Source organism: Papaver somniferum, unplaced genomic scaffold, assembly GCF_003573695.1.
Source record: "Papaver somniferum cultivar HN1 unplaced genomic scaffold, ASM357369v1 unplaced-scaffold_132, whole genome shotgun sequence".
Classification (NCBI taxonomy): domain Eukaryota; kingdom Viridiplantae; phylum Streptophyta; class Magnoliopsida; order Ranunculales; family Papaveraceae; genus Papaver; species Papaver somniferum.
In genome coordinates this window covers 7424916-7556203 of record NW_020622381.1, presented here as the reverse complement: position 1 = coordinate 7556203, position 131288 = coordinate 7424916, and the positions used below count along the sequence as shown (strand labels likewise).

The following is a 131288-nucleotide window of genomic DNA, read 5'->3' as shown; positions in this document are numbered from 1 at the left end:
AAAACACCTCACGTGCAAATCTGTGATAGATAGCCGCGGGTTTGTCTGTTTTGAAATGGTGTTTGTGAAAATGAAGAACATGAACCCAGAATGAAAAAGGTTTTGAAAGTACGCTGAACCCAGAAAAGGGCACAACCATAATGCGCGTTTTAAGGTGAAATCACAGGATAAGATAAATCTTTTACCGGGACAAAGTCCATGTTTCTAGCGCCAAATTGTGAACACATAAATCACGAGGCCATCCAAGTGTTCACAAACAATATTCGCATACGTCCTAATTCTAGAATTGTACATCGTATGCGTAACGGGATGATTATATCGATTCATCGACTCAAAGCCTTCGGGCTTGTCATTGTCTAGTCGAATATTATCATAAATAATGTTCGTATAAGGAAATAAATCAAGAAACAAGTATAAATATAAAGCATATGAAGTTTAACGCGGAATATAAGGTGCTGAAATGTAAATGAGACAGATTTACGTGGTTCGGCACTAAGGCCTACGTCCACGGGGTTTGGTGTTTCACTATGTACTGAATGGTTACAAAGATAGTCGAATGACTTTAGAATATACATAGGTCTGCGGAAGTAGGTGGATTACTTACTCTTCCTATTTCTCTCTCCTATATTCTCCTCTAATTGCTCTCCAAAATGGTCTTCCCCTTCTCTCTTAGTGGAGAGGGGTATATATAGGGAAGGAACGTGGGTCCCATCTCTGAGTTGCTGTTGTAATCTTATCTTCTTGTGCTTTGTGCCCAATTCGCAGATGTCTTCGGCATATCCCGCGGCCTGAGCTTGAATACGAAGGGTTATCCTCGCTTCTTCCACAAGCTTATCGACACGTGTATATCTCTTTGGTATTTAATGCGGGTAGATGGATGTCTGCTCGTGTCAGACAAGTGTCTCTTTGTCTGGTCACATCTGTGTCAGCCAAACTTCCTCTCGGCCGTTGATCTGGGATTTCCTCGGGATTGGGTGCGTTAATACCCAAGGGGTATTATCTGGTGCTCCTTTGAGTCATCATATCTCTGTGGTCCTCTGTCCCTGACCGTCAGATCTGCTGACCGATGGCATCTTCTGATGAAATGCTTGCTATCATGTTTTGATGTCTCACTTCACATGCCTTCCACGTGTCTCTTTTGTACACGTGGAGGATGATGAAAGGTGTACATACAAATTATATGAGAGGCATTTGGGATCAGATTGGAGAAGGGGAGAAGTCTGGTTGTTTAGCAAAATACCGTGTGACATCACTGTTGGTTAATCTTCAATATAGAAATCACTAACAAGTTGATTAGGATAAGAATAGGAAATACATGAAGTTCTAAGAATTAGGAGATAGCTAAGTTCTAAGAAAAGGAAAGACATGTAATAAGGTAATAGGACTAGGAAAAGGAATTCATAGTTCTATATATATATGATCACCAAAGTTGTGGTTGATCATATATGAGCAAGATTAGAGCTTGTGTTTAGTTTTGAGAGATTTTCTAAACATCAATAAAGAGAGTTGTCTTTATATAAGATAAGTTTCATCTTGCAGTTGCCATTAATTGGTATCAGAGCTTGTTTCTGAGCCATGGAAAACGAAACCACCATTGTGGGTGCAAAACAGTTCACGCCACCATCAATACAAGTTCCAATCCTCAACGCCACAAACTACACAGTATGTGCCATGAGAATGAAGGTAATGATGAAAATCTACAAAGTTTGGGAAACAATTGATCCTGGTACATTAGACCCAGACAAAAACAATGTTGCCATTGGATTACTCTTTCAAGCAATACCAGAATGTCTTGTTCTACAAGTTGGTGAACATAAAATTTCAAAGAAAATTTGGGATGCAATAAAGGCACGTAATCTCGGAGTTGATCGAGTTAAAGAAGCCCTTCTGCAAACCTTAATGTCTGAATTTGAAAGAGTGAAGATGAAAAACACTGATACTATTGATAGCTTTGCAGGAAAGCTATCAGAGATAGCCTCAAAAGCTGCCTCACTTGGTCAATCCATTGATGAAGATAAACTGGTAAAGAAGTTTCTCAATAGTTTACCAAGATCCAAGTATATTCATATCATAGCTTCTCTCGAAAAAGTCTTAGATTTAAAGAAGACTAGCTATGAAGATATAATTGGAAAATTGAAAGCATATGAAGAGAGAATCCTTGATGAAGAAAACAATGGAGAAACTCAAAACTATTGTACACAAACTCTTACCAACAAAACTCTGCAACAAGAGGAAGAGGTCGTGGAAGAGGTGGTAGAGTAAACAGAGGCCGAGAAAGGGGAGGAAGGTTTAACTCACAAGATAGAACAACAAGTTAGAATGATCAAAACCAAGGGAAAGAAAAGAAGGATAGATCAAACATTATTTGTTACAGATGTGATAAACCAGGACACTTCTCCTCTGTATGCCCTGAAAGAATACAAAAGATGGAAGAAGCAAACAAGAATGAAACAAGGGAAGCAGATACAGCTCTTTTTCATGCACGAAGTTGTATTCTTAAAAGAAGGGAAGCTAATACCAAAGAACTATGAAACAAAAGATTGTGAAGAAGGAGTCTGGTATTTAGATAATGGAGCCAGCAATCACATGACTGGTAAGAGACACTACTTTTCTGAACTCAATGAGAAAATCAAAGGACAAGTGAAGTTTGGGGATGGATCTTCTGTAGAAATTGAAGGGAAATGATCAATTCTATTTCAGAGCAAGACCGGAGAACAGAAGCTTGTCACAAACATCTACTTCATCCCAAACTTACAAAGCAACATTCTAAGTTTAGGACAAGCTACAGAAGTTGGATGTGATGTTAGAATGCGACAAGATTATCTAACAGTTCATGACCCAAGTGGAAGACTTTTAGTTAGAGTCTCACGCTCACAGAATAGACTCTACAAGATAAGTCTCATGATTGGAAGGCCATTGTGTCTGAATATGAGACTGGAAGATCAGACATAGAAGTGGCACGCAAGGTTAGGACACATAAGTTTCAGAACCTTAAAAACTATGTCTCAGAACAAGATGGTTCGAGGGCTACCACAAATAAACGATGAATCAAGGATCTGCGAATCATTTTGCAAAGCATACGCAAAAGTTGATTCTACAACTCTTAAGAAACTGGATGATCGATCTCAGACTCTTGTGCATCTAGGAATTGAGCCTGGATGCAAAGCTTACAGATTATTCAATCCAACAACGAAAAGAGTAATAGTGAGTCGAGATGTGGTATTCGATGAAAAAGCAAACTGGAACTGGAAAGAAACTAATAATGGACCAAGTAGGGATCCAGGAATGTTTCACATGAGATGGGGTCAAGTAATTGATGAAGGTGAAGGACCCATAATCATCAATACCAATGGAAATAATGATGTTAATCAAGAAGAAGAAGAGAATAATGAAAACACTGAGAATAACGAAGAAGTAGAAGAAGAAGAAGACATCGATGAAATAACTCAACCCATTCCACTGCGAAAATCAACAAGACAGATACAAAAGCCACAGTATCTGTAGGATTATGTTCTTCAAGCTGCAGAAGAATGTGAGATAATGCTGCTTTCTGTTAATGATGAACCAAGGAATTTTTAGGAAGCAAAGGTCTCGACTAAATGGACACAAGCATGTAAAGAAGAAATTATTTCAATCAACAGAAACAAGACTTGGTTTCTAGTTGATAAGCCAGGTGGGGTAAAAGTGATTGGTCTTAAGTGGATCTTCAAAATAAAACGGAATGCTGATGGTACTGTCAACAAATATAAGGCAAGACTTGTAGCTAAGGGATACGTTCAAGAGTCAGGTATAGACTTTGATGAAGTTTTCGCATTAGTTGCTAGACTAGAGACAATTCGTCTCTTAATAGCAGAAGCAGCATCAAACTCATGGGAAATTCACCACTTAGACGTTAAGACAGCATTCTTACATGGTGAATTGCGAGAAGATGTGTATGTTGAACAACCAGAAGGTTTTGAAGTAAAAGGACAAGAGCATAAGGTTTATAAGTTATCAAAAGCTCTATATGGTCTAAGACAAGCTCCTCGAGCCTGGAATACAAAGTTAGATCAAATATTAAGAGAAATCAGATTTGTTAAGTGCTCTAAAGAAACATCAGTATACAGAAGAAAAGGGAACGCTTCTTGTGATTGCAGTCTATGTAGATGATATATTTTTGACTGGCAACTCCCTTAAGGTGATCAATGAGTTCAAGAGAGAAATGTCATCAAAGTTTGAGATGTCAGACCTCGGAAAACTCACTTATTACCTTGGCATAGAAGTCCATCAAGGAGTAGATGGGATTCATATTAAACAAGAAGCTTATGCAAGGAGAATTCTGAAAGAAGCAGGACTTGAAACTTGTAATCCAACTAAGATACCAATGGAGTTTGGACTTAAAGTTTCAAAGGCACAAGAAAAAGCTGAGATTGATCCAACGAGTTATAGAAGAAATGTTGGATGCCTTAGATACTTGTTACACACAAGACCAGACTTGGCTTTCTCTGTGGGAGTAGCAAGCCTTTATATGCAGAGTCCACGCAAGTCTCATGGTGATGTAATAAAGCAGATATTGAGATATATAAGAGGAACAATCAGTTGTGGATTGAAGTATGGTCGAGGAGGATCAAAAGGAATTGTTGGGTATAGTGACAGCAGTCATAATATTGACCAAGATGATGGAAAAAGTACAACTGGTCATATATTTTATCTAGGAGAAGCACCTATTACATGGTGTTCACAGAAGCAAGACACTGTATCCCTCTCATCCTGTGAAGCTGAGTTCATGGCCGCAACAGAAGCAGCTAAACAATCAATATGGCTTCAAGAACTGTTGGGTGAAATCAAAGGAAGAGAACCTGCAAAAGTTCTCATCAAGATTGATAATAAGTCTGCAATTGCACTCACTAAAAATACAGTGTTTCATGGGAAGACGAAACACATTCACAAAAGGTATCATTTCATACGAGAATGTATCGAGAAGGAGATCATCAACGTTGAACACATACCAGGAACTGAGCAGAAAGCATATATATTGACAAAGGCATTAGCTTGGATCAAGTTTGAAGAAATGAGACAACTGATTGGAGTACAAGATATGTCACGGGTAAGGTTGAAGCTTAACGGGGAGAATGTTGGTTAATCTTCAATATAGAAATCACTAACAAGTTGGTTAGGATAAGAATAGGAAATACATGAAGTTCTAAGAATTAGGAGCTAGCTAAGTTCTAAGAAAAGGAAAGACATGTAATAAGGTAATAGGACTAGGAAAAGGAATTCATAGTTCTATATATATATATGATCACCAAAGTTGTGGTTGATCATATATGAGCAAGATTAGATCTTGTGTTTAGTTTTGAGAGATTTTCTAAACATCAATAAAGAGAGTTGTCTTTATATAATCTAAGTTTCATCTTGCAGTTGCCATTAATCACTGCTGCGCCCGGAAGACATGTGTGATTTTGAAAAGATCTACTCACTCACCAGAAATATAATCTCTGATCTTGACGCGATTTGCTATAGAGGTATTACCTATTTTAAAGTGGACCCTGTGCTAAGCATATTCAACAAGGCTGTTGCGTTCCTTGCTAACCTCAGTTCAGAAAAATAGATGAAGGCTGCAGACATCTTGGAGAATGAGCAACTATGGGAGATACTTTATGAAGATGCAGTTCTCTGATTTAAAGTCAAATAGTTTGCTTTCTTGTGTTCTTAGTTGAATATTTTATTTTTTTCCCTTCTGTTTGAAGACATTCATTATGTTCATAGTAATAAAAATAATTTTACACCTTGTCTTCGAGATGTGTCATACTTAGATACTGGTGTATTGTTCAATTGAATGGAAAATGTGAACTTGGCGACGACTGTTAATACTCATTTTGTATCTAATGAAGCTCCTTTATTAGACTACTCTTGGTTTATCCATCACCCATGGCTATGAAACTACAACGTATTTTGTCTATTAGGTAAAATAGTAATGCCGTTATCAGTGGAATAGCATGACATTATCTGAATAGGCTGCGAAACCGGATCACAAATTGTCTTTTGACATTTTGGACTTTAACATAGCTTAGATGTTGGAACAGCTCTGACATGCATGCCTGACTAGTTTCTTTTACGATGATTTAAAGAGGAATATTAGATGGAATTCATATGGGTTCGCTTGAAAATCTATTGTTTCTGTTAGATGTTGGGGATCTACATTATGGGCCTGTTTTCTTGTTGTTGTCTGTGACAGTTGAATGTTTTTGGTCATTTTCATTATTACTTCCGACAAATCCATATGTTCTCTTAGTGGACTATAAGATCCATATGTATGATGTGATGCTGCATGTGAGATTGTATTGTTTTCAGTATCTCATATTTGTGGTTTGAATTGTAGGGTGAAGATCGCTTTTTCTGGTGGTGAAGGTCTACACTTTGCGCACTTGGTAGTACTTGGTTTGTGTTTTCTTATTTAGAACCCTCTTTTAGTAGTTGGTAAGCAAATTGGAGATTAGTGTACATATTAAGTCAGCTTTTGTGTTGTGCATCCAAATTAATTTTAAATGTTTTTATCCTTTCCAGTCATTTGTGACTGGTTTCAAAAAAAGAAAAAAAGAAAAATATGGTCACCTACTAGCCTTTGCTCAATCCAGAGGAAGACTATTGTTGAACACATATCAAGTTAACCTAGCATCACTTACTAGCCTCTCTTGTTGGTTTCATTATGTTCTCTAATACCTGGCATTAAACACTGCATTAGGCGTATTCCTATGCACAAGGTCAAAGAAAAACCTGTTTGCTATACCAGGTGGCATGACAAATGAGTTGCGCTTCTATGATAAAATATAAAACAGTTAAGCGACAGGGATAAAGACTCTATCGCTGGACATATTTATTATATAGCTCGGCATTGTTTATATCGCCAACGGTCGATTTTGTAGTGCCTATAAATACCGCACCACCCCTCTCATTCCCCTTCATACCTTCCTTGCTCTTATCTTCTCCTCTCTTGTTTTCTCTACTTTTTCTTAAACAAAATTCCGAGGAATGAAAAGTCTCAATCACTGTCTTTTGATGCCGAAAGTGATCATCTATGAACTGGGGAAGATGCCAAGGACGGGCTCGAACCGTCATTCAGTTACTTCTGAAACAAATATGAGTGAGAACAGAAAAAGAAACAGAGAAATCAAGGGATCTACTAGCATCCTATCAAATGGATTAAGTTATGTCGTGGATAAGGAATATGAGTTTCAAAAATGTTAGACAACTAGCTGGTGATGGTGTACTCTCTCCTGCACATATATGGTCATCCAGAGCGAGTTAATTCAGTCAATCTAAGAGGTGGGTGGCCTGAGTTCCGTACGGTGTTTATGTTATTTTCCCCTATTGTTCAAGAGAGAGTCTGAAGATATCCTTGGTGGAATTTGTATCATATACAACCTAGAAACCATAGGACTCAAATAATTCAAGTTATATTCGCAACATTGGAAAACTACAAATACGTTTTTTTCAAAGATTTTAAATGCGGTAAGTTAGTTTGTTTTTTTTTTTTGTAATTAAATTTTTATATTATGTTTTTTGTTTTATATAATTCAACAAACTCTAATTCTGAATATGTTTTTAAATAAGAGTTACATCGTTAGATTTGTACATGTTAACGGGAATTCCATGTGAAGGAAACTTACTTCTGTTTAACAGACTAAAATGGGAATAAGAAGATAGATGGAAAGAAAGACTTCCTTTATTCTCAAATGATGTGGAAGGAAATCAGGCATATAGACAAATAAAAGCATATGGATTAAAAGTGGTTGCATTGAAAAGTTTTTTACAACGTTATTCTAGGAAAATGAATGAGCTGAGGTTAGATAACAAACCATATTTTTTCCCTGACCATTATGAGGAGCTTGAACGTTCGTTTGTGTTGTGGACAATAGGCCAATGTCTGTTTCCAAATGCTAGCTCAGTGGTGTTAATTGGTTTTCTCGAAGCATTAGAAGATTTATAGCAAACACCAAAATATGACTGGGGGGTCTCCAATTTTATCGGAAATTTACATATCCCTCAGTAATTGCTCGACGTTTGCCATAAACATCTTTTATGGTTTTGGGGGAGTGTTGGAGGTAAGAACCAATATTTTTCACACTATTTATTTATTTTTTTGACATGGAAAATGTACTAACCAACAATGTTATTATTTTCGGTATTGGTGGTATACATTTTTCGGTGTTTGTGAACCTTCTCTTCGCAATCCCACCAATATTTTTACAATCATACAGAAGTACGATACCGAAAAGTGGCAAAAGGAATATATTGAAACCGGTCAACATGTTGTGATTGTTCAAAGGACTCGGTAGTAGTGTATAACAAGCCTTAACCTTGTTTCCATGTCGTATTAAAATCCCTGAGTTCGAAAAGTGGAAGCCCAGAAAATGCTAGAGCTAAGCCTTAAGAGGATTGTGTTATACAGTCTTATTTCTGAAAAGGGTGTTGGTATTACGGCGAAAGACTACTTCTTTGGTTGCAGAGAAGAATGGTGATAGTCATCAACCCATATCCAAGTGAAGAGATTTCTCGAGATAACTGGAAGAAATTGATAAGGAATGGTCCATAATTGGAAGAAACTGAAAATTTGATCCAGGAGCCGAACTCTAAAACTGATTACTTTTATTGGTTTAACACTATTTCCAAGCTCAATATTGATATGCAACCGCGAAATTGGTTGGATGGATTTCCCATCTTGAGGTAGGATGCCACTTGGTGATGAATTTCTTCCTTCCCAACCTCCACCAGAGACGGCCGACGCATTTGCATATCCTAGTCAAGCGGGTTCATCATCGACTATGCCACCATTTTCTTGGGATGCACATACTCTATCTATGTCTGGAAATACTGTTACTCATACGATCGCACTAGTACACTTGAACGGACTTATCCATATTGGGTGGTAGATGCTACATTGGAGCAGTATCAAAACCAGTTGAACGATTATCATGATCTACTACAGGGATTTCAGAAATTCCACTTGATTAAGATGCAAATAATGAGGGAAAGCATGATGTTTGAGATGAGTCCAGGATATTCCGGTCAGGGCAGTACAAGTCCAAGTCATGGTGGTAGAGGTACGAGTCCTAGTGTGCACTCAGTCCTGGTGGTAGAGGTACGAGTCCTGGTGGTAGATCTACAAGTCCTAGAGGTAGAGGTACGAGTCCTGGTGATAGAGGTATGAGTCATGTTGGATTAAGTCAGCGAAGTTGAGGAAGTCTTGGAAGTGAAAGAAGAAGTTTGAGAATTCGCTCTATGAAGAATGTACCAGAAAGTTCAATTCCGAATGAAGTGTTAGATACTTGAGTAATACGTGAAGGTGATGCAGACATTGATATGGATACAACTCATGGACGTTTATTTAACCAATTGCCAACTGACATTATAACTCCTGGAGATGGCGTGAACACTGAAGCAATGAGGCCCCAATTGCCTTAACCACATCAGCATTTCAACCTCACGCATTTCGAGATTTGTATCATGTCCCCCTCCGCTCGAGTGAACCCGTTGTTTTTCAAGGTTATGACGATTCTGAAGAGACTCAACCACCAAGTCAGTCTCAAACCGGCACAATCTCTAATATGTTGAACAACACTCTTGATCTAGAAAGCATATGTAATTGAATCTTTGGTCAGGGAGTAAATGGTCATGAAAATGAGTAGTTTATGGATATAACTTAATTTAAATATTTCTAATGTAATCTATTTGTTTTAATCAATGAAAATTATCTATAAATTGATGTTCAAATCAAAACTTGTTTTGCATTTCATAAAATTCCAACATTTAATTAAAAATTACCCGCAATTGCATTACATAATACTTAATGAAAATTAAATCCCTGCACGTGAATTTTGTAGAGTTCATAGAATTCGTCATGATTAAACCATCTTCTTTTGTCTTCAACTAATTCTGTATGAACTCTAATTTTAGTTCTTCGATTGAAATCCAGGATCATCCCCTTTTATCATCCACAAAATTTGCGTATACTTTCTCACTTCGTTATTGATGAAGCAATAATGATTTCGAAGACACTCATTTATTCTTCTTTAATTTACATGCCTTAACGTCATTAACCTTTAAAACACAGTATCCCATAAATTAAAAGTTGTCTGATTAAAATCTTCATCGCTTGCAACTGAAATCTAACATCGAATTAGAGAAACACCTTCTTCTTGAGTGAAGCGAGTACTAACCACTTTGGTATAGTGAGAACTGAGCATGTTGAGATGATTTGAAGTTGAAATGGTGTGAGTAGAAAATGAATTTGAACTTGGGTGTTTAGAGGGGATGAATTGCTGGCAGTTGGAAGAGGAACTGTTGAACGGTGATCAAACCGACGAGCGACAGCAAGACTAGCACTAGCGCTCTACTGACCATCGAGCGATGGTTTTTGACCATATAGCAATTGAAATTCTATCGTTCGCTAGATACGCTGTCGTGTATGCCTAAGTGGTATATTTAACACTTTGGCATATATGTTTGCCACTTTTTTATACTCATAGTGGGTGGTAAAGTGGCAAACTTTATAGTTTGATATGTGCATAGGAATAGGCCTTAGCAGTTCTTCTTTCTACTCAGTAAGGACTTGGGACATATTGCCTGGATTGTTACTACATTTTTTGTTATTACATGATATTGCCATATTTTACGGTTACTTTCAAGAATATTTTGATTAAGATCTATTTTCTTTGTTGGACTGATTAGGTCAGTACTTCCAGCAAATGGACACTAGAGTCCAGGGTTGAAATGGAAAATTCCTATCACAAGCTAGTAAATTTGTGTTAATTAGGTCAATACTTTCCAGTCTACCTATCTATCAAATGGGTTGTTTTGAGTTGCCTAAAAAGATAACTCACAAAATAAACGTTATTCAGCATGATTTCTGGTGGGATAAAAGATAATAACATAAAAGGTATATACCTAAAAGCTTGGGACTTTGTCGCTAAGTCTATCAAACATTGAGGATTAGGTTTAAAAAGGATAGTGAAATGAATATGACTATAATAGCCTAATTAGGTGGAGACAGGTAACACAGTCAAATGCTCTCTGATCATTTACTCTAAAATATAAATACTTTCGAAATATCTTTGTATTTAGGGGGGGGGGGGGATAATGGATTTTGGATAGGGAGATGCATTCTGCGTGGAGTCACTCTTATTCAACAATACAGCTGCTTGGAGGTAGGAGGCGGTAAGCAAATAAATGTTTGGATGGATAACTGGATACCAAGTATATCATGTAACCTTTTATCCCATGTGGTATTTCTAAGTTAATAGACTCAGAAACAAAGAAGTGGAATTCTAAAAAAGTTAGAAATAACTTTCGTGCAATTATAGCTGGAAAAAATACTAGGAATAAGAATCTTCACAGACAGAGATATGATGTTAAAAGCTGATAAACTAAGATGGTTGTTAATCTTCACAGATTAGGAATAAGAATCTGTCAAGTTGCATCTCTCTGGAAGAAATTTTGGAATCTTAAAATTTCACAGAGAATCAAAGTCTTTCGATTAAAATGCATTAACAGTGCACTACCAATTAGAAAGAAATTAGGATATATCATGAAGGATATTGATATGAAATGTATATTTTGTAATCATCCCTGTGAGTTTTTAAAGCATCTGTTTTTTGAATGTCATTATGCGACTTCAGTATGGATGTTGCGTACTTTGATCGACACAAATACAGATTCTCCCTTGTTGGAAATCTACTCAAACTGGGTGACATGTACAGATGGAAACAAATATATAGCTAACAAAGTAATCGAGGTAACGACTACTGAGTGTTTGTTTATCTATAAAAGAGATGCAACAGGATATTCCAGAATATAACCAGCGCTAGTATCCAAATATCAATATCTATACAGAGACACATATATTGTTGTTCCCATATAATACAAGATACGAACGAGTGGAATTGGATAACTCTGACTAGTTGTCGAGTATAACTCTTGAGACGGGTAATTCTAGATACAACAATATACAGGGATGGAAAGCACTGCCTAAAGATCAGTTTAAACTGAATTTTGATACTTCATGAGTGAGTAAATTGATTAACTAAGGATATGGACTAATCTTTCAGAATGATGCAGGTAAAGCTGTCACAGCTCGATCTGGGAACCTCATTTCAACCAACCCTGAAGAGACATACTCTCTAGATCTACTAGAAGCAGTAATATGGGAAAAAAACATCTATTTTCAGAATTTCTGGGTTGAAGAGGACTATCAGAGAATTATGCATTTTGCCTTGGGATTAAACAACATGGTACGATGGAGAAATTAAGCGATTATCAGTGAAACAGTGAAGATCTTGAATTTGTGCAGAAACTTTTTGGGTTTTATATTTAGTAATAGGACGAATGATCAGGAAACTGATTTACATAGTAAGGATACAAGGAAACTGAAAAACCGGGGGTACAACAACCCCGCCCAACTTCGTTCGACAACCTGTAGAACTAAACCTTAATAATATTTCGAGAGTTACAACTTAATGGTACTCAATCAAGGAACAACATTAAATATATTTATCTCTTTATCTATACAACCATCCATCAAACAGAAACGAGTCTGTAAACCTGATTATAACGCGAGAGTACTTGGATGGTCTCAAAAATAAATATCCAAGTTCAATCAATTCTTATCCAACAAACAAGGAAGGATTTTTCAACTATGATTGATATAACGCACAACCTGTGATATTTCATTTATATATACAAAATATAATGTAGAAAGGATATAGTATAGACACCAGAAATTTTGTTAACGAGGGACCCGCAAATGCAGAAAAATCTCGGGACCTAGTCTATATTAAAAACACACTGTAAGTTGTTACACCAATTACCTACTACCTATTTAGACTAGATGTAATACATGCTTCAGCTGTATTCAAGCACCTGTAGAATTCCTAGCAGAACACCAATTCTCTTTATGAATTCTTCTCGTAAACCTTCTGGCAAAACACCAATTCTCTTCAGAAGCACTCTCAAAAATCTTCTAGCAAATTGTTAGTTCTCTTTAAAACATGCAAAAATACCGTTGATACTTTTTGATCTTTTGCTTTACAAAACATCAGTTAGATTTCCCTTTAGATGTGAATCAAGGTTTTGGAAATCTTGTGTTTGTTTCAAACAACTACCAGATAAAAGTAGAGATACCAAAACAAACTTGTATATTAGGGTTTGAACTTACAATCAGTATGCTATAAACAAAGAGTCCGTGAACCTGATTTTCGTAAGTGGACTTGGGCGATTCCAAAGATAAATTTCCAAGTTAAAAAACCCTAATAATTTTACAACAAGAACAACTAGAATAAATCTAGAGATATCTTGTTTAAAACTTCTTAAGGATTTTTACGAGATACCTTAATCGAAGTTTTCTTTTAGCTCTGATTTTGACCAACTAGTGTCGGTATACGATGGAGAAATGACATCTATCAAAACCTAGGGTTTATAATCAACAACTCTTGAATGATCTTATATCAGAAGACAATACGTTAGAATAGACAAGAGTTGGAAAACCTAGATTACTACTTGCGTAACTATCACGAAGATTATTACAAACTTGGTTGTGGTAATTATATAAATACCCTGATCTCTGATGGACCTCCACAAATACCCCTATCAAATATATTTATACCCTTACCTTAAAAATCAGAAACTGATTTTAATATTAATCCCAAAAATACCCTTCATATATGAAGAGTTATCGCTTATTTCCTTATCATTTCACATCTAACAAAATTATGTGTCTCTTCTCTCTTTCCAGCCATCACCATCACCACCACCTTCATTGTTACCACCTCTGCAACGACCACCATCTTCATTTCCACCATCAACAAAAATCTTCTCCCTTGAAATATCTTAACAACGTTGGTTCTTGAAAGTTTACTGGAAATCGAAGAGAAGAATTGATGAGATTCAACGTCAACAAAATTAATGTGAATAATTCAGATTCAAAAACGATTGAATAGATAAGTTTCTCCTATCATTATACTTTTAAGTCCATCGAAGTTTCAATCGATCGGTTTGAGATTTGAAATTTCTAAAACTAATTTTACAATTTCAAAACGTCAGAAGTTTAATTTCAACTCAAGTCTCTCATTCAACTCATGATCGGAGTGTATATTTACAATAATCTCTTCTTAATATTAGTTTTGAGATCAAAATTTCGAAAAATCTCGACAGAAAAAATCGTGAAGGTCTCTAGGGCTCCTGCCTAATTTTGATCGGAATTAGTGTAGTCAATCAGAATAATAATGGCGGTGGTGGTAATTGTTAGAGCATTGCTCGGTCGAACTCGCATGCGTTGCTATCTCAAACATGTTTGTCAATGTTAGTGACCAAATTATAAGTCTTGATTTCTAGCCTATTTATAGATGTCTCGGACTAGGACATAGATAGTGTAGTTAAGCTTAGATCTCTCGACGTTCATCTCTAGAAGACGAAGAACTACTAAGGGGAGCTTGTGGAACTTCTTCGACAAAAGGTATGTGGAGACTTGAACTCATCTATCACTTGGAATATCTATTTCTACTATCTCCTATATGGAGACATAAGTCGTGTTACGATATAGTTTTCTCTATACACATTTGATATTTCGAGCTGAGTATATCTCGCTTACATATTTCTCGAAATATGTGTTGGTAAGCTTTCGCTTCGACCAAGTTCATCTTATATCATGAAAAAATTGCTAAGTAACATCTTACATGGTTTGTGTGATACAATCATTTGATGTAGGATTGGAATGTTTCGATAATGATTATTTCAATATCTTGAAAATTGCTTTGATGCTAATTGTGTGTGAAAACGTCTATTATCATTATAGAAGAATGTTTCAATGATTGAAATAAAGAGTTGATGATGTAACCATCTTTGGATATAAGCATATATAGTGTGTTCGCACATTAGTGTATAAATCCATAAACCAGAAGCCAAGAGTATGCATATGTGTGTATACGAAATTGGTGAAGGAGACAAGATAAGTATGCGTACCCGTACGCATACTGGCGGAAGTTTTTGAACCGGAAATATCTGCTGAGTTTGGGAATTACAAACTCCTAAACTAGACACCTTAAGTATGCGTACCCGTACGTATACTGGCAGAAGTTTTCGAACCGAAAATTTCTGCTGAGTTTGGAAACTTAACAAACTCAAAATCCGTTTGCTTAAGTACGCATACCCGTACGCATACTTAAGTTGGTTACTTTGTTAAATCGGTCAGTTGATGGGCTTAAACATTTAAATCATAAGGAATGCAATCTTTGCAAATCGTGGCTATAATGTCCATGATTGATTCAAGTGAATCAAACCGATTTGGTTTCAATTGTGTTTTCTAAACAATTGAACAACTCTTTAACTAGTTTCATTTGAGTCATTTGAACAAGTTATGGTTAAGATGAATAAGGTTGATATGAGAGTAATCATATGTCTAACCTCGGTTAACTATTTGTGAACCAACCTGGTGTACACGTTTAGGTACGGTTACATAAACCTAAATGAGAGTACATTTTATTTGTGTGTAACAATCTAAGTTCGATTTAACGGTTGAAAGATATTAGCTTGGTTGAATCTGGTTTTTCATCTAACGGTGATTATTGAATGCTTTGTTACCAAGGTAACTTGGATTGCAAACCCTGATTTGAAAACTATATAAAGGAGAACTCTAGCAACTGGGAAAACTAATCCCCTCACCTCTTGTGTGTTATTAGTTGCATAACTAGAGTCGAATCTCCTTTAACCTTAGGTTTCTCCTCTAAACCCCGTAGGTTAACGACTTGAAGACTTCATTGGGATTGTGAAGCCAGACCCAACTATTATCTTTATAGTTGCGTGATCTGATCTTGTTGTTTCTATCATGTTGAGTGAAATTGAAATAATTGGCTCGAGATTTTATATCTCCGATAGGCAAGATAGAAAAGTAATCACAAACAAACTTCGTCTCATCGTTTGTGATTCCGCAATAACTTGTTTCGCTAGTCGCTTAAGTTTATTGTGAGGTGATTGATAATACTAGGCTGTTCTTCGGGAATATAAGTCCGGTTTATCAATTGGCTCATGTTCACCTTGATTTATCAAAAGACGGAACAAAAACTCTTGGGTATTTCTGTGGGAGACATACTTATTCAATCCTATAGACTTTTTTGTGTGAGACAGATTTGTCTATCAAGTCTTCGACTTTGGGTCGTAGCAATCTTAGTTGTGGGTGAGATCAGCTAAGGGAATCAAGTGCGTAGTATCCTGTTGGGATCAGAGACGTAAGGAGCACAACTGTACCTTGAGTCAATGTGAGACTGATTAGGGTTCAACTACAGTTCAGTCCAAGTTAATTGGTAGTAGGCTAGTGTCTGTAGCGGCTTAATACAGTGTGGTGTTCAATCTGGGCTAGGTCCCGGGGGTTTTCTGCATTTTCGGTTTCCTCGTTAACAAAATTCTGGTGTCTGTGTTATTTCTTTTCCGCATTATATTTTGTTATATAATTGAAATATCACAGGTTGTGCGTTAAGATCAATCAATTAGAATATCCAACCTTGGGTTGTTGATTTACATTGATTGACACTTGAACATTGGCCTTTGGTACCGTTCAAGTTACTCCTCTTATTCAATCGGGCTCGCAGATTTCTATTTGCTGATTGCGGATTGAATTAAGAGTTTGAGATACTAAACTCTTTGATATACTTTATTTTATATTGAGTCCGACTATCTAGTTGATTCTCTAGAAAGTTTATTGGAGTAAGTCATCTCAGATTGCCAAACGAATTGTTGGGTGTGGTTGTTAGACCCCCGCATTTTCAGTAATGATAATGGGATTTTTTTGTTGTGAGAAAGGTATGAGACCTAAACATAGATGATAGACATAGTAATTCTTTTGATGGTTCTTCTTATATGTCTAGAGGAGGTAGAGAGAGTTTTCTGTGGAGATGTTATGAAAAGCTAATGGCTCCTGATAAACTTGCTGAGTTTTAGGCATTAGATCTAAAACGAGCTAAACGGTATGCATTACTAGTTACCTCTTTTCTTAGATTCTTGGTGATTTAGTGTGTTGAATTACTAGTATAATTAGTGTTTTTTTTTTCAATTGTAACTAGTTTATGAGTCTCTGTAGTTAAGTTGGAACAGGTGATATATGAAAATCCGGTGATAGTAGAGATAAAAGAAAAAGAAAAAAAAAATCATAGCACTTTTTACGGAGCTTCAGTTTCCTATATAAATGATAGGAAATCACGTCAAAAATATCTCAGGATAATGTATGTAGCAGTTGAGTTGTTTCTTAGAAGTCATTTTTTCAAAATTGTTGATTATTAGACAGTTGTTGCCAGGTAAGAATGAACCATCCCCATTAAATCTTGAACTCCATAAAGTAGTCTTATCATTTTATGGTCCTTGGAATGTGCGTCTAACTTGTTATTATCTTAATATGAGAGGTGATGGTGGCAGTGATATATAACAACAGTTAATATTGGTGTTGTTGTTGGGGAGGTGGTGATGGTGGATGTTGCAGCACTGGTGTTAGTACTTGTTGTTAGTGGGTGGAGGTGTAAGAGTTGGAATTGGTAAAGTTGGTGAGCTAGCATATGGAAGTGGGGTTTGGAGATGGTGTTGGTTGTGGAATTCCAATTGGAATTGGAATTGGAATTGGAGTTGGTACATTACTACATTCTGTTTTTTTTAACCACAAACTGTGAACTAGAACTATATCTTTTAATGAATATTTTTTTAACCACTGGAATGATAATGCAAGCTTTTGATGAATCACATACATAAATTCGTATTGTTTGCCATATTTTAATGATGTTAGTGTAATGGATGACCTTAAAACTGATCAGTTCTACATGAGTATTCATTGGTACTTCATTTTTTATGGTTTAATTTGTCACTTTTGGTGAATTTCCAAGTTAAAGGCCATATGGTTGGGAATCATTAATATTAATTGTTTGAACTTTTGACTTACTTGTAATATATTTTAGATCTACTGAAAGGATAAATTTTTGATGGGGCCAAATAAAATGTTGACACATGTTTTTCCTATTAATTGTTTTCAACAAATTTTATTTCCAAAAATATAAAAGAAATGTATTTTCTGGAGAAAATCTTGCTTATCTTAATTGTTTATATTTTATATTTGGTATTTTTGGAAACGTGATTTGTGAAAACAATAAATATGAACGACACATGTTAACATCACATTTGTCCCCCATGTCCCCATCAAAAAATTTCTCCTACTAAAATCTAGTTTTTTGTGTTTCTTCGTTAGCCAAACGTGCGTGACCGGTTAGTCTATCACATATTATCTCTTAGGTCCCATGCATGTAATTTAATAATTTGTGATATGTGATTATGTATAGATTTATGGAAGTTGCTCCCTGATTTGATAATTTTTTTCATAGGTGGTGTATGCTGATATTAGACGAACTTGTAGTGTAATGGTAGCACACATGACTCCACGTCAGAAAATGCGTGTTCGATACACATCAGGTTCACTAAGTTTATCACATCAATGTTTGGGATCAACTTTGGTTGTTGACACTAGATTTTGGGATCAATTTTGGTTGTTGGTACCATATTTTGGGATCAACTTCGGTTGTTGATACCATAACTAATATGAATATTTTTTAATTTTTAATTTTGGGGATCCACTTCGGTTGTTGACATCATATTATTTATTTATTTTATTTTATGATTTTTGTTTTGGGGATCAACTTCGGTTGTTGACACCATATTTTGGGGATCAACTTATTTATTTTATTTTCTGATTCTTTTTTTGAGATCAACTTCGATTGTTGACACCATATTTTGCGGACCAACTTTGATTGTTGACACTATTTTTATTTTTTATATGTTTGATTTTGGGATCAACTTCGATTGTTGACACCATATTATTTTTTTATTTTCTGTTTTTTGTTTTTGGGATCAATTACGGTTGTTGACACCATATTCTGGGGATCAACTTCGGTTGTTGGCACTATATTTTTCTTATTTTTTGATTTTTATTTTGGGGATCAACTTTAATTGTTGACACAACCGGAGGTGGAATGGCAGCGGCGGTGGCGGTGGTTCGGTGGTGGAGTGGTGGTGGCGGTTAGTAGGTGGTATTCGTTGTACGGTGGTGGAATGGTAGTTGAATGTTGGTGGTGGTTGTGGTGGTGCTAATGGTGGTGGTGGCGGCCGTGAAGTGGTTGAGAAAAAAATAATTGTATTTTGAAATGAAGAAAAATATTACATGTGTGAGGTTATTAAGGTAATTTAATTTTAAGTGGATAAGGTTTTTAAATGATAGGGGTATATTTATTGTTGTATAAGGGTATATTTATTGGGTGTCAAAACTAGGGGTACATGATTAATATACCCAACTCAGTTTTACGATCCCCAAGGCAAAGACTTAATTATCTCACTCTTGTTCACGAAGAACAAAAGACGTGGAAAACCACCTTACAAAGCTTATACCTATTTTCCAAGGGATAAAAAACTGTAGCATTCACAAACCCTTATTTAAAATGAACAAGGTAGCTTGAAAGCTAAGCAAAGGTAGCTTGAATTCTAAGCAAGTTTGAGATATTTTTCGTTTTCAAGACTCTCCTAATTTTGGGAGTTTTTCCTAAGTTGCAACTCTTGCTTAGATAATTAAATAAACAATTACTTTAGCATAAATTGTATTTATGTGAATAAATCATAATTTAACTTAGGAAGGAATTCTAAAAATCACAAACACTTTAATATGTTAATCAAAAGTGTTTGGAAGAATAGCCATCTTGCATATATAAGGAAACATCAAAAACTTGACTAAAAAAAGGCTTCTAGTCACGTTTTGCACTCAAGTCCGTGAACCGTTACAAACAATTGGATTGTTGCTACCAACGAACTGCAACACTAACAACAACACTTATAACTGTTACTTTCACTCATAACTTCTTTGTTATAACTCAGAATTGAGTGATTCTTGGCTCCTTGAATTCGTAAGCTCATTCACTATAACATGAAAACTTTCCAGGGATAAAGGTTATTGTCACAAAAGTCATGGCCCAAATAACCTCGAGTATATATACATAAATGTACATTTACCATCATAGGAATTGTTCCATAGATCGAGCATTTGTTTCGATAGATTAGAAAGGTAGAATTGAACAAGAATCCAAATGAAATCAGTCACCACATACCTTTGTTGATGAAGTCCTCATTGATGTCTTCTTGTAGTCTTCAATCCTCATCCTTAAAGCATAACTTCGATACTATACTCTACTTCGTAAACCTAATCTACTCTGAAATTAACTTTAGTATACTAAATCAAGAATGTGTTTTGTCAACTAAATTTGATAACTAACTTGACCAACGCTAGTGGGTTCAACCGAGCAATGCTATAACAGAAACGTAATTATATAAAACAACAATATTGATTAGAATGCCAAACTAACTTTTTTAGTTCTTTTAGTAGATAGGATGTCCTTAACTTGTGATTGTAGTTAAGTCTTAATACGGGAGGATAAAATTTTGTTGGGGGATTCCAATACTTCAACCTCGAGTGAAATAAGGGCCACTAACAGAACTGCAACTCTTGTAACTCTGTCTGTTGTTCGCTGAAGTATAAATTTTGAAGAATAAAAAAGTCTTTGTTGAGATTGTCTCAAAACACCTTAGCTTATCTGAAGCAAAGATGGTTCATAGAGAAAAAGCAACAACAATTCAGATTGTAAGCTTAGTAGAGGATGTTATCGAAGACTCTGAATTGGGTTCGGAGAATCAAAGTGGATTAATTGATATAGAAGATAGAGAATGGGGATTTGTGAATTTGGGCTTAGATGATGTAAATGTATTTAAGAATTCTGTCATGGAACACTATGGTAAGGATTAAAAAAAAAGAACTAGACCAAGTTGTGTTTTAGTTCAAGAAACAAAATTATGTAGGTAACTGCTTGGTTGGATAATCATCTTTAGGGTAATCATAGCAATAAATGGCTACAAATTCCATCTCAAGGATTATGAGGTGCAATTTTAATTTGGGATGATAATTTGTTTAAACAATTAGATGAAATCATTGGTTCGCATTCTATTACAGTCAAACTAAAATACAGATGGGCTAACTATGAATGGTCTATCAAATGCATATTCTTTTTGTGATTATGATGAAAGATTGGAATTTTGGGAAGAAATAGATATTTAACAGGATGGGTTTCTGAATTATAGTGCATTGCTGGTGATTTTAATGCCACATGCAGTAGAAGCGAAAGAAATAGAGTTGGAGGTTCTAAGAGAGATAAAATGTTGTTAAATGAATTTATCCATAACCAAGAAATTTTTGATTTTCCTCTAAAAACGGGGCTTTATAATGGTCTAACATGCAAGAGAACCCAATATTATGCAGGATGGAAACATTTTTAACTAATCAACAGATAGAAGATAATTTCCCAGACATAACTCAAACTCTTCTTTGAAGAATATTATCCAATCACTCTGTAATTTTACTAACTATTGGCAAGTTAGATATGAAGAAATCTCCTTTGAGAATCAAATCATAATGGTTATGTAATCCTTCATTTATTTCAAGTTTAAAGTTGTGGTGAGATTCAATGGTGTATCATGCGAAACTGGATACACAGCTATTTGGGTGGATGCGGTAAAGTGGGTACTTGAAAGATAAAGCTTAACCATTGTATTTCATCCTACTAAAGTTTAGGATGGTGTATAAACTGTGATTTTTTCTTGTTGATGAGTTGACCAGTTGATGTAGTATATGCTTGGATGGTGCTTTGTAAGTTGTTGCATGATTTTGGATCAGCCGTATTTTCGACACAGATTCACTGGTGTTACCAGTTGATGTAGTATAAACTGTGATTTTCAACACAGATTCACTACACCAAATTCTGGGATCCGTAACAGAGCTCAGCCGTTACTAAAACGGGTTGTAACGGCGTTTTTCTGGTGCAAAAGGGGGCGTTACATATTTTCGTAAGATCTTTGCGGCCATTACGAATCTGTGTTGTAACGGCCCTCGTAACAGCTTTAAGCCGTTCGAAGTTGCCACGTAGTACAACTCTGGGCTGTTATGAATTTTTTTTGTAACATAGTTAGCGTAACAGCTTTCAGCCGTTACTACGTGGAAGATTGTAACAACTTAAAGTCGTTACTAAGTTGCAGATTGTAACTGCCTATACCGTTACGGACATTTTTGTAACAACAAAAAAATTACTGCCAGTCAGTCTTGACCTGGTCAACCAGGTCAAGGCTGACCGACAGTTCATTTTCTGCCGGAAATAAGCCGGAATTTCTATCACCCTGCATCACCTTTCATGCCATCCATCATCCACATTCAAAAATCAATTCATATCACATTCAACAATCAATTCACACCACATTCAACCAATTCATGTCAAAAAAGAACACAAATTCTTCTAAGTACAATTTTTTTTTGTTAAGTACACAAATTCTTCTAAGTACCAATTATTTGTTAACTGTTCTAAATTTCTAAGGGAATACATAGAAACATACTAACTTCCTACATATAAACTTACAAAACTTTGCGCTGCTTTATTCTCCAGCCTTTCGATCAAAAAATGCATCATTCAAATAACCTGCTAACGCAAAAAACTTATACTTAGATGTTGGAAGTAAGCAAAAACTAGAAGAGATGACACACCCAATAAACTGGAGCATTTATGAAGTTATTGTTGCATGGAAGTAAGAGAACTTAACGCGTCAGACAAACCTATCTGTAACTGCAACTGCATGACCATAAGCATACCAACCTATGTTAAAAACAAACAAAACTAAGATGTTATACTACATACGGATGAAATTACAAAAAAAATATCAATTGGAGAAAAGAAGAATGAGAAATACTTACAGTGGTTTTGTAATAAAGAACAAGTCCATGATTTAGTCATCAAGAGCTCCAACTGCAACTGCAACCATTGATCCAGGCCATTATTCTAATTGGTCCTGCAACAAACCAAAGTCCATAAGCTCTCGCACGCGCAACAAACCAAAGTACTGTAAGAAACATGGAATCAGTACTTACCCAGTAAGTTTTTTTTGTACACAAGTTGATGCCAATCCAACTGTAGTTCATTTCCCACCATACCTAAACAGCAAAAAGAAAAATATGTTAAAGAAACTGAAACACGAAATCCAATTGTTAACCCTTCCTCATATGTGTGATCCCCATACACATCTTCTAATTGCATCACGTGAATCCCACTTCTAGATAAAAATCTTGACTGAAGTGAAGATAAAGATACCTGAAAACTGAAGTGAAGATAAAGATAACACACTTGGTTGCCCTGTGATCTGCCATGTGAGAATCATACACGCATATATATATTATAAAAATAATTAGGCTTTTAAAATTATAGAACATTGGGTTAATGATGATACCTTCTGGAACAAAACCAATCCAACACCAACGGTAAGTGCTTTCAAGCATTTCATATACTTGTTCTGGAGCTGAATCACCAATGGCTCCACCCATCATCTGGCGCGAACAACATATTGCAGTTTCTCTTGCCTCCTTTGTATTTCCCTTTCCTTCTATGGCGCATAATAACCATCGTGGTAATGGGGGCAACCACCACACTCCGAATCGCATAAGCAAAGATACATGAATACTAGTAGCATACACATAACGCCATCCTGCAACTATATCAATTTTCAGACCGCCAACTGTATAACCTAACTGCTAGAGAGATAAAACCCAGTATTTACAAGTTGAGAGTTTTATTGCATACACAAATTGATGTAGAAGTTTGCAGAAACAATAACATCGGGTGGGGTATTATACCAGACATAATAACTATTGGTGTTGGATTGGTTTGCAGAAACTATATCAATTTCCAGACTGCCAACTGTATAACCTAACTGCAAGAGAGATAAAACCCAGTATTTACAAGTTCAGAGTTTCATCACATACACAAATTGATGTAGAAGTTTGCAGAAACAATAACATCGGGTGGGGTATTACACTAGACATAGTAACTACTCATTGACTACCTCATAATGCATTTTGTAACTAACACTTCCACAATAATAAACAACAAGGATAGAGATGTGAAGAACTTACAAGCATTCCTAGAACTATAAAGAGCTCTTTCAGAGAAATCAGTCGTCCTCGTACCTGACTTGGTGCAGTCTCAGCAATGTACATTGGTGCATTGCCTAAAAGCATTGCAGGACATCAAAAACTCTTGCAAGAAACAAGTTTACTACAGAAACTGTTCAACACCGCGACACACATTATCTTGGACCTAGAGAACTATGGTAAGATTTTTCTAACGCAGTTAATCACTTTGTCCTTATTGTGTATGTGCACTTGGAGATATCACAGATCAAGACACTGTGCACAAAAAAAGGTTTGAGAGAAATAAGATAGTTACTCACCAGTCCAATTCCCATACCATATATTATGCATCCAATCACCAAAATCGCAAAGTTGGGTGAAACTGCTGTTACTAGAGCTCCAACAAGATAAAGCAAAGAGGACGTAATCAACTCCCTTCGTCTTCCTTCAAAGATAAATTTTCTGTTTTGGGTTTCACCAAATAGCAATGTACTAAATTATAAGTCTGAATAAAATGAACGCAAGAATCAAACATTTCAATCATTAGGAAACATGTAAAAATGGATTCAGAGACTCACATAAGTCTGAACATTTGTTTACACTAAACATCAACAATCAAAACTGAAACAACAAAAAATATCTAAGTTAAAAAAAAAAGAATCTGAACGTAACATAGAACTGAGAAAGTAAAATAGAACTCATAAACCACTGCATAATAATATGAAAATGCAAGTTTTGCTATTTAAGTCGGTTTGCAAAACACACAAATCAAAGAGGTATGAGTGATCACTTAAAGGCTGCAGTTCCCATTCAGCATTTCTGCTGGCAAGACTGGCTTCCCACATCTACAATGCCCACGTCTGAACTAATCAAGTCCCCGTACAATAAACCGCTGACCTATAAGGCTATAACCGTGTAAAGACCAAAAAAGGAATCAAAAAAATGTAATATATACTCAAAGGTGAAACTATCTCAAAACCATTTAGCTTAAAACGCCATGAATATGTAGCAAGGTGAATCAAAGATAAGCCTCTTTCCCCCTTGTTAGTTAGGACAATCGTTTAGAATTAGCTAATAGTGTAAACTCGAATTATATCCCAAAAAATCAGTAGTATTGCGAAGTATACATGTTCAGGATCAGCGGGATAAGTACACATAGTACACAAAATTGACCACTCCCTCTACTTATTTTCCTGAACTGCAAACAACCATGACAACCCATTAGCTCAAACATTATAGCTTCAACTACCAATAACAATTATATCAGTATCTCCTTCTGACTATAGTTCATTGCAGCAAAGTACAACCTCAACCTCAAAAACCCTAACCCAATCAATCACAAAAACAAACAAAATAACAAAAACATCAAAATTACCTTAGAAGTAGTTAGGATAACACCATCAGCACTACCAGCCGCAATTCCAACCCCTTGTAGCTTCTCAGTCAACTTATCAACTTAATTCCCATCTGCATCTGAAAAGAAATCTGAATAAAATTCCCTAAATCAGAAACCCAAATCTCATAATCGATTGAACAAGAAACCCTAAATCAATTATCATTTTGAAACCCTAAAATGAAAACCTAAATCTAGTTGAAAATAAATCGAAATCAAAACCAAAAAATACCTAAATTAAACAAAGTAGAACAGATGCTTTCACACGATTAGCTGAGAGTGAAGATCATTTCTTCCAAGTTCGAACTCCGACGAACAAACTAAAATCAATGAATCATAATACAGACTGAAACCCTACAACGATTTATGATGCCCTAAAAATCCTATTATAGATGATGAACAAACTGAATCGAAATTGATTCATCAAACTCGATCTGGTTCATCGGCTGAAAGAAAGAGACGAGAGGCTGAGAGCAGAAACTCATATGGTTTCATCGGCTGAGAGGAAGAGAAGAGAGAAAAAAAAGAAATGGAAAATAAAATTTTCGATATACTTTCATTAGGGTATACCCATATTACGCATGTGAATCGCACACGCATGGGAGGAAATATCCTCTAATGTTTTTCGGTTTGGGTGGAAACAAAATGGTACGTGTGTGAATGGCACACGTACAGGCTCCAGGTGTTACGACCCAGGTATGACGAAGCGTGTGGCTGGCACGCTTATGAAAAATTCGTAACGGCTAGCCTCTGTTACGAAATTTTCAAAAATTCGTAACGGCCATAGCCTCTTACTAATTTTTCGTAATGGCCATTTGTAACGAGAAATTCGTAACGGCCACAAAGCCGGTACGAATTGCTGTTACGAATCCAGGAATTTGGTGTAGTGATTAGAGAGATATAGAACTATTATAAATTTGGATACATGACAGTATGTATACCAATTCACATACTAGGAGAACTTTTATAAGTCCAGAACTGCAATACATGTACTGGTGTATGTATAGTTCGGCTTTGGTACGAGTGCCCGGTATCCATACCATAAAAAGTCTATGGACTCGTGAACCAGGAAGGTACGCGTACCTAGTATGCAAATCGGAAAAGATATGTTGGTTTCAAAACCAAAAAGGTATGCATACTCAGCATGCAAACCATAAAAGATCTGTACGTTCTTATACCCATTTTTATTTTAAGGGTATACATACCCGGTACACGTACCACGACAAAAATATTCACGAACAGGTACAGTACACATACTTAGCATGTCGAATATTTTCAGATGCATCTGAATTATTTTTATGAGATAATCGACATTTGAATAACTGACTAAAAACACTATCTAGACATGTTTAATTTGATCTCATTTGTGACTCAAGGTTAAAGTCTTAAAGTGGAGTTTTAGAGAACCGGTTCAATCATATATGAAAATGGTTAAATTTATCGTTCAATTGGATAGTTTCAACTAACCTTCATAAACAAGTCATTGTACATGGTTCGGTTACGGTTCATCCTAACCAGAGTGTATATTCTGCTATGCTAATCTCAATTCAAGTTTTTCATCTAACGGTGATTATTGATTGCTTGATTCCAAAGCTACCTTAGCTTAAATCTAAATCAACCTTGAACTTGAAAGTCTATATATAACACTACAAAAATATCAACTTTTACTCACACCCCTACTGCCACAGATTTGTATTTCCGCGGCAATTAGTTACATATTGCCACGCCCTGATTCATAGTCGTAGCAATAGATAGCCAATTAGCTACGCCAAGATGAAAATTTTCCACGGGATCCAACATGCTAATCACTTGCAAGTTATAAATGCGATTACTGACTTCCAGTCACGACATAGTGGGTCGGGGGTGTTGTGGGCTTTTGTTACGACATAAAGATGTTATCCCGTAGCTAATGACCAGAGAGGCAGAAACTTCGTACTTTTTATTCAACTAATACAGAACAACCCACGTTCACATGAGATGAGAAAGTAACCTCCCCCTATACTCCTTCGGGTTCTTTCCTCTACATGTATCTGTAATCTGTATCAAGTTTCATAAAAACTACTTTCAAATGCTTTGACATAGAACGTGAACCTGCAGGTAAGTAAAGGTTCTGATTTTTTATATCTCTAATGTGGGATTCGTTTAGAATCGGTTCTCCTAAATTTGGTTACTGAAGTTAGGTTATCTTATATGAATTTAATTTTTTTTCCATACGAAGCATTTTTGAATTAAGGAATCAAGTTACTCATTCCTTCTCAATAGATGTTCATTGATTTTCAATTTGGATTTTACTTTACCCTAACGGGTAAGAATTTTCTTTGGTTGTCTATTTGATTTCCTAGTACGATAAAATTAAAAAAAAATAATATTTCAATTGGTTTCAGAATTGCAATCGGTGATCTCGCAGATTCCATAAATCCGAAGGATGGTGCTGCTGCTTTTCATCTCTTCATCTTTAGTTTTGGGTTTTGAGTAGATTTCTTGTATTCAGCATTTGGGATATTCCTGGTAGTAAATCACAACTCAACATCTGTCAAATCAAAACCCTAACTTTCTATTCATTTTCAAGTTATTAATCTCTTAAATTTAATACACTATATAGTTTGTGAAATCTTTGTTGGTGTATTTGCTATTAGGTGTATTTTCTATTACAGAGAAAGCAAAGATGGGAGGGAAAGAGTGGTACTTCAATAGTTCTGGTGAGACAGACAGGAAAGATGAGTTATCTAAATTATAATTCGTAAAATTCTGGACAAACTTAAATCGTGGAGAAGTAAGTCTCAGTTCCCCTCAACTCTCTTCTTTCCTCGTCTTTCATCAATGTTTAGATTTACAGAGAAGAAGAGAATGTTAAGGTTTTTGATTACTTCACCTAGGATTCTGTAATAATCATTTCATCTGATTTGATTTTTTGAATATAGGGTTACTCTATAATCAACAAGATCTTTATGGATTCTAATCAAGTTTTTTTCTTTAACTGGACCAAGAAGATTGAATACGTATGTGACACGGGAAAATTGGTCATCAGCGATGAGGCTTGAGATTTTATTTGTATCCATGGTTAAGAAATTGGATCAGGTAAAGCCAGGCTTAGGCATTTTGTTTTGTACGATATTAGGTAGGCTTCAAATCTATCTTGATACATAAACATTTGATGTTGTTTTATCAGCTCGGGTTGATTTTTTTTATTATATTCTCATCTTATTACATGAATATCGAAGTAGAACTAAACTGTGTGTCATTATCCTTTTTGCACATTTAATTTGGGGCGTCTCTTTAAGTAATGATCTATTTTGTGAAATCTAACTTAGAATTCATGTAGCTTCCATTCATATGACAATGTTATTTGCGTTTTTGAAACATACTTCTATGTATAAATTTTCTTTTATTCTGAAGCTATAATTCTTATTCAGATTGTGTTTTCTGACTATGATGACAAATGACGTCTAAATGCAGATACTCATTATGAATAATACAGTAGGAATTTGAGATTACAAACTTCCATCTGCTTATGGAAGGAAAAGTTGCATCTTCTAATGTTGTTGTTGTCTTGGAATGCATTCGTGTCAGTTTATATCTGTTTTCCTTTTTCCCTTTGTGATTATTGTCATTTTAAATTTCAATGTTGATTTCATGCTTTTGTTTTTGCCTAAATTTGTGGTGTAGGTATCATTTTTGTTTTTTGAGTGTGAAGGTATGCGAACTCCACAACTGTGCAAACGTGACCCTGACACACATGAGTGTATCAGACCCACTAACAAGGTTGCGAATTCTAATATTTTTTTGAATGATTACTAACTAGGTACTTTAATTGTCCTTTAATAAAGTTTATGAACATGTTCAATAAGATATCAATGAAAACTGTGTAATGATCTACATTAAAGGAGTTTCCGACCAATTGCATGTTTGACTGATCTTAAAATATTTAACATGTAGCCATTCACCAACATTTCTTCAAATACTTATAAATGGTGAATTTGCCGGAAGTCCAGATAGTGGCGCATGTTATCATAATTTTCATTTTTATTTACTATTCTCTCAACTGTTAGCTGTCCTTGGCAGTGCCTCTTAAGCTTTACTTCTTATAATAATCTATGTCCTATTGCATTTTCGGTTATAATTTTCGCGGTCCAAGAAGAAAAAGGAAGAAAATGTGAACACTCAAATCACGAAGGCATCCGAATGCTCACAACCAATCATCGTAATCTAGAGTGATTTGTGATGATGATATCTTAGTGTTGATTCCTTGGCTCAAAACCTTCGGGTTTATCACAGCCTCATCTAACAACTCCATGCGGGGCGTTTGCGCACGGGATATAGGTAAAAACAAAGAAAACAATACATACAAGTAAAGATCCATGGGGTTAGGCAAATATAAAGTGCTGAAATATAAACAAGACCGAGGTTTACGTGGTTCAGCACTAAGGCCTACGTCCACGGGGTTTGTTGTTTCACTATGTTCTTCACGGTTACAAGAGTAGTCGAATGACTTTTGGGCTTACATGTATTTTCGCTTCTAAAGGATTAACTTACACTCGAAATCTCTCTCTCCTTTCCTTCTTGATTTCTCCGATCCCCCTTCCTCTTGGTGGAGAGGGGGTATTTAAAGGGTTAGAGTGTGGGACCCCTCTCTGAAGGCCGTTGGAACCTTATCTTCTAGTGTCTTGTGTCCATCACGCAGAGGTCTGCGTTTGCCACTTGATCACGCAGAGACATCCTCGCTCCTCCCACGGGTTGATCGACACGTATACTGCTCAGAGTGTTTAATGAGGGTAGTTGAGATGCCTGCTCGTGTCAGACAAGTGTCTTCTGTCCCTGTCACGTCCGTGTCAGCTAACCTTCTCTCCACCGTTGATCTTAGCTTCTTTTGAAGATGAGATAAAGTAACTCCTTGGGGTTTATTTGGTGTTCCGTAGTGCATTGTATTTTGATGTCTTGGCCGGCATGCTTTCCACGTATCTTCCTATATACACATGTCTGATAGTGAGATATATGTATACACAGAAGATATGTCAGCACATTGTGCAAGAGATTCGGTCTGTGCTAGGCCGTTAGGTCATCTTCCTGGTAACATGACGGTGTAAGTGAACCACTCATCTGCAGATACTTTCACAATTACCTTGCCTAGAAATTTTTCTGACGCAACAGAATTTCATGATATTTCATCAGTTGCAGCATCAGATTCGGACAAGTCACCTCAACAGATCTCATCAAGCAATTTTGGTACTCGTATTGGGGAAGATGATTACAGTGTCCAATCAACGGTATTATGATCCTTTTCAATATGTTATCCAGCTCCGCGAAGACTATTCCTAGCTCTAAGTACCTTAAAAGGGAATTACGGTACTTACATTCTTTCATTGTATCTTTGTGTAAACTTGAGAGGAGAATTATAATGATAAGATAAATAATGTAAATTCTTTTTTTATAAATAAAATTTATTGAATGGATGATATTTGTGTCAACTTTCTACGAATTTTAAGATGCAACAATTTCTCGATAATCTTTGGCATACAGCAAATAGTGCGGCTAGGGCTGAACATGGTATGGGTTAACCGTTGGAAACCGACCGAACCAGACCAATAAGCAAGAAACCGAACCAAACCATTTAGATTTGGATTGGTTTGGTAAAAAATGTTGAAAAACCGACATTACTGGTTTGGTTTTGGTTTGACCTGAAAACCGAACCAAAAACCATTGGGGAACCGATTAATTTTTAAACTTAATTTCTACCGTCGATTTAAAAGTATTAGATTCTACCCATTAATTTAGAGGATAAATAGAAACCCTAAATCTAATATTTCATTATGATACTCTCCCTCTTTCTCTTTCTACTTCTCTCAGCCGCCTCCCTTCTCCACCCCCAACTACAGCTGCTGCTACTCGACTTTTTTCTTCCCGTCTTCCTTCTTTTTTATTTGTCAATATCTAAATTAAGATATATTATATATATTCATTTGATCTCTAGAATTAGAGTAAGCTTTAACTATTCTTGATTTTTTTTTTGTTTGTATATTTGTGTAAACCAATACTATCGGCAAGTACGATTTTTTTATCTGTAAATTTGTGTACTTTTTTTTGGTTTGACATAATTATTGGTTAACCAGAAACCACTGGGAAAAACCGAAACCAACTGGAACCATTTGGAAACCGAACCAATGGTTAATGGATTGGTTTGGTTTAGATTTTTAGAAACCAATAATATTGGTTTCGGTTTTGGTTTGGCTAGAAACCGAACCAAAACCGACCATGAACAGCCCTAAGTGCGGCTAGTAATTAAGGATGATGTCATAGTCTTACCGTTAATTACCCACGGAAAAACATGTGGCAAATGAAATTGGACCAATATCCATGATAAATAAGCCGTGGCTAGTATCGTGGCAAATATTAATAGCCATGAGACTATTTGTTACGGCAGGCCAGCCGTGGCAAGCTATCTTTTGCCACAAAATTTTGATTAATTTCCACGCCTTTTTAGCGTGACTAAACTCAGTATTTTTGTAGTGTAAGGAGAACCTCAAACAACTGGGATCTTTGAATTCCTGACACTATTCTTGTGTCTCCTACTTGTAAACTAGAGTCGTCCTCTCCTTTAAATCTTTTTAGGTTTAGCGACTTCACCTAGGGATTTGTGAAGCCAAGTCAAGCTATATTTATCTTGATAGTTCATGTATCCCGATCTTGTTTTTATTGTCGCGCCTTGCTCAAACAAACAAGATAGATAAAAATCACGAAGTTTCTTCGTCTCAGACTTTGTGATTCCACAAGTTTATACTTGTGAGGTGAATAATAATCTAGGATGCTCTTCGGGAGTCATAAGACTAGATTTTGAGGCTTGCTAGACTTTTTTCCCACCTCACCTTGATATTTGATCAGAACGAAAATCACATATAGGCTTATCTGCGGGAGGCAGACTGGTTTAAAGTCTTCAATTGAGTTGAATCAACTCTTAGGCTGTAAAGGACACCAACTAAGGGAATCAATTGCGGGGAGTCCTGCTGGGATTCAAGAGGAGTAAGGAACGCGACTGCAGCTGAATCGTTGTGACGGTAGACCCGGTCTCGACTATATTCCAGCCCGAAGTTCTGATAGTAGGCTAGTGTCTGTAGTGGCTTAATACAGTTTGGTGTTCAAATCCGGGCTAGGTCCCTGGGTTTTCTCCATTTTCGGTTTCCTAGTTAACAAAATTTCTGGTGTCCGTGTTATTTATTTTCCGCATTATATTGTTTATCTTTATAATTGAAATATCACAGGTTGTACGTTAAAATAAATTCAAGTAGATAAGTCCATCATGTTAGAGCACTGCTCGGTCGAACTCGCAAGCGTTGCTATCTCAAGCTTGTTGTCAAGTTTAGTTGTTAAAACTATAAGTCTTGATTTCTAGTCTACTTATAGCTAAGTCTCGGATTAGGATAGAAAGTGTAGTTGATCTTTAGACTTCACGGCATTCATCGATCAAAGACGAAGAACTACTAAGGAGAGCTTGTGGAACTTCATCAACAAAAGGTATGTGGAGACTTGAACTCATCTATCACTCAAAAGTCTATCTACTCTATCTCCTATTTGAGACAAAAGTCGTATAGCTATATAGACTTCAATTATACACATTTGATATTTCGAGCTGAGTTTAACTCGCTTACATATTTCTCGAAATATGTGTTGGTAAGTTTTCGCTTTAACCAAGTTCATCTTATATTCTTGACAAAAGTCAAAAGATGATCATGTGAAAATCACCTGGTAACATTTTACATGATTTGTAGACAATCATTTGATGTAGACTCAGAATGTTTCGTATTGATCATTTGATCACTTGAAAATTGCTTTGAAGCTAATAGTTTGTGTGGGACAACTATTGTCGTCTTCCGAGAATGTTTCAATGATTGAAATGAGAGTTTAGAACAATTGTATATAAGCACAATATGCATACTTGCATATGTGTAATCCATGTCCGGGAACCATGGTATGCATACCCGTATGCGTACTGATTGGTTTAGTTAGGTCCGGGAACTAACTACGCATACCGGTACGCGTACTGGCGGGAGTTCAAGTTTCGGGACTTTACTGAGTTTGGTGGTATGCGTACCCGTTCGCGTACTGGCGACCCAAACTTAGTCCGGTCACTTAGGTATGCGTACCCGTTTGCATACTGGAGTGGGTTATGTTCTAAAATCGGTTTTTCATAAACTAATACATTTATATAATGAGGAATGCAATCTTTTGAAAACCGTGGATATAATGTTCACGAATTGATTCGAGTGAATCAAAATCGATTTTGCTTCAATTGTGTTTTGTATACTTCTATGAGAATATAAACAATTGAACAACTCTAGAACTAGTTTCATTTGAGTCATTTAAACTAGTTATGGTTAAGATGAATAAGGTTGGTATGAAAGTGTTCATATGGCTAACTTCGATTAACTATTGTTGAGCCAACAAAGGTGCACACATTTAGGTACGATTACTCATATCTAAATGAAATCACTTTTCATTTGTGTGTAACAAGCTAAGTTCGATCTAACGGTTGAAAGATTTTAGCTTGAGTCTAATCAGGTTTTCATCTAACGGTGAATATTGAATGCTTTGTTACCAAGGTAACATTGATTGCAAACCCTGATTTGAAGACTATATAAGGGAGAACTCTAGCAACTGGGAACCTAATTCTCACACCTGCTATGTGATACTAGTTGCGATTAGAGTTTATTCTCCTTTAACCTTAGGTATTTCCAAAACCCTGTAGGTTAACGACTTGAAGACTTCATTGGGATTGTGAAGCCAGACCTAACTATTTTCTCTGTAGTTGTGTGTTCTGATCTTGCTGTTTTCTATTGTGATTGAGTACTATCTTCTTTAAGATTTGCTCGAGATTTAATCTCCGATAGGCAAGATAAAAAGTAGTCACAAACATCTTTGTCTCATCGTTTGTGATTCCACAATATCTTGTTTCTCTACTATACGATTAAGATTATTGTGAGGTGATTGATATTTCTAGGGTATTCTTCGGGAATATAAGTCTGGTATATCAGTTGGTTCCTGTTCAACTTGATTTATCAAAAGACGGAACAAAACTCATAGGTATATCTGTGGGAGACAGATTTATCTATTCAATAGACTTTTTTGTGTGAGACAGATTGGTTTATCAAGTCTTCGACTTTGGGTCGTAGCAACTCTTAGTTGTGGGTGAGATCAGCTAAGGGAATCAAGTGCGTAGATTCATGCTGGGATTCAGAGACGTAAGGAGCGCAACTGTACCTTGATCAATGTGAGATTGGTTAGGGCTCAACTACATTCCAGTCTGAAGTTAACTTGGAGTAGGCTAGTGTCTGTAGCGGCTTAATACAGTGTGGCGTTCAAATATGGACTAGGTTCCGGGGTTTTTTTTTTCCATTTGCGGTTTCCTCGTTAACAAAATTTCTGGTGTTTGTGTTATTTCTTTTCCGCATTATATTTGTTTATATAATTGAAATATCACAGGTTGTGAGTAAGTTCAATCAATTGTGAATCCAACCTTTGGTTGTTGATTAAATTGATTGACACTTGGATATTGATTTTTTATACCATCCAAGTTATATCTTATATTCAATCGGGTTCGCAAATTCTTATTTGTTTGATTACAGATTGGATTGAGAAATAGAGATATAACTCTTTGATATACGTTTCTTAAGATTGAGTATGACTGTCTAGTTGATTCTCTTAAAAGTATATTGGAGTTAGTCCATACAGATTGCTAAGCGAAATATTGGGTGTGGTTGTTAGACCCCCGCTTTTTCACATCACAATTGTTGGATTCGACTTGATTGAGTCAAGGATATTGATCTTTGGAATCGTCCAAGTACTCTCACGGAATAATCAGGTTCACGGACTTGTCTCTGTTTACATTCTGATTGTGAGGTAAAGAGATATAAACTCTGCATATAATTACTGATTGAGATTTATTAAGTTGGACTCTCGGGATTGTATTCAAGTTTAGTCTATACATCTTGCCTGAGAAAAAATTGGTGGCGTATTTTGGTACCACCACGTTTTCAATTGGTATCAGAGCAGGAAAATACGTGAAAGACCTAATAAGTTTATGTTTAAAACACTCTAGGAATTTGTATTCACGTGCCGACATGTCTCCTAATTATTTAGATTACTCTAAGTGTTTGGGACTTTCCTCAAATCCTTGAATGGTTCTTCCAAATCTGGAGGAGATAAGCTTATGTTATCAGGTTCTGATGATACAACTACCAAGCACATAAATGTTTTCATGTCAGAATCGGAAACGGAGCTTACCAGAAATTTAAAAAAGGCTATTGAGATTATTGATTTTCAAACTTCTCGAATCAGTAATCTTGAAAAGGAAAAAGATCAGTATACTAATGAACTTCAATAGTCTCTAGATAGAGAGCGTGATCCCTTTCTCATGATCAATTCTTTCACTAACGATATCAAAATGCTAATTCAAGAAACTAACATGTACCGAGAAAAGGTTAGCAGTCTTGATGATACTGTCAAGGAAGATGCGATATGAGAGAAACATCTAATTGAGACTCACTCATCTTAAATGAATGGACTTCATGTTGAGAAAGAAAAAGTTGAATTTGATCCACTGTTGGCTCAAGAACAGTTTAAATTCCTTGAAAAGAATAATATTGTTCTTATAAGTGAAAAATTATCAAAACCTGATGTTGTCTTTGAATCTTCAAAGGTATTTCCTAGTATTGAGAATTCGATCTAAGAAAGCTGGTAAGAAACGATTGCGTAAAAAACCAGTAACAAAAACTAATTCGGGTAGAGATCATGAGCCGATAACGTTTTCTGATAATCCACGTGTTTGCTCACATTGCGGTAAAAGAGGTCATCTTGCATTGAAGTGCTTTAGTAGGAAGAAACAGATAACAAAACTTACAAAGTTGCTTACCTTTGCAATTGAGGAAGTGAAAAATTGGTCAGCAACTTCAACAGATCTTAATTTCGTAGTAAAATTGAAGACTTATGAAAAGAAATCCTCTCGGAACTTATATAAATCCAGATATCCTCACTTTGTAGTGTCTAATAACACTTCTAGTATCAGACTTCCTACTGATAAAGAGGGTATGTCCGGAAATTCCACCTCTAAGAGTTCGGTTCCGAGTAACTCCCAATTCTTGAAACGGATTTCAGGAGGTCCTAGAATTTCTTCCTTGAAAAACTATTCATGTGAGGAGCAGTCAAGTGTCGTTGATCATTTCAGGAAACAAGAGAGCTCATCAAACTTCCTTTTAACAAAGGAAATAAGATCGGAATCTACTATGAGGAAACGAACTAGAAGAAAACAGAGAGAAAAAAAATCATCACATGAAAAACCTCAATGTATCACCTTGTGATACATGCATCTTGTGAGACCGTGTCTCACTTTGTTACCTAATGGTAAATCATTAGCTGATAGACACATTTTTGTGTTTAATTTGATCTCAATACTATATATTGTTGGCACTCGAGTTTGTACTAATTTTGGTGTTTTATGTGTTTGTAGGCACCTTTGGAAAATAAACATTTTTTGGAAAATTCGGCTCGAAAAGTTGGTAAAAGCCCCAGAGGACACGTGTTATTCGGACTCTCACCGTTGGATAAGGGGCACCTCAATTACTAAGGGGCACCCCAGGTCACCCCAAAAGGCACCTGCTATTCGCACCCCAGTACAGGATTAGGGGGAGGTCATCTTCTCCATTTGAATTTTGTTTTTGGCGGGAAAATGGAGAACACTTCTGCAGATTTTTGATCGAATTGTTGAACGTGTTCTAGGGAGATTCAATGGATGATTTTTGGTAGATAGTTGTGATATGGCCTATTAAACACACTGTGGGCGTTTGGTTCGACCAGAATTGGCTAGAATCATCTAAACAATTCACGGGTTGAAAACAGGGCAGTTCGTGTATATCACGGGTTTCACGTGATTTGGAGAAGATTCAACGTGTTTTGTGCGTGCATGGAAGACCCTCACAACTTGTTGGAGCGTGAAGGAGTTAAATATGGTAATTTGGAGGCTTGAAAACGCGTGAGAAGATGAAACATGAAAGAAAATATTCCCAGAAATATTTTCTTTACTGCCGAGTTAAAGAGAATTATATGGAGTGAATGAGCGAGATTCGATGGGTCTGTTGGCTATAAATAGGTTGCTGGGGTTGAGTAGAAAGGGTGTCGAGAGTTTGGGGTCGATAGGAGAGCTCAGGAGCGAGAAATCAAGAGTTGATGAAACTCTGTTTCTGCTCCTGCTGATGATGAAGAACACCAAGAACACGAAGAACAGACTCGCAGGGACAGTCGTTTATCAACAGTGAAACAGACTCACAGGTGTGGGTCTTAGAACCACAGCGACAATAGCACTTCTCTTTTATCGTTCTTTTGTGACGCTTCCTGTGGGTCGCACATTAGTTGTTTACACCATTTTCTCTTCTTCTCTTCATTGTAAACACCATTTGAGCAATAAATAAATATTATGAGCGGGTTTTTATCATGATGAGCTAAACCCAACACTGGGACGACGGAGGAGGGTGAATTTCATACACGGGTAAATTTATTTTATTCTTTTTTTTTATGACTTTTGCATTAATTTAAAATTGAAATATGATTTGAATTAATTGGTTGTTATTTAATTTGATGATGTATGCTTAGCTTAGGTGTTTTGATACATCATGCTTAGGACTTACAGTCGATGTTTTGAGAATCTATCTTGGCAAAATCAGAGTCCATGTTAATTTTATTGAGTTTTAAATTGTCAAAGAATATATGAATGAACCATGTGTAGTGAATTCGGCCAAATCCTTAGTCCCAGTACCTCTCGCCCATTGTTAATATTTTTGTATATATATTTTTATTAAATCTTTAAATTTAATCTTCACAAGTTCGAGAGTTTGAACCTCATTACTACAACATCATCAAAAAATATTATCAAATTTTGGCGCCGCCGACGCGGATTTGTGCTTAGGTAGAATTTTTAGGTTTTTATTATTTTTTATTATTCCATTTGTTCTTTTTACGTCTCTTTGGTTGTGTCTTTGTATTACAGGTTTGAAGTTGGATACTAAAGACCTTGGAATCAAAGCTTAAAGCTAAAAGAGAAGGAAAAAAGACAAAGCAAAAAATAAAGAAAAAAGAGAGAAAAAAAAAGAGAGAGATTTATTTATTTATTTATTATTTTTTTAAGAGACTTTCCATTTTTTTTTTGTAATTATTATTATTATTTTTTGTATTTCTTTTCATTGGACTGGACTTTGGACAATTTATTTTAATTTTAAACCCTACGGAAGGGTTATATAAAAAAATCTAAATATCAACTGTTTGCAGGGAAGGACGACGATTACAATATCATCTCGGCCTCTCGGGTTCGCACACTGACACCGGAGTCAGTGGCCCGAGTCGACTACAACGGTTCTTCGCCCGTCTGGTACGGGAGGTAAACTTCTAAACACCCGCGAATCTCCTGTCAGCGGGTTTACTGTCTGCCTTAAGATGATTATATGTTGAGGACTGAACCGACTGCTTTAATTTCCTAGTAAAGGGCAAGAACTGTCCATATAAGATAAGGGTTCAGATTTCATCACCGTTCCCTTCTTGCCCGCCTTAGGTAAACGAAACCTAACGCGAACCCAAGCTTAAAATTTGATTAGAACGAGACCGATAGGGTAACGAGCTTGGTAGGAAAATCTTTCGAAAAATATTGGTTACTCTTTTAAGCATACTTCAAAGTTCTTGATGGTTTCTGTAAGTTGAATGCGTGACTGCGCCGCCTTGTAATACCGGTGAGGCTTTGGGTATCAAAGCTCCACTGAGCTTCCCTCGCCTCGATTCAACTTACATTAGCTCGGATTGATTCCATAGGGGTGTGCTCAAATTGTATCGAATTCCTTTTCGAAGGAATAGAAGCTGGTCTAGAAAACAATCTAAGTGGAGCCATCATGATTTTTGTTTGTTAGATTCTATAGGTTTGATTTGGTCGAGTCAGCCTTGTTTGTGATTGTGTAGAATTCCCTTGCAATTAAGAATGTCGAACTGGTATAATAGAAGCCAATACAATGAGTATCGACCTGAATTTGAATATGGACATCATCCTTTTTATGACCATAGTGTGAATAGTGGTTGGGAACGCCAAACTTTTGAAAGTTATAGTCCATACCATGGTGAGACCAATTACTATCCACATGCGCACAGGTCATACGAGCAAAATAATCCTCCTATTTCTTTAGAAGAGTCTCTCAAAAGTTTTAATGAGTCAACACAGAAGTTATTTTTGAAAGGGACTTATAATATTCCGCTTCCAGAAGAGTCCGTAGAGCGTCAACTAAGATATCTCTAGAAGATACCCTCAAGCAATTTACTGAGAAAACAAATAGGATTGTGGAAAAACTTGCTCAGGATAGTCTTAATTTCCAGTGTAGTTTTCTCAATACCACCCTCGAAAATAAGGATAGTTTTTATTCACATAATCAAGATGACGAGGTTAGAATTGGTAACACTACTTGTTTTGATGAGGTTCAATCATCTTCGTACTATTATGATGAGGATAGTAGTAATGAAGAATCTGAAATGTGTAGGCATAGTGATCAGGAATCTATTAATCCAATTGAGCTTTATAATGATTCTATTATTTTTAGTTCAAATCCAAATAATTTTTATGATTATTCACCTATTCAAAAGGACGAGGATTTGATTAGGGATACCACCGTTTTAGACGATGTAGTTTTTTCTTTTGATTACGAAGCCGATAATGCTTTAGAGGAACGGGTTTATTTCGAAAATGCTGTTTTAGAGTCTAGCGACTTAGAAACAATAGTCTTAGAGCGTCCACAGTGGTACGATCAAAACCAAAGATCAAAGACCAAAACAAACGATCAAATTTGAGTTTAGTCTGTAGTGTCACGTTAAGGCAGTGGAGTATATTTAGTCGGGCGGATGTATAATCCACGCTTGCATGTGGAGCGTTGGTATAATCTTCGTTTGGGCCGGGCGGAGATATAATTAACGCTGCTTGTGGGGCGTTGATAAAGAATACGCTTGTTGTGGGGCGTACATATATTTCACGCTCGGAGAAGGGGCGTTTGTATAATCTACGCCTGGTGTGGCGAACGTATAATCAACGCCTGAATGAAGCGTTTGTATAATCAACGCCTGACGTGGGGCGGACGTATAATCAACGCCTGTATCAGGCGTACGTATAATCAACGCCTGACGTGGGGCGGACGTATAATCAACGCCTGTATCAGGCGTACGTATAATCAACGCCTGTATCAGGCGAACGTATAATCAACGCCTGTTTTGAGGCGTAAGTATAATCAACGCCTGTTTGAGGCGAACGTATAATCAACGCCTGACGTGGGGCGTACGTATAATCAACGCCTCCTCTTCTCTCAGGCGTACGTATAATCAACGCTTGGTTTGCAGGAGTACGTATAGTGTTGGACTTCCATTAACACACGTATCTAGCACGTGTGGCATTAAAGCCCGACCAATCTCTAACCACCACGTATAGCCCACGTGTTCACTTTCCCTTTACCCTAATCTTCTCCGTCTTCTTCTTTTCTTTTCTACCTCCTCTTTGTTTCTTTGTTTCTACCGCCCACAAACACAACACAGCTTCTTAACAAAAACATCACAGTGAAGAGCAGTAAAAGAAAAGAAAAAACCAAGATACTTGATGAACCCGGGTTAAAAAAGAGGTATGTTTTTTTTTCTTAATCTCTTTTGTTTTATCCATATTGTTTGTATAATTGATTTAGGGTTTTATTTGTTAAATTAGTTTATCTAAAGTTTGGTTTTAACGAACAAATAAGAATATGAAATTGGTTAAATTTAATTGGGTATGTGTGTTTTATGTTTTTATAGAGATTAATATGTATGTGAAAAAAACCATATTTGATGATTATGTAAATTTGGTTGAATTTTTTTTAAAAATAGTTAGAGCTTAAAAAAATTTGAGATTAATATTTGTGGGTATGTGTGTTTTATGTTTTTATAGAGATTAATATGTATGTGAAAAAATTGGGTATGTGTGTTTTATGTTTTTATAGAGATTAATATTTATTAGAGCTTCCACAGTGGTTGTAAAAATTTATTTGTGGGTATTGTAAAAATTTGATTTGTGGGTATTGTAAATTTTTATTTGATTTATAATCTATTCACTAAAATTTATTAGAGCTTCCACAGTGGTATTGTAAAAATTTGATTTATTATTTTTGGGTATTGTAAAAATCCGTGGTTATGTAGATTATGTGGGAAATAGTTCTCACCCTTCAACTGTTTCAATCAACCTATTTCAATTGAGAGCTTCCTTTTATTGTTTTTCTTCATGTTGTCTGTTGGTAATTAATTTTAGTGAATATGGTTATCAATAATTGTAGTTATGTAAATTATTGGATTAATTTTAAATTATTGTAAATTATTGTAGTTATGTAAATTATTGGATTAATTATTGGTTTTCTGCATGTTGTATGTGAATATGGTTACCAATAATTGAATTTGTATTGTTTTTTATTGAATTTTGAGGTGATTAATTTTAGTTATGTAAATTGTAGTTATGTAAATTTTGGGAGTTACATATGTAGAAGAGCTAATTGCGTGAGTATGGAATTGATTTTTTAGTGATTTTTATGGAATCTTGAAGTGATTAAATTGGGTTGTGGAATCTTGTAATGATTTTGGAAATGCATCGGTGACGATTTAATTTGTGTTTCTGGAATTATAGAATTTGGAATTGATATGGTTTGTGTTAAGGATTTATAGTATTTGGAATATAAATGGTGATGGACTAATAAAAATATTCGTTAATTATATCACCGCCTGGCATGGGGCGTTAATTATATCACCGCCTGTCTGGGGCGTTAACTATATCAACGCCTGGCGTGAGGCGTTAACTATATCAACGCCTGACGTGGGGCGTACACTTTATCAACGCCTGGCGTGGGGCGTTAAGAATATCAACGCCGGGCTGGGGCGTTTGTATAATCTTCGTCTGAATGGGGCGTTCATTTTATTAACGCCTGACGTGGGGCGTAAACTTTATCAACGTCCCAACGGGCGAACATTTTATCAACGCCTGAACCGGGCGTAACTTATATACACGCCTCTTTATGGGGCGGTGACTTTACTTACGTTTCACAACAGGCGTAGATTATATATACGCCCGATGCCAAACGGTGATTATACCTCCGCTCCACTATATATAGTTTTGGTCTTGGTCCCAGACCAAATATGGTCTGTAATTTGGTTTTGGTCCAGATTTTAGTCTTTACTCCGTCCCGTTGCGTCTCGTCCCTGGATCATAATTATAGGTTTACTCGTCCATTGCAGTTGCTCTTAGACGAAGAAAATGAACTCATAGAGCTATTAAATATGAGTGAGGATGCGTCAATTGAGTATAACCTCGAAGAAGCAATTGACTATTTTCAGGATTCCAGTGATCTAGAAATTAAGGAAATTGTAGCTAGTCTATCTAGAGATACCCAAAAATCTAAGTTTGGGGGTGATTATCATTCTCCTTGTGCCATACTTTAGCTCTTACAGAGATCCCTCATTTTGGACTTGATATCTCTGCCTCGACCATTTTACAAGATTACCTTCATACTCATTTTCCCGAACCTAATGATGTCCAGGAAGAAGTTCAGTCGTTAGAAACCCATCCTCTGGTTGATGTGGTTTGCCCAGGCTATGATACCCAGATTGACTTTGTTTTCCCACCAAATAGTTTTCTTCCAAATGTGGGAACGTTTATATTTCAAATGTGTCGAATATTAAGTTGTGAGACTAAACCTAAATGCTTTAGGAAATTAGAATCGACACATTTGCTTAAGAGTGACCACTACTCTCATTGTGGTCAATTTTGTAAGTCAAATCTTATTGACTTAGAGGATCCTCAGTTATTTAGGTTATTATTGTGCGCTTCTAAGATCATATTTGAGTTTTTCCAGACTCTAGGACCTAATGATTCGGATCCCACCTATGAAGAAACGCAACCAATGAAAATATTTTATTTACACCCTTTCTTAGAACCTGAACCTGAACCACAATTAGATATAAATATCTTAATCAGGAAACTAGATAAGGGCATGCTATCCTTGTTCACTTTCTTGGGTTATTGTAGTTTCCTTTGATCAACTCTTTTTGGTTTTGAAGACCCACAGTTATTTCGGCTGTTACTTTTTGATTCTATGAGGTGACTAATTCCTTCCGATGTCTGGCTGAAGACTTTAAACTTAGCACTTCTTGGTAGGTAACCCAATCTCATGCGACACGATAATATATTTCCTTAACTCTTTTGCTTCAAATGGTAACAGTTTCTCCTTGTTCATATGCTTTTAATTTTATCTTTAGAACATTGAGGACAATGTTAGATTTAAGTTTGGGGGTATGGGAGAAACTTTTTAGTTGCACTTTTGAAACTTCTAGCGTCACATGGTAACCGGTTAGCTAAGTTTACATACTGTTTCTCACCGAAAAGATAGAAATTGGAATGCTATAGATAACAACTTATTGAGACATTAGAGAAAAAGACATTGAGATCCTTGAAATTCAGGAGAGAACTTGTTCCTTTTAGAGGGAAACCGTGATGGACCTAACCATACATGATGGAAAGGAAAGTAGGTCAGGGAAATGCCAGAAAGACAAAGCAACCTCACAATGTAGTCTTAGTTACTGGATTGCGACTCTCTCTCAGTAGAAACTTATCATCATCAACAAGCGGAGCGACATCAAAATCTATGAAGAAAGTTGAAGACGTTTTAGGTTTAGAAGCAACAATAGAAGAGAATAATTCAAAAATCAAAGTTGAAGTTATAAGAGCAAATGATATAAGTTGTTAGAATCCATGATACCAAGACATCACAAGTTGCGAAGATCCAATTTTTGAAAGTCCTTCTCTCATAGCCATGTAAATTTTTGTCTTGTAATTTTTTGTTTTCAAAAAAAAAAATGAAAAAAAAAATGATGAAACATCATTACGTTCTTTTTGTTCAATAAGGCCATAGGGAAGAAGAAATTGATAAGTCAACAAGAAATCAAAGAGAAGAGTTAATTGTCAAGGTTATATGAAGTTCGAGAGTTTATCATCAACAGTTGAAGACCGAAGAAGGCGTTGTTTCTACTGAGCATTGTGAGAGAGTCGAAGAAAGATGCATTTTGGTTGCTTTGTTAGTCTGCTTTCAATCTGGCACAAAATCTTTCTAGCACTGGTTTAACTCATCACACATAATTAGTCCAGCTGTGTAGCAGATGTCCCTCTCATTTTTATCTCTCTCATAATCTTATCCAGCTGTAAAGCAGCGGACGCATCTTACAATGTTTATCTAGATGTGTAGCAGATATCTCTTTATCTAGCAGTGGTGTGGATGTGTCTCCCCTTTTCTTCAGTCAGCTTTAGAGCTGACACCTTTAATTTCTCTGGCATTCTACTTACTTGGAGATAGGTTGAGAATATGTATGTCCTCATAGCTCTTTGGATACTTTTGACCAATTAGGAGTAAAGGTTTTGTGGGTACACCACTGGTAAACCCTCCAGAGACAACACTCCGCCGCTAGGGCCACCTAACGGCTTAACGGCCTGCTGCACGTGCTAAGTGTAGTATTTTTATCTTTTCAAAAATAAATTTTGCTCGAGGACTAGCAAGTAATAAGTTTGGGGGTATTTGATAGACACATTTTGTGTTTAATTTGATCTCAATACTATATATTGTTGGCACTCGAGTTTCTACTAATTTTGGTGTGTTATGTGTTTGTAGGCACCTTTGGAAAATAAACATTTTTTGGAAAATTCGGCTCGAAAAGTTGGTAAAAGCCCCGGAGGACACGTGTTATTCGGACTCTCACCGTTGGATAAGGGGTACCTCAATTACTAAGGGGCACCCCAGGTCACCCTAAAAGGCACCTGCTATTCGCACCCCAGTACAGGATTAGGGGGAGGTCATCTTCTCCATTTGAATTTTGTTTTTGGCGGGAAAATGGAGAACACTTCTGCAGATTTTTGATCGAATTGTTGAACATGTTCTAGGGAGATTCAATGGATGATTTTTGGTAGATAGTTGTGATATGGCCTATTAAACACACTGTGGGCGTTTAGTTCGACCAGAATTGGCTAGAATCATCTAAACAATTCACGGGTTGAAAACAGGGCAGTTCGTGTATATCACGGGTTTCACGTGATTTGGAGAAGATTCAACGTGTTTTGTGCGTGCATGGAAGACCCTCACAGCCTGTTGGAGCGTGAAGGAGTTAAATATGGTAATTTGGAGGCTTGAAAACGCGTGAGAAGATGAAACATGAAAGAAAATATTCCCAGAAATATTTTCTTTACTGCCGAGTTAAAGAGAATTATATGGAGTGAATGAGCGAGATTCGATGGGTCTGTTGGCTATAAATAGGTTGCCAGGGTTGAGTAGAAAGGGTGTCTAGAGTTTGGGGTCGATAGGAGAGCTCAGGAGCGAGAAATCAAGAGTTGATGAAACTCTGTTTCTGCTCCTGCTGATGATGAAGAACACCAAGAACACGAAGAACAGACTCGCAGGGACAGTCGTTTATCAACAGTGAAACTGACTCACAGGTGTGGGTCTTAGAACCATAGCGACAATATCACTTCTCTTTTATCGTTCTTTTGTGACGCTTCCTGTGGGTCGCACATTAGCTGTTTACACCATTTTCTCTTCTTCTCTTCATTGTAAACACCATTTGAGCAATAAATAAATATTTTGAGCGGGTTTTTATCATGATGAGCTAAACCCAACACCGGGACGACGGAGGAGGGTGAATTTCATACACGGGTAAATTTATTTTATTCTTTTTTATGACTTTTGCATTAATTTAAAATTGAAATATGATTTGAATTAATTGATTGTTATTTAATTTGATGATGTATGCTTAGCTTAGGTGTTTTGATACATCATGCTTAGGACTTACAATCGATGTTTTGAGAATCTATCTTGGCAAAATCAGAGTCCATGTTAATTTTATTGAGTTTTAAATTGTCAAAGAATATATGAATGAACCATGTGTAGTGAATTCGGCCAAATCCTTAGTCCCAGTACCTCTCGCCCATTGTTAATATTTTTGTATATATAGTTTATTAAATCTTTAAATTTAATCTTCACAAGTCCGAGAGTTTGAACCTCATTACTACAACATCATCAAAAAATATTATCATTAGCCCTTGAAACTAACTTGAGAGTTACAAGGATTTCACTTATATCAATTTTGGTATGAATGATGAGATTGTTAGAGCATTGCTCGGTCGAATTCAAAAGTGTTGCTTGATGAGTGCCAAATATTGTATATATTTGCACCTTTTTATTGGCATTTAGCTCATCTTTTGTGCGCCAACGCTCCATTTTATCCCATATTCTGTGTTTTCGTTGTTTTCAAGAATAAATACTTTTCTTAATTAATTTTGCATTTTTAGGTCCTAAATAAACCTTGGATGAATTGTTGAGCGAAAAGAGTAAAGGAACGGGAAAGACTCCCGCAGAAAGGAAGCGAAGAATGATGTTTGCAAGAACCGGATCAACTAGAAGTGGGCTTGAAGAGGAAGAATTGTTCTTAAAGAAGATATGGGCCTCGCATACCCAAGGTCCAAAACCCTTACCCAAACCCATTTCCAATATCCATACCCGCCTAAGCTCCAAGCCGTCAGATTCGAGTCATCATCTGTTCATCCTACGGCGCATCTTTGCTGGACATCAAACTTGAAGATCCTGTCAAACATCACAACACCTAATTCTAATCTCAGCCGTCATTTTTAATGTATTCATCATCCAACGGTCGGTCAAAGCTTGTTCTCATCTTGACGTCCGATTCATTTCATCATCTCATCATCCTACGGCTGAGCTTCGCAAATCATCAAAGTGGATGCGCCCTCTCAACACCTAAGCATCAAACCCATCGACCCAAAACAAACACCCACCTTCTTCTTCCCCAAAATTCCATTTCCCCAAAAACCTTTTCCTCCCCCGACAGTTGCAGACCTCACCTCACCCATCGCCACCATCACCTCCCCAGCCCGACCATCATCAGAACAACCATACCCTAGTTACTCTCCTTCTTGTTCTTAGCACCCACCACTCTTAGGTGCTACATCCAAGACAGAGATGGAACTAGGGTTTCACAGTGGAGAGAAGAAGGAAATTGGAGCAGCGTTCGAGTAGCAGAAGCAAGTTGAAGCATGGGTCAGCGCTCAATTGCAGAGGGGACAACAAATTCATAGGGTATGGTGAGTTTTCCCCAAATTCCTATAAACCCTAATTTTGTTAAATTTGGGGGTTTGTTGTAAAAACCCTAATTGGGTGTTCTGATTATAAATAGGAAGTGAGGGTGTAATGTTTTGGGCATGCCTGGGCTAGCCAGAGCACCAATTGAGACTTGGGTTAGCCAAGCTCAAGGGTCCAGTTCAATTCTAATTTTTGTTTTCAATGTCAGTTCATGTTTATGATGTTATGATGTTCTAAATAGTTCACTAGGGTTTAGATGAATCCCTAGCTTTCTGCTATATTATTCACGTTATTTATATTGCTCTTGAATGCTTAAACTGTTGTATGATAGATTTAATCTTAGTGCTCAATACTTTGCTCTCACAGTGTATGTCAGGCATCCATTGTAGTTAGAATAAAAACTGTGTTGATTGTGCTGCAACTCATGCTTAAGAGACTATTGTTAATCCCTTGACTAGTTGTGCTTAATTAGACAGTTAGTGCTCCGGATTGATACTTTAGTTGTGATTGAATCATCCATTGGTGAAACACCTAAGGTAAGTGGTAGACTTGACACTTCTCCCTTATCTGTCACAAAGACAAGAGTAGTATAATTAGCTGAATATATATAGTGTGAGTTAGTGGTGGATTTGACAATCCTAGTATCTCCATTCTCAGTGTTAACATCTGTGTTATTGCATCTTTATTTTACTGTTGTAATCTCCGCCAACATCTTTGTCGTATCGACACAAAGCCACCCTTTGGTTACTCTCAATTTGAATCAGTAGTAGTTAAATTGTAGTTTCAACTTACACCCACCTTGTCCCTGAGGATCGACCTGTGCTTGCCCTGTGTTGCATATCGATACTGTGCACTTGCAGTTAGACATAGTCGTAGGCTTCTTTCAAGTCCTACCATTGCTATCTCAAGCTTGTTGTTAAATTTAGTTGTCAAAACTATATCTTGATTTCTAGTCTACATTTAGTCAAGTCTCGGATTATGATAGAAGTGTGTAGTTGAGTATCAGATATCAATGTGTTTTACCGTTTGAAGGCGAAGATCAACAGGAGCTATGGAGAACTTCTTCAACAAAAGGTAAGTGAAGGCTGAATGACCTATTTCTCAAGTTATCACCTTTACATCTTTGAGACATTGTCGCATGACTAAATTAGGCAGTATATGCATAACACAAATTTGGAATCAAATTTATCTTGAATATCGTTCTCGAAATATGCTAAGCTTAAAAACATTTGTTCATACTTGATGAACTTGGTTAAGAACAATTTATTATTTATGACCTAACTATGATTCAAGATTTAATCATTTGAAAATATTCTGGAACAATGATATGTGTCATTGATGTTATTCGGGAATATTTCATATTGATTATTAGAGAGATATAGAACTACTGTAAATCTGGATACAAGACAATATGCATACCAGTGCACATACTATGAGAACTTTTATAAGTCCAGAGTCGCAGTACATGTACCCAGTACACGTAGCAGCGTAGCTATAGTTCGTCGACGAATTTTTTGTACGCATACCTAGTATAGAAATCGGAAAAGATACGTTGGTTTCAAAACAAAAAGGTATGCATACCCAGTATGCAAACCATAGAAGATCTGTACGTTCTTATACCCGTTTTTGTTTAAGGGTATACATACCCGGTCACGTACCACGCCAAAAATATTCACGAACAGGTACAATACACATACTTAGCATGTCGAATATTTTCAGATGCATCAGAATTATTTCTATAAGATAATCGACATTTGAATAACTTTATAAAAACACTATCTAGACATGTTTGATTACGTTTGTGACTCAAGGGTAAAGTTTTAAAGTGTTATATGAAAATGGTTAAGCTTATCGTTCAATTGGCTATTTTCGGCTAACCTTCATGAACAAGTCATTGTACACTGTTCAGTTACGGTTTATCCTAATCACAGTGTATATTCTGCTATGTTAATCTCAAGTCAAGTTTTTCATTTAACGATGATTATTGATTGCTTGATTCCAAAGATACCTTAGCTTATATCTAAAGCAACCTTGAACTGAAAGTCTAAATAGGTAGAACCTAAACTACTGGGATCTTTGAATTCCTGACACTATTCTTTTGTGTCCTAGTTGTAAACTAGAGTCGTCCTCTCCTTTAAATCTTTTTAGGTTTAGCGTCTTCTCCTAGGGATTCGTGAAGCCAAGTCCAACTATCTTTATCTTGATAGTTCGTGTATCCTGACTTGTTTTGATTGTCGAGCCTTTCTCCAACAAACAAGATAGATAAAAATCACGAAGTTTCTTCGTCTCAGAATTTGTAATTCCACAAGTTTATACTTGTGAGGTGATTAATAATCTAGGATGCTCTTCGGGAGTCATAAGACCGGATTTTGAGGTATGCTAGACTTTGTCTATTGCAATCGATTTCCTACCTCACCTTGATCAGAACGAAAATCACATATAGGATTATCTGCGGGAGGTAAATTGGTTTAAAGTCTTCAATTGATTTTAAGCAACTCTTAGGCTGTAAAGGACGTCAGCTAAGGGAATTCAAGAGTCGTAAGGAAAGCGACTGTAACTGAATCGCTATGACGATAGACTCGGTCTCAACTACATTCCAGTACGAAGTTCTGATAGTAGGCTAGTGTCTATAACGGCTTAATACAGTTTGGTGTTCAAATCTGGACTAGGACCCGGGGTTTTTCTGCATTTGTGGTTTCCTCGTTAACAAAATTTCTGGTGTCTGTGTTATTTCTTTTCCGCATTATATTGTTTATCTTTATAATTGAAATATCACAGGTTGTACGTTAAAATCAATTCAAGTATATAAGTCCATCACAATTGTTGGATTCAACTTGATTGACTCTTGGATATTGATCTTTGGAATCGTCCAAGTACTCTCACGGAATAATCAGGTTCACATACTTGTCTCTGTTGACATTCTGATTGTGAGGGAAAGAGATATAAGCTCTTCATATAATTCCTGATTGAGATTCATTAAGTTGAACTCTCGGACTTGTCTATACAGGTTGCCTAAAAAAGTTGGTGGTGTATTTTGGTACCCCATGTTTTCAGGATTAACTCAGTTGCGATTGCAACATTATAGTGAAGTGGATGATTCAGTACAAAGGCACTTTTGAATGGGCTTACGACAAATTGTAGTATGGGCTTGTTTTCATCCCACGGTATCTTTGCAATGATTTTGTAAACCAAATTACAAAGAACTATTAATCGGAAGTGTGATGATTTGGTAGGGTTTGATTTTTGGTATGAGGGTGATGGCGGTGTGGTTTATAGGGTTGTGTAGGTGGTCATGATGATAGAAAATAAGTACTATATCAATTATTTGGGGTCTATTTATATCCCATAGCAGTTTGAAAAACTTACTAGTGTATTTTTCTGGGCACGGTGCCTTTTCAGATCTAATTGAGTCCAAAGCTTGTCGATTTTTTCTGGAAAGACTGGTTGCATTAGGCTTTGACTTTGTGCAGTAGAGATCCGTGGGGAGATACAATCAAACAGTCTCATATCGATAGTAGTTGTCAGTCCCGTGTATTAGTTGGTGAAGTGGGTTACAAATAATTCTTCTACTTTCCTTTGGTGTGTTGATCCACAAGTTGTTTTCATTTTGGAGGTGTTGAATGTGGTTGATCCTTTGGTAGATGGTTTCATGGTTATAGAAGAAGGTGTTGTTGAGATCCCCTTGTTGCAACCACTGTATCCTATTGTTTCCGGTATGCTTCATGGAAATGAGATAAGGCTGATCAGTGTTTATGGCCTCTAGTTCTTTTTGTAACCAATAAACCAAATGTGGGCCAACTTCTATAACATAACATTGATGTGCCTTTTTTTTTATCCAGGCTTCTGCTTTTTTAATGAGAGAAAGGATTTGTCTGAATGTGTGTTTGTTATAGCGTTGTAATGTTGCTACAGTGTTTAGCATTTTATGTAGGAGATTTTAAGGTGGAATCGGGTGTTGTGATTGGTATGATGAGTCGTTCACCAGTTCTTTGAATTGAGGGTGAAGCATCCAGAGATGTTCCACTTTGAATGTTTTTTTCCTTAGCCTGGTGATTATTCTTTCTTGAAACAAACGTGGTGCATGATCTGATGATATTCCTGGAAGGTGATGAACTAGTGCATGTGGGTGAGATTGCAACCATTATTGATTCCCTAAAGCGCGATAAAGTCATTCTAGAATAAATCACGGGCCCGTTTGGTTATTGGACCAAGTGTATGGTTCCTCTTGGTATCTCGGGTCTATTAAGCCATTTGAGTTAATCACCTCCAGGAGTAGTTTAGATTTACTATGCATCACCAATCTACTACCTTTCTTCTTGTCTTGGTTTAGCACCTCATTGAAGTCTCCCATCAGCATCCATGAGAGGTTGTGTTCAAGGATTATGTTGTTGAATTATTTCAATAAATTCCATCTTGCCAGTAGTTGGGGAGGTCCGTGAATGGCTGAGAATAACCATGGTTGTTGAGGAATATAAGGAGTAATGTACGCGTGAATTATACTTTGATTTGCAACTAAGATTTGGATTGTCAGGTGTGAAGACCACATCAAACATACACCACCCTTATGTCCATTACAAGAAATAGCAAAGCATTTATCGAAAACTTTTCTCGTTTTTAAAGCACACACATAAGTATTCGTAGATAGAGTTTAGACAAAAAACAATAGCTTGGGTTGGTGAGTTCTGGTGAGCTCACGTAGTTTTTGAACCATCGATGTGTTACGAACACCTTGATAATTCCAAGATAAGTAACTCATCATCCTTACGAGTGCTGGTTAACACCAGCAACTCACGGACTCGGACTAGAAGCATTAACATCATTCTCTTTTTCAATTGATAGTTACCACGCTGGTTTGCTTGTTGTGTGTGGTTGGTGAAGTTGTCCTGAGACTTTGAGTTTATGTGTTACTCGTTGTTGATGTTTCTTGCCTTGTTGTGGTTGTCTGACCGACCTTTATTTGCGTTTCCGAGGTGTAGGTACTTCATGTTATGGATGTTGGAATTTGGTTGATTCAGGTTCCAGGGATTTCAAGCTCAATAATTTCATTGTTTTTGCTGGTGGTGGTGGTGCTGCAAATTCCGGTGTTGGAGAGATGTTGAGGTGTTTTGATGGATTTTTCCTTTGGTGAGCGCCCTTGCGTTTATATGTCTTGAGGGGTGGGTGGTGGATGGTTGTGGGGTTAGTTTCTCAAGGTGGTTATGAGTCATATTTACATGTGGTGTCCCATCTATTTTGGTCACCACGAGACTGACCAAAGATTCTTTATTGTTCAAGAGTGTCTCTAACACCTGAGCATATTGTCATGTGAAATAATTCATGAGAGGATTGTAACACCTTGGAGTTGGGGTACGAAGGACCTGTATTATGCTTGGCACAATCTATCACGAAAATGCTGAGTGTGTGGTTGTTTTTGTACTAGCCCTTTGCCTTTGTCTAAGTAAGCTTGTATTCCGTATTTTGCACAATGGTTGCTGCAATCGGGACACCAAAGTGAATTGGGCCTCCACAGCGGGTATGGATTAGTGTCTGCTTATCCGATCCACTTTCAACGTTTTCAGACTTGAGTAGTGTCAGCTGCAGCTTTCTGACTCATGTCAGTATCATCATTCTTACATATTGTAGTGGACGAAATTGCACAACTCTCTAAACTAGCCTTTGTTGACTTCTGTGTGGGGGTGGTGCAGATGTTCTTGTTGTTGACGGCTGAGACTCTGGAAATATGGTCCAGCTGAATCCTTATTGACTCATACAACTTGTAAGCCGAGTCGGCACCAGTTTGGTTACAGATTTTTGGGTTTATAGATCGATGATAAATTTTGATAGATCGATGATAAATCAGATATAGCCGGAGTGACATGATGGTGTGAAACAAGAGACCCCATGACTTGAATGGCGACGGAGGTGAACTGAAGATCGGAGGATGATGTTCTTGAGGGTTGGTTGGATGAATATAAAGTGAAAGAAAGGTGTTTTGGTTTAGTATGGTGAGCCTTCATCTGTAAAGCATGTTCCGTGCTGATGAAATTTGGATATTCATCTGCAATATGTCATATAAAACCACATTTGTAACATAATGTTGTGAGATATTCTTAGGAGATTGGACCCAGCTTGAACCAGAAATATCAAGAAGAATTCCTAGCATGAATGGTTCACTTAAGTTCATCTCCACTTTGGCACAAACTGGTTTATATTGAAGATCAATATCAAGAACTTCTCCAGTGTCACTAAGGAGTTAGAATATGGAGTCTCTGTCTTCGAGGTAAACATGGAGATTGACAAATTATCCAAAAAAACGTTGTGGTGAAACAAGCATTAGGGTTTGATTGATATTTACTCCAGTCCTCGATTAAAACTACCTGGTCGGATATAATCCAAGGCTTATAAGCTAGAATTGTTTCTTTGTCACTTTGGTAGTACATGATCGTTTGTGTTGGGCCAAGTTTGGAAATGTTTGATGCTGATTGGATGCCAGTGTTTCTTGAGAGCTTATTTTAGACTCGGGTAAAAGATATTTCCGACTAACACCGTCACAGCTAAACAGTGACTTTCATGTGCATGCATGAGTTCCTTCAAACTTGAGTAAAATGCTGATTTTTTATTTGTTATGGTGGATGATGATTTGTCGTGAGTGGCGAAGATGTTGATGATTGAGATGGTTGGTTTAGTTGTAGAAATGAGGTTTTTGTATGCAATTTTTGAGAATGACTAAGAATTTGTTTTGGGTTGTGCATTTTCTCTGTGAATATGAAGATTTGTTGGTTTTGGTGAGCTTAATGCAGGTGTGGGTGATAAAGTGTGTTGGGATGATGATTCTGTAGAAAATATTTGGTATTGTCATGCATTGGGTGGTTTCGTCAGTGTACATTATTCCATTGGTGGAGGTGAGATAACAATAAAAAGTTATGGAGATAATGAAGAAGCTTTGAGGAGTATAGATTGGGATGACTGAATTGTTAAGTATAGGTTGAGAATACTCAAAATCTCAGAAATTCCAGCACGAAAATATTTGCCTCGTAGTTTTGCATTTATCTGAAATCAGTGAAGTTTCCAATAATGCGTACCGGATGTTATGGTGGTTTTCTCCATCCAAAGCTGAAAAACACAGATTATATTCCAGTGATTTGCATATTTTTTATTTTCTTGACCTTAGTCATCGCGACGACCATCTTAACCATGATAGAAAAGTTGATATCTTTACTGTATACATGAGATGCATTTTAGTATTACAAAATAAGTTACTAAATTGTTTCGTTTTTGCATTAAATAGCGGTGCGAGCTCTTTTGCACAAGGTCAAAATATCCAATATTACTAATAGGGGGTGCTATATCGCTTGGGGATATATCAGCATACACACAAGACAAAATGTACAATACCTTTGGGCTGGTACACCTCCAAGTAATATGGTACCCCTATTGGCAGCCCTGAAAATATCAGGCCCTGGCTACTTAACTACCCAATCATATTAACATGTGAAATTAACAAGTGAAAATGGATTCCTAGTATTTCATGATGTACTTTAGTAAAGATGCATACGTGGACCACTGACTACCAATCATTTAAACAATTCAACGATGAAACGTAAATTTTGCTCACCCATGCTTCTCTCTACTGTGTCTCTCCTTTCATTCATGGAGCTCTACAGTAGTCATGTCTTCTCTCTGCAACAGATTTCTAGAACCAGTCCCAACTCTTTGGAAACCCTAACTTCAGCATCCAAATATTCAATTAACACAATTTTTCAAATCCCCATAAGAAGAAATTGTACAAACAGAATCAATTTCACTAGAATTTCTGCAAGTATTAGCAGTAGTGCATCTTCACTTGAACAACCTGGAGGAAAAATGGTGGTTGAATTAGTTGGAGCGTTTAATAAACTAACAGAAAGAATGAATGTACTTTCAACAAGCTCTTCTAGATTGTTATTCAAATCACTGAAGTTGTCCATACCTATTTTGCAAAGCTTGCCTTTTACTCCTGATGGGAGATCTCCTCTCGCTAAAGCTTTGTCAGTTGCTATTGTTCTTGCTGATCTTCAGGTAAACTTTTATTCTTCTTCTTTGGATTTTTATATTAAACCCATCTTAAACTTTAGTCTTGTTTACTTGAGAAATTTCATTTTCATTTGAATTTTGCTTTTATATCAGTCTGGAATTGTAACTTCTTGACAAAAGTTTTCATTTAGGAATTTGTCGATAAACTTTAGGGAAAGAATTATGAGCATAAAACATAACTTAGAGCATGTAGGAGGACTGTGGGAGGCTTAAACCAAAACATAGTTCGAGTTTTAGCCAAATTTGCCTAAGAGTGTGCAGTAAAATTACACTGTCAAGAAATAAAAGAGAGTTTATTAGGCAGCATCAGTTGTACTATTCCCATAAAAAATCCTAGCCTGGAGCTTCCTTCTTGCAACTTGAGCATCGCTCTTTTAGGACTATATATGAGTCGGCTTCATCTCCACTACCTTCTCGAATGCAGCATTGGTAGCACCTATCTCTCCTTCTGCGCAAATGTTAGGTATAGATACAGCAGCATCAAACATCCACTCACTGTTTCAGTCCCGTAACGGATAGCCTACACCACCCATGGAAGCATTCAAACTCCAACCACCATCTGTTGCAATAGAATAGAAGTCCAGCCGAAAGGATGGGGATGCCTAGCAGTCTTAACTTGAACTAGAGTAGGATCTGAATTGTGGACATGTCAGGGTTAATAAAGTCACGGGGAACATGCAACACCTTATGGAAGCAACTCTTACAAGATTACTTCAGCCATTTTTGTTTTAGAGCAAAAATCACATGATTTCTAATTTACCATATAGACTTTCTAATTTACCATATAGACCAAAGAATTTATGGCTGTTCACGGGACAGAGTCTCTAGTGTCAATCGACAATCTGTCTAGGGGGCACAATAGCAAGCCAGAAACTGAACCACTCAATAAGAGAAATATTATGGAAGTTAACAGTTCTCACGTTTGAAGAGGAAAGAAATCATGTGCTAGGCACAGCAGAGCAAGTTAGTAAAGCATAAAGCTGGAAGAATATAAAGCTGACTTGTGTCTTTTGAACTTTAAGATAACCCCATTTTGAGTACTACATTTTACATTTAAGATTTCCAGTTTTGCTTCTATTTGTTCACTTGAAGCATATATCAGTCATAACCATTAATTGTTAGTAAATGTTCTGTTTCAAGGGTTTTATCGATAGTTTTGGTCTTTAATATAGTAGAATTGAAGAATTGTGACTGTAATTTAGTTAACCTATAAGAATTGTGACTGTAATTTATTGTAATAGTTTTGGTCTTTAATATTGCCCTTTTCCAAATTTAGTTCAGCAAATGTCTTACACGAACATTGTGACTGTAATTTAGTTGGACGATTTCATGTTTCTTCCAGCATAGTTGATTACGGTTTATTTGGTTTTGTGCTGGAACTGTTTCTCAAATTCTTATGGATATATTTCTTGTTTTGCTGAATTTGTTCTTATAGGTTAAAAAAAGAGTGATGCAGTTCTGAGATTTGATCCTTATTAGTTCAATTTCTATAATATTTACAAATAAGGGTCATTGCAGATGGATGCAGAAGTCATTTCAGCTAGTATACTGAGAGCAGTTCTAGAAGCAGGTGCTATTTCGATACACGGAGTGAAAGATCAGATAGGAATTGGCACTGCTCATCTACTTCATGAAAGTTTGCGGGTGAGAGAAATACCGCTCAAGGTAGAAGTTCTCGATGATGACAGCGCTGCTGCATTGAGAAAATTTTGTTTGAGTTATTACGATATTCGAGCTTTAATACTAGAACTTGCTCTTAAGCTTGATACAATGAAACATCTCGATTACCTCCCTAGATATCAACAACAAATGTTGTCTCTTGAAGTTATGAAGATATATGCTCCTCTTGCTCATGCTATAGGGACTACTGGTTTATCTCTGGACCTGGAAGACCTCTCATTTCGGTACTTGTTTCCTTACTCATATCTCTATGTGGATACATGGTTGAGAAGCCATGAAACAGGAAGTAAGAGTTTGATAGATATATACAGGGAAGAGCTGTTTCAATTCTTAAAAGCTGATCCTGTATTAGCTGAGATGGTGGATGATGTCTCAATTAAGGGTCGATATAAAAGTCGTTTCAGTACGATGAAAAAACTTTTGAAGGATGGTCGTAAAACGGAAGAAGTAAATGATGTTTTAGGTTTGCGGGTTATCTTGAACCTTATATCTAAGGATGACGTAATAGGCGAGAAAGCATGCTACAGGACACAGGAACTGATCCAATCACTATGGAGAGAAATCCCGAACAGGACAAAAGACTACATTGCAAAACCCAAAGCTAATGGATACAAAAGCTTACATATGGCGGTTGATGTGAGCAGTAATGGTAGAACGACACCAACAATGGAAATTCAAATAAGAACCGCAGAGATGGACATCTTTGCTGATGGTGGGACGGCATCCCACTCCTTATACAAGGGTGGTCTTACAGACCCGGATGAGGTAAGTTACTCCTACTCTATTAATATGAGTCTTGGTTTTTCTACGGCCTTATACAGCAATGAGTACTGTCTCCATGAAATTGAAATGGGTACAACTTTCTGTTTGGGAGGTACATGTCATATATGTTTGTGACTTGGCTTTCAAACAATTCAGATAAGAATTTTGAATTATCTAAGTTCTAAATTCACTAAACCTAGTAGTACTTCACTGTTCAGCAATGGAAGGTTCTCTAGTTTATTTTGAGGGTCTTCTCGGATTTTTACAATAAATATTGGGTTGGTTAACAAACTATGTTTACGTTTCTGTTGGGAAGGTCCTAAATGATTAGCATTGGTCGAGTATAGATTGGAGGTTTATATGTAGAAAACCTTAGGCTCCTTCCTTTTAAGTAAGCTTACAAGGGTGAGTCCTACCCCATGGATGCTGTATCAGTTTCTGACTGTCTGCTAATTCTCAGGCAAAACGACTGAAGGCAATTATGATGGCTGCTGCTGAATTTGCCGCATTGCGCCTGAGAGATCTCCCTTCTGCAAGTCATAGAGAGATTGACCAGAGGAACCGAGTCTTCCGTCTTCTTGATAAGAATGGTGACGGTAGGATTAGCATCGAGGAGCTTAAAGAAGTGATGGAGGAGCTTGGTGCTGGAGGAGAAGATGCCGAGGAGATGATGCAGCTCCTTGATGCAAATAGCGATGGTTCTCTAAGCTCTGATGAATTTGATTTATTCCAAGAACAGGTATGTTTTAACCCTTAACGGAGTATTCTTAAAACTGCAGATGAAAAATACTATCCCTCAGCATTTTATTTTTCGCTGTTCCATATAAGGATCACGTCTCATCTAACATTATCAATATGGTTCAGGTTGATTTAATGCGTAATTTGGAGGATAAAGACAATCAGTACGCGACATTGTTGGGTGAGAAGCTTCAGTTGACCAACAACAGCGGACTAATTGAAGTGTACAGTAAAGAGTTCGGAGACAAGCTAGCTCTAAAATGACACGGTCTGTAGCTCTCGGGTATGCAAAACACATCTTTGTTTAGCATCTATATTGTATTTTTCTACATTGACAAATATCTAAGATGTCATATTTGTTGAGGTGTGAATTAAACTCATCTGTATCTATGCAAATCTCGAACAAAATGTTAGGGACAGTCAGTACACCTATATCAGTCCTCTCTTTGTATATAGGAGATCAATTATTTAAATGAATAATTTTTAGCCTATGGCAAGTAACTAACTGTACAGTGACAAATTATGGTATCTTGAGTCCTGCCATCATATTACTTCATCTAGAATTGCCATTCCAACTTGCATCCTATGACGTACGGACGGCATGAAATTCCCCATAGATCCACATTCATTGGTAAGATTAGATATGTGGTTTTTCACATTTTCTTCATTTCCTTCCTTTTCTTTTCCTAGTTTAATCGGGGGCCATAACTTCTAATTGGGGGCTATGGAACTTTGTTTGCCCCCAAATTTTTCAGGAGTGTAAAAATCGGAAGATGAATATACTATTTTACCCTTCATTAATATTTTTTTTTTCAAGTAACGACCCTTCACCGACATTAACGACAGTTTAGGGTCGTCATATACATCATGATCAAAACAATAACGACTCTAAATTGTCATACACTAACGACTCTTTTTAGAGATTAACAACATTTCTAAAACATTAACGACTGTTTAAATCGTGAAATGCGTAACCAAAACAGTAACGACCCTTCCAAAAGGTCGTCAGGGAATTGATCATTTTTATGACGACCCAAAACTGTCTACATTTCCGTCATTAATGAATCTTCGACAGTTTAGAGTCGTCACTTAAACAGTCTAAACATTAACGATTGTTGAGGGTCGTCAATGAAATTTTTTAATAACCTGACGATTTTTCATAACCTGGAAAAGTTACAGGTTTGAGTCGTCATTTTTGGCGTCAATACATTGACGACTTTCCAGAGTCGTTGGGGTATACATCCCTCGACATTGACGACTCTTTCTCTGTGTTGTGACATACATCCAATCCATGGGAGAATTTAAGATAATCTTACCATCAACACAATCATCTTTGTTGCTTGAACCTTCCCCAACATCATTTCCCCTACTTGAATTACTCATTTCTAAAAACCCTAAATTTTCCTCTAAAATCTCCTCTTCTTCTCAACTCAAAAAAAATAAAATAAAATATCGATTCTAAAATCTGAGTTTAATCTAATATAATCTAACCACACTAATTAACTTAACTTAATTAAATTTTAATACTAATCATTCAGAGATACTTTAGCCATTTAAAAATATTTTAATTAAGGAGTGACTCAATTTGAGTTTTAATGATCTTTCTTGTCCTCTAGTAGGAGACCCCTAACTATTTTTCGGGGCCCAATTAAACTAGTTTTCTTCTCTGGGTCCATGGCACGAGATATTATGAATAATCAATATCATTGTGTCCCTACTTATCTTATCATGTGGGCACTTAAAGATTTTATTTCTTAATCGGTTGGATTTTTCTCCTTGGATAGATTAGTTTATAGAGATAATGTGAATGTCTCATTTAGTTGATTTTTAGGGTAATTTGCACCCTAGTTAGTAAGTTCGCGAATGATTCGCGAATCATTCACGAATTTTTCCGTATTACGAATTTTACCGTCTTATTCGCGTACGTTTGCAACTCCGAACCCAAGTCGCGTATTATGTGGCATTCCCGGATTATTCGCGAACCGTTCACGAATTTTACGTATTCCGAATAATACGTCCGCTTAATTCACCATAAATTCTTTAGCTTTTACTTTTCAAAGACTCCACTTTTTAGGCTTTACTGCCTTCCGAGCATACACGACCGAATATTAGACGTGTTGTAATTTTTATGAAACAAAAACGACTGAAGAGATTTGAAGGTGAAGGTGAGAGAGATCTCAAACTCACTAACCAAGCATCTAAACCACCATACGACGTCCTCTTGGATAACTAATGTTGTATATATTATTAATATCATCATATTAAGTTTATTTTTTCTTTAAATAACTCACACATATGCATAAAAATTGGTCTATGACCTTATAAATACAAATTATTTGTTATATATAGATACCGAATTTTCAGAGCCGAACTCACATTTATAAATCGAATTATAAACGTACGTATGCCGTTCCGAATTACTGCCGAATCACGTCCCGTTGACCGAATTTTGGACCGAATCTGGATTTTACAAAACCGTATAATACTCGTACATTTGCCGTTCCGTACGTTTGCCGAATCCCGAATTGCTACCTAGGATCTGCACAGCAACCTATAAAGAGAATAGTTGTATGCTCCTTGTCTCTCTAAAAGCTAGGACACAGAAATGCAGGATTGATGTTAGATGCGTAGACAGTTTGTGAAGAGCCAGAGTGGGGGCTCACATTTTTGACAGCAACCAAGCAGTATGATCTCCACCCCATCGATTCAAGCGCGAAACCGACGAAGGTCTACTGCTGGGCTTGCTCAAAAAAGTGGTTTCTCCCTTGTACAGAGATGGTTGGAAGTTTACTCAGTTACACCTTGACAACACTTGATCTTAAACTAAAAAGTCACTAGGTATACCTGAATACATGTGCAGAGGTTGTCAACTGATTACACTAAACACGGGATATGTTTTGTTATCTATATGATTGGTTTACTAATTTTCTTTGAAAACGATAAGGTTTATACAACTTGCTGATTTAAAATTCTTTCTATATTGAAATAGAAACTACCCACTTGTTGCAGAAAGACATTATAAAGAGGTCATGAAATGACCCAAACAATTCACATTTCAAATCATAATCATCATGAAATTAAACTTATTATTAAGTTAATCAGTGTCTAATATTGTGTTTATGATGGACCACCCATGGTTGAGATATTAGACCTTGTTTGCTAACAGACCAATCAATCCACATGCTGTAGCACTTTGGAGTACTCCTTATCATGTTCTGTTTGGGTCTCCTTATCTTTGAGAGGTACAAGAAAGAGACCGAATTAGAGACAGCCCTTATCTTCAACCTAAAAATGGGACGCTTATCCTACCATATCACCATCATCATTTCTTTTGTGTCATGTCTTGGCATAGACCATCATCTAACCATTTTAGCAGGTCTCTAGGTGATAATACTTCATAGGTCATCATCAAAGACACAAGGAAGACAATGATACACGTATTTTTTTTAATTGATTGGTGAGTACTGAATATACAGGAAAAGAATCATAAAGATTTGCATTTGTTTAGATTTGACCCATTCAAACGTTTTAACAACAATATCTATCTACCCTCTCCATCTTCAAGCAACAAGCGTTTATATTTTCTACAACAATCAAGTTGGTTTATGTTAATTTTGGAAATTGTTGAGTGGTGTCAAGGTTAATGTTTCGAGGCGGACGAGCCATTTGCCTTGCACCGCTCCTATAACTCTTTGAATGATGTTCTGGCTACTCTTTGTTTTCGAGGCAGCCTGTGTGATTTCTCATATCATATGCCTATTGACTATTGTGTTAAACGTAATAATCATGTTTCCATATTTAAACTTGGAGTAGAAGAAGTAATCTTTCTTTTTGTAACCAAAGCTTCGAAAATCTGGTGCAAATCCCATGGGGACCAAAACTGTCTGGATTGAAGGAGACAGGTGAAGGGTATAGGTGATAAGCCAACCTGATCATTTATTATCTTCTTACTTGCCATTTTCCCACTTTCTGACAAATAACATATCTTTAACAAAAACGAGATTAGTTAAAAAGAAAAATTGGAAATTTTCTTTCACGGACAACATTTTCTACCCTATCTATAAAAAGTCATTGATAATGACCCACTTAAGATTACTTTAAAAAACCATTAGAATTCTCAAACCAACCATTAAGTTAGTGGTTAGTCTTCTTCTTTTCTTGTAAGGTTTATTATAAGATTGTGTTTGTGTCTCACAATATTTTCTACTTGTTTAATCATCTTTGTTTTCATATTCTTGTCTTCTTTTCAAGTTTTGGATCTCAATACTGTCCTCAGTATCTTTTCTAGAAATAGAAAATTAGATTCTCATAACCAAATATATATGCTGCTCAAGTTTTTGGTTATGTTTCTCTAGTTGTTTCTCATTTTTGATCCTGTTCTGTTCTTGGGTTTCTTTCACTTTTGGTAGATATAAATCTATGCCTGTTTCTATTAAATTATTATTAGTTGTTGTTCTCTGACAAGAGAATAAATAAGTGATTTTTGAAGGATACCCATACCTTAGATTTTTCTAGTCAGAGAATATCAGACATTCTCAATTATTGCTGTTTGATGCATACTAGAATGTGAGATTCTGATTTCTATTTTTTGGTTACCCATAATCTTGGGAGAGTTAAGGAATCAAAGCTAGTTGAAACAAACAAGCATGGATGGTGGTTATGGAGGTGTTTTATCTGATTGGAGTTGGGGTGAGAATAAGTTGTTTGAATTAGCTTTAGCAGTCATTGATGAAAACAATCCGGATAGATGGAAATTGATAGCTGCTACGGTTGGTGGAAAGAGTGAAGAGGAAGTTGAGAAACATTACAGAATGCTTTTGGAAGATTTGCAGTCAATTGAATCTGGTAAATTGGATCATACATTTGGTGATGCAACAAAACTATATCTCTCTATTGAGTGTGCTCAATCAGTTTGTTGGACTGATGAAGATCAAAAGTACGTTTTCTCAACTCAAAATCTTGTGAAAATTATTTCATTCTTGTAATGCTTGCTCGTTTTTCTTCTGTTCATGGTTTTAACTTTGAGATATATGTGTTCTGATTTCAACTCAATTACAGTTCTAGTTTATTTTCAGCTTACAAAAATGATTTTGAGTTAGCAGAAGGATTTGAGAATTCTGTTAAAGTCTCTATCAAGTAGTTTTTAGTAGTTGGCTTTTTGTAACTTAGGACATGGTAAGAATCCTCCTGCGTTACAATGTGCATATGACAATTCAATTCCTGATGCAGGATGCTTGTCCGGTTGGACATGAATTCGTCGGCCAAAGAAGGGGAAAAGCGCGTACTGTCTATTTAGTTTGTTACTTCCATGAATATGTAGAATGTAGCAACCGTGACTCTATATGTATTAGACATTAATGTACGGGTTTCATTTATTTAGTCATTTTATATTTTCACTAACTTCTTAGTGGAAAAATAGAAATTTATGTTTTCTTTTGAATGAGTTTGAATGAGGGTAGTGCTTCATAATTTTTATTTATTTTGTTTTTTTTTTGTTTTTTCTTTTTTTGAAGATCGACAACATGAATTGAACCCGCAACCTATAGGTTGGGAGTCCAACTCCTGGCCAACTAGGCTAATGCCAGTTGGTTACTTCAGTTCTTTGTTACAGTACGTTCTGACACAAACTAAACAGAGTTGGTTTAGTAGAAAGCATTAAAGCAACGGTAGTCCACAAAGAAACCCATAACTGGGCAGCAGTGAAAAAGTCTTGAGGGCTGCATAAGACTAATAAGAAACCTATTATGTAGTAGAAGTTAAAAATACCCTTCCTCCATAATTAATAGCGCGTTTGGATACAAATCTGTTTCCGACTTCTGCTTCTCTAGTCGTAGAAGTCAGAAGCAAAACTATTTTGCTTCACAAAAAGCTAATTTTTTTGTTTCTAGAAAATCGTTTTGAAAAATTATTGCCAAACTGACTTCAGATTTTTCGGACTTCTGATTGTACATCCAAACACCTTATAAATCCAAATTTAATAACTACATAAATAAATAAACTATATCTATTACATTTTTCATTCTCTTCTCCGCCACAATTCACCACCAAATGATGAAAATGATGAACTCCAAAAATATATACGGCTGGGAATTTATAAACTCTAGTCGTAAACAAAAAGTTACGGCTAAAAATCGATAAATACCTAACTGTAATCAGCAACTTATAGTTGGGAATTGATCAATTCCTAATCGTAAATTCAAAGCAGATGATGAATTCCTAGAAATAAGTGACACTGAAAAATACAAAGTTCTTGTCAGACTGTTTCTTGTCGTAGAATATGTATTGTGGCTAGTTCCTAGTTTTGATTTCTAGCCGTAAGTCTTACCTATGGTTACGAAAATTTGAACTCCTAGCCGTAGGTGTAACACCTCATGTTTTTAGCATGGTGCATGCTAAAAGATGCGCCATGTCCTGAGATGTAGCTTTATCCAAAGCTTGATGTAGGATCCAAATATCGCACAACGATAAGAGTTTGTGAAATTATAGATAGAGCCTGCGAAGTTATAGAGAGAGCTTGCGAGAAGGTAGCGAAGCTTGCGAGAATGTAGTTTGGGCGCAAGATAATATGAGCTGTACTCCACTACATATGAGCTGTCATCTACTATGTAAACACCTATATAAAAGGAAAGTCAGAGAGAGAGAAGACAAGTTTAGAATTTGTATTATTATTATTTCCTTCTTCTTCCTCTACCAACCTAGAGCTCCAAATACTCATTAATGGAGTCTCCATGTAATCAAGATGTAATTACAAACAATCATAGTGAAGATCCCTAACCCCGTGGATGTAGATCAAATTGATCGAACCACGTAAATCTTGTGTCTTATTTTATATTTCCATTATTTTTATCTTTATTTTCATATCAAATAAGTTTAGATCTAGAAATTATAGTCATGATAATATAAGGGGTGTGTTGTGGTATTTCCTGCAACTACATTTTTGGCGCTAGAAACAGGGAACGAGTAAAGGATTTATCCTTCCTGTAACTTGTTGGATCAAGAAATTTTCATGAAGATTAGCTACTGTTCATATTTTTCTAGATCTACAAAGTTTATGTTCAAAAATGGAAATTTTATGGAAGAAATCACACTTTCAGGGAGTAAACATCATCAACAATTCAAAGACATGAAAAGAGGGAGAGAAAAAATTAGTTGTTGTGGTGAAATTTAAGAAAAAAATGGAAGTTTCGGTGGAAGATTTTCATGTTTAGGAGAAGAAGGCAAATGTGAAAGAAGTTAAGGAAAGACGAAGAAAAGATAAGAGGCAGATGCTGCAATTTCTATCACAAACAGAAATTCGCACAGATGGTTTGAGCTGGAGCGAGTAAGCGATATGTCATGGGTTCGAATTTCGCAGAGACACATATTTTTCGTTTTCTTCTCATTTGCATGGGAGAATAAAAGAATAAGAGAAAAACATTGTGCGTTTATTTCGCAAAGAGATTCTTGAACAATTGGTCAAGAGAACAATATGTACGTTCATGGTCGCAAGTTCGAACTTCCCCGCGAGCATAATTTTCTTCTTTTTACAGATAGCGAAAAAATGAATAATTTCGCAATATTGTTTCATTAGTTCACAAACAAGAGGTAACAAAGTTGGTCAAGCTTCGCTAGAGTGAGTTGTAAGACTCGAGTTCGAATCCCTCATCAAGCTTAATTTTGCGCACATTTTTGAAATCCTAAAGGCGAAGAAATGGAATAAAGTACAACATTGTGTGTTTCTTTCGCAAGCAACAAGTAGCGCAGATGGTCAGAGAAGGAGTATGCAAACTAGATATTCATTTCGCAGAGTTGATATTTGATTACTTCGCACAGTCTTTGATTATTTCGCAAGAGAGGGTTAGCATAGTTGGTCAGGAGGCATGAATGCAAGCAGCAAGTCGCGGGATCAATTCTTGTTTCTCGCATGTTTATTTTTATTATGCGAAATTTATGCAGAATTGCCTCTTACACAGTTGGAATTTGATTACTTCGCAAGACCTTTGATTATTTCGCAAGAGAGGCTTAGCACAGTTGGTATGGTGCGAGAAAATCAAAGAAGCAGGTCAAGGGTTAAAGTCTCACTTCTCACACTTCTTTTTGCTGCGCGAAATTCATACATTTCAAGGCATTTATTCACTTCTTTGACAACAACAGCGACTCGCATGAAAGATAAGTACCACTTCCTTGAACATTTTACTTTATACTAAGAACGAATAAAAAGATTTTTGATTTGATTTACAAAAAGCGATTCAATCGCACGATTACAAAGATTTCAAGATCTCAAAGATTATAAAGATTACTAAGATTTCAAGATTACAAATACTTCAAAATTACAAAGATTGCGAGATTTCAAAATTATTTATATGTTTCTCTAGAATATTTCTTTTGCAGAGAATAAAAAGATTTTTGATTTGATTTATAAAATGCGAAACAATCGCAAAATTACAAAGATTTCAGAATTATAATGTATTAGAATTTCTCTTGAATATTTACTTTGCTTCAAATGATATGATATTATGAGAATGAAAGAGCGGATGAAAGAAATGACAGAAATGAAAGAATGAATGAAGAATAAAAGAACAAAGAAACGCGAAAATTTCGCAAGAGACAATCTAAGATCCATAAAAATCTAAAATTAGAATGGGGCGAACCTTTATGGCGTACACCCTAGTTCGCGAATAAAATTTCGCAAGAGGAAAATGTAAGACCTAAAGTACGTCATAGAAGGGGTACCTGTAGCATGACTCAGGGAAAAGGTTACACCACCCCTGGAACCCGAGTCATGGAGATTTGGGGTCAATAAAGCCCATCCGGGAGAGGCACCTTGGATTCTCAGCTTAAGCATATGACTTAGGTTGGGCGACTAAGGTAATAAGGACTCTCCCAAGGAGTGCAGAATCTGATCAAGGCGCCGAGGTACACGGTTGAGTCAAGAGTGCCAGGGGCGTTTGAAGCGTCCTTGCCATTCTTGACAAGTCTTGGCTTATACTGCACTCGGCCCGAAGAAAACCCCACTTAGGGTGCAGTCTCGTAACCATAAGCCCTATAGGTAAAAGGTATAAGAGGCTGCGAAAACAACTGGTTGTTGTTAAGACCGGATGGGAGGAGCTAACCTTGTATGGTATAAGTACGCCTCCTTGAAGGGGCAACCGGGGGGGAGATAAGGGCGGCACCCTCCATTAGGGAGATGATAAGTGTCTTAAGACGCAAATGTCATGAGGCTTTTTACTCGCAAGGGTATTAAGGCTTGTCATATTTGTGCAACAATCCTGAAGAGGCAATAATACTAGAGAAAAAGATAAGACGAGATCAATGGGTCATTACATGAAAGTGTAAAGACGTCCTGCGATTTCATCGCAAGACGGCAATGTCATGGAGCTTTATTTTTCGCAAGAATATTTAGGCCTGTCATATTGCCGCAACAATCCTGAAGAGGTAATAATACAAAAGAGAAAGTTAAGGCAAGATCAATGGGTTTTTGCATGAAAGTGCAAAGACGTCCTGCGATTTTGTCGCAATGACAAGAGGTGGCATAATAAGACCTTTAACTAGGAAGGCAAAATAAGACCACATAAGAGAGTACGCAAATAAACTTGCGAAGATGACTATATGAAAGCAAATAAGCTTGCGAATATGTACATGGGAATGAAATTTAGGCAGTGAAAATGCCGCAGACTTGATACTATCATACTGTTGTGAGATACTAATAGTGCAGGAAAGAGGAAAGATGAAACACAAGTAAGAACTTGTGAGGAACAATAACTACACGAAGATGAATGCATACACTAAAGAAAAAGACAGATAAATGAAGAATGGAAGAAATTTGAAGCTACATCAATTTTAGACGGCAAAATGAGCTAAGTAACACAAACATTAACTATACATTGCAATAGATAAGCATTCTCATCATACAAGCATCATACTCGCATCATAAAAGCATTGCACAAGCATTTCATGGCATAAACATCGCATACACATTTCATAACATAATCATCACATAAGCATTAGATTCACAGAATTGTTCAGAATTTCGCAGAATTGTTCAGAATTTTGCCGAATTATTCAGAATTTCGTAGGATTATTCAGAATGTGTCGGAATTTCGCAGAATGTGTCAGAATTTTGCAGAATGTGATTATTTCGCAGAATGTGATTATTCCGAACGATATGATCATTTCGCTCAATTATTTCGCACAATTATAAGCAACTTGAAGAGATTATAATATCGCATGAGCACAAAACATGAGACAGAGGAAAGATGAAAATGAAGAAACAATTCGCACATTCAACATTTTCTCAAAGATTCTACCCTCATAGATAAAAAACAGAGGCACCTATGGATTACCAAGAAAACATTTTATGTTCTTTATCTTCTCGGCAAGAATCACCACAAATGGAGTAATAATTACGCATGAATAGAGGCAATACTTATTATTATCATTCAAGGACGGATACTTCTTACATTTCGAGAATCGAATATTTCTTATACTTCATCAAGGATACTTCATGCTTCTTATACTTCTTCAAGGATACTTCATACTTCGCATACTTCAAAAGATGATACTTCTTATTTACTTCGCAATGCTCCGGAACTTCACAAAAGAATAGAGGCAAGTACGTACTTTTCAATTCCAATATTCTTTCGCTCGTTCCTCCAACAAATACTACTACAAAGTGGATTTTTCCTTAAAGATCGCTCTTCAAGCAATATTCAAGGAAAAAGAGGCAAGATGTAGGATCTAAATATCGCACAACGGTAAGAGTTTTCGAAATTATAGATAGAGCCTGCGAAGTTATAGAGTGAGCTTGCGAGAAGGTAGCGAAGCTTGCGAGAATGTAGTTTGGGCGCAAGATAATATGAGTTGTACTCCACTACATATGAGCTGTCATCCACTATGTAAACACCTATATAAAGGGAAAGTCAGAGAGAGAGAAGACAAGTTTAGAATTTGTATTATTATTATTTCCTTCTTCTTCCTCTACCAACCTAGAGCTCCAAATACTCATTAATGGAGTCTCCATGTAATCAAGATGTAATTACAAACAATCATAGTGAAGATCCCTAACCCCGTGGATGTAGATCAAATTGATCGAACCACGTAAATCTTGTGTCTTATTTTCTATTTCCGTTATTTTTATCTTTATTTTCATATCAAATAAATTTAGATCTAGAAATTGTAGTCATGATAATATAAGGGGTGTGTTGTGGGATTTCCTGCAACTACACTTGCATTGGTTGGTAAAAGGTAGATTGGATTAAGGCCAATACCGCACCAAAATGACGCATTATGTTTGGAATTTGGCCAAGGGACAAACCTTGCATTAGGCTAGTTGGGTAGATTTCCTTGAGCTTGCAGCGTAATCGCTGCACATTATGAAGGCTATTGGCCTAGAGCCAATGTTACACAATCATTGTGCATCAGGCCAGAGAGGGTTGGCCGAACGAATTTTGCGCAATCATTGTGCGTAATCATTGTACGCAATCATTGTGCGCAATCATTGCACATGAATAGTAAAGCGAGCATGTCAATTTGCTCCCCTTTTCCCATTTGTAAAAATTGCAAATTAACGTAGGGAGGGGTAGTTGGTTGAAGGTGCATATGCGGACTATGTAACAAGTAAGCTTTCTAGCTTAGCCGGAAGAGTATAAATGATGCCTAAGACTCATTTTTAGTTGCATAGCCTTTCTAAGAGGGCATTTGATGATTAGGCATCACTATGCGATGTCTCGGACCCGATAATGCATAATCATTGTGCATTATGACAGAACGGCCTATACGGATTAGGCCATTACCATTTTTGAATTTAGTACTTCATGACCCTACTCCGTGAACTTGTCGACCACAATACTTCCCCTCTGTAGTCCCAATAGTAGGTTTCTTTTCAGTTAATGAGTTATATTGCAAAGCTTTAGAGACCTATGATAAGAGTGATTTTCTTGGGGACCAACACATTTTTGAGGGAATCATTCCTCATTTTGGGACTAGGTCAAGCCTCTTATCCATGTATTTTAGTTAATGGTCAGAATACCTTTTCTTAATTAGTTATTAACAATAACCTAAAATAAAACCAACACATACATTTCATAAGCATCGACTAGAAAACTAGAAGATTCGAATAGGATTTCTTTTTCCTGAAATAGCCGAACATACATTTATATAAAGTTCGGCTAGAAAACTAGAAGGTTCGACTAGGAATTATTTTCTAAAATTGCTGAACATGTATTTACATAAAGTTCGATTAGGAAACTAGAAGGTTCGGCTATGATTTTTTTTTCCTTCGAAATAATCGAACTATTCTTCATTTCCATTAGGTTCAACTAGGTTTTTCAAAAAATTCTTAGACAAATTTCTCTCTGCAACTTTAATTTTTACTAGTTTGAAACCCGTGATACGCACCGGGATTGCTGGAGTTTTTTTATATTGTTGGTTTATGTCCACTGAGGCGGGGCGAAAATAAGAGTTCAAATAGGAAAATATAGAATTACTATCCAACAAATTGACAATTAACAATTAAAACTATGTAACTGGAAATTTCTAATTACCAAATGTGTAATATTATTTCTATTCTAAAAATCTAACATGATTCTAATTTCAAGCAATCGAATAAAGCAGTAACTAATTCTTCGAATAAAATAAAATAAATCGATCTAAGTAATCTCAAAAGTAAAATAGTTTAAAATATAAATATTAAACGTAATTATATTTTTTAGTATTTTACCCGTGCTACGAACTGGGTATGATGGGAATTGATCCCATTTGGTGAAGCGGTTTTTCGCCGCGCACCTGTTTAAGAAGGGGTACCAATTAACAAATGCAGTACACCAATTATCATTTAGTAGATTAAATGTTCACCAATTACAAACTGCTTAAACTTTTGGAGATAAAAATATCCTCCTAAGAAAAATACAATTGAAAAATTACACCAACCTTTGGAATCGGTAAACTTCATGACATTGCCAACATCAATACTCTAAAAATAATTTGTAAGGCTAGATTAGAAGTTTGCTACTCAAAGTAGCACTACACTTACCATTATTATTGCTAGATTTGAGAATACATATTTCCTGGCTAATCAACTTTGCAACTTAAAAGTAAATAAACAAAGTCGTAATAATATTCTACCTTAAAATCCTAATAAGGACTTCCGGTTCATGGATTACAATCATTATGTTCATGGATTCTTTTTTCTTTGCTGATAAATATAAAATGAGTGATGTAGAAAAATAATCTCTAGATTAATTTAAAAAAAATATATTTTTAATATTGTTAATTTTTCCCCCTATATTTATTGGATTTGCTACCTTGTAATCACATATTAGATTTTTCTAAGATGATACTAATAATTATTCATAGATTTTTTTACCTTAAAAACAATCCAAAAAATATAAATATGATTTTTTTACCCCATAAACATTTTTATCCGATTTTTTGGATTTTTATCATAAATATTCGAAATTGACATTATATTTTTTAATTATTTTTTTTTGGATATTTTTCATAAATACTCGAAACTAATATAGTAATTTTTTTAGAAAAATTCGACGGACATGATTTTAAAATAATCATGTAAACTCGATGTTATTATACGCAATAATTTTAGGCCGTCCAATCAAATATCTTGGCCATCTAGCGGTCAGACATAACAAATAATGAGAGCCGTCCGTCGAGTGTGTATCAACCACCTACCCAATCTATATTGCACGTTCCCCCATCAACGCATCATATTTCACCAAATTTCATCTGACAAATATGAATGGTTTTTGTCCGAGCCAATGAGAGAGCGTGGTTACGATAACCATCCAATTAGAAGGAGGATAAGCTCCACCAGTGCTACTTTTATTATGGAGTGAGAGATGGTATTGATTTTTTAGGTTGTTGATGATTACTACTCAATTTATCAATTACAAATGCATAAGAAAGACATGGGTTAGTCGGAAAATACCTTTTGATGTACAAATTTCTAAAATACAGGTTTAGAACAATTATGGAAGTGGGGAAAAAGAAGAGAAGAAAAGAGTTTGAAATGCGTTAAGAGAAAAAATGTGTTTTTATGTTTATTAATTAGAGTTTTAATTAGGTTTAGATTAATTTAAGTAAGAGTAACTTGGTCATTTACTATAACTAGGACACCCCTTAGATCATCACAATGGATGGCCTAAGTAGATCATGGTCTCCTCAAAAATGGAGGGTCCCCAAAAAAATAGCTCTATGATAATAAAATTATATATAATATCCACAATAACATGTGACATCTCTCATATAGTGGAACCTTTAATTTTAGTAATAGTATAAGTTTCAGAACACGCTCGGTCGAACTCACAAATTTTGTTATCTCAAGCTTGTTGTCAATGTTAGATGCACAAAACTATATATTAATTTCTAATCTATTCAAGTCAAGTCTCGAACTAGGATTAGAGGTTGGTAGTTGAGTATCCGACATCACTGAATAATCCTCGAACATTGAAAACTGAAGATCAAACGAAGACATTTAGAGAACTTCATCGGCAAAGAGGTATGGATTGAACCATTCTATTTATTCCCAGTATTACTTCTAGTAGATTTAATATCGTAAAGAAGAAGTCACGAATCAAGCTTGTTTTGTTAAACATCTAGAAATATGATTCAAGGAATGGATGTTAATAGGTCCTTAGCAATCTTAGTTTGAAACCATTTATTTTTCTAGAACTATGTTTGTAGATCGTTTGGAAATCGCCCAAGCAATGATATTCAAAAGAGAGTTTTTAAAACTACTGAGATCTGGACTCAGGGTAGGTACGCATGCCTAGTACGTGTACCCCAGATATGTGAGGTTTCGGAACTATGGAAATTTCCACAGTATGTGTACCTTCGCCATCTGAATTCACAAGCTAGTTCATAAGTACACGTACCCTTTCGCATACCTACCCAGTACAGTTAAGCAGAAACTCATGAACTATTTTCACAAATATATTTAGAATTGATATTACTCTCATGAAACACCTCTAGGACATCTTTGATCACTAGAACATCTTTTGTATACGTATGTGCATCATGATTCAAGTCTTAAGTGTTTAAATGAACACGATTATGCTTATTAGTTCTTAAAGCATACTTGTCACACACTATCATTCATCATACACGGTTCTGGTTCTCTGGTGTTTTGGGGTAAAAATTGATTATACTGGTTTTGGTAAATTTGGGTGTGTTGATGAGAAACGAATTCAAACCCTAAACAAATGCATTGCACCAGAGTACTTTAGATTCGAGAGATCAATCTATACAATCCTGGCCTAAACCAAGAAATGGTCGTTCCAGTCTTGCTTCGGTCACAAAATGAAGGAGAAGGGTTGATCTTACGGAGGGAAGCAAAGAAGGTGTTGAGATCAGAATGGTTAACTCTGAAGGTGTGGTTATTTTATGACTTGTATCAGAATATGGAACTGGCTTCCGAAATGTAAGCTATCAGTTCTTGGTGGTTTTCTGGATACTTTTGTTGTTAACCAAAACTCTATTGTTGGTTGAAATAGGTTGAAACCTATTTATACAAGTCATAGTTGAACGCACCCTGATCTCATAGGAAGTGGAAGTAGTTGAGTGATGGAGAATGAGGATCGTGTAAAAATGCTGAAAACCACGTCTTACCATGAGAGAAGATGGTTAGTTTACACCCGCTACTTCTCTGCTACCACCAACTGTCCGCTTTTCCTGACACTTTTTTATAATGGCCGTGTTGCACGCCGCACGTTGTAAACCGCCAGACCAATACCCTGATGAACAACCCCCAGTTTGTGACATGTTTGATGTCTCGACTATTTTTATGGAAAAATATGCAACAGGTTGATGAGTGGGTCTTGTGTGCAAGACCAAGTTATTCTGACCAATCACGCGCAAGTTAGGCAACGGATAATCATGTGTGGCGAGCCAAGTCATGAGACTTGCCGCAAAAAATAGCATGTGACGTTATTAGGTTAAATTACTGAGTTATTTGTGAAGCCGATATTAGTAAAATATCGTATGTATTTGATGCATGTAAAGCATCACTTTTAATAAAGCATCTCAAAAATAATCGATGCATGTAAAGCATCGTTGTATAAAGCTCGCTTAAATCAGTCGCGAAGCTTAATGTCTTAAAAGGTGCATGACGAGCCATTTTCAGGAAGCTGTCAGGAACCATTCACGCGCGCCAAAGGCAGGCCGGTCGGTCTCAATAGAAGACTGATGGCCGACAACTATGGTGACATCTTATTGGTCACCTAAGATTTAATCTAGGTCGGTCAATTCGGCTGGCGAAGTTGGACGACTGAGATGATTTGCGGCAGTTAATGGCTGCCTTAAAATTCATGCAAGCGGCTCGACCAAACCCTTTTGAACGATTGTTTGGGAGCCATATAAGGAGGTCGTGGCTTGGCCGATCGCGGCTTATGGAAGGGGAGTGGCCTTTGGTCATGGCCACATCTTGTTGGCTACCTAAAATAGGAGTTATGCTGGCCAATTCATCTGGAGAAGTTGGGTGGCCGAGATGATTTGCGGCAGTTAATGGCTGTCGTTGATTTAATTTAGGTTTTAAAAAGCCGTGTGGCCAACCTATTTTGGGCCAGCGTTTTTTGATGTTGGCGCGCGCTGGGAGCTGCTCGATCGGCCAACATAACAGTTAGGCCGCTGGTGAACGTATTTGCTCCTTGCACGTTGATTAAGGTCGAATCTAGGCTGGTCAATTCAGCTGGCGAAGTTGGGCGGCCGAGATCATTTTGCGACAGTAATATACCACTGCTTTACATAAATTAGGGTTTTGTAACCCGCATGGCCATCCTACTTTGAGCAATCGGTTTGATGTGCTCTTGGCATGTCGTGGGTAGTTCGACTGGCCAGGGATGGAGATGGGTTGCTGGCGAGCATACCAGCACTTCGTTGGTCGTTTGAAACGAAATCTAAGCCATCCAACTAGGCTGGCTAAGTTGTACGGATGCGATGAGTTTGAGACTGTCATGGCCAGTCTTAACTCGTTAAACTTCTTTTCAACAGCGCTGCTAGCCTAGCTCTGGCTAGCGATTAGGGATGTTGCTGGCTAGCTAGGAGGATGCCGATTGGATGGAATGATAGTGGGACCGCCAGTGGACATCATAGAGTTCGCTTGATCTCATTGGGAGGAAGCCAAACTCATTAGGTTGGCCGTCCAAATCGTGTGGCCATCGAAAAGACAAGGGTACCCAAATATACCTCAATCAAAAAAAATTCCACCTATAAGTCCTTTCTCCGAAAGTGATTGTCTATGGACTGATTCGAGACAATATAACTAATCGGTTCACACTTCGTGTGATCGTCTATGGATACGAGATCGAGACAATACGACAATAAAATAACTTGTGTGATTGACTATGGATACAAGATCAAGACAATACAACAACGAAGTATGTTTACTTGATAATAGGTTCATACTTAACTAAACACAATAAGATTACTATCAAGTAAATAAAAATTAACATTTGTGTAATTTACTTTAAATTATAATAACAACAATTATAATTGTGGAAAATAAAAGTAAATGACACAGCAAGATTTTGTTAACGAGGAAACCGCAAATGCAGAAAAACCCCGGGACCTAGTCCAGAATTGAATACTCTCAGAATTAAGCCGTTATACAAAATCAAATCAACTTCGTATAGTTGAGACCAAGCAACTAAACTTATAATTCACCTAGTTTCCTCAGTATCTATTAGAATACGAGCATCAAACTCAAAACCAATTGGCAATGAGTGGAGAGGCCCTAAGGGATTATAAACCGTAGGATCTTAGATTGCCCAACAATGTGGGACTAATAATCTCAACAGTTTCCCTGCGCCTCCAACTTGCAATAAGTTACGCACTTGGAACAATTTATTTGGTTCGTATTCCAAACAGTAAAGGAACAACAAATATGTTCGGTAACAACTCTTTTCTAACAACGTGATATGAGTTTGACAAAAGGCTCTTCCGTTTATCCCAATAAACTCTTTTGTCAGGTCCTTAGATCTATCTTTTTAACGACTACCAAAGTAATTGTTAAGATTATGCAATCAATACTTTGAATCACAAAGAAACGTATTGATGCCGATCTACTCAACTAATCAATCCAATCTATCACAAAGATAAACCGATTATAGTTGGATCCCTTTCCAGCCGAAACAAGTATTGTGCACACCAAAGATTATGAACCCAAAAATCTTCTTTGTCTTCAAATCTTCTTTGATCTTCAATAAACACCTGCACACAAATAACTTGAATCTCTTGTGATCAATCACACACAGAACGAAGTCTGTTAGCAATGGATTATCACAAGACATCTTTAGATCTACAAATAGTTCTAAAGATCCCCGTCGAAACTTCGATCTAGTTTGAGTGAATCTTATATCAGGAGAGAAGATTCTCAAGCATAAACAAACTAGGTGCAATCAAAGTTCAACAACCATTAGTCAATCAAATCAATCGAAACTAATAATAAACTGCAATTATCTAGTTTCCCACCAACGGTACTCGTAAAGCTTCCCAATCCCAAAGAAGTCTTTAAAACGAGCGGTCGTCAAAGATTTCGGCTAACTAGGGTACTTTCCTCTCCAAATAGACGGCTCCACCAGTAACAACACAACCAGGTAGTTTTGCTGGCTCTGAGGATTACTTTGCTTGAAATGCAAACTTCAGTATTTATAGACAAGGAAGTTTGGACACCAAGGAATTTCCAAAATCGAAAATATTCTCAAAGATATGCAATAAGGGAAAAAACGGTTTTCATAATTCCTGGAAATGCTTTGTCCAAATATTGATCGAAATCTCAGTAGAAAATCTCCAATTAGTAAATGCACATTATCAATTTTTTATTTTCTAAAGATATGCATTTTAATTGCTGGAAATTAAAAGCATATAAAACTAAAAACCTTAATTAAAAGATTCTCAATTTATTTCGATCCGGGATTCTCCTTTAGCCATTAAGGAATATCTTTGAACAATAAAAGATAAGAGTTACTGCACATGTTCAAAGTATGTCGACATCTTTACTTTGTAAATCCTTTTTCATATTTACAATCTTGGAACCGATTTGCCACACTTCCAAACAAGTTTAGAATTGGTTCATCTGACTTCCAAGAACTATGTGATTGATTATCCAATCAAATCATCATTAATGGGTTTGACGGTTCTACCTCAACATAAAGTTTCGGTTCTACCTCCAAGTGGGTACTAGGATCGGTTACACTAGTTACCATAAAATGGATAACTAAGTACTAGGATCGGTTACCACTTCTTATGGTAAAACTTGTGATCGGTTGACCAAGTTATAGGGTCGGTTACACCAACTTACTAAAACTCGTTAAACCTCTTACACGGATCGATTACACTCTCTATTTTGATCGGTCACATCTCTTACTAGGATTTGTTACCCAATGGCTAGTATTTAGTCACACCAATTTCAAGATATCGATCAGATCGGTTTCACTAATAAAAGTCATACCAATACAAAATCAGGCCTTGTGAATAGTTTTACCGACATACATAAACAAGTTATGAACGGTTATACTAAACACACATATTGGTAATCCAAAGATTTGCAATGAATAACAATACCAATAAGCCTAGCGATTTCCCTTTCGATTCACAAAACAAGTTTATGAATTTACTTCCTTTAAACGAATGTAAAACATTATTTCCTAGGACGAAATATTCACCCATACCCATGCATAATCACAATAGCATTCATACGATTATGTTTGATGTCTTATATACGAAGTTCAAAAGATAGACGTTATACTTCGTATTGTAATTCCTTAATTCTATGTCTAACTAGAGTATAATCATTCACAGCTTCGCAGTTATGTTTTCAATATGCACGACTTGAAAGATACGTTAGGAATGAAACATTTCAAGTCAAATATTACTAACCTCAAGAGGAAGGATGATGTCGTCGATGTAGCTATTTACTTCTTCACATTCTTCAAGTCTTCACGTAATACTTGTAAGTCTCATATCCTAGTAACTTTCTAGCTAACTTATACGAGGTTGACTCTAGCATATAATCAAGCGACTCTTTAAATGAGTTTTGATTCACTAAAATATGAAAACCAAACTTGACATACCAACGCTTGGTGGGTTCAACCGAGCTATGCTCTGACAATCTCCCCCTTTGTCAATTTTAGTGACAAAACTCTTACATCATATGGATAAATAAATTACAAGAATTCATTATACATACACTTGATTCCAAGTTTCAACAACACAATAACCTGCATATATTGAATCCATAAATGCCGTTGTTGACATTATAATAACAAAGATAATACCCCCCCCCCCCCCCCAAAGGTGAGATAGGTAGATTTTCAATCTGCACATCTTTGTTATTTCCTCTTGTAGTCCATATAACTACAAATCATCATATGATATGTTTCTCCCCCTTAGTCAATGCTTTACTCTTTCGTTAGATATAACGTTTTAGCACCATTTTCCTTTCCATAGTGAATCACATCACTTGTTTACTCCATATATTTCTCCCCCTTTTGTCACAAAATGACAAAGGTACGAGCAAATAAAGGACAAACCGAAAGGATCTTACAAATATAAAAGTCTTGCATAACCTATAATATTTGAGCACGAAGGTTCCACACACCATTTTTGATAACCAATATCAAAACCGAAACTACAAGTAATTTTTTTTTATATGTTACCAAGGAAACAATTGCCCGAAGCAATTTTCCTTAATAGTTTAGAAAATCAATAATTGACTAACATCTTAGTTCTTTTGCTAAACTGATTGTACAAATACAATCGCTTGTTCGATAAGACCAAAATAAAGATCAGAATTAACTCTATTTTTCTCATCAGGCTCTAGTTATTCTCATCAATAACTTAGACCTTTCACTTTTAAACAAGACAAGTACTAGGTTAGTCAACTAGCATTTCTTGTTAAGGCATTCGATTAGACTTGAATAACCGAAACCTCCACTTTGATAAGTCTAACTAAGATAGGAATCAACTTAGTTTCTCTTATCCGGAATCCGATTGGACTAAACAATTAATCCCGAAAACTCTTTTGTTAAGCCATAAACAATTCATACAAACCAAATAAATTAACTTGCATAATTATTTACCTCAACCGGAAGCAATTGAAATAACATAGACATTAAAGTACCACAATTACACCGAAATTTTGTAAGCCTAAACAATTGATACCAAACAATAAAGCAAGATAACAATATTTTTTCTTAAACGGAAACAATTGAATCACACACACATCCATACACAAATAATGGAATAAACATAAATTGTACCGAAACTTTGTTAAGCAAAAGCAATAAATATATGCAATAAAATTAGGCTTTTCTTAAACAGGAAAACGATTAACTAACAAAGTTGTTACCTCAAATTCCGCATCCTCTTCTCCTTTTTCTTTGCATCTTTCCGGGGAGGAATATCACTGTGTTATCATCCTCTTTTATGACAAAAGAACAACAACAAACAACAACCTTTACCAGAGAAAGGTTGAAAACCGGTTTTAACTATTACAATGTAAAAGTTGAAACCCCGAAACACATATGCTTTTATGCTAAACCAAAAACGATTCAACATATTGTGACTTTTTCACATATTGTTTCAATCAGAACCCCTCATAATCCTTTGATAAAGCCTACCAACATGGGCTAGAACTTAATCCCGCTAAATCAAAAAGTCACCCAACCCATAAGGGTTCACACAAATGAGATTGAATATTAAGGTAATGAAAACCGAAATCAAACATCCCATAAACATACATAGCAATAATATAAAGAATTCAAGCACAAGCTATGTTATCGAAAACTATCACAAGAAAAATTATAAAATAATAATTTTATTCATAAATAAGATGATAGTTTTATTCATAATAGACCTTATACAATTATTGAAAGGAATAAAAAACTAATGTCTATTTTATTTTTGAAACTCTAATTTTATCCCTTTAGAGTTTCCTTCAAAGTTGAAACCGGATCAGAAGATTTCACAGGATTCCAATCATCTTCTATGATTACTAGTCTTGATTCAAGACTAACAACATTGTCATTGACTTCCTTTACTTCCTTTCGCAAATCCTTTTCCATGTTCCTTACTTCACATAAGATTAGATCTAATGTTAGTGAAAGATTATTGAGAAGATTATCACTGAGAGAAGAGATTTCTTCATTAGGAACATCTTGATGAAGCTCAGGAGATGAATCCGAATCACCATTAGAGGATTCGAGATGAAATTTCTTGTTAGGAAACAATATGGCCCAGACTTTTTCAGTTTTGCGAGGGCTACAACTAGAGGTGGACATTCTGTCAAGACTCTATAAAATGAAGCAAGAGGTCTTCTCCTCTTATAAGTTCAAGAACTTTTTCTCAAAATCTTTGAGAATTTTATTTCAATAAAATTCTTAACCGAAAGATTAATTTTAGAAATATTTTTATCCAAATATTTACATTCATATGCTTACTGTATACTTTTTGAGGGTAACAAGTAAGGATTTATGATAACCGATTTGGTTGCCATTCTTCAGTGGTTGAATTTTCTTCCTTTGAAGATTTCAACATCCTTAAGGATTTGAGAAGCTATTGCGTTTGAACTTTTAGGTTCAACCCTTGATCTTAAAGTAAGCTCTTGATGTTGAACACCTTATTCTCTTTTTTAGAGGAGATTTTTGATTTAGACTTAGATCTTGAATTTTTTGGTTTATAGAGTCTCCCTCTATGTTTAGTATCAGGACGTTGCCTTTGATAATGCCCTCTTTGTTTGCATTGGAAACAAACACCAGACGTATTTCAGTTTCTGGATTTAGATTCCACAGATATATTTAACCTTGCCTCCTTGTCTTTTGATGCATTCATACCAGGTGATGGATTTCCGAAGCAATTGAGTTTATCTCTCAGTTTCTGATTTTCTGCTTTTAACTTTCTTATCTCATCTTGACAACATTTAATGTCGAGAATAAGTTTAGATACTTGTACCTTTTCGGAACATTTAGAGACCTCGATTTTCTCCAGTTGCTTGTTAATTATTTTTTTATCATTCAGAAAACTCCATTTGAGTTGTTCAAGCGATGATTTTATTCCATTAATGTCGGATTCAAGAAGATGGGTTCTTTTATCTTTACATGGAACCATTTCTTTGAAAATTGGAGGGGTAAACTCTTCTTGAGTATCTAGAGTTGAAAGAATTTCAAAGTTAGAGACTTATGCAATGGTTGCAATATTATCCATCATATAGTCTTGATCATCCTCGTCAGGAGAATAGTCAAAGGTTGCAGTATATGCATTTCTTTTCCATTGGTTATCCTTAGTTGGAAAATCCGGAGAAATATGACCAAATCCCCTACATTTGTAGCATTGAGGAATATCATCATTATCATCCCAAGTGTCTTCATGCTTTTGTGTAGAAATGTGATTTCTTTTTTGACACAAGAGATTCTCTTTTTCGGTGTCGCAAAAATTTCTTGAATCGTTGAGTAATGAGAGATAAATGATGATTTAGTTCAGCTTCATCCTCAGCATTTAGATCTTCCTGTTCGTGGGACTTTTCCGAACATAGAGTCAGAACCTTTCTACCAGCTTTATAGGCCAGATTGTCTTTTTGTTTAGACGAACACTCCTGATCAAATATCTTCAGTTTTCCGACAAGGTAACTTCTTGATAAGGAGGAAAGATCATTAGCTTCGATGATTGCATGATTCTTAGGATCGTATCTTGATGGAAACGATTTGAGAATTTTGCATACTATATCTTTTTCAGAAATAATCTTTCCAAGCGAGAAAGAAGCATTAATTATCTCAGAGAGTTTAATATGAAACTCTTCAAAAGTGTCGTTGTCATCCATTCAAAGGTTTTCCCAATCAGACATAAGAGTTTGAAGTCTAGCTTCTTTCTCTGATGTATTCCCTTCAAATACGATCTGAAGATTATCCCAAGCTTCTTTCGAAGTTCGACATGTTAATACATGATGTTGTAGATCACTACTTATAGCATGTGTAATAGCATTCAAACCATCTGAATTCTGCTTAGCAAAAGCCTTTTCTTCGTTTGAAAAATCTACAAAGCGTTTAAACTCAGTTTCCGAATTTTCTACTTTCGGGTAATTGTAACCATCGACGACTAATAGCCATGTATTAAAGTATCGTGATTGAAGAAAATATCTCATAGTAGATTTCCACCATAGGTAGTTTGTTCCATCAAATCTTGGCGGTACGTTAATTGAAGTCGATTCATGAGAATTCGAGTTCATTGCTTATAGGTTGGATCACACCGAACGCAGATTGTTAGATATTTTCGTGTTTGTCTGCTCTGATACCAATTGAAAAGACGAGGGTACCCAAATATACCTTAATTTAAAACTTTTCCACCTATAAGTCCTTTCTCCGAAAGTGATTGTCTATGGACTGAGTCGAGACAATACAATTAATCGATTCACACTTCGTGTGATCGTCTATGGATACGAGATCGAGACAATACGACAACAAGATAACTTGTGTGATTGACTATGGATACAAGATTGAGACAATAAAACAACGAAGTATGTTTACTTGATAATAGGTTCGGACTTAACCAAAGACAATATGATTGCTATCAAGTAAATAGGAATTAACGTTTGTGTAATTTAATTTAAATTATAATAACAACAATTATAATTGCGTAAAATAAAAGTAAATGACGCAGCAAGATTTTGTTAACAAGGAAACCGCAAATGCAGAAAAACCCCGGGACCTAGTCCAGAATTGAATACTCTCAGAATTAAGCCACTATACAAAATCAAACCAACTTCGTATAGTTGAGACCAAGCAACTAAACCTATAGTTCACCTAGTTCCCTCAGTATCCCTGCGCCTCCAACTTGCAATAAGTCACGCGCTTGGAACAATTCCTTTGGTTCGTATTCCAAACAGTAAAAGAACAACAAATCTGTTCGATAACAACTCTTTTCAAACAAGGTGATATGAGTTTGACAAAAGGCTCTTCCGTTTATCCCAATAAACTCTTTTGTCAGGTCCTTAGATCTATCTTTTCAACAACTACCAAAGTAATTGTTAAGATTATGCAATCAATACTTTGAATCACAAAGAAACTTATTGATGCCGATCTACTCAACTAATCAATCCAATATATCACAAAGATAAACCGATTATAGTTGGATCCCTTTCCAGCCGAAACAAGTATTGTGCACACCAAAGATTATGAACCCAAAAATCTTCTTTGTCTTCAAATCTTCTTTGATCTTGAATAAACACCTGCACACAAATAACTTGAATCTCTTGTGATCAATCACACACAGAACGGAGTCTGTTAACAATGGATTATCACAAGACGTCTTTAGATCTACAAACAGTTCTAAAGATCCCCGTTGAAACTTCGATCTAGTTTGAGTGAATCCATAAATATTCATATTAGTAAAGACAATCGATAATCATATGAAGAAATCAAAACAGATTCATATACTAAATAAAATCTTTATTTAGAACTTAGTCATCCTCAATCAATAGGTCTTTAGCTACTCACGGATGTAGAAACATCCATGATATACATATAAGAAAAGTAAAGAGATATCGTTACGATTGGAGAACCGCTCTGAAACCCTAGCTTTCGCTCCGTGTGTAGTTTCTCCTCTCCAAGACTTACAATTTCTTGCCCCATTTATACATGGCCTAATACCTATTTATATAGGTTTATATTGCTTGCCCTTCAAATATATAAGTCGGTTAAGGAACCCGACTCTAAGATATGAAAGAAAGACCTTTTAGATTGTTTGTGAATTTTAGCCTTCATGGTACACGTACCAGGTATGCATACCCTCCTTTAGAAAAGTGTACATGAACTTTTTGGTATGTGTACCAGGTATGTGTGCCCCTCTGTTCACGAAATTCCTGAGTTATGATGGTATACGCACCCAGTATGCGTACCCTCCTGTCTTCGGTATTTGGTAAACTTGTTTTGCCCATAACTTCTTAGTCCGAACTCAGAATGATCTCATTTTTTTGCATTAGCTTTGTAATTGAATTTTATTCAAGATGGTAATAATAAATCCTGAATTTGAATGAGTTAAGCTTGGTCTTTGGCCCGTCTTTTGATTTTGAGCACTTTTGCTTTGTTTCGTCGCACTTCTTCCACTTTTCTTTGGCTTGGCACTTGAATACTTGAAATACTTCTCTTCTTAGCTCTTTTTAGCACTTTGTAGCTCATTTTTGGATGATTCACCTAATAGAGATAAATAAGAGAAAACAAGAGTAATAATACAAAAATATGCTAGAATAATAGCTAAAACAAGTATGGAATGAGCACTAAAATCATGTGAATTATGCACTTATCAGCAGCTGCACACGAAACTCCGGCGACCTAACTTGATCCCCGCATCCAAAGGTCTTCCTCCGAATGAATATATCTTAACGGCTATATCTTTGGTCATCGAAAAAGTCTAATTTCTTCCTTATAAATTATAATCTTCTCAACTCCAAATTCACACCTTCTACACCCCCAATTTTATTCTAAAATTATCTAAGTATGTCTTCCAGAGTTCATGGTGTTAGGTTTCCCAAGAAAAGGATTTAACTATTTGTAGAGCTTATGTTTTTCAAACAAGGAAAAATATCTACAATAACTAATCCGCGTCGATTCTGGGTTTTTGGCATAACATTTTTGCAACGTTCTCCGAAGAAACCGGGAACCTTAGAATGTGTGATGCTCAAGAATTGTCGTATCTTTTTCAAATATGTGGCCACGAATTCACAGAATTTGCAGCTCAGGTTATTCACACTAACCCCATAGATTGAACCCTTGAAAATGTTGATGAAATGGTATAAAGAACACCAGCGAAATGACAATTATCCAACCACAAATCTTTGGCTTACGAAGCTTGTTTCAACATCCTTAGAGAGTTTCATAGATTCAACTGTTCTGCTGCATAGATGCTCTACCAACCGGTCGCTGAACGAGAACATTAATTAACGAGTTTTACGATTTAGTTTCATACGTAATATGCTTTAATTCAATGTGCTTGCTTTAATCCAGTGTTGTTTTCTTTAAAATAATAAAGGTTCAGATTAGTTAACCATTATTCTTAGAGCACTGCTCGGTCAAACTCGCAAGCGTTTCTATCTCAAGCTTGTTTGTCAAGTTTAGTTGTCAAAACTATAAGTCTTGATTTCTAATCTACTTATAGCTATGTCTCGGATTAGGATAAAATGTGTGGTTGAGCTTTAGACTTCACGACGTTCATCGATTAAAGATGAAGAACTACTAAGGGGAGCTTGTGGAACTTCATCAACAAAAGGTATGTGGAGACTTGGACTCATCTATCACTCAGAAGCCTATTTCTATTCTATCTCCTATGGAGACAAAAGTCTTATAGCTATATAGACTTTACATTATATACATTTGATATTTCGAGTTGAGTTTAACTCGCTTATATATTTCTCGAAATATGTGTTGGTAAGATTTCGCTTTAAGCAAGTTCATCTTTTATTCTTGACGAAAGTCAAAAGATGATCATGTAGACTCGAAATATTTCGTATTGATCATTTGATCACTTGAAAATTGCTTTGAAGCTAATAGTTTGTGTGAGACAGCTATTCTCGTCTTCTAAGAATGTTTCAGTGATTAAAATGGGAGTTTAGAACAATTAACCATTGATTGGATATAGCACAGTATGCATACTTATATGCCAACTGTTGCAAGTGTATTCCAAGTCCGGGAATTTAGTATGCATACCATTACACGTACTGATTCAACAGTTGAAGTCTGGGAACTATCATATGCATACCCGTATCTGTACTTATTTCAACTGAGTTCGGTCATGAACGACAGTATACCCGTTTGCATACTGGCGAACAAGACCGAGTCCGGGAACTTAGGTATGCGTACCCGTTTGCATACCTGAGTGGGTTAAGTTCTAAAATCATATAAGTATGTTTACATACTCATGAACAAATACATTTATATAATAAGGAATGCAATCTTTGCAAACCTGTAGATGGGGAAAAACGATTTGCTGGTTTTTAAGGAATTGAGGAGACGACCGTATGGAGGAGACTCCTCGAACCGAGAGAAATGTTAAACCTCACACAGATGCACCGTTGCAAAGGGGGTGCTTTAGATTCGAGAGATCAATCTGTAGTACTCCGACCTTTATCAAGACAATGACTGTTCCAAAGTAAATTCGGTCATAAGAGAGGATGGGTTGAGCTGTAGGAGGGAAGCTGGGAAATGTGTGGAATCAATGATAATCAAAGATCGTGGGTGTGTGAATTCTGAATACGATAAGCTCTGAGTGATTGAAATTGCTCAATTGAGAGTAGTTTCTCAATTGATGAGTTGATGATCTCGTGCTGTCGATGAGACGTGAGATTGATGATACTGATGATGCCGATTCAATCATGATTCAGAGACTTATTTATATTGATGGAATTGTGGACACCATGATTCCATGAAGTGCGACAGTTGATGGAATCAAGGAGTGGGGAAGTGGAGATCGTGTTTGAAACCAGTTGCTCAACGTATGGAGACTTGGTCGATTTTCCACCCACTACCTCGTGAATTCCTTCAACTGATTGCACGACTTTCTCACATTCCATCATGTGTTTGAACACACGTGCCATAGACCGCCAGAACAAAACCCTAAGTGATATCCCCCAAGTGACACGATTGGCGTCTCGTGGTTTGTTAGTCAATTGATGACTTCGTGGTTTGATGGGACGACGAGTCCATGTAGTTGCTGAGTGTCGAACATGATGTTCTGAAACTCATGAATTGAACATGTCATGAGACAGATGTATAGTTCTTACGATGAAGTGAGCAAGTATTGCTCATTCGGTGGATTGTTGAATATTGATTGTTGAACCAATATTCCTTGATTTGAACAAATATTTATCATCTGAGCAAGTGTTGCTCATGTGATGAATTGTTGAATATTTGATCGTCTGAGCATGTGGTTCTCGTCTGATGGATTATTGGCAGCGTACCAAAAATATTAATTAGAATATTGGTCGTTGAACCGAGCATAATTAGTAAAATTAATGACCATGAGGTCGTCGTAAAATTATTAAGGTTAGAATCTGGAATGATGATCCTTGGATTCAGAAACCATAATTTGATCAATTGATGATCAATTCATGGTTCGTCAGAATTTCAACCATGGGACGAAGGAGGGAGCGACTACATGGGACCGTGGATCAACCATGTAGTGTCCATATTCTCACGTGAGCAAATACGACGAACTCCTGAAGAGTTGACGATTTGTTGGCGGAAGAATGATTAAATGCTAGCTTAATCATTTATTCAAAAATGCTCGTCTGAGCCTTAGGTGAGAAAACCTAATTAATTATGACGAGGCGAGGGACCGACCATGGAGTCATGAAACCGGCCCTGGGTTGTCCCGTGACCGCCTGACGATCACTTCATGAAAATCCAAAGTGTTTGGGAGAGTTTTGGACCTAATACGAGCAATTGTGCAAATTAGGTCAAAACTTGTGAAAATTGATGGGACCGGCTTCCGTGAGCAAAAGAGCCAATCTTGGTCGGTCAAGATAGCGTGCTCGTGTCCCCAAGGAATCCGCGTCTCAGTCCTGAGAATTTTGATATTTTCTTGCGTGCAATTGAGCATCCATTCGAGAAAATATGCCAAAATTAGGGTTTCGACGAAACTGAGGAAAACACCATGAGATGATGAAAGATAATTATAAAATAAGGAATGAGGAGGCGTGGGACCGCCGTGGTCAAGTCATGGTCGGCCGGTCGTGACCACGGTTCCGTGGCGCCTTTTCCTTAATTTTATAATATTTTGATGATTTTATGAAAAATTCATGAATTTTGAGAAATTTGATGAATTTAAGGAGTTTTCATGAGTTCAAGGAAGCAAAAAATATTAAAATAATAAAAACATGGGCGTGTGGGACCGTGGAAGGCATGGCTGGCTGGCCCCACGATTTTCCCTAATTTTTTAATATTTTTAGGTATTTTGATGATTTGAGGGAATTTTTCCTAATTTGAGAGAAATACCATGAAATCAAGGAATTTGATGAATTCAAGGAAAACTAATAATAAAATAATAAAGCAAAGGGGCGTGTGGGACCGTCTAGGGCGTGGCCTGCCGGCCAAGGCCCGGTCCCACAAGTTTTCATAATTTATTTTATTTTATTATTATTTGATGATTTGTGCAAAAATACCATGAAATCAAGGAGTTTTTCATGAAATTAGAGAAATAATAATAATAATAATAATAATAACGGGCCCCTAGCTCAGCTGGTCATCCCCGTTCCCCAAAAGTTTAATGCGCTCCAGGAGGTCACAGGTTCGAGTCCCCAATGGCGTAATATTGCAGGAATTAACATGGAAGGTAGTGTTAGTTTGCCCCCCTTGTGACACAATCTCAGCCCCCCCTCCCGCCGTTTCGGCTCCCTTGGCTAGGTTACCCATGAGGCTCGCTGGTAGATTAGCACAGCAACCTGTTCAATTAATGTATTAGTATGTCGTTGGAGCTTAGCTTGTTAGGCTTCCAACTAGTTTCATGTAATAATATTCATCCAATAATATAATAAAAAAAATAAAATAATAATAATAATAATAATAAAATAATAAGGAACCGTAGGGTGTGGGGCCGGTTGGGACCAAGGCATGGCCGGTTGGCCAATGGTCACGTCCCACACTCCTTTCCTTAATTTTATATTATTTTTTATGGATTTATGGAAGTACCAGGAAACCGAGGAGTTTCCTCGAGACGAAGGAGATTTGATAAAATGAGAGAATTTTCATCAAATCATGGAAAATAATAAAAATGCAAAAAATATAAAACTGGCGTGGGATTGACCACGACACGGTCGGTCGGTCGTGTGTCCGTGCTCCCAGCACCCTGGTCAATATTTTTAATTATTTATTATTTTCTTCTCTATTTTTCATAGGTTCATCGTTTCGTTGTATTTTTGAAATACTCGTTCGTGCGGTGACTGTTAGTGTATCATTGTTGAATACACCTTCACCATTTGAATCGAGGCTTACTTAGAGGTAGCTCAGACGTCTGGTTGTTGATTATTTATTATTAATTATGGAATTAAGTGGAGACTAATTCACAAAACTGAGTAATAAGATGTTTATTATTAATTCATAGGATCAGCTGAGGATTCGACTATGAATTCATAATAATAAAGTGAACATTACCATTCCATGGGATCGTAGACGACCATGGAATCAGAGTAATTAAGATTTATCTATTACCATTTATGAGACCAGTCGTGGATTCGATCATGAAATCAGAGTAATGGGATAATATAGTTATTGTTATTCTATGAGATCAAGTCGTGGATTCGATCATAGAATCAGAACAATCGTTATTGCCATTCCATGAGACCAGTCGTGGATTCGACCATGGAATAAGAGCAATTGTAATTAGGAATAATTAACTTTGTGGCTCTATACTAGCAGAGAAAGCTGTCTAGGAGCATTAATTATCCCGATATGAGCTTGCCGGTAAGTCATATCCTTTATATAGTCAGGGTAAACTTGTTGTTTGTTCCTGAAAACGTTATCGCTCTATACTAGCAGAGCAAGCTGTCTAGGAGCCGTCCATATCGTGATGCTATATAGAAATAATCACTGAAAGTATTCAGTATTCATGAGATATGCCGTTGTCCAGTCGTGAGACTACATATCTACATGTACCCTGAGAGAAAGTACTCTCCGTTGAGAATTCGATGAGAGACCTGTGTCTCGATACTCACGTCTGATTGCTGAATCAGATCTTCGTATAATTATGAGTTTACTAATTTAGCTTTTGTCGAAAATCCACCATCTACATTAAGTCCCCTGCTTACTGAGGAAAGTTGTGTTCCTCAGTCAGCATTAAATGGTGATTTTCAGGCCATAAATAATAATACCAGTAATTGAACTTTGTCGTAAGTTGAGACATTACCGGATTTAGAGAGCATGAGCAAACCACGACTTGATGAAGGCTTCAATGTCATGATTGGAGCGTCGTTTGATGAGCATAAATTGGTGTTGAACCACTGGTTTGGACGACGAGTCCGTGGTCAGTTAGGATTCGCGGGTCGGGCCCAATAAGGAAATCCTTAGAAAATTAGGTTTTGGAAATAAAATTGATATAAAAGGGATTAATCTTTATTCTTCTTTTTTTCCCACGACCAGCTCTCCACCATCTCAGCACCTTCACGCCAGCAGCAGGAGAAGACCGCCGGGATCAGCGCCGCCGCCGCCAGTCGCCATCCGTTGCCGCCGGCCAAATTCCGGCCGACCAGGTACGTGTATTTATTTTTTGTTTGCTGATGTTTATGATTTCCATGAGTTGTTCATGCTTTGATCATGATGAATTTATATACATGTGTGTATATTAGTGTGAGTTTTATGAAAAAACCCTCTTTTTTTGAAAACGTATGTTCGTTCGATCGTTAGTTTTAAAAGCTAACTATAATCCCTGATTAAGGATAGATTTTTTTTTTATCATGAACCTAGGTCCAGTGATAAAAATTAGTGTATGAGATTTCATGTATACCAAGGTTTTATCATAAAAGATGTGAATTTTCATGAAATTGGAAAAATCCTTCGTTTTAAAGACAAATAATGATGACACGAAGGAAAATATGTATGATGAACTTGTGTCCAGTGATAAAATTCGCTTATGAGCTTTCATGTAAATTCAAAACTTTATCATATGTATGAGATGTGAGCTTTCACAATATTTTTGAAATAAACCTTCGTTTTAAAGACAAATAACGACGATACGAAGGAAAATAATTTATATATATATATATATGCAGCCGTGACATATATTATGCAAAATATGATGATATATTTTATTTGCATGAGTTTGTTTTCGTTAGATAAAATCCTTGAAAATTTATGTATGCAAGTTGCATTAATTGCTGTTTTTTCGAAAAATCAAAACGTGGGTTTTGAGGAACCTTCGAAGATAGACAATACATTTATGATGAAATATTTTATTGTTGTAAACTTCATAGGTCAGTTGTGTGAATGTTCACATTATGAAAATTGTGTCCGTGATTTCATGAAAATCAGTTTCGGAAACTAAATAAAGTTTCGTTCGTTTTTTGCAGTTTTCGAAGAGACGAACGATTTTGAGGTGTTAACTCTAGAATTACTATCACTATTGTTATTGGAAGTATAAAAGGTAAGAGTTAAGAGTTACCATTTTTTTTCTGATGTTGGTTTGTTTACATAGTAGTAATCTTTGATCTTCCGGTTCCAGAAAATGTCGACCAACAATAACAGCAATTACGATTACTGGTATTCCTCTTCTTCCTCTGGCTCTTCTGATGAGGATTACGACGCTCCTGTAGAGAAATCAAAGGCTAGGGTTACCCGGGAAGGGGCGAAGCCTAGTGTTCCCTTGGGTGAGCGAAGAGTCTCTTTTGCTGAACTCGAAAAGAAAAGAGCTGAAGACAAAAAGGAGGATGCCCGTCAACGTGAAAAAGATCGCACCCGGCGTAAGAGACAGAGGGTTGAGGAGAAGCGTCAATTATTGGATGGGGTGCCTTCTGATTCTGATGCTGATGTTTCTGAAGCAGAGATCACATGGGAACCATCCGAGCGTTACATTAAGCCTGATCGATATGAAAGAGAGCATCAGAGGACGATGAAGAAAATTGAAGCTGAAGCTGCAACAGAAGATAACTCGGATTCAGATGATGATGTTATCTTCCGTCCACCGGACTTCACCAATGATCCTGACAGTGACTCTGAAAAAGATGATTCCGAGAAGGACAGTGATGATGAAGCTGACAATTCAGATGAGTCCGACGAGTAGTTTTACTTCCATCTTCTTTAGACGTTAGAGCATTCCCTTTTTAGTCTTCATAGTGGATATCTTTCTTTTGACTGTTTAAACGACTTTACTTCAATTAGACTTTTCCTCTGAATGATGAACATTTTGTTAACGTCGATTTCTTCTAATATATGACATAGACCAATGTCCATATATCCAGATTCATCATGACTTGTCGATTTTCATGAGAAGTAACATAGCACGGCTGAGAATTCATGACGTGTACAAGGCCGCGTGGCCTATCCTTTGACCCGTGATGTTCAGTACCCAGTGTGTTATTTTCCTCCGCGTCTTTAGTATCGATCTTTGAAGCCTAGGGTTTCAGTGATACTCGTAACTGAGTTGACTATATGACTATCACCTGATATATATATATATATCTTAAAGACTTCAAATCTACGATCCACGCAAATATTTCTTCCATTCCTGAGTCAGTTTCATCGTGCAGAGAAGTTTTGATCCTACCTCCTTTTCTTCATGTCGAGCAATAGCATTTCTTCTCAAGATGATCTTCAGTCGAAGCGTGAAATGGAAACGTCTATCTGAGTAAGTTGTACACTTCTTCTTCTTCTCCTTTCTTGTCTATGTTCGATTGTTGATCACAAGAAAATGATTTGTTGTAGGACTGTAAGAAGAATACTACTCCTCATAATGCAAGGCCTAAGCGGACTGTTAGAGCTCCTGCCCGGTATGGATCGGCTCGTGCTGAAGCTGGATCGTCTGTAAGTAAACTTATGAATCTTAAGATTGTACTGAGTCCCGGGATTAATACTCTTTCATTTCATCATAGGCGGATGTCCGTGTCGTCGTCAACGCTAGACGAAGAAAGAGTGGAAAGTCCGTGACCGTGGTTGAGGTTGAGGAAAGAAGCAACCAGGCATGTGAAGATTCTGCAGGATCCGTGGAGACTAGAGACACTGTCCATGCTCGTAAATACCCAACTCCTGGACTTTTATTCGAAGCCCTATTGATTAATACCTTCCCAGACAATGAAATGGTCGGCGTATTCGTGATTCCAAAATGTCATGCGTCTCTGTACACCAAGATCTGGAAGAAGTATGGTCACATTGCTACCACAGAAGTGTGGAACGGTTTTCTTCCAACCCTTTTAACCACGGTAGCGGGGCTATTACCGATCATCGAGGAAATGAATCAGATGCACTTGCGAGACGTCAAAAACCATGAACTACACAAATGGGATGGAATGATCTCGAATTGTGAGATATTGCGATTCAATGTAAGCTGGATCCGTCGTCGTCTTGAGATAATCAAGGTTCATAAGGCGGCATAGTCTGCTGATGCAATTTCCATGAATGCGGCTTTACTGGATGAGGAGAGGATACTGGCTCTGGAGTCAGCAAGGGTTGATAAAGCGGTGGAATACTTGAAGGCAAAGCCCAAGATTTTTCAGAAGAAGCTTGACGAGGATTCTTACGGGGACTATCCATTGCTGGATGGTTTTCACTGAGTGAGCATTTGTGGTTGTTGTTTTTGAATAAATCTGAATTTCTAGTTAGGTGAAACAATTGATCATGGTGTGAACAAATTTTTCTCATTTATGAAATGTTTAATGAACAAAGGAGCATTCGCATGCTCTTTGGAGGAATGAAATTACATTTTGAAAATGCTTGAAATGATGAAGAGGTAGTGTGTTTCATGGATCAGGCATAATAAGCTTTGAGCCATTTTCCATTGATGATGTTTCCTTCCTTTCCTCCATTGATTACTAAAATTTTGTAGTATCCGCTAGACACTGCTTTGATAATAACATATGTCCCTTCCCATTTAGAAGAGAACTTAGGATCAGACATGTCTTGTTGAGTGTGCTTTGCCGTCTTTAATACCAAATCTCCTACTTGAAATGTTCGAGGTCTTACCATTTTGTTGTAGGCTCTGGAGATCCTATGTTTGTAAGCTTCCACATATTTTTCCACCTTGGCTCTCCTTGATTCAAGCATATCCAATTCAGTGATTCTTGATTTGGAGATTTCAGCCTCATCCCATTGTACGCCACTAGATGCTGCAATCCTGGCTGAGGGAATTTTGATTTCTGCTGGAAGTATGGCGTCAACTCCATGGACGAGGGAATATGGTGAAGTACCGATCGAGATCCTTGGTGCAGTTCTGTAAGCCCACAGAGCCATGGGTAATTGCTCATTCCACGATCGAGGATGGTCATGAATTGTCCGACTGATAATCCTGATCAAAGTCTTGTTGGTACTTTCTGCTTGACCATTTCCTTGTGGAGAGTAAGGCGTAGAGAATATTTGTTTGATCCCATATTTATTGAGCAGCTTCTCAACATCTTTATTGGCAAAAGGAGTTCCGTTATCTGTGATGATGTGCTTAGGAACTCCGAATCTGCATATTATGTGCTCTTTGATGAAGGCAGCAATCGTAACTCCAGTGGTGTATTCATGTTTTTTTGAAGATGTTGGATTGATCTTCCCAATGATATCTAGTCCCCAGCTGTAGAAAGGCCACAGACTATTCACTAAATTCAACGGGAGACAAGGAGTGTGGAAGAGATTACCATGGGTTTGGAATTGGTGACACCTCTGAACGTGTGCGGCTGCATCATCTTCCATGGTCGGCCAATAATACTTCTCATAAATTTTAAGAAATAGTTTCCTCTTTCCTTGATGTTCTCCATCATGTACTTCCTTCAGGATTGTAGGGATTTCATGTTCGGCTAAGCACCTCAGTAAATTTCCACAAAAGCTTTTGCGGTATAACATCCCATCGAGATAGACGAATCTCTTAACTTTCTGAATGAGTTTGAATGCTTGCTTCTTTTCCAGTGGTAGTTCGTTGTCCCGGAGTTATTTGATGTAAGGCTCCCTCCAGTCCCCAGTGTGGTGGACCGTTAAAACCTCTAAGTGATGAGGAGGTGTTTGGCAATCAGGACAAGATCCTTGTAAAGTTCTTGACTGAGTCTCCATGGATGGCCAGTAGTACCCCATTCTTTGAAGCTTTCTGTAAAGTGTTACCACTAACGTTTTCCCACAGACTTCCTCATGTATGCGCTTGAGCTGTTCTTCCGCTTCGTCGCTCCCAAGACATCGTGATAGAGATCCATCAGGGTTTCGATAGTATATCCCTCCATGAAGCAATAAGTAGTTCTTCAATTCCTTGAGGCTGACTTGGCCTTCTGAAATAGAGCTGCTCAATTCATGAATGATGGGTGCTCGCCAATCGTTCGCTGGAATGTCTTCGATCTAAGTGACCCAAGTTGAAGATACCGTACACCTCTGTACATTGATCGTTTTCTGTGCTCCTTCGAATTGCAGCTTGGAGGCGAGAGTTGCTAGGCAATCAGCATGCCTATTGTTAGTCCGTCCAGTATGGACGATCGTTGCGTCAGCAAAATAGGTCAACAGTCGCTGAGCTTCGGTTCTGAATGGAGCAAGTGTGATTTATTTGAGAGAATACGTTCCATTCATCTGGTTGACCAATAATTTTGAATCTCCCCTTATCTCGAGGTGTGTTGCTCCTGCTTGCTTGGCCAAGGATAATCCTAATAGGAAGGCTTTATATTCCGCTGAGTTGTTGGTGCAGTGGAAATCCAACTTGAACGAATGTGAGAAAACTTCACCAGATGGAGACACCAGCACTATGCCCGCTCCTCCGGTGTCACTACTAGGGGTGGCATATCCATCAAAGTATAGAAGCCATGTTTCTTCCTTGATGACCGAGATGTCTGGGAATTCGCCGGGCACTTCTTCATGTAGTATTGTTGTGTCTTCCCCTGAAAAAGCGGCGAGCAAGTCTGCGACCGCTTGACCTTTGATGGCTTTAGGTGGCGTGCAAGCTATGTCAAATTCTGACATCTGGAGTAGCCACTTCGCTGGTCTCCTTATCAAGGCTGGCCTTGATAGCAAGAATTTTATGGGATCATCTTTGGAGACGAGTACGACCCTGTTAGATAGTAAGTAATGTCTGAACTTCTGTATTGCATGTACCAATGCCAGGCATGCCCTTTCGGCCTTTGGATATCGGAGTTGAGCATCTCTCATTGTGCGGCTGAAGTAGTAAATCGGTCGTTCGACGCCTTCGTCGTCTTCCTGAGCGAGGAGTGCGCCGATAGTGACGTCACTGGAGGCTGTGTAAAGAATCAGAGGTCGTCCCTGCACTGAAGACCTCATGACGGACGGTGACAATAATGTATCTGTTGTATTTTATGGAAAGTTTCTTGTTGAATAGATGTCCAGGTGAAGCTTGCTCCTTTCTTCAGCAGAGGTGTGAACGAAGCAATGAGTTGAGATAATCCAGGAATGAAGCGTCGAATATAATTTACCTTTCCCATAAAGCTCTGTAGTTCCTTCACGGTACGTGGAGGAGGCATGGTGGTAATAGCTTTTGCCTTGTCTGGGTCGACTTTGATCCCTTCAGCCGTGACCAGGAATCCTAAGAATTTTCTGGAAGAAACTCTGAATGCGCACTTCAAAGGATTCATTTTAAATTTGTATTCGCTGCATCTTTCAAACACCTGCCTTAGAACTTCGAGATGAGATGCCCGGTTCTTCGATTTTACCACCACATCATCAACATAGTCTTCTACTTTCTTGTGCATCATGTCGTGGAATATGGCAGTCATGGCTCGTTGATAGGTGGCACCAGCATTTTTTAATCTAAAGGGTATCACAGTGTAGTGAAAATTCCCAATGGGATTACGGAACGCAGTCTTGTTGGCGTCATTTTCATACATCTTGATCTGGTTGTACCCACTATAGCCGTCCATGAATGAGAACATACCGTGACCACTGGTTGCATCGACGAGCATGTCAATGTTGGGTAGAGGAAAATCATCCTTTGGAAAACATTTATTCAAGTTCCTGAAGTCGACAGAACATCTAATTTGACCATTTTTCTTCTTAACAGGTACCACATTTGCTAGCCACGTTGGATGAAGAATAGGCTTGATGAACCCTGCTGCCAACAGTTTCTGGATTTCGACCTTGATTTGCTCCTCGACTTCGTGTCTAAATTGTCTGGGCGGTTGTTTGACAGCTTTGGAACCAGGGACGATGTGCAGGTGATGGGTGACGAGTTTGTCATCCAAACCCGGCATTTCTTCGTACATCTAGGAGAAGACATCTTGATATTATTTCAATAATTTTACCAGTTCGGTCCGCTCCTCTGGTGATAGCGCTGAACTGATCAGGATTTGCCTTGGATCGTCTTCAGTCCCAATGTTGATTGTTTCAAGATCGTTAGTGGTAGAGTCAGTGCCGTCCTGTAGTTGTCGTGGGGAATCTTGGAATTCTTCTTCAAGTGATAGCTCACTCTGACACGATTCTTCATGGTGGGGAGACTTTTCATCGTTCTCCCCGATTAATTGCTTATATTTTCGTCGGCGATAAATGACTCTCCCTTCTACGTCTCGATCGGTCGTGAAGTTTGTCCCTGAAGTTGAGACTTGATCATTACGGCGTTTAGTCGGTGCAGTAAGGGACTTGATCATTTTAGCAGCTGAGGATGGCGGATCGTTATCAGCCTTCTCGATAGTCTTCCATCTGGGAAGTGGAGTACTACGAATCCTGCTTGGAGGTTACGGGACGCCTTTTTGAGATTCAAGGAACTCAGTATCATAGACGGGAGCATAAGGAGATGATGAAGCCGGAATGCGAACGATCTTGTTGTCGAGTAGGGCCTTCATGCATTGATGGTATGTTGAAGGAACCACCCTGTTATCATGGAGCCATGGGCGTCCCAGTATTATGTGGTAGTCAGGTTCTTGCTCGATCACATGAAACTTTACTTTCGATCGAATCGGCCCCACCCTCAAATCTATGTACGCATATCTATATGTATGGCTTTGACTTCCTTCAAATCCTGTCATTAGGATGGGATAGCGAACGATTATACCTTGTGGGAATCTGGCCATCCTGAGAATTTTCATAGTGACAATGTTGGTGGAAGCACCGGTGTCAAAAAGAGATCTTCTAAATTCGGTGCCTTTGATGAAACCAGTGACATACAATGCTCGGTTGTGTCCTTCATCCGTCATGCAATCTTCTTCTCCAAAAGAGATGTTGTCGATCGAATGCCCAGGCACTAGGGAGACTTCTTCAACTTATGGTGTTGGTGGCGTTATTTGCACGCTGGATGATATCTGGTTGAGTGCTGAAAATGTGTCTGTGCGCTGATCCATGGAGAAGTGCAGGAGTTCACATAGATTTTCGATCAAATGTGTGACCTCTTGTTCCACCGGCTTATCATATGTGGTGAAGCTGTTGATTTGAGGGTCAGATGACGCTTCAGTTCTCGGTGTTGAGACTTCTGGAGCGGAGGTACCTCCTAACTCGGATGTTAGTTTTATGAGAAATTCGAGGATGTGGTTTATCGTCTCCTTCATCAGGTCCATGTTCCTGGTATGGACCTCTAGGATTTGAGCCAACTCTGCCAAAGTCGGGATCCCTCTGCCTTCCATGCCGCCAGGTGTGACATGAGGAATGTTGCCGTTTGAAATATTCTGATCTGAATTAGTTGAATTATTCCTAAGACCAACCATATTGTGAGATTGTTAGATTGCAACCAAGAGATTAATCTCCCATTGTGGTCGCCAATCTGTAGATGGGGAAAACGATTTGCTGGTTTTTAAGGAATTGAGGAGACGACCGTACGGAGGAGACTCCTCGAACCGAGCGAAATGTTAAACCTCACACAGATGCACCGCTGCAAAGGAGGTGCTTTAGATTCGAGAGATCAATCTGTAGTACTCCGACCTTTATCAAGACAATGACTGTTCCAAAGTAAATTCGGTCATAAGAGAGGATGGGTTGAGCTGTAGGAGGGAAGCTGGGAAATGTGTGGAATCAATGATAATCAAAGATCGTGGGTGTGTGAATTCTGAATACGATAAGCTCTGAGTGATTGAAATTGCTCAATTGAGAGTAGTTTCTCAATTGATGAGTTGATGATCTCGTGCTGTCGATGAGACGTGAGATTGATGATACTGATGATGCCGATTCAATCATGATTCAGAGACTTATTTATATTGATGGAATTGTGGACACCATGATTCCATGAAGTGCGACAGTTGATGGAATCAAGGAGTGGGGAAGTGGAGATCGTGTTTGAAACCAGTTGCTCAACGTATGGAGACTTGGTCGATTTTCCACCCACTACCTCGTGAATTCCTTCAACTGATTGCACGACTTTCTCACATTCCATCGTGTGTTTGAACACACGTGCCATAGACCGCCAGACCAAAACCCTAAGTGATATCCCCCAAGTGACACGATTGGCGTCTCGTGGTTTGTTAGTCAATTGATGACTTCGTGGTTTGATGGGACGACGAGTCCATGTAGTTGCTGAGTGTCGAACATGATGTTCTGAAACTCATGAATTGAACATGTCATGAGACAGAGGTATAGTTCTTACGATGAAGTGAGCAAGTATTGCTCATTTGGTGGATCGCTGAATATTGATTGTTGAACCAATATTCCTTGATTTGAACAAATATTTATCATCTGAGCAAGTATTGCTCACATGATGAATTGTTGAATATTTGATCGTCTGAGCATGTGGTTCTCGTCTGATGGATTATTGGCAGCGTACCAAAAATATTAATTAGAATACTGGTCGTTGAACCGAGCATAATTAGTAAAATTAATGACCATGAGGTCGTCGTAAAATTATTAAGGTTAGAATCTGGAATGATGATCCTTAGATTCAGAAACCCTAATTTGATCAATTGATGATCAATTCATGGTTCGTCAGAATTTCAACCATGGGACGAAGGAGGGAGAGACTACATGCGACCATGTATCAATCATGCAGTGTCCATATGCTCACGTGAGCAAATACGAAAAACTCCTGAAGAGTTGACGATTTGTTGGCGGAAGAATGATTAAATGCTGGCTTAATCGTTTATTCAAAAATGCTCGTCGGAGCCTTAGGTGAGAAAACCTAATTAATTATGACGAGGCGAGGGAACGACCATGGAGTGATGAAACCGGCCCTGGGTTGTCCCGTGACCGCCTGACGATCACTTCATGAAAATCCAAAGTGTTTGGGAGAGTTTTGGACCTAATACGAGCAATTATGCAAATTAGGTCAAAACTTGTGAAAATTGATGGGACCGGCTTTCGTGAGCAAAAGAGACAATATTGGTCGGTCAAGATAGCGTTCTCGTGTCCCCAAGGCGTCCATGTCTCATTCCTGAGAATTTTGATATTTTCTGGCGTGTAATTGAGCATCCATTCGAGAAAATATGCCAAAATTAGGGTTTCGACGAAACTGAGGAAAACACCATGAGATGATGAAAGATAATTATAAAATAAGGAATGAGGAGGCGTGGGACCGCCGTGGTCAAGGCATGGTCATGACCACGGTCCCGTGGTGCCTTTTCCTTAATACTATAATATTTTGATGATTTTATGAAAAATTCATGAATTTTGAGAAATTTGATGAATTTAGGGAGTTTCCATGAATTGAAGGAGTTTTCATGAGTTCAAGGAAGCAAAAAATATTAAAATAATAAAAACAAGGGCGTGTGGGACCGTGGAAGGCATGGCCGGCCGGCTAGGGCCCGGTCCCACGAGTTTCCCTAATTTTTTAATATTTTTAGGTATTTTGATGATTTGAGGGAATTTTTCCTAATTTGAGAGAAATACCATGAAATCAAGGAATTTGATGAATTCAAGGAAAACTAATAATAAAATAATAAAGCAAAGGGGCATGTGGTACAGGCTAGGGCATGGCCGGCCGACCAAGGCCCGGTCCCACAAGTTTTCATAATTTATTTTATTTTATTATTATTTGATGATTTGTGCAAAAATACCATGAAATCAAGGAGTTTTTTCATGAAATTAGAGAAATAATAATAATAATAATAAAATAATAAGGAACCGTGGGTATGGGGCCGGTTGGGACCAAGGCATGGCCGGTTGGCCGATGGTCATGCCCCACACTCCTTTTCTTAATTTTATATTATTTTTTATGGATTTATGGAAGTACCATGAAACCGAGGAGTTTCCTCGAGACGAAGGAGATTTGATAAAATGAGAGAATTTTCATCACATCATGGAAAATAATAAAAATGCAAAAAATATAAAACTGGCGTGGGATTGACCACGACACGGTCGGTCAGTCGTGTGTCCGTGCTCCCAGCACCCTGGTCAATATTTTTAATTATTTATTATTTTCTTCTCTATTTTGCATAGGTTCATCGTTTCGTTGTATTTTTGAAATACTCGTTCGTGCGGTGACTGTTAGTGTATCATCGTTGAATACACCTTCACCATTTGAATCAGGGCTTACTTAGAGGTAGCTCAGACGCCCGATTGTTGATTATTTATTACTAATTGTGGAATTAAGTGGAGAATAATTCACAAAACTGAGTAATAAGATGTTTATTATTAATTCATAGGATCAGCTGAGGATTCGACTACGAATTCATAATAATAAAGTGAGCATTACCATTCCATGGGATCATAGATTCGACCATAGAATCAGAGTAATTAAGATTTATCTATTACCATTTATGAGACCAGTCGTGGATTCGATCATGAAATCAGAGTAATGGGATAATATAGTTATTGCTATTCTATGAGATCAAGTCGTGGATTCGATCATAGAATCAGAACAATCGTTATTGCCATTCCATGAGACCAGTCGTGGATTCGACCATGGAATAAGAGCAATTGTAATTAGGAATAATTAACTTTGTGGCTCTATACTAGCATAGCAAGCTGTCTAGGAGCATTAATTATCCCGATATGAGCTTGCCGGTAAGTCATATCCTTTATATAGTCAGGGTAAACTTGTTGTTTGTTCCTGAAAATGTTATCGCTCTATACTAGCAGAGCAAGCTGTCTAGGAGCCGTCCATCTCGTGATGCTATATAGAAATAATCACTGAAAGTATTCAGTATTCATGAGATATACCGTTGTCCAGTCGTGAGACTACATATCTACATGTACTCTGAGAGAAAGTACTCTCCGTTGAGAATTCGATGAGAGACCTGTGTCTCGATACTCACGTATGATTGCTGAATCAGAGCTTTGTATAATTATGATTTTACGAATTTAGCCTTTTTCGAAAATCCACCATCTACAAAACCGTGTGTATAATGTTCATGAATTGATTCGAGTGAATCAAAACCGATTTTGCTTCAACTGTGTCTTGTATACTTCTATGCAAATATAAACAATTGAACAACTCTATAACTAGTTTCATTTGAGTCATTTGAACTAGTTTTGATTAATATGAACAAGGTTGATATGAATGTGTTCATATGGCTAACTTCGATTAACTATTGTTGAGCCAACTAAGTGTACACGTTTAGGTACAGTTATCTATATCTAAATGAAGGTACATTTCATTTGTGTGTAACAAGCTAAAACAATGTGACGGTTGGAAGATATTAGCTTGAATCTAATCATGTTTTCATCTAATGGTAAATATTGAATGCTTTGTTACCAGGGTAACATTGATTACAAACCCTGATTTGAAGACTACATAAGGGAGAACTCTAGAAACTGGGAAACCTAATCCCCACACCTCCTGTGTGATACTAGTTGCGACTAGAGTCAATTCTCCTTTAACCTAGATTTTTCTTAAAACCATTATTGGTTAACGACTTAAATACTTCATTGGGATTCTGAATCCATACCCAATTATTTTCTCTGTAGTTGCGTGTTCTGATCTTACTTTGTTCTATCGTATTGAGTACTATCTTCTCTAAGATTTGCTCGAGATTTAATCTTCGATAGGTAAGTTATAAAAAGTAATCACAAAGATCTTCGTCTCATTCTTTGTGATTCCACAATATCTTGTTCCGATTCCATACGGTTAAGTTATTGTGAGGTGATTGATACTACTAGGTTGTTCTTCGGGAATATAAGTCCGGTGTATCAATTGGTTCATGTTCACCTTGATTTATCAAAAGACGGAACAAAAAACTCGTACGTATTTCTGTGGGAGACTTATTTATCTATTCAATATAATTTTCTATGTGAGTCAGATTTGTTTATCAAGCCTTCGACTTTGGGTCGTAGCAACTCTTAGTTAAGGGTGAGATAAGCTAAGGGAATCAAGTACCTAGAGTCCTTCTGGGATTCAGAGGCGTAAGGAACATGACTGTACCTTAATAAGTGTGAGATTGGTTAGGGATCAACTACATTCCAGTCCGAAGTTAACTTGTAGTAGGTTAGAGTCTGTAGAATCTCAATACAGTGTGGTGTTCAAATATAGACTAGGTCCCAAGGGTTTTTCTGCATTTGTGGTTTCCTCGTTAATAAAATTTCTGGTGTTTGTGTTATTTTTTTTCCGCATTGTATTTTGTATATAATTGAAATATCACAGGTTGTGCGTAGTTCAATCAATTAGATAATACAACCTTTGGTTGTTGATATAAATTGATTGACACTTTAACATTGGTCTTTGGTACCGTTCAAGTTATTTCTCATATCAATCAGGCTCACAGAACTCTTTCTGTTCGATTGCAGATTGTATTGAGAAATTGAGATATAACTCTTGGATATATTTCCATTGATTCTCTTGGAATTATATTGGAGTTTTTCCGTACAGATTGCCTAAACGAAATATTGGGTGTGGTTGTTAGACCCCCGGTTTTTCAATTGGTATCAGAGAAGGCAAACACGTTTAAGACCTCATAAGTTTGTGTTTGTAGCAATCTGACTCTATGGATAGAAACGCTATCTCTATAAATGTATCACAAGTATTCGATGGTTCGAATTACTTATGGTGGAAAATTATTATGCATGCCCTTCTTCAAACACGTGATTTTCAATCATGAGTTCGTGTAGTTAATGGCTATGATCCTCCGTTTGTTACAGAAGGCGATGTAACTGTTCCAAAGGATATTGGTGCATATGATCTTGCCTGGATTCTCGCTGCAAAGCAAAATTCTGACGGATTAAATGCTATCATCCATGCCATTACCCTAGATATTCAGCATCATTTGACTATGTGCACTAAGTCTAAAGAAGCCTGGGATATCTTAGAAACTGTATTCGAAGGTGATAGGTGTCATAAACACCTTCATTTATATCTATAGTTTATGCTTTCTTTGGTATGTTTTCATGTAAATTATGTATCTTATGTTTTCTTTTGAGTTTAATAGGTACTTTGGAGTCATTTGGAGAAAAAGAAGGAGAAATCATATTTTTGGAGCGTAAAAGGCAAAAAGGTCAATTCACAGGCGATATTTATATTTGGAGCAGGCTAGATTTCACAAGAAGGAGATAACGAATGAACTAGAAACAACAAGAAGAACTACGCTGGGAACTGAATTGTCACACCTCCATTTGGGTGACCCTTATCCTAATGAGTGGGTATAGTAGATCCGTTTTCCTTATAACCTAGAAACTAGGTCGAGTTGGTCATTACACGACCAGTTCTTCTCTCAGCCAAATCTCGTCGCCGCTCTCAGTTCCTTGCCAAGAATGGTTCACGCCGGAAAGCTCAGGTCTGGTCTGGTGGAGTACATCGTCGGACCAGAGAGTTGTAAAAGGGTAAGACAAGTCGAATTTGTAAGAGTTTAGTTTGTGTTTGAATTCTCAGACGAAAACTCTATCAAGAACAATAAGCTGGTATCGGAGAAAATGGAGATGAAGGGAGCAAAATCATCAAGCAGTTGCGAGTTTCTGTGGATTAAAAGGTCTGTAAACAATGGGTTTGTGTTGGATTTTCATTTGGTAGTGATGGTTTCGATAAGTGAAGACTAGGGTTGAATTCAAACTGGAATTGGGTTTGATGTTGCTCCATTGAGTGATCTGTGTTGTGAATCGAAAGAGGAGAAGTTGTTGCTGCTGTACAAAGTTAAGAATACGGAAGCAATGGGTTTTGATATTGCTGTTGCCGATTGAAGATTAGTAAGAATGAAAGATGGAGCATGACTCAGGTGAAGAGATTCAAGGGTTGAGTTCTCTGTGTGTATTGCCATGAATGATTACAAGGAATTTGAGTGCATCTGGAGCTGGTGGTGATTGAATTATGGACTGGTGCAGCTGTAGATTTGTGTTGCTGTCACCAATGGGAGTTGGCATTGCAGAAAATGGAGAAAGAAAGGAATTGATCCAAGCGAGAAGTTGGTTGATCGGTTGGTTGCGACGGGATGAATGGGTTGCGGAGAAGCAAAAAGAAATTGGAGGAGTTGAGTCTGTGGCCTGAGTTAGGTGGTTATGAAGCTAAAAAAGATTGCAGGAAATTGGCAGCGAAGGAATTGGTGGTGGATGTAGCTCAAGTTGCAGTTTGATATTAAGGGATGATGGCAGCTGAGTTAGCAGGTGGACTGCGAAGAAGATATGGATTCTGGGGAAACTGAGGCAAGAAGCGTTCGAGTTAATGGAATGCGGCAATGTAGAGAAGGAATAAAGATGGTGATATACGCAAGTGATGCAGCTGCAATGGTTGTGCAGGCATGAACTGAAATGGAAATGGTGATTGCAGGTGCTGAGATGATAGAAAGTAGTGTTCTTGCTGGTGATTGTCATGGGTGCAGTGGTTGATTATTGGAAGGTGTTAGAGCTGAGTTGGTACTAGTGGTTGCTGACAAGAGAGTGAGTTGCAATTGCATTGCAAGTGGAGAAGGAAAATGGGGGATTGCTGGCTGCAATTGAGTTCAGAATTGCATATGCAGTGACTTGAGTGGAGGTTGTATGTACTCTGGTGCTGTGTTGCAGAGAACTGTAATGAGAAGAACGATTGAATCTCAAGGATATTGCAGGTGCAATAACAAGAACATGGAAGATATGGCCTGATTGCAGCTGCAGCTTGGTGCGTGTTTACAATGGGTTTAACTGATGGTGATGCTGAGAATTGTATGAGAATGGAGGAATTGAGCTGCATATGTAGAACAAATGGGTTCCAGTGATTTTGAGATGGGAATGGAAGAGGTGGTGAGTTGAGCTGGTGCTGGGAAGGCTGAGTTGGATATGATTGTTGGTTGTTGTTCAATGGGAATATGGAGTTGCAAGCTGGTGTAGCAGATGATTGTAGTAGCTGAGCAGTTCAGAAATGGAGCTCTCAGTGCCATTGGCTGAACTGGGAATGAGTTCTAATGTTGATGCCTTTATTCTGGTGGAACTCGAGACAGGGAAGAATTAGTGAAGCTTAAGGAGATAGCAGGTGCTGGTTAACTGGACTACATGATTAAATGGAGCAGAAATTGAATGAGTGACAGTTGCAGCTGAACTGGAAGCTCAGATGAATAGCCAGTGAAATCAATGGAGTGGTGTGTGCAGTGAGAATGGAGTAGCAGGAAATTGATGCTGCTATTGATTGCAGGTCAGCTGAATTATCAGATGGAAGCTGAACTTAATCTCAGTAATAAGAAGAAGGGTTGATGCGGCTGTTGTTATTGGAGATTGTCATGGGTGATTGAGCTGGGTACACTTGTAAGCTGTGAAGAAGAAAAGATGTTGTAACTAGCTATTTCGGAACTTGGCGAGAATTTTCTGAAGAATTTTGTAACTAGCCATGGGATATGAATTGAGGCAGCAAAGAGATGCAGGTGGAAGTGGCCTGAAGTTGCAGTTGAGATGAAAGCTGGGAAAGGTGGTGAAACGGCCTGAACTGTGTTGAATCAGTGCAACTGTGCACGTCATGGAAGAGAATCAAAAGATGATGATTGTATGATGCTGTGACTGGTTACGAGCTGGAGCTAATAAATAGCTTGTCAGTTTCACAAAACTGACAAGCATACCTTATGGTTATGTTTGAAAGGGTACAGGCTTATGGGTTCTTGAGTTATGGGCTTGTTCTAATTTTGGGCCAAGTCTTAGCCGAGCTAACTTATGTTGGATGTGGTCTAGATTGAGAAATCAGGGAAGGAGAGAAAGTCTATAAAAGGTTTTTTGCATCTATCATATCGGGAGATATATATCTTTTTATCTTCTCTTCTAATTTTGATTCTAGGGTTAGAAACATGAGTTTTCTTTTTCTCCTTGTGATGAACTCCTATGCCATGAGTACCTAGATTTTATTATTGGTTAAGGAATAAGTTGAATTTCCAAACATGGGTTTTGTTCAATAAATTAGTTTTGTCTCACAATTATCGATTATGATTCATTAGAAATATCGCATGTATGATTGATTGTTAGTTTCATCAAGTTGCAAATTGGTAGAACTCGTAATCATATCTATTGCTAGTTTAGGGTTTATTATACGTAAACGTGATACACATTGAATACAAGTAGCATAATTGTGATTATTGCTTGTAGTGATACATCCTAGTAGTCACATGTGAGTCATAACCTTTGTTAAATCGGATTAGTGCTTTTACACGTTCGATTGCTTTGATTGGCCTGATTTCATAAAACTTAGTGCATCTAGGGAATTAAACTTGATAGTGCTTTTACACTTTAGGTTGTTCTCTTAGGTAGAATTCATATTCGCATCTTTTAATGTTTTTGTTGATAATAAGAGGAAATTAGCGGGATATTCTTGCGATCAAGGTATCCTAGGGGCTTTGATAAAAGTTGAGATTAAAATATCGATTCTAGTTATTGTGTAGAAAACATGTTTGTGAATGAAGATGAAATCCGTAACCAATATTTTCTCATCCTCGATTTGATTCGTCTACCTTTATTGTTTGCTTTTATTTATTTTTAGTTTCATAAAAACAAAACATCCCCCCCATTATTTTCTTAAGTTACCAAAACATATTGACAACCTAGTCCTCTCTGTGAGAACGATCCTTTCTTACCCTTGCTATATTATATATTTTAAGTTGTGAGAAAGTAATATTATTTTTGACACATACGACAGCGATCAGAAGGAAATTCCTCTGAGAAAGAAGTTAGGCTTCAAAACCTAAATTCTGATTGGGAAAACCTTCGTATGGCTAATGAAGATTCATTTGATGAGTTTAATCACAAAGTGTCTGAAATTGTTAATGCATATTTTGCATTCGGTTAGACTATTCCTGAAAAGGACACTGTGATGAAAATTCTCAGATCGTTGCCAGCCAAATGCGATTCTAAGAAACATGCCATCGTTGAAGGAAATAACCTTGATACTCTTTCCAAAAATACTCTTGTTGGAAAGCTAAAGATTTTTGATCTTGAACTGAGTAAAAGAGAAAATCTTTGCATGTCTCGCAATCATGTTGGTACATATGAAGTAAAGTCTTGTTTTCCTGAATTGATTGATACAGAGGATGAGAATTGCTTTAATTCAACTCTCTTACTGTTTGTACAACAGTTAAAGAAAACTCTAAAACAGAGGAAAAGAAAGTCTCAAAAGAATTTGTCTTCAATCAATGAAAAAGATAGAAAAGTTCACAAAACCTATGACAATGGAACTAGTTCCATGTGCTTTGGTCATTTTAATAAGGAGGTTGGTGAGTTAAGCAAAGCATGGATGGCAACTCTTGACTATTGTCCTGAGGAAGAAACCTGTGAATGTTCTCTCACCCACTTTATTGATAGTCACACTTGTACCTCGAACAACTCTGATTGTTCCTTGATAAACAATCTACCTCCGCCAGAAGAGAAAATTGATCTTTTAACTAAAGATTTGTACTCAATGAAGAGTATGTTTCATCTGGAGAAGGAAGCATGGATTAAAAGGATTGAAAATATAGAGAGTCAACTGAAAAAATTGAGACAAGAGAAAGCGACATCTCACAATCGTGATTTTAAGAAGAAGAATCGATTAACTTCGATAAACTCTCTTCAACTAAATCAGCATATTACTCCTGAAAACATGTCATACTCAAATCTCTCTTGTAATGAGAAAGACATAAAATACAATAGCACAACAAATCAATTGTGTCTCTTATATAAAAACCAGGATCACCCAGAGATGGTGTGCACAAAGGTTCTAAAAAATTATTCTTCCTGTAACTCTTGCTATCAGAAGAAGAAAAGAAAATCTCATAAGAAATCTGCATCACTTTCTAAAGAGATAATCAGAACCATTCATAGTTTTCGAAAATCAATAAACATGGCTTTCAGAACATTGTAGGAAAGGAAGACATCTACCCTTGATCTTCTCCCCATAAAAAGATACCAGAAACAAGGATTAACAAAATCTTCCTCTTCTCATAAGAATCCACCTGATCCTTTATTGGATGGGAGAAATTACAGTCTGTAATAGGTTCTCAGATTGTTCTTGTTTTCCCTTTAACAAAGATTATAATCTTCAAGAGGGTTGTGAAAAGATTTCTGTTATTTTTAGTGTCTTGTCTCTGTACCTTCTTTTTCCTGGAATTGTATTTTCTGAGTCAAGAACCGTTTATGTGCTTAAACGGTTTTCATAATAAAGCCCTTTTTCTTTTGGATACCCAAAATGTGCTTAAACGGTTTTCCTAATAAAGCCCATTTTCTTTTGGATACCCAAAATGCTGTTAGGGTTTTAGTCAAAGGTCTTTTTAGGAATTTGTTCCATATCTTCTTCTTTTTAAGATTGAAAGATTTGATAAGTGCATAATTCATATGATTTTAGTGTCCATTCCATACTTGTTTTAGCTATTATTCTTGCATGTATTCGTATTATTACTCTTGTTTTCTCTTATTTTCCTTTATTAGGTGAATCATCCGAAAAGGAGCAAAACGCTAAAATCAAGAGAAGGGCCAAAGAACAATCTTAACTCATTCAAATTAAGTATTTCTCATCACCATCTTGAATATAATTGAAAGATAAAAATAATGCAAAAAGAATGAGGTCATTCCGAGTTCAGATGAAGAAGTTGTGGCCAAAACAAGCTTTTATTGAATACCGAAGACAACAAAGTTCGCGGACGGGTTTCATACTTTAATTCAGAAAATTTCTGCTGGAATTTGAAGTTCGCGGACTGGTTTTGCGAACTTAGGTAGTAGGAAACGTGTATTAATACCTTGGAAGGCCTAAGGTCACGTTTGGATTCGTTATTTCGTTATTCCGGGTCGGATTCTTGAACCGAACTAAATACTTGGAGACCAAGAAATGTAAACCTATAAAAAGGTATTAGGTTATGTAAAATGAATCGTGAATCTCATATCACAAGTTCTACATCAAAACCTAGGGTTTATCCCTTTAGGGGGAAACCACCATTCTTCATCTTCTTTGTAATATGAGTAGCTAAATCCTTTGTTGAGTAAGGATGAATTCAATGTTCTAAGCGTGAAGCTTTATTAATAATACAAACATATTGAGAGTTTTTATCATCATCGTTCGTTTTTACCATATCTAGGGTTTATGAGTGATTATTGGATTGATTTGGAGTGCATGCTAGATTGATCTATTAATTGTTCTATTGCTAGTGGAAGTTAGGAGATAAGTAATCGTCGAATAACTCTCTACACAAGTAAAAATCACGAGACCTTACAGAGGGATTCTGTGGAGGAATCGTGTGTGAAAACAACACCATCAAGTAAACCTTGATCTAAGAGTTTAAGTACTGGGATTAACCTAATTCACAAAGATTAAAGCATTCATTGGATTACACCTTGAGTGAGCTACTACTTGATGGTTCAGTTGAATAGAATCTGATATTAGAGAGCTTCTGTCTCCGTGGTACAAGGAGTTTTGGGGATACCACTGAGCAAGATGTTATTCCACGGTTGGTGATGAATGGTTCTTACGAACAATGGATAAGTATATTAATCCAGTTATCGCTTGGTAACGGCGAAGGATTCCTTGATCATCTCTTTTCTTTACCCTTTGTTATTTACTTTATCTTGCTGATCAAATAACCTATCAGTTACACAGCTCTCTGTGGGAACGATATCTTACTACCGCTATTTACCAGTTAATTAGTGGGAAATATATTTATTAATTTGGTGTGCCTACGAAAGCCCAACAAATTTTGGCGCCGCTGCCGGGGAAAATATATTATTAATTTCATTTTCTTTAAGCAGGCATTTCATTTTCTATATCATTCCTTTAAGCAAGCATTTCATTTTCTATATCTTATCATGTCATCATCAAGTTTTTCCAGTAAAGAAGATGATGTATGGACTGTTCTTTTTCCCTCTAAGAAAGTTCGTTTTGGTTCCTCCGATAATGAGATGTGTCAAGACAAACGTGATTCCTCGTCTGATGTGAATTCTACCGTCTCTCATTTTGAAAAATTCTCATTAACTATGAATCTTGTCTTGGAACAAGTACGTGCTTTGGAGAGTGAACTCGAATCTTCAACCAAAAGACTTGAGGACAAGATGGATAATCTCGAATCTAGGATTAATCTAATCGAAGACGAGCTTGATGATTATAGGGAATATGATAAGAGTCTTCAAAGTAAGTGAAATGATATTTTTGTTTCTTGCTTAAATAATTTCTAGGAAACTTCTTATGAGAATTTATTCTTATGTTTTAAGAATGATAACTAGGGTTTGGAATAGCTTGTATTGTGATTACACATTGCTATTGCCAACGATTTTCATCTTGCAATGTTTTTAGATTTATTTATTTAAATTCTAAGTTATTTGGAAGATGATTTTGCAGTATTAATCTTTATTGGTTTCATATATTGCAAATTATGGGATATGTGTGTTTACGTCCGGGAACTATGATTGTCCCATATATGTCAAACGTTAAGTCTATTATGTCATTATGCAAATATTAATGTAAAATATAATGAACTTTTGATGTCAAACATTAAGTCTATGATACCATTATGCAAATATTTATGAAAAATAAAATGAATCTTTGAATATTGCGCAGTATTGATCTTTCCCTGATCCACTTCTACGTGAAAGTACTGTACGGCTCCGTAAGTTTTCTTATGTTGAGCATTTCCGATTAAATTGATCACGGGTTCTCTTGTGGATAATTTAATTGAGTTTTCTGGATACAAATTCATGTTTCATGTGATTTGTTAATGTCTAAAGAAATCCTTCTTTTCTTGTAAAAGTAAGGTCGCTCTTGTTGTTCTTTTGGGAATGACATTTTATGGGGGAGACTTCTTAATTGAACTTGTGCTTAATTGGCAAATCTTTGTGGGGAGTGCGGTTGTGGAATGTTGTAGTAGTTATCTTGTATCTTTATAAACTCCTTGATGAATACACTAAGTTTCGACTATGTGAAATCATCGGAACAAAGTTGATATGTTCTTTTTTAGTCATGAAGTATCTTTGTGAGAATTTCATTATGATCCCGCTAGTTTTCCTACCTTTGCTAATTTATATTGACAAAAAGGGGGAGAATTATTTTGTAGCTCACACTACAAATACATATGGTTTACGGATCATTATGTAAGGGGGAGAGGTTTTCATTGTGAGATGAAGTATTGACTAAGGGGGAGTGATACATATCACCATAGTATTATTGTCAAAGTTGTGATACAATTGAACTTTGATGTTGTGTAATAATACTATGACACTGTATAACAGTATGAGAATATCTTGTTTTTATATATTGTTATAGCTACGGATCTTCAACAACTATGATGCTGAGTTGAACACGTTAAGAGTCACTAGAGTACTTGGAAGTGACGAAGATTTCGAGTAATGTTGAAGAACCAAGGAAATCAATCATTTGGATGAGAAGCTACAAAGTTTATTTATTTTGTAATCCATATGTATTGATAGTTTTGTCACTAAAATTGACAAAGGGGGAGATTGTTAGAGCACTGCTAGGTCAAACTCGCAAGCGTTGCTATCTCAAGCTTGTTTGTCAAGTTTAGCTGTCAAAACTATAAGTCTTGATTTCTAGTCTACTTATAGTTATGTCTCAGATTAGGATAGAATGTGTAGTTGAGCTTTAGACTTCACGGCGTTCATCAATTGAAGACGAAGAACTACTAAGGGGAGCTTGTGGAACTTCATCAACAAAAGGTATATGGATACTTGAACTCATCTATCATTCAGAAGTCTATTATATTCTATCTCCTATCGAGACAAAAGTCGTATAGCTATTTAGACTTTACATTATACACATTTGATATTTCGAGTTGAGTTTAATTTACTTATATATTTTTCGAAATATGTGTTGGTAAGCTTTCACTTTAACCAAGTTTATCTTTTATTCTTGACGAAAGTCAAAAGATGATCATGTGAAAATCGCCAAGTAACATCTTATATGATTTATGTGAGACAGTCATTTGATGTAGACTCGGAATGTTTCGTATTGATCATTTGATCACTTGAGAATTGCTTTGAAGCTAATAGTTTGTGTGAGACAGTTATTCGCGTCTTCTAAGAATGTTTCAATGATTAAAATGGGAGTTTAGAACAATTAACCATTGATTGGATATAGCACAGTATGATACTTGTATGCCAACTGTTGCAAGTGTATTTCAAGTCCGGGAATTTAGTATGCATACCCTATGCGTACTGATTCAACAGTTGAAGTACGGGAACTATCGTATGCATACCCGTATCTGTACTGATTTCAACTGAGTTCTGTCATGAACGACAGTATGCGTACCCGTTTGCATACTGGCGAACAATACCAAGTCCGGGAACTTAGGTATGCGTACCCGTTTGTATACCTGAGTGGGTTAAGTTCTAAAATCGGATAAGTATGTTTACATACTCATGAAAAAATACATTTATATAATAAGGAATGCAATCTTTGCAAACCGTGTCTATAATGTTCATGAATTGATTCGAGTGAATCAAAACCGATTTTGCTTCAATTGTGTCTTGTATACTTCTATGAGAATATAAACAATTGAACAAGTCTATAACTAGTTTCATTTGAGTCATTTGAACTAGTTTTGATTAAGATGAACAAGGTTGATATGAAAGTGTTTATATGGCTAACTTCGATTAACTATTATTGAGCCAACTAAGTGTACACGTTTAGGTACAATTATCTATATCTAAATGAAGGTACATTTCATTTGTGTGTAACAAGCTAAGACAATCTGACGGTTGGAAGATATTAGCTTGAATCTAATCAGGTTTTCATCTAACGGTGAATATTGAATACTTTGTTACCAGGGTAACATTGATTGCAAACCCTTATTTGAAGACTACATAAGAACTCTAGCAACTAGGAAACCTAATCCCCACACCTCCTGTGTGATAATAGTTGCAACTAGAGTCGATTCTCCTTTAACCTAGGTTTTTCCTAAAATCCTTATAAGTTAACGACTTAAAGACTTCATTGGGATTCTGAATTCAGACCCAACTATTTTCTCTGTAGTTGCGTGTTCATATCTTACTTTGTTTCATCGTATTGAGTACTATCTTCTCTAAGATTTGATCGAGATTTAATCTCCGATAGGTAAGATATAAAAAGTGATCACAAAGCTCTTCGTCTCATTCTTCGTGATTCCACAATATCTTGTTCCGCTTCCATACGTCTAAGTTATTGTGAGGTGATTGATACTACTAGGTTGTTCTTCGGGAATATAAGTCAGGTATATCAATTGGTTCCTGTTCACCTCGATTTATCAAAAGACGAAATAAAAAACTCGTAGGTATTTCCGTGAGAGACATATTTATCTATTCAATAGACTTTCTGTGTGAGACAGATTTGTTTATCAAGCCTTCGACTTTGGGTCGTAGAAACTCTTAGTTGTGGGTGAGATAAGCTAAGGGAATTAAGTATCTAGAGTCCTGCTTGGATTCAGAGGCGTAAGGAACATGACTGTACTTTAATAAGTGTGAGATTAGTTAGGGCTCAACTACATTCCAGTCCGAAGTTAACTTGTACTAGGCTAGAGTCTGTAGCGGCCTAATACAGTATAGTGTACAAATATGGACTAGGTCCCGGGGTTTTGCTGCATTTGCAGTTTCCTCATTAACAAAAAAATTGGTAACTGTGTTATTTCTTTTCCGCATTATATTTTTTATATAATTGAAATGTCACAGGTTTTGCGTAATTCAATCAATTAGATAATCCAATCTTTATTTGTTGATATAAATTGTTTGACACTTGAAAATTGGTCTCTGGTACCGTTCAAATTATTTCTCATATTAATCAGGCTCACAGTACTCTTTCTGTTCGATTGCAGATTGTATTGAGAAATTGAGATATAACTCTTGGTTATATTTCCATTGATTGAGTCTGACTGTCTAGTTGATTCTGTTGGAATTATATTGGAGTTTGTCCATACATATTGCCTAAACGAAATATTGGGTGTGGTTGTTAGACCACCGCTTTTTCAATTATTATATACCCATCGATATTATAGCCGTTAATTTCAAAATATAGCTGTTTATTGTCCAAAGGCTCTCTTTAAATTTTCTGCATATATTTATATCATGTGTATTGGGTTTAATCCAATGTAGTTTCTTTAGTCCAGTGTAATTTGTTATTATTTTACGATTAAATGTAGCCCAGTTAATTAAATATAAGTCTAAATTAACAAATACATATTAATTAGAAAGGTAAAAGTCTAATTAATAACTTCTAAAATTTTTCTAATTAATTAATATTATTGGCTCATTTCTTACAAGATATTAACTTAGACAAAAAAAAAAAACTTAAAGAAATGATTTCAATAAAATACCGGACAATTTTTGGCCTCCTGGTTATTTTCAGTTGACATAGCTTCCATTCGATGCGCTCTTGAATACTTTTTTCTTGGGTTTGAAAACTTTAGTTTTTTTTGACTTTCACAACTTTTTTGCCCGTTAGCAGCAAGTTTTTCTAGGTTAACTTATAAAACTTGCACTTTTTTTTTCTTTTAGTATTTTTCGATTTTTTTTAAACTAACACATATCTTATCGATATCAGCTTCAAATTTGGCTTCAAAAAAAACTAAAGAAGCAATTTGAGACACTTCAATTGATAAATTTAAAGAACTATAATAACAATTTTATTTTTCTTTTGGTACACAACTATAATAACAATTAGAAGATATTTTAGTAAAGAAAAAGTTTAAAAAAAATGAATTTTTAGTGTGAGTCAAATGTTTGAAAATGAGTGTAATTTATACAGGTAAAAATATAGTCATTTTATTTTACTGTTGTAAAACTAGTTGTTGTCATCTGGCTGTGTACACATATATCTCACTATCAGACACGTGTATATAAAAAGGTACGTGGAAAGCATGCAGGCCAAAACATCAAAACATGATGCGTCACGAAACACCGAATAAACCCCGAGGAGTTACTTTATCTCATCCCCAAAAGAGGAGCTAAGATCAACGGTGGAGAGAAAGTTAGCTGACACAGACTGACAGGGGCAGAAGACACTTGTCTGACACGAGCAGACCCCTCAACTACCCACATTAAACACTCTGAGCAGTGTACGTGTCGACCAACCTGTGGAACGAGCGAGGATGCCTCTGCGGGATCAAGGGGCAAACGCAGACCTCCGCGTGATGGACGCAAGGACACAAGAAGATAAGGTTCCAACGGTCTTCAGAGATGGGTCCCACGTTCTAACCTTATAAATACCCAATCTCTACCAAGAGGAAGGGAGAGGGAAAATATCAGGAAGGGAAGGAGAGAGAGAGAGAGAAATAGTAAGGGTAAGTTAATCCCTTAGAGGAGAGAAACATGTAAACCCCAAAAGTCATTCAACTATTCGTGTAACCGTGAAGAACATAGTAAAACAACAAACCCCGTGGATGTAGGCCTTAGTGCTGAACCACGTAAACCTTGGTCTTATTTACATTTCAGCACTTTACATTCATTTATCTCCGCGCATGTTTGCTTATATGTTTTGTTTTCCTTAATACTTATATCCCATGCACAAACGCCACGCATGGAGTTGTTGGATGAGGCCATGATAAACCCGAAGGTTTTGAGCCAATGAATCAACACCAGGGTACCATCATCATAATCTCTTTAGATGATAATGATTGATTGTGAGCGTTCGGACCCCCTCGTGATTTGTGTGCTCACACTGGCATTTGACCGCCTCTGACTCATGTTTAACCGGCCGCAATGCAGGTTCAACCGATAGCGTCCAAAGTTCAACCGTGCAGTCTTACCAGCGCCGTGTGCTTCTCTTGTACTGCCACATTTACATATTACCATAGTGGAAAATATGTTTACCCCATCCACTTGCCTGGACAAACTTTTTAGTTTGTACATTCCCATAGGAATTTCCCTTCCTAGTCGAATGTATATTTCTATTTGTTTTCTTTTTGTGCCATTTAGGGGCTTTCTCGATCTTTGGGTCCAATTTTTCAGTGGGATTTGCTGGTCTTGGGAGCTCTTGGCTTCCCTTGACGTGAAATGTCACATATAACTGAGAAGTAGTTTAATAAAACATAATTGCATTTTTTGATGAAGCACTAATTGTACTCTTGGGTGATTTGCTAGTCTATTTATGTTATCCACAATCTTCTGGTTATCATACTTTTATTATCCTTTTTTTTACCATTCTTTTTCTTGCTACCGATGGCGCTCCGGTCCGGTCACGTGATTATTTCTCAGCTCTTTTCGGCAACTTCTAGTATTGCTACTTCTTTGAACTTGAGGAGAGGAATTGATCGGTTAGAGCCTGTGATGGTCGAAGCTGAGTTGCGTTCAATAAAGGCGTGTTTGATGCGTTGTCATTTGTGCACAATGGGGCAAGTATGATGAAGCATGGGACGCGAAGAGAGAATTGATTTTTCTTATTTTGGGATCTTCCATCTCATATCATGAATTGGATTAGGCAAGATACTCTTACTGTAAAATATTGATTTTCTCTGCTAATAAATTTTTTGAATAAAAAATAAAGAGAGCTTATTGAAAATGAGGGGTAGCAAGTACATTATCAATTTTTCGTTCAGCAACCTGCATGGACAAAACCTAATACAATTATATCGCAAGTAGATCTAACTAAAGATCCTTGAACAATATATATATATATATATATATATATATATATATATATATATATATATATATATATATATATATATATATATATATATATATATATATATATAGTTTATATCTCTTTCTGTTCACAATCAGAAAGTCAAATAAATAAAGTCCATGAACCTAATTGTATAGAAGAGTACTTGGGGGATCTCAAAAATCAATATCCAAGATCAGTCTAATTGTATCCAAATAAAGAGGATCTGAATTCTGCCGAGTATGAAACTTGTTATCTGTTAGAGCATAGCTCGGTCGACCTCGCATGCGTTGCTATATCAAGCATGTTTGTCAATGTTAGTGATCAAAACTATGAGTCTTCATTTCTAGTCTACATAGCTAAGGCTCGGACTAGGATAGAAAAGTGTAGTTGAGCTCAAGGACTTCATGGAGATTCATCATACAACGACGAAGATCTACTCAAGGAACCGTGGAACTTCATCAACAAAAAGGTATGTGGAGACTTGAACTTATCTATCATTCAAAAGTCCATCTCTTCTATCTCCTACTTCTTATGAGACAAAAGTCGTATGTTATATAGACTGGATCATACACATTTGATATTTCGAGCCGAGTATATCTCGCCTATCTATATCTCGAAATCATGTGTTGGTAAAGCGTTTCGCTTTGATCGGGTTTATCTTCACCTAATGACGAAAGTCATAGTGTTTCAATCACTTTGAAAATCGCTTTGAAGAGAAATAGTGTAACAACTATATAACGTCCTCTAAGAATGTTTCAATGGTTGGAATGAGAGTTTAGGTCAATATAACCAATGATGGTGTTGATGGTGGTTTTAGGACAAGGGGTAAAACCGTAAAATCTCACGTATAGCATGACGTCACCGGTGACACTAGCACATTTATTAGAGCATTTAACGCGGTTATGTAAAAATTACCAGGGTACCCTTTTTCAAATACTAAATTAGGGTTTCGATGCGCGAAACCCTAAATTCACACATACCGTGCAACCATTACGCAAAAAGCATGGAAAACATGCCAAATGCACCCACCGTGAAATCATCGCGCAGAACATAGCAATTGCACGTACCGTGCAACCACTGCGCAAAAGCATGGTAATCATGCCACTCACACATGTCATGCAACATGCCAAATGCACGTACCGTGCAAACATCGCGCAAAACATAGCAATTGCAAGTACCGTGCAATCATTGCTCAAAAGCATGGCAAACATGCCAAATGCACGCACCGTGCACTCATCACACAAAACATAGCAATTACATGTACCATGCAATCATTGTGCAAAATATGGCAACCATGCCAAAACTACAAATAACGCGCAACCGTCGCGCTAAATATGGCAACCATGCCAAACCACAAATAAATACGCAATCATTGCACTAGATGTAGCAACCGTGCCAAACCGCAAAGCAACCCGCAATCATCACGTTAACCATGCCAAAAGCGCGCGCCGTTGGCACATGCCATGCAACCCTTGCAACCTGGCATGCCAAGCCGTGCAACCTAGGGCCAAAGCCTCCACACGCGCCATTAGCACATGCCGTGCAACCCTTGCAACCTGGCATGCCAAGCCGTGCAACCTAGGGCCAAAGCCGCCACACACGCCATTGGCACATGTCGTGCAACCCTTGCAACCTGGCATGTCAAGCCGTGCAACCTAGGGCCAAAGCCGCCACCCACGCCATTGGCACATGTCGTGCAACTCTTGCAACCTGGCATGCCAAGCCGTGCAACCTAGGGCCAAAGCCGCTACACGCGCCATTGGCACATGTCGTGCAACCCTTTCAACCTGGCATGCCAAGCCGTGCAATCTATGGCCAAATCCGCCACACGCGCCATTGGCACATGTCGTGCAACCCTTGTAATCTGGCATGCCAAGCCGTGCAACCTAGGGCCAAAGCCGCCACACATTCCACTGGCACATGCCGTGCGCACTTTGGCACTTCCACCTGCACCCGACGTGCAACCCAGGGCCGAGGCATGCCACACATGCCATTGGCACATGCCGTGCAACCCTTGCACTTTGGCATGTCGCGCCTACATCAAAGGACACGATTATTCTTATACGAAACCTCAACCGTCGAAGGTCTCCACTGAGACGACAAGTCTCTCAAGCTCAACTTATCAAACACCAGCGACATGCTACATGTTTTCCACGAAAACACTCGAGACATCAAAACGTATGTCACAAACTGTGAGATTTTGGTTTGTCGGTCTACAGCGTGCGACATACACAAATGCCCGTTTCAAGAAGGTGTAATAAGAATAAAGCGGTTAGTAAATGCAGGAAGTAATGGTGAAATGCTCTTTCATTATTGAACATCAATTCCATCAATACCAGGCGTTACCACCTCTTCCCATTTAACTCATCCGTTTCTTTTCTTACGAGGCCAGAGTACGTTTCACTTGGACTTGTATAAATAGGTTTTACCTATTTCCACCAAAACACAAGTTTTTGGTCAAGGATAAATACAACACTCAGAAAGGCAACTCTTGCTAGATTTCTCAAAGCTTTCATCTTATGATACAAGTCAAGTACTACTCTTCCAGAACTGTTCTGGTCTCAACACTCTCTTCGCTTCCCTCCCTAAACCAGCCCTTCTCCTCCTCTTTGTGACCGAAGCAAATCTGGAACGACCATTTCTTGGTTTAGGCCAGATTTGTATTGATTGATCTCTCGAATCTAAAGTACTCCCGTGCAGTACATTTGTTTAGGGTTTAGATTTGTTTCTCATTCACTCACCGAAATTACCAAAATCAACAGAAATGATTTTTGCATATAAACAATTGGCGACCACAGTGGGAGATTGATCTTTCGGTTACAATATCAGTTTTCAATCCTCGATCTCATACTTCGATCCAGACATCAGGATGGCAGAAGCGAGCGATCTGTTCAGGGATCCACAACTCGACTACCAGACAACCTGGTTACCAGTCGCAAACCGTAAGAGACGGCTGGGGACTTCACAGAAACCGAAAGCAAAGATCCAGTCATCAAGTGACTCAAAGCGACTGGGGACTTTCCACAATCGCGGCGGTGCTTCCCACAAAACTCGATCTTACACACGGAGGATCCCTTTTTCATCAGGAGATCCGGGAAACCGAGTAAGTCTTGCCTAGACAGAATATATGGTTTACAATTTCAAGTTTTCACGGGAATGATAAAACCAATAGCCATGTTATGTTTCATCCCATGTCATCTACCAACACGCAACATTCACGGTTCCATATCTTCCCTGGGATGTCCGTATCACTTACAATCATAACCAAAAAACGACATCATCCTAAAACGGTTCATCCCGAATAATAACCCAAAACCCTCATAGGTAACACTTTTCTATCAACCCATAAATCCAGAAAATCAAAACCTTAAGCCAGGCGTTTCATTTGCCTTTCGAAAAAAAAACAGAAGAATTTCAGAAGACAGAAGTGCATCCAAAGGAATCCATTCAACAGTGGTTTGCTCTTCTCGAAGAAGACGTACTTAGTCATTTGGAGGACCGCCTGTTTCAGCTCCAACTCTTTGGAAAACCTTCCAACCTCCGCCTCTTGTTGTTTTCCCACGTCCGCAGAAATACCTTCGGTCACCTTGGCCTGCAACCTTGGATCTCAGAGAAACTCTAACGCCCAGTCTTCGTGGAATCAGTTGCATGCCCATGTGTACCTACTTTGCATCATAACGATTACCAGTCACTATTCATGAGGTAGCTGACGCTATTACAGTAATATTTGAAGAGAAGAACAATATTTCTACAGATTTATGGGAGGCATACCTATGGCTAGGGTTTTCACCAACACAAGAAACGCTGGAGTACATGCCTGGAATATGCTGGCACACTTTATTGCTACCGCGCCACGCCAAGACAGCTCCCACGCCGGAACCAGCTCCCACGCCAAGCCAGCGCCTTGCCAAGACAACGTCCATGCCAAGTCGGCGCTCGTTCCAACAAGATCCAGCGCTAACAACTTTCGTCTTTCCAGGGCCAGCAACTTGCATCTTTTCCAGCACACTGACAGCCTGCGTCCTTCTGATACCGGCAACTTACATCTTTCCAGCGCCGGCAGCTTGCATCTTTTCCACAACTTGCGTCCTTCCAGCGTCACACTTGCACTTACAGCTTGCATCTTTTAGCAGTTTGGATCTTTACAGCAGCTTGCATCTTCCCAGCGCTAGCAACTTGCATCCTTCTAGCGTTGCACTTGAACGCCCCGTAGGGAATCAACAATCCGATTTCATCACACGTAAAGATCAGGAACGACTTCTCTAAAATCGAAGAAAAAAAATCAGCAAACCCCCTGAGTTCACGAAGACTCTCTTCTTGTCAAGAGACGCATGATTTATGGGGACTTCGCCCACAAAACTGTGCAGTCCATGATGAAACATTTATGTGAGATTCTATGTTTCCCCAAGGAACAACGTCAAGACATATTTGCAGCCCTCAACCGCACTGCATCATGGAAACAACCTTTTCCAACCAGAGAAATCGTTCCCAAATCCCAACCTCTCTTGGAGAGCACGATTGATAGATGAAACTGGGGACTCCTAACCACTGTCCGCTTGAAGGGAGCCCCTCCTTACAACACACTGATTGACGCAGCCTCTCCAGCGGCTCTGCTTCAATATTCGCTTCATCAGCCGCTCCGCTTTAAACATTCGCTCCAACATCCGCTCCGCTTCAGCGTTCTCTCCATAAGCTTCTCTAGGATCCGAAGACAAAACTTCAGCATCTTTACTCCATAAGTTTCAACGTCCTCTCCGAGAACCGAAGCGACTTCAACGCCCCTTTCCTGCAAAGGAACGTGTCGTGGCCGCCACTCCTTCTTTCTAAGGATCTTGTCGTAGCCGCCGCTCTTCCTTGCTGAGGATTGTGATTTAAGCGCCACTCCTTCCTTCCAAGTCTCTTATGATCACATCTGCTGCCAAGAACTGTTGCCGCCCGTTTGTTGATACCGGCCAGAGCTTCACCATGGAAACAATCACTGTAAAGCCCAACGACCACATAAGATAGGAACACACAACCACAATCTCCAATATTAGCTCCAACTTGGTCGTTTCCGAGCGCATATTTCATCCATCTGTCGCATTCTGACGAAGTTCGGTAAATTTTGGAATCCATTGGAGAGACACTACAGATGAAGGCGCGGATCCGGACGAGCAACAGAAAACAGGAGAAGGTCAATATCTCTTTTCATGCGGACGGAGTTTCTAGAGTTTGGACAAGATAAATGTCCCTTCTTGCTCCATGAACGGATGACTGGGCGCGACTATGCCACCTCAGGCCCGCAACATCCCTCTCGAATTCTTCCTGAATTTTACTGTCAGGATGTTTTCGCCTCCCGGACGAGCTCGAAACCTAAAATTCCCGCGTGAGGAGATATGAAATTCTTTTCCGCTCAGAATGGAGGGGCGGACCGTCGAAATCCGAGTTCGTACAAGAATTATACATCAATTCTACTAAAGGGCGCTAATTAGGGTTTCGGCATGCCAAACCCTAATTCAGACAAAGTTGCCATCATCTCAGGGAACTGAAGCCAGTCGAAATCCTTCCAAAGAACTCAAGCTATCTCCACTCCAAGTCGAGCAACACAAGCAGCTCCGTTTCAAGACGACCAAGTGTTAACGGCTCCAGGTCCAATCCCACCAATGCTGACGGCTAATCCCAAGCCGACCCAATGCAAGCGGCTTCCATTCACGCCAAGTATATGCTAGAAGCTCCGCCCCGCGTTCCAAATCCTAGCCCAGAAGACGCGCGACCATTCCAGGTCGAGGCCTACAACTTTCATCTCAACCGACCTCTACCACTCCGCAGCCTGACCTGCGGTACCACGAGAAAAATCCACGCAAGGATGCCAAACACAACGATCACAGATTCTCCTTGCTTCCCGAAAAAGACAAGATGGGCCTACATTACAGCCGGGGACTCAGCCTCAGCAAGATCTCCCGTCAAAATCTCTAATCAGGAGTAAGGAAGGTGAAGATATTTACCAGGAACGCGCTTACCAATGTTTCACCACCTGTACCGAGGAAGGAAAGCAAAACCGGCAACATGACATGGAGGGAGGAGTGACGCCCCCTTTTCATAAACATGGAACTTTTAAGATTTTGGATAAGGAAAGGATTCCCTATTGAAGTCGTGAATGAAGAAAGAGAATTTGACCCGCAAGGAAAAGCCTTACCACGCCCAAGCAGTCCGCGCCTTTCCCGCGCCAGCATCATGCCAACGCTATGCTCAACCTGCATGTTGCCAACAGTCCGCGCTTTCCTTGATAACGCCATGCTTTGCCAAGCGATCCCCATCTCTTCACTGGGAAGAGGAAGACGGTACAATTTCACCAACAATATATGTCGCACCAACCCTAAAAGAAAAAGGGGAAAAGAGAGAAGCAAATTTTAAGCAGACAAGATGGGCTTACATTATAGTCGGAAGTTTAGCCTCGACAAAAGTTTCTCTCGGATTTTAAATAGGAAATAAAGAAAAGAAACGTAAATCCTGGGAATGTACCTACTGGCGTTACTATTGCCTGTCCCTACCAGCATCAAGACCCGGACACAAATCCGGTGGCGCATCATGAGAAAAGAAGTAATCCCCTTTTTGGGTGTAACGCTTCCTGATTTTTGAATAAGGAAAGAAAATCGGGCCTACAAGAGCAAGCCTTGCCGCGACCCCAGCAATCCACGCTTTCTTTTTGCGCCGGCGCCAAAGAAACCCGTGCTTTCCTTCCTATGCCATGTCGTGCCTTGCCAAAGCGACCCGCGCTTTCCTTCCTGCGCCAACGCCATGCCTTGCCGAGCAGTCTGCCGACACCATGCTTTGCCAACGTCATGCTCTGCCAAAAGGCCCACGCCCATTCTAAGCCCATTCTATGGCGCAGTTATTGCTCAAAGGTGGAATGTCAAAAATCTATGCGTCAGATCGGATTCGATGAGTTGCATATTAGCTCTCCAGAAAGGGGAGTAGTCGTGGCAGCTAATGCATAAGTGGAGAATGGCGAAGAGTATTTACAACAATATTAGTTATGTTCATAGCTACAGAGAGGCTAATTTTTCAGCTGATGCCTCGGCCAAACAAGCATGTTTGTTGGCTGAGGAAAATTATGAGTTTTATGAGGGTAGGCCAGGTTTTATTCAGTCTGTTGAATGGTCTGAAGAGGTTTATTTTCGTTTTAAATAGGTCTTATTGGCGTGAAGCCTAACGTCTTAGCGCTAATATAGCCTAGTCCCTGTTCAGTTTCCCTTTTTATTTTATTTTTTGTTGACCGAGTAAAAAAAAAAATCGTGCTGAAAAGCCCCATTCATGACCAGTCTATGCTAGCAGCTCCACCTCGCGTTCCAAAGCCTGGCCCCAAAGACACCTACTCATATTGGGATTTGTGCAAAGCTACCAGATGCAAGGATTGCAGATTCCACTTACATCTCGAAAAAGGTCAGAAAAATCTCCTCGGCGCTCTTTCACGACTTACTGTCTCATTTCTATCCTCGTCTGTCACCATCTTATGCTTACCTCGCAACAAGGCACCTGTTCCAAGCTAAGCAGGGGACTTAATGTCGATGGTGTTTTTAGGACAAGGGGTAAAACCATAAAACCTCACGTATAGCATGACGTCACCGGTGACACTAGCACATCTATTAGAGCATTTAACGCGCTTATGTAAAAATCACCAGGGTACCCTTTTTCAAATACTAAATTAGGTTTCGATGAGCGAAACCCTAAATTCACACATACCGTGCAACCATTACGCCAAAAGCATGGCAAACATGCCAAATGCACCCACCGTGCAATCATCGCGCAGAACATAGCAATTGCACGTACCGTGCAATCACTGCTCTATGGCAATCATGCCACTCACACATGTCATGCAACATGCCAAATGCACGTACCGTGCAAACATCGCGCAAAACATAGCAATTGCACGTACCGTGCAATCATTGTGCAAAATCATGGCAAACATGCCAAATGCACGCACCGTGCACTCATCACACAAAACATAGCAATTACATGTACCATGCAATTATTGTGCAAAATATGGCAACCATGCCAAAACTACAAATAACGCGCAACCGTCGCGCTAAATATCGCAACCATGCCAAACCGCAAATAAATACACAATCATTGCACTAGATGTGGCAACCGTGCCAAACCGCAAAGCAACGCGCAATCATCACGTTAACCATGCCAAAAATCCAAAATGCACCACCATTGCACAAAATGGCAACCATGCCAAAAACGCGCGTCATTGGCACATGCCATGCAACCCTTGCAACCTGGAATGCCAAGCCGTGCAACCTAGGGCCAAAGCCTCCACACGCGCCATTGGCACATGCCGTGCAACCCTTGCAACCTGGAAGGCCAAGCCGTGAAACCTAGGGCCAAAGCCGCCACACGCGCCATTGACACATGCCGTGCAACCCTTGCAACCTGGAATTCCAAGCCGTGCAACCTAGGGCCAAAGACGCCACACGCGCCATTGGCACATGTCGTGCAACCCTTGCAACCTGGCATGCCAAGCCGTGCAACTTAGGTCCAAAGCCGCCACACGCGCCATTGGAACATGCCATGCAACCCTTGCAACCTGGCATGCCAAGACGTGCAACCTAGGGCTAAAGCCGCCACACATGCCACTGGCACATGTTGTGCAACACTTGCACTTTTGCACTTCCACTTGCACCCGACGTGCAACCCAGGGCCGAGGCATGCCACGCATGCCATTGGCACATGTTGCGCAACCCTTGCACTTTGGCATGCCGCGCCTACATCAAAGTCCACGATTCCTCTTATACAAAACCTCGACCGTTGAAGGTCGCCACTAAGACGGCAAGTATCTCAAGCTCAACTTATCAAACACCAGCGACATGCTACGTGTTTTCCACGAAAACACTCGAGACATGAAAACGTATGTCACAAACTGGGGGATGCTCATTAGGGTTTTGGTTTGGCGATCTACAGCGTGCGGCGTACACAAATGCCCGTTTCAAGAAGGTATCATAAGAATAAAACGGTTAGTAAATGCAGGAAGTAATGGTGAAATGCTCTTTCATTATGGAACATCAATTCCATCAATACCAGGCGTTACCACCTCTTCCCATTTAACTCATCCTTTTATTTTCTTACGAGGCCAGAGTACGTTTCACTTGGACTTGTATAAATAGGTTTTACCTATTTCCACCAAAATACAAGTTTTTGGTCAGGGAGAAATACAACACTCAGAAAGGAAACTCTTGCTAGATTTCTCAAAGCTTTCACCTTCTGATACAAGTCAAGTACTACTCTTACAGAACTGCTCTGGTCTCAACACTCTATTTGCTTCCCTACCTAAACCAGCGCTTCTCCTCCTCTTTGTGACCGAAGCAAATCCGAAACGGCCATTTCTTGGTTTAGGCCAGATTTGTATAGATTGATCTCTCAAATCTAAAGTACTCCCGTGCAGTACATTTGTTTAGGGTTTAGATTTGTTTCTCATTCACTCACCGAAATTACCAAAATCAGCAGAAACGGTTTCTGTCTTTAAACAGATGGATATAAGCATTGTGTGTAAACGCATATGTGCATAAGTCCTATTCCTTAATCCGAAGTTTGCGAAGTTCTCTTACCGAGAATTTCTGCTGGGATTTTCCAAAAAATCGTTTGCGTTTTAGACCGCGAACTCAGTCCGCAAACCTAGTCCGCGAACTGGCGGAAGTCTCCTTGCCGAGATTTTCTACTGAGTTTGGAAAACTCTGCCGGTTGTCTTAAGTCCGCGAACTTGTTTGCATACTTGAGTGGGTTATGATTTAAATATGTGCTCTGAACATGAAACTTAAATTACTAAGGAATGCAGTATGCAAACCGTGGCTATAAAGTTCATGAGACAATTCAATCGAATCGAATCATCTTTGTTTCAATTGTGTCTTGTGTAGTTACATAAGATCTCATAGCAATTGAACAACTCTCTAACTAGTTCATTTGAGTCAATTGAACTAGTTATGGTGAAGAAGAACAATGTTAATATGAAATGCTCATATAGTTAACCTTTTGGGTTACTATGTTGAACCAACATACACGTACACGTTTGGGCACGGTTTTCACAAACCCAGTAAATGTATATCTCAAGTGTGTGTGACAAGCTAAGTTTTCGATCTAACAGTTGAGAAATATTAGCTTGAATCTAAATCAGGTTTTCATCTAACGGTGAATATTGATTGCTTTGTAACTAAGGCAAAATCCTAATTTGAAGGCTATATAAAGGAGACATCTAGCATTGGGAAAAACTAATCCCCACACGTCTGTGTGATACTAGTGCGCTTTCTAGAGTCGATTCTCCTCTAACCTTTGGTTTTCTTCTCTAAAACCAGGTTAACGACTTAAAGACTTCATTAGGATTGTGAAGCCATACCGATACTGCTTTTATCGTAGTTGTGTGATCTGATCTTGCATCTTCTATCGTACGAGTACAATCTTATTGATTGGCTTGAGATCGTGAGAGTTCTCCGATAGGAAAGATAAAGAAGTCACAAACATCTTTGTCTCACTGTTTGTGATTCCTCGACGTCCTCTTGTTTATACAAGTAAGACTGTTGTGAGGTGATGGATTAATCTAGGATGTTCTTAGGGAATATAAGACCGGATTATCATTTGGTTCCTGTTCACCTTGATTTCATATCATAAGACGGAACAAAAACCTAGGGTTCTTCTGTGGGAGACAGATTTATCCTTTGATAGACTTTTCTGTGTGAGACAGATTTGTTTATTATCAAGTCTGCGATTTTGGGTTGCAGCAACTCTTGGTTTTGGGTGAGATCAGCTAAGGGAATCAAGTGCGCAGTATCCTACTGGTATCAGAGGCATAGGAGTACAATTGTACCTTGAATTAGTGGGAGACTGATTGGGGTTCAACTATAGTCCAGTCCGAAGTTAGCTTGGAGTAGGCTAGTGTCTGTAGCGACTTAATACAGTGTGTATTCAATCTGGACTAGGTCCCGGGGTTTTTCTGCATTTTCGGTTTCCTCATTAACAAGACTTCTGGTGTCTGTGTTATTTCTTTTCCGCATTGTATTTTATATAATTGAAATAATACAGGTTGTGCGTTCGCGATCATCAATTGGAAATCCAACCTTTGGTTGTTGATTGATATTGATTGATCCTTGGACATTGGTCTTTGGTACCGTACAAGTTATTCCTTGTATTTGATAAAGACTCGCTATTGTTTTTATCTTGTGTAAAAATCAAATCAAGAGAGAGATATTAACTTCTTGAGATACTTTTATCTAGATTGAGTCTGACTGTCTAGTTGATTCTCTAGCAAAGTATTTCGGAGTTAGTCCATACAAATTGCTAAGTGAAATATTAGGTGGTGTTGTTAGACCCCCGCTTTTTCAATTGGTATCAGAGCAGGCAAACACGTTTAAGACCTTACAAGTCTGTGTTTCTAGCGATCTGACTCTATGGACAGTAGTGCTTTCTCAATAAATGCACCACCTGATCTAGGGATTTCAGAATTCTCTTCCATGACTGATTTAATAAAATCTGTGGAAGAAATTCTATCTAAACCTCCACCAGGCCTAAAATCCCTTGAAGTGTTTCAGGGCTTGAAAAGAAGCTTGAGAGCTTATCTCTTGATGTTGAGTTATACCTCCAGAAAGAGCAAGAATCTCTTGACAGGCTAAATCAAGTTATGATGAATAATATTCATGTTGAGGTTGATATTGATTTACTAATCAGTGAGAGCAATGCTTCTCCTCTGCGTAATCCAATTAGTTGTGATAAACTAAACGAATTACAAGAGGAGTTTAAATCTCAGTCATCTGAGTGTATCACCTCAAAGCATGAATTGATTCGTTGCTCAATTCCTGATACTTCCTATCAAGATAATAGTATTGACTTATTTTATGAAGAATTTAGGAAGCCTCTTTTTATCAAAACAGTTTCCCTTCGCAGTACTAAAAACTATCTACATAAACTGTTTTTTATAAGTTGGAAAACAAGAAATCAGAAACACAAATCTTTTTGGGTTCTCTTGAAGTTCTTTGATAGACTTATAAAAACAGTTCCTTGGGTGTTTCTCAACACTACAAGATTTAAGGGTTGTTGGAAAGAAACTCTTTCTTGGTGCCATGGTGAGCAAGACATTTTTCACCTCAACACAACTTGTTTGTGTTGAAAGTGCATCCTCACCAAGAAATGCCCTGCTATGTATACGATGAGGGAAGCACAACAACTGGGGCGCACATATTATATTCCGTAAGGCTGTAGAACTCAATTGGACTTTTCTAAAAAGGTATGTCTATAAACTTGAGAAAGTTTTATGTTTTTATTACTTGATTGGGTACTTATAATGATCCATGTACCTTGATTATCGTTCATTTCTACATAACTTGATTTGTGTTTAAGGTTCTTAAATGTTTAGGTTTGAAAACATGAGTTCGGGATGTTTGGACTTCATGGTACACATACCAAGTATGCATAAAATCATTTAAAACCAAAATCCAAGGGTTTAAGTTCGCAAACCCAGTCTGCAAACTGGAAAATTCGTTTGCAAACCCGTGTGCATACTTGCCTGTAGACGTCGATATTCGGTAAACTTGTTCTGGACGTAACTTCTTCGTCCGAACTCGAAATGACCTCATTCTTTTTGCATTCTCTTTCTTTTTGAATTCTCTTCAAAATGGAGTTGAGAGATAGTACTCGGAATGAACTCATTATCAGAGATAGTTCTCTTGTCCATAGAGTCAGAACGCTACAAACACAGACTGATGAGGTCTTAGCGTGTTTGCCTGCTATGATACCAATTGAAAAAGCGGGGGTCTAACTACACCACCCAATAATTCGCTTAGCAATCTGTATGGACTAACTCCGAAATACTTTGCTAGAGAATCAACTAGACAGTCAGACTCAATCTAGATAAAAGTATCTCAAGGAGTTAATCTCTCTCTCTCTTGATTTGATTTTTACTCAAGATAAAAACAATAGCGAGTCTTTATCAAATACAAGGAATAACTTGGATGGTACCAAAGACCAATTTCCAAGGATCAATCAA

General features: G+C 37.5%; 2 protein-coding genes and 2 long non-coding RNA genes across 10 annotated transcripts; 3 read left to right on the top strand and 1 right to left on the bottom strand.

The window, feature by feature from the left end:
- Window positions 1-22341: 22341 nt before the first annotated feature.
- On the bottom strand, window positions 22342-25939 carry LOC113332661. Of its 5 annotated transcripts, none has more exons than XR_003351636.1 (11): window positions 25669-25939; window positions 25419-25528; window positions 24364-24505; window positions 24047-24141; window positions 23768-23844; window positions 23365-23625; window positions 23229-23277; window positions 23009-23071; window positions 22835-22929; window positions 22697-22736; window positions 22342-22562 (listed from the first exon to the last, which is right to left on the bottom strand). It is a non-coding gene; the product is annotated as an uncharacterized LOC113332661 (long non-coding RNA). The 5 variants fall into 5 exon arrangements; XR_003351639.1 differs by having other exon boundaries at window positions 23229-23270; XR_003351637.1 differs by having other exon boundaries at window positions 23365-23619.
- Window positions 25940-27194: 1255 nt separating this feature from the next.
- On the top strand, window positions 27195-29147 carry LOC113332980. 3 transcript variants are annotated; one of them, XR_003351752.1, is made up of 4 exons: window positions 27195-27533; window positions 27821-27944; window positions 28073-28209; window positions 28427-29147. It is a non-coding gene; the product is annotated as an uncharacterized LOC113332980 (long non-coding RNA). The 3 variants fall into 3 exon arrangements; XR_003351751.1 differs by having other exon boundaries at window positions 27196-27533; window positions 28358-29147; XR_003351750.1 differs by having other exon boundaries at window positions 27198-27533; window positions 28073-29147.
- Window positions 29148-55210: 26063 nt separating this feature from the next.
- Window positions 55211-59371, top strand: LOC113333155 (probable GTP diphosphokinase CRSH, chloroplastic). Its single transcript, XM_026579662.1, has 4 exons — window positions 55211-55675; window positions 57209-58135; window positions 58593-58871; window positions 58997-59371. The coding sequence occupies exons 1-4, from the start codon at window positions 55211-55213 to the stop codon at window positions 59132-59134; spliced, it is 1809 nt and encodes a 602-aa protein (XP_026435447.1). The 3' UTR covers window positions 59135-59371.
- A 3637-nt stretch (window positions 59372-63008) lies between these two features.
- LOC113332939 (protein RADIALIS-like 4) lies at window positions 63009-64323 on the top strand. Its single transcript, XM_026579434.1, has 2 exons — window positions 63009-63806; window positions 64100-64323. Exons 1-2 carry the CDS (start codon window positions 63517-63519, stop codon window positions 64164-64166), a joined length of 357 nt encoding a protein of 118 aa, XP_026435219.1. The 5' UTR covers window positions 63009-63516; the 3' UTR covers window positions 64167-64323.
- The last annotated feature ends 66965 nt before the right edge of the window (window positions 64324-131288 follow it).

Bases quoted from the DNA above. Each gene is read 5' to 3' on its own strand.
- LOC113333155 (XM_026579662.1), top strand. From the start codon at position 55,211: ATGAAACGTAAATTTTGCTCACCCATGCTTCTCTCTACTGTGTCTCTC. The intron at 55,676-57,208 runs GTAAACTTTTAT...GGGTCATTGCAG, and splicing joins TTGTTCTTGCTGATCTTCAG to ATGGATGCAGAAGTCATTTC. The intron at 58,136-58,592 runs GTAAGTTACTCC...GCTAATTCTCAG, and splicing joins GTCTTACAGACCCGGATGAG to GCAAAACGACTGAAGGCAAT.
- LOC113332939 (XM_026579434.1), top strand. From the start codon at position 63,517: ATGGATGGTGGTTATGGAGGTGTTTTATCTGATTGGAGTTGGGGTGAG. The intron at 63,807-64,099 runs GTACGTTTTCTC...TTCCTGATGCAG, and splicing joins TGGACTGATGAAGATCAAAA to GATGCTTGTCCGGTTGGACA.